At 39.0% G+C, this 144,179-nt stretch overlaps 2 protein-coding genes across 5 annotated transcripts in view; one reads left to right on the top strand and one right to left on the bottom strand.

Moving 5' to 3' along the window:
* Positions 1-3,685, top strand: part of DNAJC19 (DnaJ heat shock protein family (Hsp40) member C19) — a 10,934-nt gene extending 7,249 nt beyond the window's left edge. Inside the window, exons 5-6 of the mRNA XM_036758062.1 lie at positions 1,127-1,197; positions 3,499-3,685. Coding sequence (XP_036613957.1) covers positions 1,127-1,197; positions 3,499-3,569 — 142 coding nt within the window. The 3' untranslated portion in view covers positions 3,570-3,685. The remainder of the gene's footprint in view (positions 1-1,126; positions 1,198-3,498) is intronic.
* Positions 3,686-26,502: 22,817 nt separating this feature from the next.
* Positions 26,503-89,470, bottom strand: FXR1 (FMR1 autosomal homolog 1). Of its 4 annotated transcripts, XM_036758060.1 has the most exons (18): positions 89,229-89,470; positions 61,816-61,868; positions 60,448-60,541; positions 57,331-57,402; positions 53,834-53,982; positions 53,496-53,589; positions 52,677-52,793; positions 51,804-51,974; positions 50,425-50,503; positions 46,002-46,111; positions 43,194-43,280; positions 41,040-41,097; positions 40,890-40,952; positions 35,077-35,280; positions 33,469-33,669; positions 32,681-32,761; positions 28,196-28,287; positions 26,503-26,930 (listed from the first exon to the last, which is right to left on the bottom strand). In XM_036758060.1, exons 1-18 carry the CDS (start codon positions 89,277-89,279, stop codon positions 26,754-26,756), a joined length of 1,953 nt encoding a protein of 650 aa, XP_036613955.1. In that variant the 5' UTR covers positions 89,280-89,470; the 3' UTR covers positions 26,503-26,753. The 4 variants fall into 4 exon arrangements, with proteins under 4 accessions (XP_036613955.1, XP_036613956.1, XP_036613953.1 ...); XM_036758061.1 differs by lacking the exon at positions 32,681-32,761 and having other exon boundaries at positions 89,229-89,469; XM_036758058.1 differs by having other exon boundaries at positions 40,890-41,097; positions 89,229-89,466.
* Between the last annotated feature and the right edge of the window lie 54,709 nt (positions 89,471-144,179).

The following is a 144,179-nucleotide window of genomic DNA, read 5'->3' as shown; positions in this document are numbered from 1 at the left end:
CCTCTTGTGGGGGAGGTAAGGTGTCATTCTCCATAACTTAGCAACGTCTCAATGGTGATCAATGGGCTGAAAGCATTAGACCAGGACTTTGGTAGAAAGAGTGCTGGATTTGGTGTCAGAGGACATGGTAAGATCCCAGCTGTCATTTATAATCTCTGTCTTTGGCCAGTCGTCTAACCTCACTGGGACTTAGTTTTCTCATCTGAACTACCCCTCGTGTCCTTCACAGCTCTAAATCTTTGACTCTGTGATCTGCATCTTTATGGTTTTAGTCCTAGCATGTTTCTGTAGGATCTTGGGTCAATGACAACATAGTCATTTTAATGTGACTTCCTAAAAGGAGTGGAGCATAGTTAATAGGCTTATGAAATATAATTAGATTACATCTATGATGATCCTCTGAATACAGTTATGTTGTCCTTATTTCATAAATAAGCTTACTGAGGTAAAAAAAAAAAAGTAATGTCTCTAACCAGAATTTAGTCTAGAGTAATGACATATAACATTTTCATTTTCAGCATTACTTATTCTTTGTCTTAATGAAAATGCTCACCAAAGGCATTTTAAAAGTCTTATAAATGCCCTTTATCCGGAACAGTGAGGTGACCTTGGGTCTTGGCAAAAATCCGTTGAAAAACGTGACAAAAAACTGTACTACTTTTAGAATTCATCGTGTCTTAAACAGTTCTCCTTTGTGTCACTAGCCAATTATTGTATTCTTAGGAAGTTTTCTATTGTGCAAACTTCATTTCCAAATACTGAAAAATTAAGCAAATTTTCTGGGAATATTTATAATATTGTTAAAACATTCCACTTGAGTGAAAGTCATCACTCTTCTGACTAAGCAACTATTTATTTTTCATATCCAGAGGACTCCTTTTGTTGGCTTTGTCTAAGCAAATGAATATTGTGCTTGATTAACTTGAAGTTTTGCTCATTTTGTAAAGTTTTACTCACTTTAACCAATCCCAGCAATGAGGCATATATAGGACCTTGTACTATGCAGTGGTCCACAAACTCAGTATTTTTTGTCATTTATGTATATACCGGATTTGGCATGTATTCATCAGTAGTTATTTAAAAAAAGGTCTTTTTTGGCCCAAAGTCAATGTTTTTTCTTTATTAGCCCTACAGCCAATAAAGGGAAAATTAGGGATGCTCACCGAAGAATCATGCTTTTAAACCACCCAGACAAGGGTAAGTAGTCATTATACTGTTAATATAAACCTTACTGTTAGTGGTGATTGTTAAACCAGAAAATAGAAGAGCAGAATTCACTCTATTCTTGGTTGTTTTTCCAAGGGAAAAAGCTTTAAGTTAGTTAATATTTCAAGTAAGATGTTGTGCGTTCGGTATTTTTTCAAAATGTGTGTTTTCATTCATGTCCAACTGTTCGTGACCCCATTTGGGGTTTTCTTAGCAAAGATACTGGAGTGGTTTGTCATTTCCTTCTCCAGCTCATTTTACGGATGAGGAAACTGAAGCAAACAGGATGAAGTGATTTGCCCAGGGTCACACAGCTAGTAAGTGTCTGAAGCCAGTTTTATCTCAGGAGGATGAGTCTTTCTGACTCCAGGCCCAGCACTTTATCCACTGTGCCACCCAGCTGCCTTTTTTTTTTCCAAAATATTTGGGGGAAATGGCTGATTACCAAAATTCAAAATGCCCCCCACTAAGCTTCTAAAAATTGTTAACTGGCTTTGGGAAGTTTCAATAATGTTTTGAAAAGTTGTATCAGTCAGTTTACTAGTTAGCCATCACTGAGCCTGGCCAGAAGATATGAAAAAGGAACCAGTGCCTTTTTGGGGGGATTTTTTTAATTTTTAGTTTACAACACTCAGTTCCACAGGTTTTTGAGTTCTAAATTTTCTTCCCCTCCCCCCAAGACGGCATGGAATCCGATATATGTTCTACATATACCTTCAAATTAAACATATTTACGCAATAGTCAAGTCGTAAAGAAGAACCATGATCAGTGGAGTGAATCATGAGAAAGAAGAAACAAAACCCAAAAAAAGAGATATAGGAAAAAAAAGAGCAGATAGTTTCAAGTGACTTTTTTTTTTAGTCACTCCTTTGTGGCTTTCATGACCACACGCAACACTGCCACCTGCTTGCCTGGCTCTTGGGCTCTCCATCATATGTAGGTAGATGTCCAGCAGCCTCACTTCCTATCAGGCCTTCTAGGTTTTTTGGCTATCTTTATTTCAGGGAAGAGTTTTATCCTAGAATATCACCTTTCTTTGGTTGCATCAAGGCAGATCATACACACAAGAACTTCTTTCTTTCAGTCTCTCTATTTCCTAGATGGTCAATCAGAATTATCATCAGGCAAAACTAGTGAGGTGTAACAAATGAACTCCTCAAGGGGCCTGAGGTATCACCTAGTGCTTCGGATCCCTCTGAAGTCAGGCAGCTGAGGAGCTAAATGGTTCTTTCGTGTTCTTGCTCATCTGGGACAGAATTAGAACCACAACCCCTGAGCCCTTGACTGTGAGCATTTGACCTTGGTTTTTGCTCTAAGAAACCCATATTTAGTGTCTTATAAAGAAAATAAATGCACACCTGAGGAGGCAGCTCATTTGTGGCTCAGTTACTGGTACATAATTATTTTAAAATAGTTCATATTTTCTAGACAGTGAGAAAATATCCCACTCTATGATCTTTCAAGAAACAGATTTGAGAGGAAAAGTTTCAGCTGTTAAAAGTAACTTTGAAATAAGGTTCTTATAAGTAACCAAAGGAATATTAAATCAGATGAAATGTTAACAGGTTTCTTTACATAATAGTAACATCACTTCTGCATTACCGTCAGCTATTTGAACCATTGCTAAGAATCACATAGTAGCAAAGAGGTTTCTCATCCACAGGAAAAGCTCAGAAGGGATTCCCTATTTTACTTGGTTGTTGATTACTCTAAGCAGAGTACTAATGACTGGTTATCTAGTTTCCTAAACTGCAATACAATTAGGAGCCCCAAAAGAGTAAGCATTGGCTATTGGGAAATGAAGAATAATGTAAAAAGCAAACACAGGTACTCAGAAAGCCTGGGATTCTGAACTCTTTCTGTGTAGAGGCAAAGAGCCCTATACAAATCAGTTGTGCATTAGAACAACAGAGTTTGTAATATCTAATAGTCATTAATGTTTGTAATGATGACTAAGTCATCAAGAATACCTCTAATTATGTTCCCCAGATTGCATTTACCACAACACTTAAAACATTTTAGGAAAGTTTCTATCAAAAGTGTTAAAGTACATGTGTTTGTGTCTTGAAAGTTCAGTTTTGTGGAAAGTCTAATTCTTTGCTAATGCTAGCTAAAATTAATGTTATTTATAATTTTTGAAGTAGATATTGCATGTTGCCTATGATGTATGTGAGCATACAGTTCCAGTGTTATTTAGTGCCAAAAGAAAAAATATATATTGTATTCTCTGGTCAGGTAAAGCATTTCTTTGCCCAACCTCCCTAACTATTCCTTTTCTTTTTTTCTTATAGGAGGATCTCCTTATATAGCAGCCAAAATCAATGAAGCTAAAGATTTATTAGAAAGTCAAGCTAAGAAGTAAAATTAATACACAGATAACTTTAAATTTATATATACATCAATTACTTTATGTATAGGAGTCCTGATGTTTTATAATAACTTCATAAAAGCTGTAATATTTCTTTACTGGTTGCATTAGTTGGTATAATTTGAGTTTCTCTTTTCATTAATTTTGGTGCTGTAATAATTATTAAATTACAAATGTTATGTTACAATTCCAAATGGGAATTGACTAGAACCTGAAACAACCTTAGTTAACTTACCTACGTTTAGAATCCTACAGAAACAAATCATCACTCCTGTGACCTAACAAATTGGTGCACATTTACTTGCGTGTTTTATACTAATATACCGTATTGATTCCACAAGGTTCAAATAACTTTACAATTTTATGAAATAGATACTGATCATACATCAGAAATATAATCAGTATAAGAAATCGTTGAAGAGAAAAGTGTCGATAGAGATCCTGGTTTATTGGGACATTTTTTGCATTTAAATACACCGTGCCATAACTTTTTTAAACAATTTCTATAGAACACTTTGACCTTTTTTAAAAAATCAGTCTTCATTGTTTAGTCATACAAAATTCATCCATGTATAAAATTCCCAGACTTCCCAGTGGTCCATAAGAGTTTTACCACTACTAGGGACGAAGAGAAAACAAATTTGTCAGGTTCAAGCCATTGGGATCACAAAACATGACAGTACTTTCTGCTGGGACTCATGAGGTCAAATGCATCTGATCTCATAGATGTGAACATTCCCTGCAGTGATTAAGATCTCAACCTGTCCATGACTGCTCATCCTATGCAGCTCTGACATGTCATTCAGCAGACATTGGTAATGTGTGAAAAGAACTTAAGTGAATTGTAAAGTGCCCCCAGACACTGATTATCATAAGTGTGTAATTTGGTAGCATTCTAACCTTGGGAAACCAGTGGCCTCTTGTAAATGGACCCCTGCGATATGCAAAGAATAACGAAGAGCTCACCAGTGGGCCTGTGCAAAAATAGGTGTTCTAATTTGGATACCAACGTTTTCCACAATACACATGAGTCATCTTTTACTTTTTAACACTTAAACATGATTACCTACAGAATTTGAGGGGAGAGTTTATTAAAACAAATTGTCAGGAATTGAGGGGAACAATACTTGGCAGAAAATCCAGAAAAAGTCATTTGCAAATGTTGAATATGGTTGTGTCGGATTTGAGAATCCACAATACTTTAATGATGACTTCATTTAAGAAGATTAGGAAATCTGCAGGTTTTCTCCCTTCTATGTTCAATTTGTACTTTGTGTATCACTTTGGAGACATACAGAGCAATGCCAAACTAAAACCAATCACTTCCTTGAGTAGGACCAAACCAAAGAGTGCCCTTGGTTTCTGCCTTTTCTTCAGATCTAGGATGATGATAAACACAGATCTTATTTCTGTGAACAAGCAACTGGATATTAGGTAACAGTATCAAAACTTGAAATTAAGATTTGCCAAGAATAAACTAATTTAGAAAAGCCATAATCAAAATTAAGAATTAACTGTACCAAGATCTTCTGTTACGCAGTTCATGTAGGCATACCTGCTTCTTACAGGAGCAAGCTTAAAATAAAGGTGACACAAAAGCAGAGTCAGGCTAATGAACACTTGGGTAATACCACAGAAAATCATAGTTTCCTTTTACTGCAACAACTTTTTCAGGGAGAAAGCCTGCCTTCCTCTAAGGTGTAAGTAGATGGGCAAAATTGTTAGGGAAGATCTTGGCAAGCTCCAAAGTGGGACCAAGGAGTCACAGTCTGTTGTAAGGAAGGGTGTGTATTTAAAGGCTTCTACCTATCAATTTCTGCAGTGTGGGCATTGCTTCCACTGATGCCAATAGCCATCCCTCCACAGTGCAGGTCGTCTTTGACAGTTGGTGGAGGTTCAGTTTTAAAATAAAACTACCCAATTACTTTGTGTGGAGGAACCTCACTATTAGTGCATGTTGACTTGTGATCCTCATAAAGGATTTTTGTAGAAACCTGGATGAGGAGAATGACAAGGGTTGAGAAGGCATGAAGGGATGATGCTTGGGACCTGCATTAAGTACTCACGTAGATGAAACTGAATCTGAGTTTTAACAGCATGAGCTGTTCCATAGTTACAACTCACTATAGGCTTCTGCTCCTCTTCCTTGTGACTTACTGCCCTGGTGGTGATTGGTCTCTGGAGAGGTGGGGCAAGATAAGGACCGAATTAATGCAGGACTCCCTCCTACTGTGAGGCTACTTCCAGAATGCACAACATTCCACGGTCATGGCAGCCAGCCTAGGCACTGCTCGTAGCCAAGGCTCCTTGTAGTAAATAGAGGTCAGTGACTTCTTCAGTGCATGTTAAAGTCTCTTCCAAGCCTTTGGCTTCCTACAAGCAACCTTTATCTACTGAGACCACAAAGTTAACCTGTCTCCACCCACTGAGGGTCCATCTGGGACTTGAGACATAGACCTGGATTCCAATTCCAGCCCTACTGTGTACTACCTGAGTAACCTTGAACAAATAACTTCATCTCTCTGCTTCCTCATTGTAAAAGGAGGTTGAGCTAGATAAACTCTAAGGTCCATTCCACTCAGCAAGGATGTTTATGTGAGCTGAGCTGATCAGAATCTGAACATGAGAGGAAGTCACCTGCCACTTCATAGGTCTGTTGCTCAAAACAATTTTTGGCTTTAGGGAATCAACAAAGTCGCCTTTGGGTGTGTTGCTATGGGGGCTTCAAGAAATATAGTAATACAATTACTGAGCAAATCCTACTGGGAGATACAGAAGGGGAAAATGTGGTACCTTCAGTCATTCAGAAGGCCCCTGGAAATGGGCAAAAAGCAAGAGCTGTCCCAAAACCTACTGTCAAATGCCCTATGGAAAATGAACATTACTGATGACCCAAATGAATGTTACTGGTGACCCAAACTTCATTGTCTGACTTTTACTGACAGCGGAAGGTAGCTGCTGCTAGCAAACTGACAAGTAACAGTGAAATAGGAAATAATTCGAAGACTCGGATAGAAAGGGACGGCTGTCTGAGGCCCCTTAGTGTAAGGGCAAACATCCCTGGCCCCTTAGTAACCACTGAGGCCATACTAGGCTGTCTGGCAACATGACGGGAACTGGTTGATGCTCATCATGATGCCCACAAATTATTAAGAAAAAGCTACACTCTGCAATGTACTATTTACATCTCCAGAGAAACCCCACTCTGGTACAGGGTCTCACTGTTGCCTGGAGATGACTCTGAGCTCATGAAGGCTGTGCTAGCAGGCACAAGCTCTGATGAGTCCTACCAATAAGTGCCCACTATAAGCCAGGCACTGTGCTGGGGGCCTGGGGTTACAGGGACGAAAACACAAGGGCCCGAGTTGAGTTGTATTCCATGGTGGGGGATATATACGTGGAAAGTGTATGCTGAAACATACATGATGAACTGAGGATAAGGCTGCAGCAAAGGGGGAATCAAAAAGGTCTGATGCAGAAGATGGCATCTGAGTTGAGCTTTGAAGGAAACCAGAGCATCTAAGGCATCGGAGAGGGAGCACATTACAGACAAGAAGGGTAGAGACACAGAGATGTATGTGGGGAACAGCAAGAAAGGGCTAGAGTGCATGAAGAGGAGTAGTGTATAGGAATGGAAAAGCAGATTGGCGCTAGGTTGTAAAGGGCCTTAAATGCGAAACAGGATTTTGTATTTGTGGAGTTTGTTGAGTAGGGAAGTGAAGTGGTCAGGCCTGTGCTTTAGGAAAACTACTTCGGAGGTTGTTGGCAGAAGTCCATGTGAGAGTAGATGAGGCTTTGCTCTAGGTTGGTGGCCACATCTGGGGAGAAGGGATAGATGTGAAGGTACCCTAGACCAAGCTGGAAGTCTAGGGGTGGATTGCATTTCTGCAGTGTAAGGACCAATTTAGCAAAGCTGGAGGAGCCAGTTCAGCACCAAATTGACCACAAAAGGATGAATTTTTTAGCCATCACAAGTCAGGAAGATCAGGGCCTAAGCATCCCAAGTTTGAGATTTGCACCAGTTGAGAACTTTCCCATTGATGAAATCCCCCATCCCAGAAGTACTGAAGTGTATACACTGTGTTCTGAGGCACAGAAGTGGGATTTTTATTTTGAAGGGTAAATACATTTTGTAATGTTGGTGCTACAAAGGGCAAAATTTAAATTATTTGAAAGAAAAAAAATCGCTCCCCTGAAATAGTTAAAAGTTGACCTGTGTTTGATGTATGCTTTTAAACATCTTGATGTATTTCACTAGCCACAGTAACAAACTTATTCTGTAGTTTGTCAGTGAGCCTGTAAGCTTAACATTGCACTTTCTGATTCTGAAAGGACGTTATTAATAAAATTTCAAGGTATAATCAAGAAGGAACCTGGGGATATAGAAAGAATGGAGCTTTTTTAGGGGGAAGGGAAGCAGGGGATGAAGGAATCAGATCAGACAAAAAGAGAATCTGTAAATTCAGGGTAAACAAAACAAAAACCTAATGGATGCTATAGTAAGTTCTTGATTACCCAAGGAATCCTGGGCTGAGGGTAACCTTGGAGACCAGGAACCTCAGATAACCTGAGCCCAGTTGTCCCTGCCTCTTGTTGCCAGGGCTACAGAATCCAGGCTGGCTGGAGAGTGCTGTGCACCTGCCTAGGGTCTGTTACCCTAGCAACAGGACATAGGAAACCAGGGCTGGAGACTCACATTATCCATTAGTCCTGACCCTGGGGTTTGAGCCCTAGTGTTTGAAGGGCCATTGGGAACATGTTAACAATTTGGCCCTTGCTGTCCCCTTAGCCGTCACTCTAGATTCATTGATATGGAACCCTGATGTATTTGGTTGCCGTGACATTTACCTTAAAACTTTCAAACATTTCTTAAACTGCATCTCACTGGCAAGTTCTGAAGGAGAACTAAGGTGTAGTGTTGCAGTGTTCAAACAGTTCCCTCCTAAGAATAACAGTAGCTGACATTTATAGTGCCTTGCCTAATTGTCTCGTCTAATCCTCACAACAAGCTAGTGATGAAGGTATTACAGGTATTATTTTTTAACAGTAGTTAATATTTTAGTGTATATGGAATTCCCAGTGAGTCAGTTCCCTCTACCAAAGCAGATCAGCATTTGCTCTGAAATTTATAGTCCTACAGAATTGCCCAGGGAACTGAAAAGTTCAGTGATTTGCATAGAATACAAATTATTAACTCATGATAATATCCATATGTGCATCAAGCCTATCTTTGGTCAGGGTATGGGAAGGGAAAAAGACTTTTGCAAACAGTAATCTGTAGCACTCTACCTCTGTACAGTCAGTCATACGACTGACTAAAAAGTATAGGAAATACAGGAGCCCACTGCACTTACTGTTTATGAACCATTTAAAAAACAGCATTTGATTATAAAATGCCACCATAAAGGCGTTCCTCCAACATAGTGTCTTCCATTGTTCCTTGAAAGATGGGAAAGAGAGAACTTTGTCTACCCCGATTATTGTCGAGCAAGAAACAAAATGGAGACACAGGCTCATCAAACATAATTACCAACATTGCAGAGGGCGTCTAGCCCAGAGTCCAAATGGAAAAGGCACTTCCTAGATGATGAAATCCTCCAGATGTTCTTCTTTGTCAGGGATATTGTACTGATTGCATTAAGCCCCAGAACATTGTAGAGCCTCCTAAGTGAGAACCAGAATTACTCGAAAGAGTTTGGCTTTTTGATACAGGAAGAACCAAGTGAATGAAAAAACCTACCATTCAGACCAAGCTGGAGAATTCATAAAACTTCCACCAGCACAGATATATCTTAGGACAGTGCCCATATGTAAAATACTAAGTGGGGCACAGAATTGAACAGGACAAGCTTGTTTGCCTTCGGGGAATTGGGCTTTGTTTTTAATGAGCCCCAAAGTCTCCTGAAACAGTCTTTTTTTAACTTCATTATTCTTCTGGTGATAACAGAAGATACATCAGATACATTATGGTACCCTGAAATCTGAGAAATGAAATTGCAAGTTAACCGAGGGAAAAGTGAATGATAAGTGTGAGAGGGCTGCACACATTAAAAGTGAGGAATTGTGCAAAAGAAGGGTGTAAAGGATAGAATTAGATGTTTGGGGGAAAGGCGAGGACATGGACTGGGCACGTGGCAAGAGTGAAACTCACGTGTTAGAGATTGAGAGGGAGACCTGAGCACAATGGTAAGACCCTCACTCTCCTATGGAGGAGTCCCAGGAAAATATGGACAAGAGTCCTATGGATGAAAAGGCATTGAAGGTGGTGCCCACGTTGCTGAGAACACCAATAAATACAAGTAAATTTTTTTTCAAGTCTCCCACCATAGCAAAGCCTTAATACACCACACACACATACGCGCGTGTGTGCGCACACACACACACACACACACACGCATATATATTCTGAAATCAGCAAAATAGCAAAAAAGAATGATTGTAACTTATGCAGTGGAACTTTACACTTCAGTAGTGATTTTTTTTAAAGTACATGTTTTAACTTTAGTAAGTTAGTGCAAACATCAATTAGGTGTTATATCTGTTATGTTGCTATTTAAAGTTTTATTGATTTACAGATGAGTAAACTGAAGCATAGAGGAGTTAAATGACAAATGAGGATAGTATTTTTTCATCAGTTTCCACCATCAAATACAAATGGTATTTATAGCCATTAATCATAGTTGAATATATGAGAAAGGTGGAAACAGCTTGAACAGAGAGGGCCAATTGTTAAATTTTCAGTGTGAGCATTTACACCTTCGAAATCAAAAAATGCTTTAAGTCAGGATTTAATTTATTGTTGTGTTGATTTTTGAGACTTAAGAAAGTAGTTGACAATGTTAATAACTCAGATTCAACTTAAAAGTGTGTTGTGCTTATTTTTTTCCAGAGAGCCAATTGTCAAACATTGACCTGCACCCTACTAAATATACATAAGCTTTGTATGGGGGGGGGGGGGGTTGCTTTTTGCAGCAGACTTCTTCATAGTCACACAACTGAGAGGTAGGGACAATGTTAGACTGCATGGTCCCTATCACTGGATAATTACAAAAAAGCACTTGATAATGCAAATTTCCGCATTTCCTTTAAAGATGTGTCTTTCTTCTCTCTGTGAAGCATGTGAAGATTATATAAGATTCCATGACACATCCAATCCCAGAAATAAGTGTTCAATGATCTACTGAGTCACACCATCAAGGTAGCCATAAAATAAGGCAATCGGTGATCCCCAAAGCTGCTTGCCACTGTGATAGAGCAGCTCTTACACCCAATCCAAACAGAATTCTTTGTAGAACCATGTAAAGTTTCTACAGATGTACTTGTTGGTGCTTGTTGCATCAAAACCTAGAATCATACAGAGCCTCTTCAAGGAAATCCATAGTCACTCAGACATCACCCTCCTAATGTCATTGTTCCTCTTCAAGAATGAAGGCCAAACAACAGTCACTCAAAAGATAGCAGACCACCCATCCACAAGGGAAAAATAAAATTGATTAAAAAAATTAGTATTGCACAGATCAAGAGTGGGGAACCTGCAGCTTCCAGGCCACATGTGGCTTTCCAGGTCCTTGGGTGCAGCCTTTTGACTGAGTCCAAGTTTTATAGAACAAACTAGAGGGCCACGTGTGGCCTCGAGGTCACACCCCTGGCCCAGATCATGACATGCAGTTGGCTGGGCAACCCAATAAATTAATCCACTGGTACATCTGTCTTAGTTTTTGCAGCCCGAAAATGAGCTAAGCCTATGATTAAATAGGACAAACAGCCTAGATTATACTTGATAATTACATGTTCCTGTCTCCCACCTCATTGGCATGTGTCTACGAGTACATGTTGGTGAGGCTCCAGAGTAGTCACCAAACAATCTGCTTGACCCAGCCCAGCCCAGAGGATCAAGGGAGAGACTCATCTATCTATCACCAGTGCCTCACCCCTAACTTAATTTTGCGGGGGCTCCAAAGAGGGAGAAAAAGGCTCTCAGAGCCAAGATTTTTGAGGTACCCCCTTGTCCCCTGGGTTCCCTATATGTGTACCTCACTACCTTTGTGCTCTAATTTGAGTCCGCACTCCCAAAGGACCATGTATGTGCAGAGGGGAAAATGAGTCTTTTTTTTCGGGGGAATGTCCATCAGTCAACAAGCATTTATTAAATGTTTACTATGCACCAGGCACTATTAAGTACTGAAAATACAAAGAAAAGCATGGTCCCTGCCTTCAAGGAGCTTATTTTCTCAACTAGGGAGGGTCGACATGGTCGGATCTACACTTTGGGAAAATCACTTTGGCAGCTGAGAAGAGGATGGACTGGAGTGGGGAAATGTGAGGCAGGAAGACCAACCAAAAAGCTACTGGCAGTTATCCAGTGATGATGACAGCCAGCACCAAGGTGATGGCTGTGTGAGGGGAGAGAAGGGCAAGTATACGAGAGACGTTATAAATGCAGGGACGAGATTTGGCCGCAGAATACTTTGAGTAAGGCATTGAGGATGACACTAAAGTTTCAAATTTGTTCGACTGGGAGGATGATGATGCCCTCAGCAGTAACAGGCACCAGTTATGGTGTTATACTTTTACTGTAGTGGATAGGATAGTAACAGTTTGTAAAATGGGAGAGTTGGGGGTGGGAGGAATTAGTGTATTTTGGACATGTTAATTTTAAGTTGTCTATAGGGCATCCAGTTTGAGATGTCTAATAGGCCACTGGTGATACAAGATTGGAGTGGAGGAGAGAAGATAAGGTTATAAAAATAGATCTGAGAATCATCTCCATAGAGGTGTTCATTGAACTCAAAAGCTGATAAGATCACCAAGTGATATAGTGTACAGGGAGAAAAGAACCCAGGACAGAACCCTTAGAGGACATCCACAGCTAGGGGCCATGATCTGGAATGTCAAGCAAAGGCAACTGAAAAAGTGCAGCGGTCAGATGGGCAGATGACCAGGAGAGGGCTGTGTCAAAAACCTAGAGAAAAGAGAGAACTCAGGGGAAGAGTGAGATGGACACTATCAGAGGCTGCACAGAGATCAGGAAAGATGAGGATTGAGAAAAAGGTCATTAGATTTGGTAAATAAGAGATCACAAGAAACCTTGGAGAAAGCAAAGTTAGTTGGACGTTTTGTAACTTCTGTCCTTGCTATATTTTTCTAGTTAATTTTCTTCCATAAAAGCTAAAAAAATGACCAAATAAAAATGCAGTCTTTTCGTTGATGCCACGCAGTTACTTTTTGAAAAAGTACAAAGTCAGTATTCTCTTGATGCTGCCATATGGGTGTGAAACATAAAAAAGCATTGATTGGAAGAGTCACAAAGGGAAAGTATGCTATGTGTGTTAAGAGGCTACAGGTGATTAACAAGGTTGACTTGCTTCAGAAACTGATATAAAACACACCAAGGGCATGTATGTCAAAAAAGGTCAGCCTTTACTAACAGAGCCAGGACTGAAACCATGGTACATGTCCCTTTCTGCTATACTACAGCTGCCTAATTTATTTAAAGATGTTGAAAACAGCAAATGAACAAATGAAAAGGCATCTTTAAAATGCTTGCAATATGCCAGGCCTTGTGCTAAGCAGCAAGGATACAAATAAAGGCAAAAAAACAGTCCCTTCTGTCAAGGAACTCACATTCTATTGGGAGAGACCACAAGCAAACAACTACAAGGAAACTCTAGACGGAATCAATTGGGAATCATCTCAGAGGGAAGGCACTAAGATTAAGGAGGACTTGGAAAGGCTCTTTGCAGAAGGTGGGTTTTTAGCGAAGACTAGAAGGAAGCCAGCAGGTGGAGGTGAGGAAGGAGAGCTATCTGGGCAGAGGGGACAGGCAATGAAAATGCACAGATTGAGTGTTTTGTTTGAGAAACAGTCAGGAGGCTGGTGTCATTGAATCTCAGAGTGGAGAGAAGTGAGGTGTAAGAAGACTTAGGAAGGGGCCAGACTATGAAGGGCTTTGAATGCCAAACAGAGTATTTTGTATTTGATTCTGGAAGTGCTGGGGAGTCATTTTTTAGTGAGTAGGAGGTTATAGTGGTTGGATCTGCACTTTAGGAGTATCGGCTCACCATGTTTGTTAATCATTCAGTTAGCACATCAAGGTGATGCAGAGGCCTGGGGCCATCTTTCTAAGCTTTGGCTACCTGTTTGTGGAGAATGTGTCACATGTTCTGAAACTCTCTTTTTGGAAACAAAAAGTGTATCATGTTAGCTGCCTTCTTTGTTATTACCTTTTGGTTACAAAGGTAGAAGGCAAATTATGCCCAAAACAAAACCACAATCATCTAAGTCTACCTTTCCCCATTTGGAAAATAAAGCATGACATTGGAGGGACAATGCACTCCAGGTGCTACCGAGCCAGCTCTGGGGAACACCCTTGTGGGCCTCAGGATTCTAATTGCTTGACAGAGGTCAGAGCTGGCCTCGACAAGTATCAGGTTCCCTGAAGCCAGCTGCTCCTGGCTGGGCCTCCTGTCCATTTCACCTTTCATCTCTGCCAACAGCTCAGCAAGGCACAGTACACTCATGTCCGTGCAAGTGGTACCAGTTGCCTCCAGTGCTGCTCTGGCGGTGTAAGTTTCCTAAAGGAGAATTCAAGCATCTCCATGCTAGAGATCACGGCCTGTATATAGGCCCTGATATCACCAGTCAGGCACTCCTTGAAAAAGGAAATAGCCATCAAATAAAAGGGCACAATGACTTTCAAGGTGAAGTCCGAAATCCTTCTACTTCAAGGACCTATGATTTTATGAGTGGGTAGTTCCTCTGTATTCATGAAGATGGCACGACCTCCAGTCCCCTCTTTGGACTTCTACATTGTACATTGCAAACCTATGTCTAGTGACACTGGCCTTCTTGCTGTTCCTCCAGCAAGACACTCTATCTCCTAACTCTAGGCATCTTTATTGGCTGTCTTCCATGTCTGAAATTCTCCCTCCTCATCTCATGCTTCTGGCTTCTCTGTTTTTGTCATTCAGTCATTCGGTTATGTCCGATTCATGACCCCACGGACCACATAGCACACCAATACTGTCCATGGGGTTTTCTTGGCAAGGATACTGGGGTGGTTTGCCATTTCCTTTTCCAGTGGATTAAGGCAGAGGTTAAATCGCTTGCCCAATGTCACATAGCTAGTGAGTGTCTGAGTTAGGGAGGTGTTTACCCCAAGCATGTGAACACTTCCCTTGGTCGAATGGGCGGATGAGAGCAATTTGTTCCAATAGCCACCTTGGAGTCTGCCATGTCTGACCAAACTCTAAGTGCTCCATAGTGCCTGCTGCAGCTGCTTCCCTTCCTGGCCATTGGATATATTCCCAACTGAAGTATGCATCCCAGATTTACTGAACCAAACCCCCCTTCATACATTCTGTGGTCCAGCCAAACTGGCCTCTTTGCTATCCTTCATGAGCAACATTCAATTTGCCATCTGAGTGCCTTGAACAGGGCCTACTCCTGGACTTGTCTGGATTCTATTGTTCTTTGACCTCCATCTCTTAGAATCCCTAGCTTTAAGAATCACTCACGTGCCATGGACAATTAGGTCTCTTCGTTCCTGCCCATATTCCTTTTGCCTTTACTTTGTATGAATTTTTCATTTCTCATCTGTATACATGTTATTTTCTCCCAGTAGAGTGTTAGCACCATGAGGGGAGGGCTTTTTTGTTATGTTTGGTTTGGTTTCCTCTTTGTATCTGCAGCACTTGGGACAGCACCTGGTGCTCAATACATCATCAATGAATGCTAAATGCTGGAGACAATGAGCACCTGTCCTCGAATAATTTCTGGAGACAACTTACACAACTAAGTGTCCAAATTGTTCCTTATCTGAAAATATTTTTCCTTCTTTAAATTTTGCTAGAGCACTTTGGCTCATTTCTTTGAGCCCATCTGATTCAACATTATTCCTGTACTTCATGTTCCTGTTGTGACTCCAAGGCCATAAATGGCAGGGTCTGTTTTCATTCTTCATTTTTAGAGCTCCAGGACCTTGCACAGTGTTTACGGGGGTGTGATCCATGTGATCAGACCCCATATAAGAGGTTCAGAAGGGCAGAGAGGTCTCACTTTGCCGGGTGGGAGTGGATACTTGATTAATCAAAAGAAAAATTACAGAAACTTTCTATGACCTCCAGGATCAAATATGAATTCCTGTTTGGCCTTCAAAGTACTTCATAACCTGGTCCATTCTACATTTCCAGGCTTTTTACATTTTACATCCCTACATGTAATTCTCTGATCTACAGATCAGATCCTGGCCTCCTTGCTGTTCCCCAACCTTGACACTCAAGCTTCCAAATCCACTCATTTTCAATGGCTGTTACCAATGCCTGGAATGCTCTTAATCTTCACCTCTGTCTTCTGGCTTTTGCGGCTTCCTTCAATGCCACCAGCGGCTGTGGTGCCGAAATGGCCGAATGCCAAAGCGAGTGAAAAGAAAACACGGGCCAGGCAGAAGAGTAAAGAACAGCTCCATTTATTATGCAGAGGGACAGGGCTTATATACCTGTTAGACAAGCAGAATCGTGTATGACCTCCTCGTGCTTAGTCCCCCTTTGCATGACTTCCTTGTACTTTTGTTCCTCTTTTGTCGTAAACAATATTGTGTTAATAGCCCACAGGTGTTGTTTAGCATGTGTGTGCCGTGGGGGGTATTGGAGAGAGAGCACATGTATACCAAGGAGGCTTGAAGAGCCTTCATCCTGAGCAGCATGTGCATGCCAAGGAGAGGTGGAGAGCCCACGTGCCAAGTTATCAGCCCAAAGGCAAAAACAGACCTCTGGTCTGTATTTTATCCCAGAATGGACTTTCTCAGAGCTGGCCCTCTACAACTCCCCTCTATTACTTAAGATGGAGCTTAAGCTAATGATGAGTCAAATAATGACTTGTAGAAGACAGGGCCTTATGAAACACAATAGCGTTAGGAAGGCAAACAAGAGAAGAAAGTGGCAACAAATGTTGCTTAACAGGTTGACTTGTTTTAGGAGTTGCAATAACTCATTGGTGATGCCTTCAGGATCAATTCCTGGGGCTTTGCTGTGTTCAATTAGGTGGGTGATAAATTCTAAGTCACATATATCTTGTGTATTTGTAGATACAAAGAAATAGGGATGTGAGAGACAAGCTTGTACATAGCAATCCCCTTTTAAGTAAATATGGGAAGGATTGATGGACACATTGACAAATCAAAGGGAGCAGTCCCCTTTATGAATACAGATACAGAAAGTCAAAAAGCAATTATCTCTTTAAGATTCACTTATACTGCTATCTGGCAAGGAACATTGTCAGTGAAATCCTCTGGTCCTTAGCATCTGTTCCAACCATCTTCAGCACTGCATCCCAGCATCCTCTTCTTCTTCTCTTCCTGTAGGAACTAGCTTTCTATCCACACTCCTACAAGAGTGATCTTAGCACAATGCATAACATTCTCACATTGCTTAAGGAATATTTACAGAGTAAGCCCTAAGTAGCTCAAGTGCATTTCTACTATTGTTTATAAAGCTTTACTAAGTTGGTAATAACAAAATTTCTAGTTACTGCAGAATTCCTAGATGTCACAAAGTTTCCTAGTCAAAAAGGTGTTGTAATAGAATCTCACATTGGTAACAGTAGGACATCTTAAGGTGAGTATTAAGCAGGTTGTATAATTTTTTGCACATGTTCTAGATCTAGATAAAAACATTATTAGATTGCCCAGTAGGATAACACAAAAGAGCTCATCAGACCTCCACCTGTTAATGGTACAGGATCACATCCCCTCTGAGTAGCTCGTGGCATTTCTCTCAGATACTGATTTAATGCAGTACCAATCACAGACTTTCAATAAGCAATAAAGATTTGCCAGGACTCACATACATATGAGGGATTTAATTAAACATCTTTCCTTCTCAAATTTAAACTTGTCCTGGTGTAAAAGCCAGTAAGAATCTTTTCTATCTATTGTCTAATTTTTACTCAAGTAAATTTTACTTTTGTGTTCACTCCTTAAAAACTTTTCGAGAGTGAGAACTTTGAATTTGCTAGTCAAAGCGAGTGGGTCCTTCTCCTTGTACTGGGAGACTCAAAGTGTCTCTTTTTGAGATCTACGCATTTTCCAATCTGCCTAGTGCCAAATAGTATACCAAATTCTGAACACATTTCACTTAAATTTGAGGGAAAAGTTTCCCACTTTCTTTCTTATCTCTCTTCACATTCCAAATTGGCTAGATTTGGAATAGAAGGAGAAAGAAAGAGCGTTTTTTCCAACTACTTCCCAAAAGTTTCCAAATCTTATTTCTTTCTAATTTTGACCTGATACTTCTCCAACTTGCCTTTTCCATAACAAAAACTAAACAAGACATTACAGGGTGTTAGATTACACACTCCACATAGAAACACAGATATGGAACACAGACACAGAGACAGGAAACAGAGGATTTTTTGAATCCTATACACAGGTTGCTTGGCCCTCAGGAATGTAATGGAGGCCAGGTGCCATGCTTTATGGGGTCTTGGGGACCCTGCTTTTTAAGATGACCTGGGGCAAATTCCTGACCACAGGGGAAATGTGCCTGTCTCTGCTGTCTCTAAAAATTCTGGTAATTTGGGTAGTTGTTATTAAGAGACCTCTTTCCCTTACTAGCTTCTTTAGAACTTCCACATAGTATTCTCAGTCTCTTTTTCCCGGATTGCGTTTGACCCATCTCTGCAATCCTCATATAAACCTGGTAATTACCTTAGAATAGGAAAGTGAAAGTAAAGGAGAGGAAAGATTATTGCCTTCCCATCTCCTTAATCCCTGTATAAGTCCAGTGATACTTAAAAAAGGAAAGTGAAAGTTTTTAGTACCTGAGAAAAGATTTATCGCCGTATACCTTAATCTACTGTGTATGTCGACCAGAGCTCCTTTTGTTTTTGGTTTCCAGGGTGTCTCTACTGCGGAAGACTCAACTCTTTCAGTCTCCATCCTCAGAACCTCTCTGCTTCAGGTTCATCTGCTTGAATCTGTGTTTACCTTGGGTCTGTCTGCTTTGGGTTCGTTTGCTTTGTATTCATCTGCTTTGGATGTCCTTGCCTCAGGGTCCCTCGTTCAGGCACCAGTTGCCGCCAGCGGCTGCAGGTGCTGCAGAGTGAAAAGAAAACATGGGCCAGGTAGCAGAGTAAAGAACAGCTCCGTTTATTATGCAGAGGGACAGGGCTTATATACCCTTTAGGCAAGCAGAATCAACAAATCCACATGCAAGGCATTTGCAGAATGTATGACTTCCTCGTGCTTTTGTTCCCCTTTCACCGTAAACAATATTGTGTTAATAGCCCACAGGTGGTGTTTAGCATGTGTGTGCCGTGGGGGGTATTGGAGAGAGCAGGTGTATACCAAGGAGGTTGGAAGAGCCTTCATCCTGAGCAGCACGTGCATGCTGTGGGGGTGGAGGGTGGGTTGGGATCCCACGTGCCAAGTTATCAGCCCAAAGGCAAGAACAGGCCTCTGGCCTGTATCTTATCCCAGAATGGACTTTCTCAGAGCTGGCCCTCTACACTTCGAGACAGTTTAAATTCCACCTTCTGTCATAGGTTTCTCCTGGTCCTTCCCCACCCCCACTCTCTAGTCCCTTCTCTCTGAGATAATAAATAATAATACCTACTAGCACTTATATCATGCATTGAGGTCTGCAAACTGCTTTGCAGATATCTCATTCTATCCTCATGACTTTAGCAGGTATCTGGTAAACAGACAGTGCTTAATAAATGCTTACTGACTGCTTCATTCAGTAGGCAATGGGGAGCTATCCACAACTTTTGAGGAGGTTACAGAGTTAGTACATTTAGCATGAATTATGAAGTCACAATTACTTCAAAGCTTTAAGAGACCTGATGTGAGCTGGTCCAACCAAGCTCCTGAACAAGAACTTGCAGTGTTGATTTAGCACAGTATCTGGTACATAGTAGGCACTTAATGTGACAAGGAGTCATTCAAACTTCGTTTGTGCTGTCCAAAATGAATCTTGTCCAACTACCGCAGAAAAGGAATAGGCTCTTGTAACATCCATGAGAAGGCCTCAAGACTTGCAGGGAAGGGGAATCCAGTACCTTTGATGCAATACATCTCACTTGGGGCCCTGCTCTCACTGGTAGACTTTCCTTCCAAAGAACCTAAGTCTCCCTCCCTGTGGCTCCCCACACCTGCCTTCCATATTTCCTACTGCTACCCTCTTGGGTCAAGCAGAAAAAAAATCTAATGGCTCTTCCACATGACAGCCCTTCAAACCCTTGAAGACAGTTCTCATGCTCTCTGAGTCTTCTCTTTAATGGTTTGACATGGTCTCCAGCTCTCTGGGCCTCCTTGGTCTTGGACTTCTGAGCTACAACTCCAGATTTCTTAAAGGGCCTCTTCAAACTATGCCATGGTGTGGCCTGAGCTGTCTAGTACAGATACTTTGAGGACCTGAGGTCCTGTGATTACAGTGGGGAAAGAAAAGTAGGGAGCAAAGCAATATTGCAGAGATAATACCACTAAGGTATGAAAACCGTTTTGGTGGAAACCTGGCAAGGTTGCACGGCTGGGTGAGAATGGTGGTGTCAGCCAAGGGGGTGGCGGTGGGGAGATCAGAATGAAAAGCTAGTTTCTGGGGTGGATGTTTTATTTGGGGCATATTGAGTTTGAGATTCCAGTAGACCATTCAGGGAAGAAAAGTGAGTCGGCAGTACAAGTCTGATTCTCAGGAGAGAGGTTGAGGCCAAAGGTTACTTTGTTGGCCATAAGCATGGAAATGATAGTTGGTTACAGTGAAGCAAAGAAAGAACTAGATGACCTGAAATGAACTGGACAAAAGCCAAGACAACAACATACAAATGATTACAGTGATGCAAAAGGAGAAAATGATCACCATGCAACAACTGAACATGAGTGTTGCAAAATCAGCAAGAACAATCTTGGCCCCAATGAAGACTTGAAAAAATAACCTCCTTTTTCTCCTTTGCAGAGGATGCGGGGAGGGGAGGTGAGAGGGAGTGGGGGGGTAATCCAGAGATATAGAACACTGCATTATGTGGTCAGATTTTTTAATCTGCTGTTTTGTCTTTTTTTTTCCTTTAAAAGGAAGTTCCATTATATGGAAAGGATAGTTGGAACTATGGGAATGGTTGAGATTCCTTGAGGGCATTGGTAGGGTATAGGGAACATCTAGTCTGAGGGAATAATGAGAAAACGAGAGAGCAGAAAACCTTCCCTCCCAGAAACAGAGGAATTTCTGAGCAGGTTTCAGGGATAGCAAGTTCTACAGAAAGGATTCGAAATCGAAAAGAGTTGGATTTGGCAACGGAGTCACCAAACCCATTTAGTGGTGCTGAGTGGAGAAGCCATATTAATGCATGGGGATAGGGGAGCCAGACTTGGAAGCAGCTTACCAACATGATCAACACAGAGAAACAGGGCAAAACACAATGACTTAGGAACTTCACCATGAGGGAAGTAAACAGAAGCAGGGAAACAATAGAAAGTGACCACACAGTATACAAGAGCAGCAACAAACCAAGAGAAACCGAAGGTGGTAGAAATAGTGACCAGGCCTAGTCCCCAAGAAGAGACATGAGGAGGCACCTCCCTTCTTTGCGCAAATGGGAGACTATGAGTGTGTAACACTGCTCGTCAGCCTTTTCTAATACATTTTCTTCTCATTCTTTATATGACAAAGGGATTGTTCTCAAGAAGGGAAAGGTGACCCAAAAAACCTCTGTTTTTAAAGTTTAGTAGTAAATGAGATGTCAGATTGATTGCAAATCAATTTATAAATGCCATTTATTAAGCACTTATGTGCCTGTAACTACTGTGCTAAGATCTGGGTCATAAGAATTTCTTATTTTCTATTTGTGTATTTTTATATTTATATATTATTTATGTATTTATATATTATTCCCTATTTACCCTGTATATAATTTGCTTTGCATATTTGTTCTCATGTTGTTTTCTCCATTATTGTAGGGCAAGGACTTTTTCCTTTTTCAGTATCCACAGCACTTAGCACAGTGCCTAGCACATAGTAGGCACTTAATGTTTATCAATTGACTGATGGATTGATTTTTAGAATATAGGAAATCTAAGTATGACTCTGGGTGTAGAACAAATAGAGAAAAAAAAATAGGATAAAAAATGAGGCAAACTCCAGAACGGTGTGAAGATGCGAATGAACTCAGATGCTAGAAGGATTAGTCTTCATAGACACCTTTTTTTGGAGACAAGGAAAGCAATGTGAAGAGATTTTGAGACGGAGACTGCATGTCATGATTTAGAAAGTGAGGTAGTTTACCCACTGTGTAAGGGCTTGGGAGGTCAAAACTGAGACAGAGAGCGGGGACTTGAGGAGAAGGAGAGGAGTCAAATAGACAAAAAGAATTTTGAACTCGCCAAGGCCATGAGCACTTCTTCATTCTCCAAAGCAAGGCCCATCAACCAGGAATGGGAGTGGCGTTGGAGAACACAGTGCAAGTTGCTCAGCGAGGGGTGCAACAGTATCACCAAGGTTCTCTACCTGGAACCGGTTTGTAGAGCCCCTGAATGATTAAAGTGCATCTCTGAGTTCCAAGTCTAGAGATGGGATCTTTGTAAGCACCTAATCGAAGACTGATTTTTTTATTTTTTGGATGAGAAAACTGAAGGCTTGGAGAGGTTGTAGAATCAACAATAGGTTTCAAATAGCAGAACCAGGATTTGAACCCGAATTCTTCAAAACCAATTTACTATCACAATTTTTAGAGGTGTGAATGGGAGAAATGGAAGATATTTACCCTTGAGAGAATTTTCAAGGTGCTCGTAGCTCCCAAGAAGGCATCATGGAGACAACTCCCAGGGTTCAAGCTTCACCTCTGACATCTCTGCTTGTGGCCCTGGGGAGGTCCCTCACATTTCCAATGCCTCAAGCAACTGAGTACCAATGTATACTTGTGGAAGAAGTCTTCAGACAAATGAAGAAATAATAACTCAGAACAAAACAAAAAAACACCCCCCACCCCTCCAACACCAAGTTCTAAGTAAGGCAGCTTTCTCTTCTCCCACTGCCCAGGACACACCATCTCCCTCTAGGTATTTTCATTGACTGTCCCTCTTCAGGGGAACTCTCTCCCTGTGCGTCCTGCGCTTTTGTGAAGTCACAGTTCTGGGAAGCCCCTTCTCCAAGAAGCCTTTCCCCACCCTCCTTAATCTTAGTGATTTATCCTGCACATATATATGCATGAGTGTGTGTGTGTATACACACACACACACGTATGTATGTATGGTAGCAGTTTGCATGCTGTTTGCCCCATTTAACAATGGGATCTTTTGAGCAGGGTTTATTTTTTGTATCCCCACTGACACCTGACTTGTGGTGGCATCAGTGATTGAAGCGAATTCCTCAGTGGTTTCATAAAGAGCACCAATGGATACTTTGGCGTGGATCTTGCATAGGTCCCACCACCTGTTTTTGTTATTTGCTCCCTTGACAGTCCTGAGAGGCAGGGTCACCACAAGGAGCATCAACATGTCCCAAGCATACTTTTCTGCTGGAGGACTCCTGGGACCCAACCAAAACCAACCACAAGTGAGGGTGATTTCCAGATGATTCTAGTTCAGGGGTAGGAAATAAGCAACCGCGGGAGCATAGGTGGCATTTGATGTAGGGCATAAAGGAGACCATTCAGTTGCTAGTCAACACCCAAAACTAACTGAATATTCTATTTCAGAACAAATGAAAAGCGACCACTCATATGGAGTGGCAGCCAGCCCAGCCCCTCCCCACACCCATACTGCTTTTAAATTACCACTCTCTCCAAAATACAGAACCAAGGAAATGCAGTCCTCTTTTGCACTGTAACAATTTTCAGAAGTTTGATTTTTGAGGTTCAATATTTTAATTCTGATTTCACTAAGAGCTACTTTAAGACTCTTCTCAGACCCCCATCCTGTAGCTGAAGAATTTCTTTATGTCTTATGTTTGACCACCCTGGTTAGGTAATTTTTCAACAGCTAATAGACTTAAAAGCTTTCCTATGATTTCCTTAATTTGATTTTTCACAGTGGATACAAAAAACCCCTCACAATTCTTCCCAGGCTTGATACCCCCAAGGTCATAGGATTCATGGGCTAGAAGTAAGCTTCGGCATATTCTAGTCTTAACTCTCACTTTAGGCCACGGGAAAGTTCAACCTGGGGTCTGCAGTAATATCAACAGGATATTTCCTTTGTAATCCTATTTCATATTCTGCATTTAAAAACATTCTTTGAAAGGCTTCCTAGGCTTCATCAGACTGACAAGAGTATCACAGGACAAAAAAAAGAGGGAGAGGTGCTGAGAACGTTGTGGCACAGAAAGTTCCATTTAAAGTCATGCAGGTAGGGTGACTTAAACTTGAGTTCTCAAACTTTAGATTCAGCAGGCCTTGCCTGTAAACCATGGAGAAGTAAGGGAGATGATTCAGTAATCTTACCCCTACCCATTTTATAGCTCAATGATAACTGAGGGCAGGGTGTCCCAAAGATGGGAGGATGGGAATAAAAATTAAAAAATCAACTTTGCCAAAAATTTTGTGGAAAAACTTAAAAGACTGAGATTAAGTATTTGAAGTTTTCCTTTTATCCATACAAGTGAAGAACCTCCCCTCCCCATTCCCAATCCTGCCTCAGAGCAAGCAGTCTTTGTAGTCAGTATTGGATGGCAGTCACCCAGTTTGCTTAGGTAGTGCCAACATGCCCATCGTTTGTTTCAAGAAAACTGGCCATTAATTTTTAACTAGGGACAAATTAAAGGGTTGGTTTTGGGGGGTTTTGTTTTTTGGGTTTTTCTGAGAGGTAACTGGGGTTAAGCGACTTGCCCAGAAGCACACAGCTAATGTCAAGTGCCTGCAGCTGGATTTGAACCCAGGTTTTCCTGATTCCAGAGCTGGTGCTCTACCCACTACACCGCCTAGCTGCCCCAAGGGTGTTTTTTAAAAGACCAAGTTAGCAGTTTCTATTTTACATTTGTAATGGAAGCTTCTATTTATGACATTTTAAAAACTGTCCACGTTTTCAAAGTATGATCAAAAAGGTGCTAACCACATCCTATCAATGGTAGAGACCCCTATCATAGGTGAGGAAAAGATTGGAGAATGTGACTTGAGATGTGCAATCCTAGTAAGTGGCGAAGCCAGATGTCAAGCCCTGGTCCGTCAGAGCTGTTCCCACCTGTGCAGTGAGGTTAAGTGGGCACCCCTTAAAATACAGGATTGGCCATGCACCCTGGGAAACTGCCTCCAAAAAACCCTAATAAATCCCAAGACAAAAGGGAAGACCCATTTTTAAGTGTACTTTCTGACAAGGTTTTACAGATAGTGATTAACTGGCTTAGCGGGCAGAGACTTTTCTGTCCTTTAGACTGATTTGGTCTAAAAGATAATATTGAGAATTGAAAAACTAGTCAAAAGGAAATTTCCTTCTTAATAAACAGAAAAATATGGGGCAGAGAACCCAGTATATTTAAGGTTTCAAGGTGTTCTGAAGTCTAACTTGTTTTACATATTTCTAGCTTAAGACAGTAATTCAAACACTGATATGAAATCATTGAAAAAGCATTCAAGTATCTACTGGTCAAGCCGGTTATGTTCCTAATATAGGGTGGGAAAGAAAAAAAATTTCTTAACCGATGATTAAGCAATTGATTTGCAGATGGGTCATCTCCCCATCATCAATGACCTCAAAAATATCTGCTTCAGTTGTTAAAACAAATACAAAGTTGTGTTTCAAGATAAATTTCATTTACTTCCTAAAAAATGAAACCCCTTTATCCTAATATGGAATTCAATTTTATTGGGGGGGGGGGTGTGAAGGGAAGAGAATAGGAATGAGGAGAAAGTGACCTAAATCAGAATCTCTAACAAAAATGAGTAATTTTCCAACTTAACCCAAAGGCAAACAGGATTTCTTCCATTAGGTCTGCAAAACGAATTTGCTGGATTGCAATGCTACTTTAAAAATAATTTCACCAAGATGTAAATTATTTTCTGGGAATGGAAGTGTGTGAGGGAGGAGAAAGTCACAATTTCAATAGAAACAGAATGTCTTTATGGTTATGTCATACTCAAAACTTCTCTTCAGAATAAAATTTCCAAGTTAACTTTTCATGGTACAAATTGTGTAACTGACTTCAGGGCATTTAAAAATCATTTGAAAATTCAATGGAAAATTTAAAACTAACTTTAAATATAGGATTCATATCTGTAATTGCATAAAAGATATTGTACTTTAAATCAAATTAGATATTAGTTTTTATGATTAGCCAAGGGGAAGCTTCTCTAGGCCTATTTGTATTTTTTGACTTTGAAACAACTGGGGTAGAAAGTAAAAGTTAAAATCCAGCAAATGGAAGATCAAAGTTTATTTTTTACTACCTGCATACAAAAACATATTGCACATCAAACAACCAAAACAAAAATAAAAATACTCTACTAAGGACTAACATATGTAGTTTATACAGAATAAACCTTCTGGAAATTGATCTTTTCAGTAGTTCAGGTTATGTCTGAATGGACATGACTAATTCAGCTTAGTGTTTTAACTAAAGCTATGTTTGATTTTTAAATACTGTACAGTTTAATAAATAAACCAAACAAAGCCTCAATGTAGAACAGTCACTGCCAATATCACCCAGTGTCCCTGCAGTTTGAGAATTTAACAAATGTATTCCAGTGGTCTGCAGCTTTTCCTCTACATACAGCATTTAAAAAACATGTATTAAAACAGACCAGTTTCCAGACTAAACTAATGGAGAAATTACAATTCAGTGCAAAATATTTTAGACTGCATTTCGTTCTAGTTTTCCTCAGGTGAAGAAGTGGTTGCATATTATTAAAAATGTAACAAAAGCAGCTAATGCTTTCATAAAGAATATTACGTTAGGGATCCCCCCCACCCCCCATCTCTGCCATATTTCGAAAACAAAATAACATTTCCTATAGCCAGCAATTCTTTTTAATGTTACATATACTATCTCAAGGCACATCTGATGATATATTTATAACACAGTAGGTGTCAAAGAATGTTTTAACATATGATTTCTTCAGGATCCCTCCCCTTTCTTTATTCCAAATGGAGGAACTGAAAGTGCGGTGTCAAGACTGGCGATCCGTATCCTATCTTTGGCAAGCTGTACGAGCACTATTGTAAAATGTAATGTAAAAGAACTGTAAACTAGCAACTTCAGTTTATGACACGCCGTTGAGCACGGCGGCTTCCTCGGGAGAATTCTCCTCTTCTTTCGAGACGCCGGACTTCTCCTCTTCAGGGCCGCGCTGCAGCTTGGATGCTTCATCGCCAGACGCACTGGTGGGGCCGTTGACGGCCTTTTCTGAAGGCGTGTGCTCTTCAATCACGTCTTTTGCCTGCCAAAGGAAGACAACTGTTTCAACTTTGTTATCAATGTAATCTAATTGAGAAGGAACAGAGCCACATGAAAATGTCCTGCTCACTAGGAAAAGCGTGGAGTAGCTTCACTGCTCTGTCCTACTTGGCATCAAGCTTAACGATAATAAAAAAAAAACCGAGACATATAACCCTTGCTTTCCAGACAAGGTGTGTTCCTCAAGTGCTTGTGATTTACATCACTTTCTCATACCCTGTTGTAACCTCGGTACACAATGGAAACCGCCTCATCACCCAGGAGCTTGGGTAGAAGCAGCCCTCTCTGCCCGGTTCAGGTCCCACTGGCCCTGACATGTCTGCTCAAACCCTCAGTGGTCCAATAAAAGCTCCGTCCAGCAAAAGCGTGAAAGCATTTTAATCTTCCACAAACCTCATCCACTGAACATCCTTCAAGACCCCATTCTTCTATGACTAAGAGAGTTACATCACAATGTATATACAGTAAGGAACTCACTGTTAAAAGGAAATCACCTTTTGTTCAGTGGATAATCTTCCTCTCATTCATCTGTTTTGTAAATCCAAATTGTATTTAAATTTGCTTAATGCAGGGTACACATGTATTTAAGATCTGAAACCTAAGATTTCAAGATTCCTAAGATTCATTATTTAAGAATGAGTTGCATGGAAATAATTTGAAGCATAGATTAGAGCTGGAAGGAAATTTAGAGATCACCTAGTCCAATGCCCTCAACAAACAAGGAAACTGTGGCCCAGAAGATCAAGTGGTTTGTCCCAAGTAACACCATTAATCAGTGATGCAATTGAGCCATGATGTGCATGCTCCTGAATATGATCAGTTCAGTGCTCTCCGACTCCAATGTGCTGCCTCCCCTCTCATGTAGCTTATTTCCCAAATTAAAGATAAGATGGTTTATTCCTAAGAATTTTTTTTAACTCAAGCTGATAAATTAAATCAGGTTTTAACTTGATGACAAACACAGTGCTTCAATATAATTTATTGACTTGTTCTAATTCACACCTAATAAATCATTATAGTTACCTGGAATCAAGCACATTAGCAAAGAATCCCCCCTCCTGAGGGAAAGGAAGTTATGTAAGTTTTAAATTATTGATGAAAAAACCTCATGAGGGCACAGAGTACATCACATTTAGATTTGTAATCTCAGTGCCTGAGCACATAGCAGGTGCTCAATGCCTACTGTTTATAAGCATCACACAATGAGAATTAAAGGTGGGGGGGAGCTACAGATTTAATTCTGCTTACCATTTCTTTCTTGTTTTTAGTCAAAGTTTCCCTTGGCAAGTTTCTTTGTCTGCTCTGAGACTCAGCTCTGGATATATAATCTGCAACTGTGACTGTTAGAGATGAGAGAGAAAAATTACAGGTACTGAAATATAACAGAACATTCCAAAATGTTCTGGATTTAAAGGGCAGTTCCACTACTGAAGGAGGACTAATAATAGGTTTCCCATTTCCCTATGACTAAGTATAATGGATCATATTATGTCAACATTAATAGAGTGTGAAACTGTTATCTCTATTAGCTTATGACTGGTAAGTGGAAGAGAATGTGGGCAAGTCATTCTTTGCCAAGCACTCAACCATGGTTTTTTTTTTTTTTTTTTTTTGCTGCTGATGGCAGATAAGCAAGGAATCGGGGGATTGAGGACTGTGGTATAAAATCGACCCCAACAACCTCAGATCCCACTTCGAAGAAGGAAAAACAGTTGACATAAGCATGTGAAGGCAGTAGAAATTGGCAACCTTTTTGGACCTGCCCACTAATTTCAAGCTTTGAGTAGAATACAAAAATTAATAAACTAATAATTCACTTCCTACACCCTACAGCAAAATCAAAAGAACACATTTCTATGAATACTAATTGATGAATTTTAAAAATGAAACATTTTTAAAAGCTGAAAACCTCCATTCAACTTTAAGGAATAAATTACATAGCTAAACCCTGAACAATGTTTTGCAAATTTACACTTGTCAAAAAATAATGATGGAGGAACAATATTCTTACAAGTAGAGATATTTAATCAGAAAACTCAAATTGTCACAGATATGCAAGTTTGTTTTTTAAAAAATGGCTTTTTTAAAAACACAAATGAAACATTTGCATGTATATTTTACCATTTAATGCCAACATATTGCATCCAAATCAGGGAATAGGGGAACACCAATGAAAAGAATCATGGGGAATTATGTAAGTAACAAGCAGTTGCAGGGCAACATGCTAATGAACAGGCCAACACTGGGCAAAGGACACATCCAGGTACAAAAAGGAATTCTGGAATCACTCTCCTGGCCCTGGCAACCTGTGGCTGGCTTGGTGGGGGGGTGGGGAGTGTGTGTGATGGGACTAAAAAGGGCAGATACAACACATACCGACCTCACACGGAACAAACCTGAAACTCTGAGGAAGACCATGAAGGTCACCTTGGTTCTGTGGACAGAGGGTAGCAGAATTATGAAAAACTACCATGGCACTCTGATACATCCAAAGTAACTGAGGCAACTCCATAGGCAATTATTTACCACCTATGATTGTTGACATCAGGGCATAATAATCCCAAAGGGGATGTGTGCGTTTGCTGTGTGTGTGTAGGAAACCAGATCACAAAGGGTATAGAATTATATTTATGATGGCTGTTAAAACCTGTGGGGGACATCAACTCTCTAGGAATAATGAAAACTAAAGTTGCATAAAATTTATAACAGTATAATCCTCTTAAAAGCTATTAAATATGGGGCATGTGACAATAAATCTCAGGTCAATGGACACGTCCTTAGTGGATGATCTATTGGGGGGGGGGCACGGAAGGGATGTGTCTAGAACTATGATTTCATCACTGTAGAGAATGCCTGGGGCAAAATATGCCTCCACTTAACAGCAGATAAGGAATTCATATCCTCCCTAATGTAAGCTCCAAGCACAGAGATTAGGTGACTTGTCCAATTATAGAGCTATTGTGTTAGAAGTAAAAACCCAAGTCTTCTGATGTATCAGCTTCCCCTATAAACTACGCCACAATGCCTATCTTTAAAACACTAACTGAAAAAATGTTTCCTAATTTCAAGGAAAATTTCCCCAAATAGTTCATTTCTGGTTCATTTCCACAAAGTCTTCATTGTGATTGCTTCAATGTAATTATTTACGAACTTTAATTGGCTAATTTCAAGTATTTTTAAAATTACATGTATTGGTGTTTTGTCATTTGTTCCAAGCTCTGAAACAGGAATGTACCAATTAAAGGTCCAGGAACTGGTTTACTATTTTAGACCCCACAGCATTTTTGCTCACAAATACTTGCAAAATAGATTTCTATCCTGAAAGAACTTCCTGCCTTTTCCATTGCAAATGTGCCCACCTCAGTAAAACTGAAAAGGAGACTTAGGAGTGAGTGTGTGCGCGCGTGTGTGCGCGCGTGTGTGCGCGAGAGTGCATGTATTTACATGCACATCTCTTTACAACGGCAGCATCCATTTTAAAATGGTTCTCAGTATTATTTTAACCATGCTTCTAGGTTCAGCTTAGGAATTTTCGTAGTGGCTTCATTCTAGGCACAGGAAAGGAGTAGCTGCTCTGCTATTACTAGGTTGAAAAGGAAGTTTTTGGAATTATTTTTCCCCTCCCAATGCATGGACAGAGCATACATGAACTTCTGATATTAGATCAGTTAGAGAAAGAGCCAGGCACTTTTCTATTGACCATTCAAGGCAGGGAGGGAAGTGCTAAGAAGCTACGTAAATTGAACTGGGTCTTCTCAAAAACAGCTTAAATTCAGTTTCTACAGCCTAAGAAATAAATAGCTATTTGTATTTTTTTATGATAGTCTGATCCTGCTTGGTTCAACGTATAATTTCAAAAGTGAGCTGAGACACAATCTGAAGAGACCTTTCGGGTAAGACCATTTCCCTGTTCAACCTTTTGCACAATTTAAAATCCATGCTGAAAGATGATGAGATACGGAATTGTGAGCAAGGTGGGGAAAATATGAAATTGTTCCATTTTACTGTAAATGAGGGATGCAAATTGCAATGTCATTCTTATTTTATTTTTTAACTGAACTTGTGGTTTGGGCGAGGGAACAAAGATGCAGAGAAGGAACTCAGCACCTTCTTTGAAACTTCAGACCCCTAAGAGGACTGCCCGAGTCACTGAGAGGTGACGAGACTAGCCCAGGGTCACATAGCCAATATATCTCAGAGGTAGGATTAGAACCCAGGTTGTCCAGGAGGCCAGGCTGATTCAATCCATTACACCAAGCGGACTTTTGTAAAACATTTTTTGAATATTTTGAATAAAATGCATGTTATAAAGTTAAATGTCAATGGATGTGTACTGATTTTGCAAGGTTCACTTGCACTAGCAGGGAATACTATTCTTCCAGTGCTGGCTCCTGTACCTGGAATTGAGGCCCCTAGGTTCCCCTCCTTTCATTTTTCCTTCACTCTCAGGAATCCAGGAGTGAAGTAGGGCCGAGAGTGAGGGCAGGCCCTGAAAAGTGAGGAAAAAGGCAAGCTGGACCAAAGGGCAGGGCAGATAATGAAGTACCTTGACCAATGATCACAGATTTTTTAAAAATAAGTCAGAGTGGAAATATGCCTTTAAAAGACTTTACAAATTTGGGAACAGCTATAGAAGAATGGAGGACCTTGGAATACTCTGTGATTGATAAAAAGGATTTGCTGTAGGAGTGTAGTGTCCAATGCCCTTTAGTCTACCAAAACCCAAGTGCATCACAAAATTATAGGTATCAAAAGGACCATATTCCACATACAACTTTTGATTTCATGAACTGTATAGGTCCTTTTTTTGGAGTTTTCAACTAGTCTTAAAAGCTTTACCAGTTTTGCCATAGAATTTTATGCCCATAATATTTAGATTAAATACTAAGGGTACTGGCATTTTCAGGTTTTATTTGGGGAGAACCACGGAAGGCTGTTATGAAAAAAATTCAAAAATTGCTCAATTTAAAAGGGTTTATTTCTGGCTTACACAATTTCTTCACTGGAACTATACATGTGATTTCTCTGAACATAAGAAATAGAAATGTGCTCAAAACAACAGACAGAGCAAATAATTTCCTTTAAAGTACAAATCATGATCATTTCTTTCAAAATAAGTTAGCATTCTTTAAATTAGGTTAAGTATTATTAATTTTTAAAAGGTTAGTAAGTATAAAGGAAGGGAATCACACACACCATAGTAACAGAACATGCATTTGCCTTGTTAGAAAAAAGGGACACTTCATATTTTGGTTTTTAAAAAAATCATCATAATGGCCCATAAAAATGAGGTGTTGGATCCAGGTCCAATAAACAGGCACCACCATGCAAGCTGCCCACACGTCAGTCCATCTCAATCACAATCTAGAACACACTCCTGGGGACCAGAGCAGACTTCCTTCCATCTCAAATGTGAAGAGTCTGACAATTATGCCAAAATTGGAGGAGGGAAAGGGAGATGGAGTAGGGAGGGTGAGATATTCTTCTTATAAAATTTATTTGTATAGGGCTGGGACATGGAGGAGAACAAGACAAAATATTAGTTCAATTAGACAGGTTATTAAACACTTATTGTGTCTTATTAGTTGAGTCAACAATTTATGCAATGCAAATCTTCAATGTATATGCGCACATATGTGCACAGTTAAATAGAAAATAGATATTTTTAAAAGCAGACATGACATTTTTCATGCTTATGACCTGATGTTATCAACAGGTCCACACTCAAGTTACCTGGCTGTCTATCTTCTGCCTGACCCCTGAAACGACGCCTGCGGCTACGATTGCGTCGCTGGGGTTTTTTTTCACTATCATCTGCAATTGCAAAGTTTACCATGAACTATTCTGACAATAAAAAGTCTTTCCTTCAAAGATTTAAGGGGGAAAGAGAGATTGTTTAAACAAACACCAATGATAAACAATACACAGTACTTTTATGAAATACACTCTACAAAAAGATAAGATGAATATAATCTACAGATGATGGGATGCACAACATTTAAGAATCACATACATTCCTCAGACTATTGAGGAGGTAAGGCCATGTCATCTAGGGGATTACTGGCAAGGTTATTTCCATAATACTGACATTATAACCTGCTTTTACAATCACACATATAAATATGGACAGAGATCTACACACCTCCCATATGAGGTGTTAACAGAAACATATAAACTGAAGTCCCAATTCTTAAGTTTTGCTCTCTCACTGGGGGCAGTGTCTGGGGGAGGTATCTCATCAGGGCAACGAGGGCAGGGGGTGCCTATATTGCTTTAGTACTTCATTGATTTAACAGCAGCCCTGACAGGCACTGAAGTCATTCCACCCACACTGACAAAGCCATGGTATATGGCTACATAACAGGCTTTTACAGGTTGAGAACTAGAGTCATATGGGTCTTACTTATGTCAGACACAAGTTACCAATACTGCTTACAATGAGTTCTCAATTAAAATTCAACATGTAAATCACATTTAAAACTTCACAGATCAATGATATATGTACCTAAGCGTTTACATACCTAGACCATTTTCATTAACAGAAGCGGTGTCTGACTCTGTCATTCCATCCATGAGGACAGCATCGTCATCAGTCCTCCGTCTACGAGACCGCCGGCGGCGGTTAGTGCTGTGATGGGACTCACTGGCATCAGTGTCTGCAGTCTGGTCAGACTCTGTATTGTCAAGCAGGCTGTAAGGATTGCTGTCTGGATCTTTAAGCACTACATTTGTTTGAAGAAAAAAGTTATGCCCCAGTTAGGACTCTTATTGGCTATGTCACTAATTTTACTAAAGCTCAAATATCTGAAAATAGATGAAAAAACGTCACACAATCAAAAGTGCTTTTCTAAACAAAATTCTAAGGTTCCAAATCTGAAACATCTCAATATTAATTCCATGCTTCCTCTAAGTTCACTTAATATACCACTGTATTTCTGAAAGAACCTTTTCCTTAGCAGAATACAGGCTGTTGACTACACTGGTTTTTAATGGCCTACTTTTATGCAGTCAGCCACAAGTAACTGTACTTCTATGCAATGACCTCAGGGATGTTACTCTAAACAGAAACAATCATCACAACTTCACACAAAAGCAGAAAGATGGATGAAAATGTAGACTTGTTCACTAGGGATTAGATAACCTGGGAAAAGTTTACTGCTGTTCTAATTGTAAAACTGATTCAAATAATTACCAGTGAAGAAAATGCTGATAAGTAATTGGACTCTCTATGGCCCTTTCCAAATTTTTAAAGCAATTTACCTACTACCATCAAGGACTGCCTCATGGCAATCCTGTCTATTACTCCCATTGCCATTTCAGAGGCTCAGAATGACTTGGTCATTCAGCTTTGTCTAGAGGTTGAGATTCAAATCTAAGTCTTTCCTAATGCAAAGTAGAGCACTCATGTGATACTGTCTCCTGAGATAACTACAGTCATATATCCCGGTGAACTAAACATAAATAACCTATGAGTTAGGTTACAAGAGGAGAGATATTCAGGCAGGCTCTCACAGCACACACACCAAATAAAAACCAAAAAAATTTATTTCTTTATGTCAAGTAGGAGCATACCAATAATACTGAGTAGCCAAAAGATACTGCTAAGGACATTCATGAAGGTCAATAAAGCCTAGGGATCGATGAATGGTCTGAATTATCATCTTTTTAATAAACTGTGAAGTATTATCTATTCCTTTTGACAAAGGCTTACAATAATTAAAATTTTGAAAGCAAGGCCTATCAGCCTCTGTTCAAACCACACACGTAAGAGTGGAATACAGTGCTTAAACTGAAAACAATGTTCTGATTTATGTATCCAGTACGTAAATTATTAAACCATAGGCTCACTTTTTTGGTTTATATCCTTCCAACATAAAAAGTGGAAGTGTCACTCATACTACTTAATTAACCTGGTACATACACTACTCTACTAAACAAGAGGTTCCTAAGTGTTCTGTGGGCATCCCCTGCCTCTAACAAACATACCTGTGTATCCCTCACCTTGTACTTATCAGAACAGAGCAGAAGCAGCAATTGTATAGTATATCTACAGCTTCATAACAGGAAACTAAAAAGTGCCAGGCTCACATTTTCAAGAGAAATGACCCTAACATTGCAGAGCATATTACCGGAGCTAATTGATGACTTTCCACCACGGGGCCCCCCACGCCCTCGACCCCCTGAAACGCTTCGCCCTCTCCCTCCAGGGCGTCTCCGGCTGTCCCGCTGGTGTCTACTCTCTCGGTCATCTTCTCCAGCCAGTGACCAATCACTCAGTTCGTCTTTACGTTCCGACTCTGTTTCAGAGGGATTCGATAGTTCAGAATTTGTGCCTGAATTGAAAAAGAATGTAAACCTTTAAGTCACTATTTGCTTAGATGTCAACAGCTACCTCTAAACAAAATATAATGAAGTAGCACTAAACTCTGCCATCATCGACAATTCTGAAAACTTATTTTTCTTGGGTAGAATACCCAAAATGCAAAGTGCCACATGACTAGAACATAAGATTTGAGAAGATCTGGATGTTCACGAAGATGTTGTATACTGGAAATTTTAATAATTTAAGTTGTGCATATGGACAAAAACTTGAAATACTAAGCTGAAGTTATGGCTATCTTCTATGACTTTCATAACAATGAAAACTGACTTGTGCTCTGAAATCACACAAACACAGTACAACACAGTTCAATGGAACAATAGAAACCTGGTAGGTCAAAATTCAATTTGTTGTTAAAGGCTATTTAAGATTCTTTTTATCATACATATTAAAGTCAGTAGAGCTTATTAGTGGAAGTACAAAAATGATACTGTTTATCATATATTTAGGATTTCTGTCAAATTTTAATGTTTTCTATATAACATTCTTATTTTCTATTCCCATGCCTTTCCCCAAAGGTCTCTCCACTAGGAAGAATGCCATCCTCCTATGCATCCAAATCTTATCCATTCTTCAGAGTTCACACCCAGTTGTTCCTGCCCCCAGGCCAAAACACTTTCTACCAGTCCTAAAAGACACACTGCATAAAAACAGAAAAGTACTTAAATGTGCATTGTCTTTGACGATTTGGATTTATCTTATGGGCTAGAGATCCTGCCCCCTAAAATAGACCATAGGCTCCATGAGGATAAGAATACCTCTATGCATCTTCAAAATCGTTGATGCTCCAAGTTGCAAAGGACCGCACAAACTGTTTAAAACGGGCCACAGTACACAAAGGGTTAATGAAATCTCCATGAGCTGTGTTTATTTTCCAGGCATTTTCTTTGAATAACCCTAAGCCTCTCCAGCCATACAAAAATGGACAACTTACAAATAACGAAGTTGCTTGGCAACTGCTCTCAATTATGCATCCATTATATAAAACATTTAAACGTTTTAATAGCTTTAGTAAAGATCCAAGAAAGTTTCCTCCTTTCCTACCTCCCTTTTGTTAACAAAATTCTTAAAAATCCCTTTTTTTCCACAAACCGCTCAATGTTTGACTACAGCACAACTACAACTCAGCAGTGACACACAAAGAGAAGGTGGCAAGTTCTAGGGACACCAAAAGAAAAACTGGGAGATTATACTCAATTAAGATTAATAGTTTTACCAATCTAGGAATGATTAGTGTGGACTTCAAAGTCCCAAAATATTCCTGATTCCCAACTGTAAGGTAAACAGCTTCATAACCTAAGAACTTTCATCATAAGGCTATGTGGTTGGCAAAGATAACAAAGGAAATATAACCTGAAAAGGAAAGAGTGAGTACTGAAGGGCTTCTTGATCCTTTACCCAGCATTAAGAAAACCATTAGCATACAAGCACATACAGGTGGCCTACACATATGAACCACGCCATTTCTTTGCTCAATCCACTGCTTTTAGACAAGACTGAAAAAAATGAGGTAGAGGGGAATCTACTGTTTTCAGAAGTATTCAGAAAAACAAAACTAGATTCGAAACCAAAAATGACATTTGGAATAGAAGGGACATGTGCATCCCCACAACAGTGAATCACCCTGAGAAGTCTCAGAAAAGCTGGCCATGAAGAGGCAACAGTGATTATTGAAGAAGGCTGACAGAAAAGGTGGGACAGAAACTGGGTAGGTCTGCAGGACAGAGATGTAGTAGCTGGTAGGAAGCCAGAACAAACCTAACACTTCCCTTAGTCAATTAAGCTCATTGCAAAGCTCCATAGCTTTAACTGCACTTAAAATTCTCTTCACAGGTTTGATCCTCATCATTGTGTCTCTCTATTGCCCACTTCAAATTCCTTCTCTTATTTTAAATAATTCCCAAGTGGGAAGACTGTCACCTCCAAACTTAACACAGGCTAACTTAACTTTTGTTTAAATTATCTATGTGAATTTGAATAGCTTTTTTTCAACTAGGATAAGGAAAGTATTGATCAATTAACTCTGATAAAAGAGTATATAATAGCAAGAACTATTTCCCAATATATTTACATGATCAAAGACAAAAACAATCAGTTCTAAAATAAACCAAACTATCAGCTACATAAGAAGTGTTACAAATTGTCAAAAATACAAAATAAAATCTTCCTGAGATCTCATAGGAGCTGATAAGAACATGACCACAAAATCCAATATACTATATGACCACCAACAATGTAAACAATAAAAATAAAATAAAAGCTATGTAATTATAATGACCAAAATTTGACACTGTAGAAAATGTGGGGGCCGAGGGGGGAAACCCTCTTCTCATGGAGGAGAGCAGAGAGTGAAAACAAGAGGACATGTATGATCACGGAATGGTATATATAGAGTCAAATGTGATCAATGTCTTTGCTCTCTGAACTTGCTTTAAATTTTTTTTTGGGGGGGGGGCACAAAGCACAGTCTGAGAAGGGGAGGAAGAGGGCCTAATAAATAAATACTGTGAAGCAAAACATTTTTCAAATATTTTAATTTCTATTAAAATTATGATTTCAAAATTTGAAGGAGGAAGGAACACAGCCACAAGAAACAACAAAGTGTGAATAAAAGATAATTGTTTTCACATCATTAGTCCAAAAACACTCTACCATTATAATGACCAGAAAAACAATTAATATTTTTTTGGAAAAAAGTTTTAAAACCATTTTTAGTAGGTATATAAGGTCTACCTGTCCGTATTTTTAAATTCCTGAAAAAAAGACAAACTAGAAGAACTTTTTTTTTTTACCTTTCACCAAGAGTAAACAGCATAGAAATAAGTGCCCTATCAAAGGCACCCTTGTAAACAAATTTTACAGGCTAAATTCAATTCAAAAGTAACAAACAGCCATAACAAATCTATGAATTATCCCTGAAGTGATTCAAATGTAAGAGTGCCACCTACTGAATAATCCAAAAAACTTTCTAGTTGTAGTGATTTTCCCAAATTAGTATATGCTTCTTAATACTGGCAAAATCCTTTTCTCCATATTGCAGTACTGTTTGATTCTCTAGGTTTCATTAACGGATGAACAAAGCCCAACATATACTTATGGGCTGAGTTTGTGTGTGAAGAGATAGACACAGATAAAAGTTTGTATAATAATGAGGAGGAGGCACTAGGGGTTGGAGAAAATCACTAAGGCTTCCATGCCTAAGTTAGCCCTTCAAGGCTACTGAGAATCTAACAGTAGATGGGAATACATTTAAAGCACATAGGGAGGTGAGGAAGGACAAAAGCACCTGAACACTAATGTGGAGAAGGGCTAGCTTCTTGTACACAAGGAGAGTCATAGCAGGCCGTCTAATTTGGATGGAGATGATGGATGCAGAGGAACAATCCACCTGGAAAGGCAGGGAGGAGTTGGATGGGAGTGTTATTTATCAGCCACCCAACAAATGAGAGGCTATTAAACTGCACTGAAGGATGCCTGCAAACTGCATGCTGATTTATTAACACTATTTTCTAAAGTATTTCCAAATTACATTTGGCTTTGATTCAGGCCTGCATGGACTCTGCTTTAGGGAGTGCTGTGGTCAGCTGGGGGCTTTCAGAAAACCCTTTGGCAGCTTTGTGGAGGTTGTAAGGAAAGGAGACAGAGGAGACTGAGGCTCATGTCCACGTGAGAGATAATGATGCCCTAACACAGATGATCAATGACTGAGACTGAGGATCACTTTGAATTTCTTTAGATTTCAGAATTAAAAAGGCAAGAAATGAGTGACTGAGGAGATAAGAGAAGCATCTATTTGCAAAAATGGAGGAAAAAACACTCCTAAATCATAATATAATTATGCCTCCTATTTTTCAATTTATGCCTCAGACTTAAAATGGGTAGAATACACAATGTTCTACCATATAGCAACATGTTACTCCAAGGACACTGGATGTGACCCCAAGTAAAATAGTCCAAAGATATTAACTCATTAGTGTTAGTACATCTTTTACGACAAAATAATAAATATTTAGTAATCACTGTTATGTGAAGGCATGGTTCCTGATTTATCAACTTCTAACTTGGGGGTGGGGGTAGAGGAAGTCAAGGCATATTTGTGATAACAGATTTTGCCATCACACTTGAACAGGTAGTCAATAAAAGTACTGTCACAGCAACAAAATTTCTGCATTTTTTTGGTTGCAAAAATATTTTAACACTTGATATCTCATATCTATTAGTAGGAAAAAAAAAGGACCTACAGGACAAATTTCTGTTTGACAGTTCCTTTTATTTTCTCTTCTCAGAAAACATCTTCGAAGTCAGTGTTCTTTTTGCCATAGTGACCAGAAAAATCGTAAGCTAATTCAGTGCCCAAATACAGTAATCTAAGTTGCCTAAGTTTTATTAATTATGTTTCCTTTTGAGGAAATTTTCCTTTACATATGGTTTTAGTTTTGTCTTAATCTTGACTATTTTGCATTATTTCTACAAACACTTCAAATCTACCTGAAGTATGTGAGCTAAGTTACCTTTAAAACATAAATTCTAACAATAAAAAACTCCTTAAAAACCAGGCTTCTAGACCAGAACCTTCAAGTATCTCCTACAGAGGAAAATTTGGTGATAAACAGGAGATACTCTCTTGATTCCTAAGCAGAAAAGGCATGAAGAGAGGGTGTGCATCTAGAGTGATAAGTGGTTAGCTATGCATGCACAACAGGAGAGCACTGCAGGCAATGCCTTTCCATCACCTAGCCTATTTCCACAAATGAAGATGAGGTAACATAACAAAGGAGGAAGGAAAGGAGGAGGTTAGTGACATCAGTGGTGACCAGAAAGGGCACAAACAGAAATCACCACCCAAACCCCCAAAGTTCTACTGTCTGGAATTCCCAGAAGCTCCAGACACAAGACCCATTTGTGCGAGGGTCAGAGATCTTACAGGCTTCTGCTGACCACAATTCCATCAGTGACAGAGAAGGTAAGCCCATCATAAAGAAATATTTCGGCCTATACAATGTCTAACACAAGCAATTAATCCACAGGAGATGCTTTTTTTCAACTCTTCAAACAGCCCTATGCTTACTATCAATCTCTGTTTTCAACTATTCATTCAATTAGTTGTTCATATTCATGCTACTTTAAGATCAACTGGCCTGGAGTCAGCAGGACCTGAGTTCAAATTCAGCCTCAGTCACTTGACACACTTACACATGTACTAACCATGTGACCGTGGGCAAGTCACTTAACCCCAATTGCCCTGTCTTCCCCCCTCCAAAAATATATAAATAACTACATATACATACATACATGTGTGTAGGTGTGTGTATCTATATCTATATCTATATCTATATCTATATCTATCTATCTATCTATCTATCTATCTATCTATATAAAAAGATCAATTGGCAAATACTTGGGTATGAAAATTAGGCTTAAAGAGAGGTATGTTAGGATTTCCTGCCAAATATTGAAAGTTTAAGTTTCATGAAATATGCAACATAATCAGGTACATCAACCTTCTCCCCCCTCCACCCCAAACACTGCATTACATTAATAAATAAGAATTGTGATTTTTACCATAGCCAGATGTATAATTAGGGCCCCGACGACCTCTGCCTCTTCCACTGTAAGACCTAGAACCTTGTACAGAAGAAACGGTGCTCTCATCAGTGGCATAGCCCTTCTCTTTCTCAGGCCCTCTGGTGGAAGAGGGTCTGAAGCCCATACCGATCTGCCGGAGCTGCTCATCAATCTGAAGTCTCTCCATTCGTAGCTGCTCTACTTCCTGGAATAAAAACGTGAAGCCTATCAGTCACCTTGTGCACTTCGTCCATTCCACCCCGACCCAAGAGAACCTGTGGCACCACAGTGTATTCAGTCACCAAAAACCACTAGATCTTAACCACGCTGTAATGAATTGGATCAGCTACTAAGGATTTTTAAAAAATTGTTACCTGATGAAAAAATAATGCTGATACTTTTAAAAACCATTAACAGCTGAACTTGCCAAACTACGTTATCAAGAATAAATTAATAAAGCTTCTCTGTGCTCATTACAGCACTTTTGAACAGTGACTAGATTAAATGATTTACATGTAATGAAATCATTTAAAAACCTGTGTAAAAACCTAAGTTATGTTTAAATCTTTTAAAAGGTATATATATTTTTAAAAATTTATTTATTTAAGTTTTCAACATTCACCTCCACAAGATTGAGTTCCAAATTTTCTACCCATCTCTCCCCTCCCCCCACCCCAACAGGGAATGCATTCTGACTACCCCTTCCTCCAATCTGCCCTCCCTTCTACCACCACTCGCCCTTCTCTTATCCCCTTTTCCCTTCTATTTTCTTGCAGGGCAAGATAGATTTCTATACCCCAATGCCTGTATATTATATTTCCCAGCTGCATGTAAAAAAAAATTTTTAACAATTGTTTTTAAAACTTTGAGTTCCAAATTCTCTCCCTTACTCCCCCCGCCCCTCCCCCCCCGAAGAAGGCAAACAATTCAATATAAGTTATTCAGGAGTAGTCATGCAAAATACTTCCATAAGTCATGTTGTGAAAGACTATATTTCCCTCCATCCTATCCCCCCCCCATTTATTCTATTCTGTTTTGACCCCATCCCTTTTCAGAAGTGTTTGCTTCCGACTACCCCCTCCCTTCTATCATCCCTCCCCCTAACCCCTGGCACTTTCCTGCAGGGTAAGATAGATTTCCATACTCAACTTGAGTGTTTATGTTATTCCCTCCTTAAGCCAAATCTGATAAGTAAGGATCACTCTTTCTCTCTCACCTTCCCCCTCTTCCCATCCCCTGTAAGTTTTTTCTTGCCTCTTTTATGTAAGATAATTTACCCCATTCTGTCTCTCCCTTTCTCCTTCTCCCAGTACATTCCTCTCTCACCACAATTTTTTAGATATCATCCCTTCATATTCACCTCACCCAGTGCCCTGTCATGTGTATGTATATATGTATGTGTGTATTCCCTCCAACTACCCTAATACTGAGAAAGGTCTCATGAGTTACAAATATCATCTTTCCATGTAGAAATGTAAACATTTCAACTTTAGTAAGTCCCTTATGACTTCTCTTTCTTGTTTGTAAAACGTATATATTCTATTATCAAGTTCCTCAGGTGCTCTACTTAACTAAAAGCTGACCCAAAGAGTTATATGGAATTTTAACAGAGATTTTCAGGCAATGCCACCTTGATTAACAGAGGTGGGAAATCTTTTTTTCTAAGAGGAGAGCACAAAAGGAGCCAGTTTATGTTGAACTTCTAAGATGCATTTATATTTTTTCTACATTAAAGACATACATTATTTTTAATTCTCTTTCTGTCATGTAGAGAAAGGAGCATAAGATATTCTGGTAGCTAATACAAAGGCTAGAATGTTGAAACAAAGATTATGCTTTTCCTTAGTTCTCTCACTTTAGCAGGACTAGATTTACCCTGTAACCAGGAGAGCAAATTCAGATCAAAGGCACATGATTCAAGAACTTCAAATGCCCCAGAGCTGCTCTACAACAAGTGCCTGATACCAAAATAAGATTTCAGAAGCTTTGAAATAAACACCTTACAAAAGAGTAAACACCCTACAAAAGAGTAAAAAAACCAAGATTAGAAATAAGAGCAGGTAAATGTTCAAGAGAAAGGTACTGAATTGTGTTAGAATATTTGTGTTCTTTATATCTTACTCTTGAAATAATATTCCATCATGTACAAATTACTGCCAAGAAAGAGAGTTGGTGGTGACTTCTCAAAACAAATTCTTGATTAGGAGCTGAATTTCTATTTAATATGAAATAGGTAACATTCAACCTGTCAAAAAAAATTCTCAGCAAAATAAAATTGAGATTTGTATTCAGAATACCTACCTTTAGGTAAGCAATATGATATTCTAGAAGAACTTGCACATTTCCAATGCTTTCTTTAGTGCCAACAAATACAAACGGGACCATTCCCTGGAAAGAGAAGGGATGAAAGGAGTGCATGGAAAGGTAAAAAGAATCTTCAGTATAAAAATTCCAAAGTGAGGCTAGTAAGGCAATATTCAAATAAAATTTAATAACATTCACCTCTTTTCATTTAACTGGTGACAACAAAAAATAAACTAAAAGTATTGTAAAGAATCTAAAACGTAAAAAAATGCTCAGTTCCTCCCTGCGCTTCTTAAAAACCCTATAGTGTTCAACATATGACATATAGACACTATGGCATACAGTCTACAGTGAGCAGAACAAGAATATTTTCTAACTATTCTCCAATGAAAAAAATCTAGGATCCAGTAATGCATACAGATGCCCCCGGAAGATAAGAGAGAAATAAAAGGATGAGTTAGTTCAGCATATTGGTATTTTGGATGCCTCTGCCCTGAATGGATGGCGTATTAAGAAATGGCCATTTGGTTACTGAACCTTTTGATCTAACTAGAACTAAAGCATTAAATTTGAAAGGTAAAAGTGTGGGATGTAGTATCCTCCAATAATGGCAGAATTACAAAATGCTAAAGATGTTTTAATAGCCATCTTTAGTTTATAACCTAACAATCCAAGAACTAAAATTATTACCTAAATCCTATAAAGGCTTAAATAACTAACTGTTCATCTCAAGAGAATCACAGAGGCAATCATTGAGCAATTTAACTCACCAGTATCCAATCACTATTTATAAAGCAATGACTATAAGATAGGCACTGCAGTTCATGCTGTGCTTTACATTTAAAAAAGGACAAATACACTCACTGCAGGCAGGGAGCTTATAATCTAGTTGAGGAGATAAGACAGGATCAGGTAAAAATACAAGTCGTAAATAATAATTCAATGTAGTTACATAATCAATGTCACTAGGTATATCACTGTTCAATTGGGAAACAAATGAAAAAGTGTATTGGCAATCAAAATGGGCTCTTAGCAGTTAATTCAACCAAGTGCCCTTAAAGAGTTTGGCCTTTATTTCCTTGATTAAATTCGGAGTCCTTGATGACCTCCTTGCCTCAAGGGAAAGCCTAGTTTACGTGGGTTTGAGTGACATGTTTGTGACATCAGAGGCTTTTAGACCACGTGGGTTTAAGTCATATTTTTTGTGGCGATTTTAGGTCATGTGGGTAGGTCGCACGTGTGGCTCACCCTTGACCCTAAAAAAGATATAAAACTAGAGGCTGGCTTTCTCTTTTTTGGAGCTCTGACCCACAGCAGGAGTATTGCGTGACTCTGGGCTAGCCCTTGTAGAGCTCCCGGCTGAACTCAGATGTTGGTAACTATGAATTGTATTTGGTCTGTCTGTTGATGTTTGTAATTTCTTTGTATTTGCTCTGAAGTTCAGGGTGCCGGCTTTTCCCCCTGAACTAAGTGAATGATATTTGTATACTGGATTAAATAAGATAGTTAACCCCTTAATGTTGCTTTCCTTAGTAAAGCAGATCAAAAGAACCTGGGCTTTCAGCATTCTGTGACCTGGTTGCTGTTGGTTTTTCACCCCCACAGCAGCTGCTAGCCAGACTGTTGAAACAAAAAGACAACAGCTCTAGGAGTCAGAAGACGGAGGTTTGCCAAGCAAGGTAGGAAATGTGCAGGCACTTGAAGGACACAGGGTGGAACAGCCAGAAGGAAGCTGGAGACGTTTGAGGTTAGTGTGTGTGTTAAGTGAGAAGTACACAATTCAAGTGGAGTTATGTCTGTTTGACTTAACATGTTTGAGGGAAGGCCAGACTGAGGTTGGAATAAAGAGGGACTTAACGATCAGGCTAAGGAGTATGGACTTGATCTGATGGGAGAGTCTGGAGTGGATAGAGGAAGAACTGGATGAAGGAAGAGGAGCAAGGATGTCACTGGGTTTCTGGGATGTGTATGATTCATTCCCAAAAAAGAGTAAATCTAGGTTTGGTGGCTGGTATGCAGGTGGGATTGAAGGAGAAAGAGCAGTCAAGGACAAACTGTAGATTTTAATCAGTCACTAACAGATTGGCATCAACAGGCAACTGAGGGAGGTGGGGAGATGTTTGGGGAATAAAGTTGCATTTGAAATGAGTGAAATACTTGTAGCAGTCAAGTGGAAATATAGGGTAGATGTTCTGTAGATAAGTGAAAACTTAGGACAGTAAACTACATAGAAAAGAGATGAAGTCACAAGCAAAGAAGATCTGTAAGGGAAAGCATAGGAGAAAAACAGAAAGCTGATGACCACATTAGGGGATATTTATGCATATTGCTGAAGGAAGCAAAAAAGACACTGAAAAGAAAAAAGACATTATGCAAAAGCAATTTTCAACATGAGAAGGGCAAAAAAAAAATATTCTCAAGCATTTTTATTGACAGATTAACAAAACCTCCTAAGATCTCTTATACTACATTTTAATTTAAAGAAAAAAATTTTTAAAGTTCATGTCAGTAGACACAGACTTAGATCACCAAACTTAAAATCCAAACACCAAATTCTCAAAGGGCCCATCACTTTTATCACTTAGGTGATCCCCTAAAATATTCCACCACTTCCTCAACTTTTGTCACTGTTCAGTTTAAGCAATACCTAGAAGACCCTAGAAGAATAGGAAATTAATTGGAAAACAACACATATAACCAACTAGAATTGAAAATTTTAAAAATTACACATTGATATATCAATGAGAAAAAGCACATCAAAGTAAAGTTTCAAAAAAGGAAAGGCTTAAAAAGAAATCAACTTACATCTTCTCTTGGTAGTTTATTTTCATTGTCTCCTTCAATTCTCACCCTAACTACTCCAGACTTGTCCACAATCTCTTGAATCACCTTGCCATTTTTCCCAATAACTTTTCCTTTAATGAGAAAACAAGTATATAACTTATTAAAAATGCCACTTTTGTAATTTTACCAGCAACCTGAACAAATTATTTATTACTAGTTCTAAATTCATGAACCAAACTAACCTTTGCTTCATGACCAATTCACCAGTAGTAGATTAACCAACAAAACAAGAGGCAACCCAAAGAATCCTCCTCTTTGGAAGGACACGGCCTCCACAACACTGTTATCACGTGGAAGTCAGTTGTGAGACCACATGGTCATTCCTTAAAAATTATGTCTGGACCAGACCTCTGCTTTTATTTAAAACACAAATTCCTGAGGACCTAACATTTTCATAAAGCTTAAACATTATACTTGGAAGGTCAGCAATTGACTGGCACTATCCAACTAAACAATCTGAAGAACTATGTTCCTTTCATTTGTATTTAGAAGATACGTGTGATTTCATCAATGTGTAGAACTCTAGGTAGATGTGGATAAAATCCTGTCAGTCAATAGATCTCCTGGAATTGAGAATTTAAATGGCTTTGTGCACATAACCTACAACTGAAAGGCAGGACTTGAAACCAGGTCTTCCTGACACCATGACATCATGGTTTGGCTCTCTAATTATTGCAATTATGACATACATGTATTTATAATGACATACATATATAGATAATATTGGTGGGATTATTTGTAAATGATCACATCTCTATTCTCAAAGTACTGGGAATCCTCCCATGCCAGTACCTCATTAAAGGAATCTGGCTTTTCAAAGACTATACAACTGGAAAGCTATTCTTGGAAGCCCTACAATAATGGAATCTTCAAAAGGGAGAGTCTGCTATCCATGGATAGAGAGGCTCACCGCAAGAAGGCTGACCCTGTCAGAAGGAGCACCCACACCAATATTCACTGCTATCCCTCAGTTCATCCAAAGTGTTCAATTTCCACAAGTCTTATACTTTACACCCCAAAGGCAGTTTCCTACTTAATGCAGTAGAGAGAACTTGAAAGCATTAATTAATCTGTGAATTATTTTTCCTTATTCATACACTGGCCGGTGTTTGAACACACACAAAAAGCATAATGAATCCATTTCTGTGATTTTTCACATTTTAAACGTATAGTTTAGTCATTGGTTGAAGACTCACTGTGAACAGGGCACTATTCAACATACTGTGGGGGCAATCTAAAAAAGAATACAGCTCCCTGTCTTAAAGTAACACAGAATCTAGTTTGCTAACTGAAAAGAAGGAAGATCATCTAGCATCCTCCCAGCTCATTGTAGCGGCTTTACAGCTTACAAAGCACTTCCCTCACAACAACCCTGTGAGGTAGGTTGGGCACCAATCTTTAAAGATGATAAAAAGGTGGCTCAGAGATGCTCACGGACTTGTCCCAAGTCACACAGCTACCAGGTGAAAGAAACAGAACTCCAACCAGGCTTCCTGTCACAAAGTCCAGTGCTCTTTTCACCACACTACCCTCCCGCAAATCAAATCGAAAATTAGGAATTGTTTAGTAAATCCATGAAATGTATATTATAATACAACCAATTCCATGAAACATTCTATTGTCCCACTGATTTACATTAACAAATCAGAACTATCCAACATTAACCTAGACCTGTGTTGCTTTTTGGTAAAGAAATCGTAAAAATCACATCTTGTGCCACAGCATGCAGGGAAGGTTGGACCCAACATAAAAGGGTAACAGGGCAGTGGCAGCACCCAGCCAGCCTGAAGCCAAGCAGTGAAAAAGTCCCTCCCTCCAGCTTCATCCCCACCAATAGGCAGGTAAGGCAACAACAACCCAAGAGTCAGCAGCAGCAGTGGCAGCCAGGCAGTGAATCAAGAAGAAATGCTGATGGAGGCAGCTCCTCTCAGACCTCAGTAGCATCCCCAACAGGGTATCAGCAGGTTAATCCAATGGCAGCCTTACTTTGCCAATTCCGTGGAGTCCTACCAGGGATTCCATCCTTGGCTCCAAGATGCAGGCAATTTATTGAGGAGAAAGCAAGCCCCTCTTGTGCAGTCTCCCAATCCCATCTTCTCCCCAAACCTTAAAGTCTCTGATCCTCCCTCCCTCCCATGTGAGCTATAGCAGCAATAGGTGAACTCAAATCACCCTTCTTGGGGCCAGTGGCAGGAACCTACCTGCAAGTTTTAATCAGCCCCACCACAGACTGAATGTGTACCTTAATTGATCATTTCCATAGGTATAAATTCCACAGAGCAGACTGACAAAGTGAAGCATACCTGCAGTACAAATTGAGCATAAGTGCTGGGGGGGACACAGGGTGGAGAGGTGAACTGGAGGTAGGAAAATTGGGAAATACGAGCTTGTCAAGGGAAATTTGCAACGTAGAAGGTCTGAGCTATGACTTCCTAAATATCAGTGTTGGTCTGATTTTCCTGGTGGTCATGGCCAAGAACATAAAAAATCCATCTCTCATCTCACTCCTCTTTCTCTCTCTGATGTGCCAAGAATTCTGAGTTTAAAGAAGAATGGGTAAGGGTAGTGCTACATGCAGGCCATAGACAAAGTCTCTCGTACAAGACTGGGGCAATCTCAAAGCTGCACTGCCCAGAGGGGAGCTTGTTGCTACTGTTCTCCTGTCCTGCCCAGGATCGTGCCAACAACACAGAATGATCCAAGGGAAGGGAAGGGAAGAGACTTAAAAGATAGAGATGGGCACTCAAAAAAGCGGCTGAATCAACCTGAGCAAGAGATGGTCTTCATTGCCAATTCCCTGACTTTTCAGGAACTCCCAGGCACTTTTCAACCCTGGAAACTGTAGCCACAGAAACCACGGAAGGGCAATATAGAATTTTAAAACAGCAATACGCCTTAAAAGAATTCACTATAAAGATGAGATTACCACGGGTGAAGAATAAATGACAATTAATTCAAGTACTACAGAAAAAAGGCACATGATCAAAAGAAAACCAGCCTGTCAAAGAAGCCAGCAGGGGAATAAAAGGATATCACATCGTTTTTTGTCCTTGTATTGTATTTTACCCCTCAATGTCTTTCACTACAGAATAAACGGGCAGTTTAATACTAAAATAATTAGCAACCAAAGATGGGCAGATCACCAATAAACATGAAAATGACTGCTTATTTTTTTTAAATTAAAAAAAAAAAAACTTTAAAAAATTATGCCAAAATCACAATACTATGAAATTGAAAGATGTGTTGCAAATATTTGGTTGTAAAAGTCAAAACAGAAATATTCTAGTATTTTTAAGTATATGATACTATTGAGTACTTTTTATAAGAATTTTGTATTATAGTTGGTTATAGAATAAAAACTTTTGAACTGGAAGGACTGCAGGTCATGTAGTACCAGCCCTGTCCTTTTGCTAGTAAGGAAACGGAATTCCAGAAGTAAAATGTTTTGCTCAAAGCCACGTCACAGAGCCAGGCTATGAAGCCAGCTTCCCAGGCTCCAAATTCAATACCCTCTTCTCCTGCTGCTGCAAGATTTAGGCAACAGTTGCCTGTAGTAAGAATCGTATTTCATCCTTTGGATTCCAAACATAAATTTAGAAGGGCTACTTTAAATGCTATAAAAAACACTACCTTAAATCAGAAATTTTTATTTCAAATGGTTCAATGCATTGTGTTTGTCAAGTCAAGTAAGCAGAAATAGAGACCATTATGGAGGGAAAAAAAATTGGGAGCACAAAGAAGGGTTGCACCCTAAAGGAAGGTTAGTCTTGTTGCAACTCTAAGGCTTTTTCTTGACTTCTAACCTAAAGTTGTAATCCAAAGTTTTTCTCAAAGCAGCCATTGGCTGCTCCAATGGTATCAAATGGGAGCTAGAAGAGCTAAAATCCTCCCCCCAAATACACTCACGCCAGAATTCATGCCTCCTATACATCAATTTCTGAGTTTTCTCAGTCTTTCCCCTTCTAAGTTAAACAAGGGAACAAATATATTTTCACATACTAAACAAAAGTGAAATCCTACAACTCAGGCACATGAGTACCAGGGGCCCTGAAGCAATGAGGGGAATACAGGAAGCTGGAAGGAGTTCATTTCCACAAATCTGCTTTCTGTAATGCTTTATATGCAATACAGAAAACAAAATCAAGTATTTTGCTTTTCTTCTTCACATGAGTAGATAACAAGAATTAGGGCAAAGTAGCAAGATGCAAAATCCAATTCTATAGATATTAAATTCTCACTATAGATGTGAACACAAGTATAGCTGTAATCTGCAAACGTCTAAGAAGACTAAATGGAAGAAAAGTATTAACACATATTTCAACATTATGTCACTATATTATCTAAGTGCTTTTTAATAAATTAGGATTTAGTAGTAATTACATACCGACTAGATTTCTAGGAACCTGAATAAAATCCTCCACAAATTCCAAGAAACCTCTAGCCTTTTTTACAGCATCAGCACTCTAGAAGGGAAAAAGCAAAAACAACCAAGTATTAGAATTATCCAACCACACCTGAAATACTGTGTGAGAAAAAGGCTATTTTCTAAGTGGTCTAACAATGCTCCCCTAAAAGGTCAGCTGTCTAAGCACTTCAGATGCAATGAGGTCGTGATTAAGTACTAAATGATATTCTAAGACAAGTCTGCATAGCATTCTTTTGGCCCTTGAAAAATTTAGAGGATATGCTAATGGCTGAGGTCATGCTCAGGCCCCAAGGCCGTTCTCAGACAGAGCTAATAGGGCTCACTGGCCCTTTAAGAAGTGATGAAGAGGCCTAATACTCTTGGGCAGGCCTGCACAATATACTGCCCTTGGGCAGTCTAACAGAAGACAAACACAGTAAGTATTACAGGACGCTGAGAATCAAAGAATGAATATCATCATCTAATCCAAAACTCCAATTTACCACATGAGTTTAAGTCATAGGCCCATGTGAGGACTAAAGACCTCTTGTAAGTCTTTCTTCCAATAACAAGTATAGAAATGGTTTAAAATTTCCTCCTATGTTGTGCAAATTAGTTTTCAAAGGCAGAGCAGAAATACTTTAACCTCGACCTAAATGCTGATGGGGAAATTTTAAGGGAAATCTGAAGAAAGTTACAAGATTAGCATAGTTGAGATGAACAAAGCTAAATGATACCAAGAGTTAGTCTGAAAGAACACTGCTTTCACTTCTGACCAAATCTTAATCAGAGTGAAAACCAATGATTAAAAAAAGATCAATTAACTATCACTTAAAAGAACTAGAAATAAAAAATTATTGATACACTTTCAACCAGTAGGGTTTAGAAGAATGATTTGGATAAAATTGTAGTATTTAATAAACATTCATTCTCTGGTGAAGATTTAGAGAGTAGAAAATAATGCTGCCATGTTGTAAAGTTTACATATCACTCATGCTTTTCATTAAGAGACTACAGAATTAGCACTATGAAGAAACAGGATTGAAGCATGTCCCCAAAGACACAGAAGCAGGGCAGCAGACATTTCTGGCAGGTGGAGTAAAAGTTATATACACATTACTTACAGTAACAGAGCATTTCTGAGTTACTTTAATACACAGCCTACTCTCCCCTTTCCTAACACTGAACTAAAACTCCTCCCAGTGTTAAAATAAAATAAGTGTCCTAATTTGGTTTAAAATGACAGTCAATCATTTTAGCCAATATAGCCTAAAAGCAAAAAGGACTTTTAAAAAGGTACAGTAAATTGAGTGTAATACTTTAAATGTAATCATTGTGGAAAAGCCACCAAATCTTACCTCTCCATAGATCCTAAATGTTCCAGTATCCTCATCCAGTTCAATTGCTGTGACTCCTGGAACCTTTCTAGCCTGCTGAATATTACTACCATGGGTTCCTATTGCAAGACCCATTAAGTCTTCTCTCACAATAAATTCTTCATGAAACGCTGCTGCCAATTGTTTTGTACACTTGGAAGACAAAGGAAATTATTTACTGTACAGCATCACAGAAAAAAAGACAATTACAATTAGTAATTCCCAAGGTAATTCTATAATTAGCAAAAGTAGTATTTTCTCCTAGTCTGTGGTAGAGTCCCTAAAAATCAAACAGGTTGTACTAGAAAGTTTGATTTTCCACTAACTGAAATTCAGAACACATTCTGCCATAGAAACCATATTACGAATAGCAACTGTTGGCAGAATGGGTCAGGTAAATGTTTCAGCTACGTTATGGGCTAATTTTGTTTTAAATGTATTAGCCTGGGAAGATAACTATGGGAATGTATTAACCCACATTTCAGCCAATGAAGAAAACAAGGAGCACTAAGAAGAAAGAGAAGAGATTGCTTTACTTTGTACAATCATTGAACAGCTCTGAGCTGTATGGTAACAGGAAAACAGAGAAAATTACAACTGGAGGAAAATGCTGGTCCCACACATCCTTCCTTCATGTACTCAGCATAGCTATCCTGTAAATCAGTGTCAAACTCAAATAGGCAGACATGGAAAACACAATTTATATTGTATTTTCACTAATTATGTTTTCCCAGGTACATCTTAAACTGCTTAGGGGCTTCTAGACTCACTACTCAGGCAACTAGTACCCAAAGATAAGTAAATAATGATTTATATAATACTAAAATAACTGGACATTAAATAAAACCTGCTTACTTCTAAATGTTTGGTGGCTTCTTCATTTCTTGACATAAGCATCAGTTTGGTACGAATACTTCGCAAATGCATATCACTTAAAATATTGACCCTCTTCACAGTTGCTTCACTGGCAGACTACAAAATAAAAAAATTCAAGTGGAAAATGTTATGTTTGTGAGAAAATGAACATCCTAAGTGAATATATATCGGAAACAAGACACTCGTCTACTTTTTCATTAAGCCTTTACTATATGCTGGATTACCTAAGTGGTAGGTATAACGAAAAGAAAAATGAAAAGCTGGTCCTGCCCTAAAGTCACTCACTGTCTCTCAGGGGAGACAATGTACACAAAGAAATACGTACAAAATACAAAGCTCTGTGGACTCCATCATGAGGGGGACAAACTATAAAATGCAATATATAATAACAGAAAATATGAAAGACTAAAAGCTGTCATATTTTTTAATCGGTTTTGCTCATCTTTTTTCCTACTTGTTCTCTGGGTTAGAGAAGGAAAAGGGAAAAATTAGGCAATATAAAATTTTATTTCTTAAATATGTTAATGTTGCAAGAATTGAAAAGAGGCCTGGGTGAATCAGTAGGACTTATGGGAAAACTAAGAGTCCTTAAGCATGAAAAAGCCTGGAAAGTTAGATATCATGTGCATCATTGCAGGCAATTCCTCCCCCCTCTAACACCTCCCCCCCCCATCAATAGGATCCTCCAAAAGCTGAAGAAGTACCACCACTTACCAGATATCAAAGTCTAAGGTTACCTAAAATTCAATGTTTTAAAATATTTAAATGGGAGATGTTTGTTCATTTAAAATATCTTACCAGTATCATTAACTGTGTGGTTTCAGCATGGTAAAAAATCCGGCATGCTCCCACTGCTTTTTTGAAATCTTTATGTGCATTTTCATTAGCACACCTAGAAAGAAATTAATTATATGTAAATTTTTATTAACAGGCAATATTATAAAGACAGTAACTAAATATCAATGAATAGCAAAACCATAATGAATGTGATTCCGAATATTATGTTATAATTCTGCTTCACAAAACCTTTTCTCCCTAAAGGATTTTAATGGGCATTTAGAAAAAGGGGATTTATACAGCAAGAGGTAGTCATTTTAAATACTTAAAACGATTGAATAGTAAACAGAATTACTCACGCCTCCCTTAAATCCTCAGGAACATCTACTGTGCATTTAAAGAAGGTGTTTTTTTTGACAGTTTTGTTTTGATTGACAGGTCGGAGTCGTTCAAAGGTGACAATTTCATTGTAAGTGGCATCACAAGCAGCATATTCGATGACATAAAACTGGAAGAGAATAATATAGACTAAAATACTCTCATCTGAAGAGAAAAGGTACAAATATTTTAGTACTAAATTCTGCTAATACCGTAACTTTCATGTATTTATCCATGCATGACCTACATGTAGCTCAATTGCTTTGCCTAAGATTAAAGTACCTGCATTTATGTGCCTTAGTGGCTTTTCTTATGATGTTTTTAATCCCTAGATTTCCCAAAACTTGCAGCATTTCAAATTTACTAATGATAGTACTCTAATAGTAATTAATAGATAGTAATCTATCACATTAGATGTGGGTGCCACATTATATTGATAATGATCTTATGTTTAAGAGGAATAGCCGTATCAACCAACATTATGTGTGTCGTACGCTAAAACGTCAGACACAATTTCCTTATAACAAAATACGTCATCCCTTTTTCAGATCCAGAAAAGCGTCATGAGGGACCATGGTTGCCACAGTAGGTGGCACAGAAAACTTAAGCTAATACTTTTAATTCCAATTTCAGCACTCTCTCCACTGTTTTTGCAAGATGATCAACAATTTTATCTACATGAAGATTATAGATGCATCATACAGTTGAAGAGAAACCCTACTTGCAACTTTTCTTAAATTTCTTTATATACCATATTTTTAAAACAATCTCCTCCAAATTGACATTTTTTAGACATTTGGTATTAGTGGGTTAATTCTTAAGATTCTTTTATTTTTAAACCAAAAAATCTCACCATCTAATTCCAAAGGTATGGCAAAAAAGTTTACAAAAAAGGAAGTTTTGAACATTAATGAGGTCACTCTGCCAATCTAGAGGATTTAAGAAACTGAGATGGAAGGCCAGAGAACTGAAAATCAAAAACTTCCCTCTTCTTCCTAAAAAGGGCTTTACATATTTTATTAGAAAGTAAGTGAATTATCACATTAGTAAGCCCCAATCAAACAAAATAAGAAACTCTTAGCTAGTGGTATACAATATAGTTCTTACAAGAAAACTGAGGCTTAGAAAAACTGAAACTTGCCCACAGTCACAAAACTTTAAGGGGTCAGAAATAGAGTCCAGAAGTTAGGATTCTTCTAACTTCAAAGCAGGAATATTCCCATACCTCTACCATGTTATGCTAACTATAAATGGCTCTAACCTTTAATATATGGATTTTCAATTTTATAGGTTTGATAAGTATTTATAGAATTAGAAACCTCAAATTTAAGATGCTTTAGAAATCTCACATTTTAGATAAATGACCTTGCAAACCAGACCTTTTGGACACGAAAAGCCACCCAATTTCTGTTTCTTGAAATATACAATCAAGGAATGCCACCAAAATTAAGTAACAAATTCCTATGATCCAGGAAAGGAAAAAAAGTAAGTGGTAGTACAGTCTACCAGACAGGGACCATATCCTATCCCAACAAGCATGACATGCTGTTATCATGCTACAATGCCAAAAATGACACCCATCCTTCCTAATAGCTAATAGTAGCTATTTATTATGTATTATTATTTATGTAGCACCTATGTGCCTTAGGAGCATAAAATTATCTCATTTGATCCTCACAACAACCATGAGAGGTAGGTACTATTATGATCCTCATTTACTGTTGAGAAACATGAGGTAGACAGATTAAGTGAGCTGCCCAGAGTCAAACAGTTATTTAAGTGTTTGAGGTTGGATTTTATCTCAGGTCTTCTTGACTTCAGGTCCATCCATCCACACTACCATCAAGGCACAAACTTCTGCCAACTCAATTTAGATCAAAGATCATGGGAATCATGATTTTAACCTTCCAGTAACTGCACTGCACAACTGGTTTCCTTTTTAATCAGGTGCTGCTTATGACCTCTGTGATGATTGGGGGAGGAGAGGGGGGACGGGTGGGGCCGTCCCAGCGTGAGGTCATTGTTAAAAGGATCCATGGCCTGACACCCCTGGCAAGCTCAGGATCCTGTGATGTGGCAGCTGCTTCCTCTCTGGCCTGTATATACTGGCATAATATACACCAGGAGCCTACACCTGCACCTTCACCTCCCATTATTGGCAATGAACGTACAGCAGGCAAATCCTTCCCCAATCTACTGCCTATATTTCCCCTATCACTCAGTAAATGATTCGTTGACAGCTCATTGTCAAGCTTACCTCCTTTCCCTGACTGCTTGAGGAATGAACTCACTCTTATGGCTAGAGGCCTGCTTTCACCCTTGTAAACTGTCTAAAGCCCAATACGGCTGCTTCAAGGTGAACAAAGGTTTCCATGTAGTAGGGACAGAGGGACTGAGTCAAAAAGGAGGCTAAGAAGGGAGACCCTACTGAATAACAGAGCAGGCTGCCCTGCACACAGAGAGGTAGGAGGACAAAGGTCTGGCTCTCTGCAACCCCGAAAGAATATTCACGTTCTACTGCGTCAGTCCGACTCTCAGATGAGGGAAGGGTAGACTGTTTTTACCAAGTCTGGCTATGGGACAATACCAGCAATCCATAAAGTCCCTACCAAACCATGGTAGGAATGTGGTAGGCAGACTGAGGGGACAGTGGACAAGGGTGGCATGACACTGGCTGGTGTTGATTCTGGTGTCCACTGTTAAGCTCGTATTGGTGGTAGAAGACCAACTAGTTCAGCGAGGATGAAAGCCTAGGCCAGCAGACTCAAAGCAGGGCCCGACTTGTGACGTGCATCTTGTTGATGTAGTAGCCATGTGGTACCTCTGCTCCATTTCAGCCAGTGCCCTCTGCCAAGAATGCTCCCAACTATCTTACATTAGCCCAAACTCTAGCTCCTGGTGGTTGTACTGTAAGTATACAGGGGCATTTCCATAGTGAGACTGACACTGGTTACATACTGGGTAGCAACAGTACCCAACTACAAGAGTTCTTCTTTGGACAGTCATTTCTATACATGAAACCAAAAGGTGACCTGTGGACACCCAAATAGAATCCTCTTTCTAAAGGTACTTGGCTTTAGGAATATTGTTACCCCTTCCCACAAGCAAGGCATTCTACATATCCTTCTCAAATTTATCTTAGAATAGTTGTTGCCACTCTCCATGACAGCCCTTTAAAAAATATATTTCACTAAGTTGGACTGGATAGGTGGAAACATATTGGCCTTATTACATATACATGTGATGTCCTTGGTTCCACCTTAAAGACCTAGGGGGTGAGACCAGAAAGATGGATTTCTTAGGCACAAAATTTTGAAATCAAAAAAGATGTTTAAATGGTGTTACTGCTCTTACTTTCAGCAATGATCCCTTTCCTAAACAATCATTCAATGCTTAAGAATGTTCTGAATTATTTCATCTCCATTCACTAGATGGTAGAAAAAAAAATGCGCCCTATTAGATATTAAAAATAACTTACTTCTCCTTTCATCATCCGAACTTTGGCAAGCCACCATCCACATGGTTCTTGGTCATTTGCTCTTGAATAAACCTGAGAGGACATAGTTTTAAAATTTAAACACTCAGATCACATCACAGATTATCCAAATTACCATACTGAATTGACATACTGCTAAGGAGAGGTGACTGATTCCATTAGGATAGTTAGAAGGGTACAAACTATTTTACTAAATTTTTTCTGTTAAATTCTGCTCAAAGGAAATGATTCCTAGACACTTAACGTTTCACTATTCGAATTAAGATTGCATTTAACAAAAAGGAAAAAGGCCCTCAACTTAAATTCTAAATTACTGGGTTTTAGCACATGAATATTTACTCTTCAGATTCTTACTCTGCAAAGCTTCCACCCAATCTAAGACAACTCTCTGTTTGAATTTTGTCAACTTTTTTGTGGTTGAGTCCTTTTAGTCATGTCCTTTCAGTCTCTTCATGATCCCATTTGGGGTTTTCTTGGCCGAGATACTGGAGTGGTTTGCCATTTCCTTCTCCACCTCATTTGACAAATGAGGAAACTGAGGCGAACAGGATTAAGTGACTTGTCCAGGGTCACACAGCTAAGGGTCTGAGGTCAGACGATTAGGTTTTCCTGACTCCAGACCTGGCACTTTATCCACCGCGGCACCTAGCTGCCTATTACTATGAATCAATAATTTTCAAAGGTTGATGACTCATGAAAACTCAGTTCAAGCCAAGCATATGACATTTAGCTTCTTTGACAGGAATGTAAATTAAAGTGACAAGTACATTCATGGCTATTAAAAAAAAAGACTATATTCATTCTATTTCAACGGTTTCTTAACTACTGCTAAATTCTGTAAAACCCTTCAAAATACTGTTCTTTTTTGGGGGTTGTTGTGGTGGGGGGAGAAACCTTGTAAGCTCCCTGGTCTAGGATATTTGACCACTATGGATAAGCACCACAGTACCTCTGAGTATGCTCAGATGAAAAGTTGTCTTACTGATAGAAAATGTAAGCAAACATAACTAAAGCAATTACCACAACCAGATCTACAACTTCTCTCTCTACATATATATATTAAAAAAAATTTGAAAATTTTTTTTCCTTTGCAACATTAGAAGCCTAGAAATTTTACTTTTTGTTTCCAGAAAGTGATTAAGAGACTCTAAAAAGTTATTTCGTCTTTTAAAAAATAAACTTCAGTTTCATCTCTTATACGGTATTTTACAATCACTGTCTAAAATATAATATTCCATTTAAATTTAGAACTCTAAACCTAAATGTAAAAAAAATTGTTTTAACAAGTAATTTGGGAAAAATGTTATATAATCAGAAAATATTCCAATTAATGAGAAAAAAAATTGGTTATGATAATTTGCCTTACAAATTTTTTTCATGTTCTCCAATTAATAAAATTTCTATGATGACTGAATTAAGGTCGATTTTCCTTTTCAAATTTATCTTAGAATGGTTGTTACCACTCTCCAACCCTTTAAAAAGTATATTTCACTAAGGTGGACTGGATATATTTGCCCTATTACATATATATGTGATGTCCTTGGTTCCACCTTAAAGACCTGGGGGTGAGACTGGAAAGAAGGACTCTTATAAAGTGATTTAATGATCAAATGAAAAGAAGGAAGAGGTCCTGGGACAGAGCTCACCACTGACCAGGTGGAAACTTCTTTCCTTAAGAAGGACTAGTTCTGGAGCAGCTAGGTGGTGCAGTGAATAGAACACTGGCCCAGGAGTCAGGACGACTTGGTCTGAGACACTTGACACTTACTAGCTGTATGACCCTGGGAAAGTCACTTAACCCCAATGGCCTCATCAAAAAAAGGGGGGGGGGGAGAAGGAGGGAGGGAGTAGTTCAAGGGAGACTGATAATTTTAAGATGATTCTGTACAAGGCCAAGTTAAGTGACAATTTGTTCACTAAACAAAACTGTTAAAAATGAACTTTTATCTGAGCTTGGTAAACTCTGTTTTTGCATTATTCCTCCCTCTCTTCCCCCGTTTATTTGTGTGCCTGTTGAGATAAGTCTGTTTCAATTCTGTCCTCCACCTTCTCCTATTAATTAATGTTCTTTATTTTCTATCCCCTTGTGTACTACCACTTCTTGATGATCCAATTTTGTTTTGTTTATACCCTGTAGATAAGTCTTTAAAAAAAACCCTCTAAATACGGGTAATTAATTTCATTTCTTATGCTTTTCTTGAGAGTTGCAATGATTTACCATTCCTGTGTTTCTCTTTAGGGTTGGAGCTCTCTTTGGAAGGGAATGGGGGAAGAAAAGATACAGCAGGAATGCAGTAGAAAATGTTGGTGATGGGAGATGGTGGATGTGGAAAGCTACAGAGGCCATCAGCCTAAGCAGGCCTGTGGCTGAACTGCCTTTTTCCTATTCTTTGTTACAAAGCATAACTCACTGAGGAAAGGGAAATGGAGGAATATATGCAGAAATGAAGATGCAGGTTTTTTTTTTAAAGTACGAAAAAGCGTTAGATAAGATGAATTGCTTAAAATTTCAGTTACTAATTCCCAATTCAACCACAACGAAATTTCATGCATGTCAAGTTAATTCTGTGGTATCTTTTATTTACCTAAGGTAAGAAAGGTTTAGCTTTCACAAACTTTCTAGCCAGCGAGGTGTTTTCAAAATTTCTAAGAATAGGAAATAATTTCGGTCCCAACACCACAGGTAAACATATAGCTAGAAGCCTCTCCAGTCCCTCCCTCTTTTCTTTTCCTTCTGATTTCCCTTCCTTTGATCCTTGTCCTTGCTTCCCAGCCCTCGACTTCTTGCTTTCCTTCCAAGCACAGAATTTGAGGTTTATTTTTTAAGCTTCCCTTGTCGTCTAAACATACTTGTAGGCCTCATTTTTTTCCCCAGTATACAAATCACCTTGATTTCAAAAAGGAAAAAAATACATATTCCAGAATGACCAAACAATACACCAATCTCTAAGAATGACAGAACTGCCTATGTCCTCCACAAATGACTTGCTGGTTTCATTCATTTTATAGTAATCACTGACAGCAAAGAAAAAAAATCCAAGGAATTAACGTGCATTATTCAAATACCAATGTTTGCAAAATAAACATGGAATAGCTTACCTCTACTTCATCTCCTTCACTAATTTCTTTTTTTATATCGGGAGGAGGAGGTAATCTTACTTCATTAAATGGAACTTGGCGTTCAGGCTGCCAACTGAAAATTAAAGATATATTATACAATGCTTATAAAACTATTTCTCACATAAAATAGCATATATTATTAGAATTTTATAACTTCAGTCATCACCAACTAAAGCTGAAAGTAATACTCTATTTAGCAGTGGGGTACCAACATAGAACATTGACGCTTACCATAAAGATATATGAACAGAAACTCAACTATAACCTGCGAGAAATGACAGATAATTTTTAATCTGTAAATATACTATTGCTGTAAGAATCTTTTATTTTGGGAATGGCATAGCCACGTAACATTTGCTTTAAGAGTTTTGTGCTTTTGTTTGGGAGGGAAGAGCAGGTAGAAGAAAAGAAAGTAGAGGTTTGTAAAAATTCTGAACTACGTTCCATGGAATATAAGCTATTAAAATAGCCCATCTAAAAATCCAGACAATGTTGAAACTGAACATGCTAGTAGCCAACTTCCAATGCTGACCAAAATAAATGGAAAATCTGCACCTGTGCTTTCTTTTTCTAATACGGATGGAACCCCCCCCTCTCCCCCCATCCATCTTTGGTTGCTTCTATAGCTTAAGTACAGCAGCTCCTGGGCAGAGGTGTACTCAAAATGGATAGTTTGTTGACTTGACTGGGTTGGGGAGGTACAGTGGGCAAGCTTGTGTATGCTGAGAGGGGCCTGGCCCCTGGACTGTGTTATGTAATGATGTAATATTCTTGCCTCCATCAAGCTTTTCCAGACTAAACTAATGCCATTTATAGTATGTTAAATGGGCGACCTAGCACTTGACAATATAGAGCCCTGAATGGTTTACTTGTTATACTGAAGTGGTCTAAATATTAATTGTATAAATTTCAGAATACATGTGAATGTTTGTTTTTTAAGAGGTCTTAAGGTGTGAGCTGGAGCATATTTGGACTAAACTAATTTTTCTTACAGGGAAATTTGGAGCCTTTTATCTTTACCTTTCTTCTATACCCTAAAACATGTTGTGTAATTACTACGCTATGTAATTACTAAGTGGTAATTCCTGATTTCTCCCACCATTGCACCTCCTTGTTTTAAGCACCGTCCAACTCATTCAGAAACTAACTTGTCCCTTTTCTCCTTTTATACCTGTTTACGTATGCCTGTGGGAAGAATATGTTTACAACAGAATGAGGAAAAGCAACTGAGTGGAATTTTTTCAAACTCAAGGCTTAGAAATAAAGACCCAACAAACAGATAATGCATTAATAAAAAAAAAAAAAAAACTCCATACTTTTAAAAGCTTAATACTAAGAAAAACTTACTTATTTTCAAAAACAACTGTCAGGGAATCCTCATGAACATCTTTGATAAATCCCTATAAAAACAAAAAATAAGTCAGTTAAGTGTTATATAAAGTTTTATATAAATGTTATATAAAAGAGTTTTTAAAACACGTAAACTTCCTTTGGGAAAATCTAAACACAAAATTATTTCTTTATTAAAATGATCAGGTCATTAGATTCATTCCCTTTTATCTTTTAAGTATCATGTTAGCATCTTGAAGTCTAAAAAAAAAAGCTCAGAGGCCATATTGTTTTTAAGTATACTATTATGTTGAGCTAAGAACTTAAAGGGGTGAGTGGAGTAGAAAGGAGAGACTGTAATAAACCTCTATTACAACACTTCAACACAAGTTGTAGTTTCCAGTTTATTAGGGAGGGAAGCCAGTCCCCAGGTGATCAGTGTAGTACTTTCTGCATAAGATGCTTTTATATACAAAGCACTACAACTTCTCAGAATTGTTTATATTGCCATGACTTGCTTCTGTCCTCTATTACCAAAAAGACAGTCTAATCCACCTTCCACATGAGAGTCCGTCGAATATTTTAAGACGATGGACAAGAAGTACAGTGAAAATTGAAGAGCAGTCTGTTAGAAATTGGGTGTGGACAAACATCTTAACCCATGTACCGTAATAATCTAAATATGGATGTGACCAAAATATTTAAAAAGTCAAACCATAGGAAAATCAGAAAAGAACCAGGTCAGGCGTTTTTCACAATAATGGTTAGGACTAAAATGGAAAAGCTTCTGAAAGGGCAAAAATCAATAAAGTGAAACTGACTGGGGGGAAAGGTTAGTGGCACTAAAATCTATGCAACGAATTTTGTGTAAGATTCTTACATTTACGTCTTACAAATAAGACAGTCCCTGCCCTCAAGGAGCTTACAGTATAATGGAGGTTTAGAGAAGGTGATACTCAGCACAGGATCTTGGTGCCATCTAGCACAAGGAACGCAACTAGTCGAAGACGAAAGGAGGAAAAAAAAACCCTGGTACACCATACCAATGCACTCACAATTAGTGGAGTTGTGAAATGTTTAAACCACTCTGGATATCCAAGCCCTTTTGGCTCATATGCTAGTTACTTATCCCAAAGAGATCAATAAAAAAAATTTTATAGCAGTGCTTTTAGTAGTAGTAAAGAGCTTGTAACATAGTAGTTGCCCATTCACTTGGGGAATGGCTAAGAAAATTTTGGTATACAAATATAGTGGAATATCACCATCCTATAAGAAATTATTAAAGTGAATATTAGGATAATAAAGGGAAGTGGTGGAAGGGAAAAACATTTCTCTATCGAACTTCTCTAATAAGGGCTTGAGGTATCCCAGATATATAAGCAAATTATGTATGTGTGTATATGTAAATGACCACTACCCAACTGATAAGTGGTCTGAAGGTATGGAATACTGCAAAAATCACTGAGAAATGCAATGCAAAAAAAAAAGTCAATAAAAATTTTCAATGCCCATCATATTTTAGTTATCCTGAATCTAGTATAGTTAACTGAACTTTTTGCATGTTTCTCTTCAAAGTGACTAATTCAACAGAAGCCAAACTGCTTAGTCAACACCTCCAAATTATGGCTTCAACTGGTAGGCTTCCTCTCTCTCCCCCAACCAGTACCCCACCCCTACATGAAGTTATTCTACCATTAAAATATCAGATATTCCCCAACGTAATATGCCATTTTCTACATCCCTGGCCAGGTTCATAATGTTCTCTCTTTTCTCCAACGTGTTCTTGTTCTACCACTCCCAACTTTGTCCACAAAACTGTTTCTGATCATAATTCAAGGATGAACAAATGCAACTTACAAAAAAAAAAGGTGTAGTACCTTCCTATCTCCCTTACTGTTCTTTCACATTATAGTCTGAAGTCATGGTCTTGCTCCCACTAGACTAAATTTCTCATAGCGAGGCCTGTTGCTACATTTCAGTATCCCTCACAGGCAGTAAGAAGACAGGCTGTGGCTGAAAGAGACAACCTAATCATATGAGCAGCAAGCATGTATCTAATCTCTACTATGTGTCATGAAATATGAAAAAAAAATCAAAATGAAAAGTCTCAATCTTCAAGGAGCTTACATTACATTCTATGGGAGGAAAAAGCATGCGCACGCACATTTCTCTTTACTTTTCTTATATATTTATTCTCCATAGTTTCTGATTCTCCCTTATCTAGTCTGTTCCATTGACTTATTTCTCTGTAAAAACAAACCACCCTTCCACAAGAACAAAACCTCCCCAATACCTGAAGGTTTTGATAACTGTGGGGCTCTTCGGTCGGGTTTTTTTAAATTAAACGTGATTTTTTTCCTAGATGAAATATATAGAAAAATATAAAACATGTGCAAAACCAAAAATACAAGGCCTAAGTATAATTTTAAAAATTAGAGAATAGGTTCATGAGTATATGCAAAAGTGACTTAAAAGTCAGTAGACTAATAAACTATTGCCAATACTGAACCAATTCACTTGATTAATAATGGCTAAATGTGTGCTGCTAAAGAACTTTTGTAATAAATTTAAAGTGCCTAAAATAAAACCATTAATTTTTCAGTATCATAGATTTAGTTTTCTGAAATGTTTTCTAAAATACCAATTCAACATGCTTGTCTTTTTGTTGATATATAACATACTACAAACACTAAGATATTAAGTGGGGAAAACCCACAAGATAAAATGGGGGGAAGGGGGAAATACAGGAGTCAGAAAAGGCCTCCTGTAAAAGATTTGATGTGAATACTGAAGGAAACAAAGGACTGGAAGCATATTCTGGGGGGAAGGCCTAGCAGATGGGGAAGACCTAAGAAGGGAGATTGGATTTCAGTTCAGACAGACCAAAGAACGTGGAAAGGTAGGTTCAAGTCTGGATTGTGAAGAGGGTATTTAAATTCCAGGATCCCTTCTCCAATGGCTGTGTGTGGAAAGGGGAATGACAAGGTCAGACTTGTGCTTTAAGAACATCACTGATAGCTTAGTTTGTAGGAAATGGAGATGGAAGATACTTGAGGCAAAGCAAAGAATTAGGGGACTTATTGCAATAATTCTTGAAAGAGGTAAGATGGGGCTGAATTAGGGGAACAGCTTGATTATGAAGATGCGCAAGCCAGCAAAAAATTATCACAAATGCACACTTGTTCTACATCTATCTCACAACTAAGTCTGTTAAGCATTTAGCACAGTTCATGGCACATGGTAGGCACTTAATAAAATGTTTGTTGCCCACCCCCAACCATCAAATAACAGAATAGTTAGAGCTGGAAGGCACTGCAAGGAGTCACCTAAAACCATTTCTACAAAGTAGAAGTGGAACTAAAGGAGGAAGAGATGATAAGGGAAATCAGAAACTATAGGTGTCATGGTACTGAAGCATTGGAAATAAAGCTGATGCCCATCCACTAGGGAAACGGCTAAACAAAGTACAGAAATGAATGTAATGGGTTATTAACTGTGCTGGAAGAAATGATACTTCTTAGCCTACAATTCAAGGCCTCCTGCACAAATTAACAATGATATGTCTTTCCATCTATAGTCCAATCTCTAGACAAGTCTTTCAGTTTTCCTAAGTCTTTGCAAGACATCTTCCATTTGAAAATCCACTGCCACTCTTCTAACCATTCCTCAGACCAGGTTAAATATATCCCTCAAAAAACTTTTCTAGATTCTACTTTCAGATCTTACCAACAAGTCTTCTATTTCCTCTGAACTTGGCAACTTTCTTGTAGTACTTAGCATTATCAACCTCATTATAATTCTTGGTCTACCTATCTGAAAATATTTCTTGAAGAAAGAATTAGCTACAAACTAAATTTAAGAATCCATTTTATTATGAGACTATCCAAATTTCCCCCTCTTCATTCCCCAACTCTAGAACTACCCATTTGGAAGTAAGATGCTGAAAAATTTGTGTTTGCACTCGCACACAATATAAATGGTATCATCTTTTAAATAAAAACGTTCTATTTTTTTTTTCTAATTGAGAAAGGGGTTTTTCAATGAAACCAGGATTCCTAAGTCGGTATGGCAAACATGGGAGGGGCTGCTTTAAAAACTTAAAAGAAAAAACTTTTTGGGCATCATATGGAGGGTATGTATCATTTATAAACAGTTGAGACTTGACATGGCAAAACAATGAACCAGAAAAGTCACACAACTAGGTTCTGTGACTAGGCAAAGAAGTCATTTAACTTCTACTGCATTGATGTCCTGGACTGTTGTTGATAACAAATCTGCTCTCTGTGAACAATTACTTTCTTCTTTTTTGTTTGTTTTTTAATTTATTTTTCTTATTTTTAGTTTACAACACTCAGTTCCACAAGTTTTTGAGTTCCAAATTTTCTTCCCCTCCTTCTCCTCCCCCCTCCCTCCCAAGTCAGCATGTAATCCAATATAGGTTCTACGTATACCTTCATATTAAACTTATTTACACAATAGTCAAGTTGTAAAGAAGAATTATAACCAATGGAATGAATCATGAGAAAGAAACAAAACCAAAACAGAAGGAAAAAAAAAAAGGAGAGCAAACAGTGTGTCTTGACCTGCATTCAGATTCCATAATTCTTTCTCTGGATGTGGATAGCTTTTTCCATCATGAGTCTTTTGGAGCTGTCTTTGAACCTTATATTGCTGAGAAGAGCTAAGTCTATCAAAGTTAGTCATCACAGACAATGTGTCTGTAATTGTGTATAATGTTCTCCTGGTTCTGCTCCCCTCATTCAGCATCAGACCACCTAAGTTTTTCCAGGTTATTATGAAGTCCATCTGCTCCTCATTTCTTATAGCATAATAGTATTCCATTACATTCATATACCACAACCTGTTTAGCCATTCCCCAATTAATGGGCATCCCCCTGATTTCCAATTCTTTACCTCCACAAAAAGAGCTGCTATAAATATTTTTGTACATACAGGTCCCTTTCACACTTTGTGATCTCTTTGGGACACAGCCCTAGAAGTAGTATCTCTGGGTCAAAGGGTATGCACATTTTTATAGCCCTCTGGGCATAGTTCCAAATTGCTCTCCAAAATGGCTGGATCAGTTGTGAACAATTACTTTTATTTTTGTCTTTGCATCTCTAATTCTAGCAGCAGCACAGAGTCTGATACTCAGTCAATGCTTACTGACGGGGTCACATAATATCTAATTTTTCTAGACTGATAACGTTTATGTTAATGACAGGTAGAATTCCACGAGAAACTGCTTATCTCAATGCCCGGTCAAGAAATAAACTCGGACTCCTCAAAGTTTTTTTTACCCTTTTGGACTTCTTTTCTTGGTTTCTGCCTTAGGGTTTCATGGAAAGACTCAGGAGGAAAGGAAAAAGGAAGTTTTAAAAGCTAGTTTAATTCTTTCTAAGCCCCCCACAGCTATAACACAAACACATTTTCAAGCCATAAACAGTCCTACCAAGGAGTCAAACTTCCTTAGCATCCATCAAGCCCTAACAGGACCCATTAGGACTTCTCCCTTTCTAACCTGTAACAGTATGTCTTTTTGTTTGTTGGTTTTTTTGGCTTTTTGGAGGGGGAAAGACAGGGCAATTGGGGTTAAGTGACTTGCCTAAGGTCACACGGCTACTAAGTGTGTCAAGTGTCTGAGGCCATATTTGAACTCAGGTCCTCCTGACTCCAGGGCTGGTGCTCTACTCACTGTGCCACCTAGCTGCCCCCAATAGTATGTCTTCTTGGGGGGCAGGGTGGTAGAGGAAGAATGAGTAAAAATGAGGCAAAACAATGTGCTAGATTCTGCAGCAAACATTAAATTAAAATGCCACACTTTGCTTAAAGTTAAATGTTGGTTTTGGTTGAGTTCTGAATTGGTCCAACTGTTTTTGGAAAACAACAGAGAAAAGTGATTGAATTAATCCTGAACTTCTGTACCTGTGATACCACTGAGCACACACCATAAACAAGTCAAAGGCAGTGAAAAGGGGCTCATAAGAAGCAATAGATTTATAGGAGAAAGAGACAGGTCTAGATTTGTGATTTCATTGGTAAAGGGAGGTAGCAGACACTATTAGAGCAGTCATGATCTTCATCTTAACTGCATGTGTAGAGATCTTTAGGTTATGCAAAGTGTTTTATCTTTATCTCATTTTATTTTCAGAACAACACTGTAAGGTAGTTGCTATCATTGTCCCTAATTTTACAAATGACAAAATCAAAGGGGAAGGTGATAAGAGCAAGGGAGGAAAGAGGTAAGGGACAGGGGACAGTGACAGATCAAAATTGAGGGAGACAAGATCCAGGTGCAATCAAAGAGACACTGTCTGACTAGAAGCCCTTGAGTAAAGATTGATGACTCAAGCAAGGGTCAGACAGGTCCAGTATATGTTCTAGAAGGAATTTTTTCTCCAGCTATAGATTGGATCAGGTGTCTAATAATTACCTAATTATAAAATTGAGACCACCTGTTCAAGTCCTTTCATTTCAGAAATGGGGAAAGTGAGGCTCCAGATAAAAGCAACTTGCCCCAAATTCAAAACCATAAAGACCTAGATTCAAACTCAGGTCTTCTGAAAAGAAATCCAGTGCTTTCTTAATCCTACATAACCCTGTCCTCTTTGTATTTGTGAGAGGAAAGACAAGAGAGAAGGAAAGACAAGAAGAGAAGAAAGAAACAGTCTTTCAATTATATTGAGCTTAATTTGGCAAAATTCTAGAGCTGTTAATCAAAGGGATGGTTAGTTAACACCTAGATAAAGAAGCGGTGATCACAAAGCCTTTATCATTAACAGGTGGATGTCAGATTAACCTCATTTTTTTTGTCACTAGATTGGTGTTCTAGTTTTAGTATGTGTAAATTTTAGCAGAGCATTTAAGACTGATGTTTTCTTTTGGAAAAAATGTGGTGATGTAGGCTGGATAATTTCAGTTGGATAAGTTTGGAACTAGTTTACTGGCTCGACCAGAGTTCTTCTGGTCCAATGCTCTCACATTTTAGTCATTCATTTATAGTCAGGTAGGTGACATGCTCAAGGCCCAACTAGTAGTAAATGTGACTCCAAATCCAGGGCTCTTTTCAAATCATTCAATAAACCTGATGTTACCTTGAGAAATCTCCACCAGGGATCTGTGCTCAGTTCTGTGTTGTTTCGAGTTGTTTTTTTTTTAAACCACTGATTTCAATAAAAGCATGGACATGACATAAATCAGTGAAGATTGTTAATGTGCTGTGAGTTAAGCTCTAAAAAGATCTTGACAAGCTAGAGCACTTGGCCAAATCCATCAAGATGTAGTTTAAACAAGGACAAACACCCAAGTCTTACATTTGGGTAAAAAAAAAAAAAAAAAAAAAAAGCCTCACAAATATAATCAAACATAAGGAAAGCCACTCCTAGACAACTATTTGTCCAAACCACCCCCCCCCCCAAACCAGGTGAATTCTAGGGCATTCACCAAACCAACAACAGAAAAGCCATATCTGGTGGCGCAGTGAGTAGAGCACCAGGGTCAGGAGGACCCGAGTTCAAATCCAGTCTCAGACACTTGACACACTTACTAGCTGTGTGACCTTGGGCAAGTCACTTAACCCCAATTGCCCAATTCCCCCCTCAAAAAAAAAAAGCCATATCTTAGGCTGCTGCATTCAAAGTAAAGGCGTTAAATTGGTCCTGGTCACATCACATGGGGAATATCATGTTTAATTGTCAACACATTTTAGGAAAGACACTGACAGGCTGAGGGAAAATATAGAAAATTATGACCAAGATGGGAAGGAGACTTGATCAGATGAAGGAATTAAGTAATTTTATCCTCTAGAATACTTGAAAGGACATATTAACTGTATAGCCTGAGAAAACAGAATTTAGAAAAAGTTATCACAAAATTTAGTGAGCTTCAGGAGATGATTTCCCCTCACCAGAAACCTTCAAGCAAAAGCTTTATTTATTGGCCATTCAGGTGTCTTATAGGGCATTCTTGGCCTTGGTGTCAGGAAGATCTGGGTTCAAGTTCCGCTTAAGACAAGACAGCTATGTGACAATGGACAAGTCACTTAAACACTTCTCTGGGGAGCACAGAATAGTCAGGCCACAGTCTCCAAAAAAGTGCTAAACTGAAACTATTGCTCGAAGAAGTTCCTCACTGACAGTGTCCTATGGAGAGGAAACCATAGGTCTGGTTTAAAAAATAAAAAGTATTAACAACCAGTATTTATGTTGTTCTTGCGATACTTTCCTGATCTAGCTGAACAGGTTGTCTTTGCCTCTGCTTCTCTTTATGGGCTAAGAAGATACATTATATTACAAGGTATATTGTACACTGCATTTTTATATATGTGGCTGGGATCATAGAAGGGAATTTCAAAGTCTTAGGTCTTTGAAGATGACGGTTAAGATAGAGTATAGCCAAGTCAGTCTGTAGCCCTACCAGACAGTGAAAGCATAAACTTCTAATGTATATCCCCTGGCTATTTTCATGTGTATTACAAACTTTTGATAAAGATAACTACACTGAAACATATCACACCTAAGAGCATCTTGTCATAAAAGTGAGTTTCTAAAATGGGGTGGGGAAATGGTGCCTGTGAGATTTGTTTTCCAGCCTAGGGGAGGTGTTAAGGGAGACAGGTCTAGGCAGAAGCCCATGGAAAGGGGCATTTTCCAATGCAGGAAGAAGCTATACACTGGAGCAAAAAGAGGTCCCTCTGATGCAGCATAAAGGGACCTGAACTTGTGGAGGGTACAGGAACAAGCTCTAACTGGCAGTTCTGTCCCTCACTACCTACTTCCAGGTAAGAGAGCTAGGAAAGAATGAGGAGGAGACCTGAAGTGGAGTTCCAAAGTAAGGGGCAACTTCATGCAAGCAGATGTATGACTGACTCCAGGAGCAGAGTGTTCTCAGTTCCAACTTCCACCTCAGTCTGAAGCTAGCAGCAGAATAACCATGGCAGGAATTTCAGACCAAAGGGAAGCCTACAAAGCTTTCTAAATGTCTAATGGAGGCCTAGTTCAACTGCAGTCTACTGGAACATCCAACAAGGTAAATCCACAAGCTTGTTGCTCAAAACCCAAAGGGCAGTGATCAGACTTGGACCTCAACCAGACTACAATGGATCACAAAGTTTGCAGTCCCCAGCTCCAGCTGTCTCTGACAGCCTAGAATAACAAAACACGTATTATTGCCCTATCTAAAAAAAATCCCCTGAACCTCAAGAGTTAATAACCTCACAAAAATATTCAAAAGTAATTCTCTTGCTAGATATGAATCTTTAATAAAGTAATAAATTGTAAAGAAAAACATTTCAAAGCATTATATACATTTAAGCTGCTATTATTATAAGTTTGATTAGTACTTATCAGCCCCCAGGACAGGCTGGATCACAAGCCAAATGATAAAATTTATTTTCTGAACTTCCAAAATATGAAGGCCACATAACCTTGCCTGTGGTGACTCAAGAAAGCATGTAAAGAGGATCAACTTGACCAGGAATTTCTCGTATCACTATGATTTTAATTGCAATTGAGAAGTTCAGGAACAGAGAAAACAGAGCATATTTTGAAATCAAGTGATGAAAAAATTATCTAATGAGGAGTAGTAGTCCACTATGCCAAAAGCTGCAGAGGCAGAGAGAGGATAAGGTCTGAAAAAAAGGCTATTGGAGGCCAGGGGTGGAATTCTTAACCAAATAAGGGATAAGAATCACAAAGGCCAGTGTAGGTATTATTGTTACATGAAATTATAAAGCTTTTTTTTTGGGGGGGGGGGGAGGGAGAAGAGTAAGAAAACAGGTGATGGGAGAAGGGGAAGATCTTTTCAAATACATTGTTAATGGGGTCAAGTGTTATTCCAAATATTTTGGAAAACAATCAGTAATTATGTTTTAAAAAGTGACTAAAACATGCAAACTTTTTTTGATCCCACTCCTGGACACATAACCCAAGTAGGTCAAAGACGGAAAGGCCTCATCTATACCAAAAACATTCATAGTAGTAATTTTGTAGAAGCAAAAAAAAAAAAAAATTCAAGTAGGTATCCAGTGAGAATGGAGTATTTTAAAATTATTTTTACATTTAATTGAGGAAAAAAAATATTAAAAAAGAAAAAAATGGAGTATAGCTTGGGCAAATGTGAAGAATTCAAAAAAGAGAAAGATAACTGATAAAGACTGAAGTAGGCATCAAGAGGAAAACAAATCACACAATGACTACAGCAATGTAAAAATAAAGACTATAAAATGAATATAAAATGTGATTATAAAGACCAAGTTTAACCCTGAAGAATAATTGTTATTCATGTTGGTTTTCTAACTTCTATCTTTTTGAATCTTTGCTCCCTATGTATGGAAATAGGGAAGAAGATATTCAGAAAAGAATGTGATGCCAACAAAAGACTAGTTAGAATAGTAAAAACTGAATAAAGTTTAAAAATTTAAATTAAAAAATGAAATAATTTATAAAAAGGTAATTCGAGAATAGCTGATTTGAAGGTCATGGGTGAACAGCATGCTAGGAGGTATTCCACAGCCAAGGGTTATATAAGGAGATTAGTGGCTAGTAAGGTAATGAAGGCACCAGGGAAAGATATTTGTCCCCCTTTCCCTCATGATGGTGCCAAAGGTGAAGAAAGAAGCCATTGTTGTCGTCCCCCCCCCCACCCAAGATAGGAGCCAAGTCTAAGGCCCTGAAGGCTAAGAAGATGGTGTTGAAGAGTGTCTATAGCCACAAAGAGAACATCTGAACCTCCCCCACCTTCCAGGGACCCAAGACACTAAGACTTCGAAGGCAGCCCAAATACCTTCCTCAAAGTGCCCCTCGAAAATCACACTTTTAATCACTATGCCATCATTCAGTTCCCCTTGACGACTGAGTCTTCTGTGAAGAAGATTGAGGACAACACCACCCTAGTTTCTTCATTGTGGACATCAAGGTCCACAAGCATCAGATCAAGCAAATGGTAAAGAAGCTGTATGACATCGACGTGGCCAAGGTCAATATGCACTCTGGCCTGATGGAGGGAAGAAGGCCTATGTCCAACTTGCTCCAGACTATGATGCTGTTAGATGCTGCCAACAAAACTGGAACCATCTAAACTGTGTCCAGCTATTCCACCCCACCTACAATAAAAAGCTTTCAAGTTAAAAAAAAAAAAAAGATTTTTTTCTACCAACAAATTTAGCAATGAAAATGAGAAAGAGCCTGAACAGTACTTGAGATCGCCAAAAAATCTATGTCTGGGCTGATATTTCTGTGTTGTATTTGGAGTGATTATTTCTGTAGAAAGGAGGAAACAAGAATTTATTAAGTATGTACTCTGCACCAGAAACTGTTCAAGTGCTTTATGAATATATAATTTGATCCTCACATCAACCCTGGGGGTCAGGTGCTATTTTACTATCCCCATCTCACAGTTGAGGTAAGGTCTCATTGGATCCTTTTGCTCTACCCACTGAGCTGCCTAGCTGCCTCTAAAGAAAGGTCTTGGAGCCTAGAGGATATTCTAACAAGCGAGTCTCAGTGATTAGAAATCATTCTAGAGGGTGGGAGGAAAGCTAAAGAAGTTTAAGAAAGAAACTAAGGAAGGTCATGTCTGATGGTCTCATTCTTCTCAGTTAAATAGGCTTAGGTCATTGTGGGGTACATGGAGAGGCCCAGGATAACTAAAGTTTCACATTTTCTCCAGGAAGGATCAGCAGCCCTAAAGCAGAAACTGAGAAATCTGATAATGGATAATACAGGAGATAAGGATTCACAGGCCAGGAGGGTTGGAAGAATGGAGGAAACAAGAAAAAACTCACATTAGATGGCCTCAAATCTTCTTAGTGAAGGACAAAGTCAGATCAATTATCTGCTGGTCAAGGGATTCTATAACAAATATTTCACTAGTTGCTCATTCAAGAGGCACACTAGACCTTCAAGGCTAAATATAAAAACAAGCAAAAGTCTACATGGAGGAGGAGACGGACTGAAAGTGATGGTTCAAGGAATCAACAGTCCCAACAGAGTTGTAAAACCTAAATGTGGTTAGAAAGAAGAATGCAATTAGTTAATCTTGCAATTAAATATGGCAAAACTGGTGTGGAGTGGTGGAAGTTTAAAAGCCAGGAACTGAGGTCAAAGCTGTCAAGCTCTTCGTTGTGACTACTAAAATTCCAAATCAATATTATCATTACCTCCCCCCACCCCTCTCCCTGTCTGGAGCAGGAGATTATCCTACTAGCTTTTCTTTGTATCCCCAGCACCTAGCTCCTGTGGCAGGGGATGCAGTAGGTACTTACTTGTCGACTGACCAAAAATGGGGGAGTCAATTTCATTTCAAACATTGTTCAAGTCGCTTTTTGCAAGACAATGGGTACGAAAAGACAAAATAAAAACACACCCAGGCCCTCAGAAAGCTAGTATTTGACTGGAGAGTGAAACATGAATACAAAGATAAATAAGGTAATTTGAAAGAGAGCCTACTGGAGAGGAAGGAGAGTTATACAGCTGAGAGTGTGATACCTGAACTGACCCTCAAGCAGCACAAGAATTCTGAAAGCAAGACATGAGAAGGAAGTGCATAGAAAACAGCTCCAGGGAAAAGGCAGACTGATACCTCCAGAAAGAGTGCCGGGCAATATGCCGATAATTTGTTTTGCTTAACTTGTTATGAGAGGGGGAAGAAAGGAAAATAAGTGGAAAGTTAATACTTTAAAAAAAAAATCCCCCCTCTCCAACCAAGCTAGAATTCTGAATTCTGAGAAACTATTAATAATAGCTTGACTCAAACAGTTCCTGAAGGGGAGAAATGTAAAATAAGGCAGACCAGAGCCAACAAATGACAGCCCTAAACAGTCTGTATAAAGAAGCAGCTAGTAGTACAGCGGATAAAGCACTGGACCTGAGGTTCCAGACACTAGCAAGGTTAGTGGGGTAGTAATCAGCAGGGAGTGAAGATGTGATCTGAGCCAGAGAAACTAAGAGGCAACCCTAAATATAGAATGGTCTTGATTTCCTCAGTCAAGACGAAGTTATCTGCTGAAAGAGGAAGGAGTAGTAGTGTTGCCTTAGGAACTAAATTAGAAAAGTAGGTGCAAGAGTGTTTCATAGTAACAATTGGGGAAAAATAAAAGAATTGTCATTGAGCAGATGTGGATATCTAAGAGATTAGATAGCAATTTTTTTTGCAGTTGGGCCAGGGCTAAGTTTTGAGTTTCCCCCCAAAGCTGCAAAAGATAGCAGAGGTAGATTCAAGGTTGAGGAAAGAATACAACAAAGTTATAAAAGATGGCAGTAGGTAGTGGAAAAACTGTAGGGTCAGTCCATTAAAGTTGAAAAGTGAGTCTAAGGTTCCTTGAGATCAGGAACTCCAGTAGATATTTATTGTGAAAGTGAGGATATTTTAAAAAGTGAGGCTAAGAGTATGGTGGATAGATGGGAGATTATGGTAAAGAAGAATAGGTTTAAGAGAAGGAAGGCAAAAAATAAAATAAAAATAAAAAAAAGAAAAGGGAGGCAGATGGGAGATAGATGAAAATATAGGAGGTTAAGGATTGGGTGGAGAGAAAGACTACAAGCAAGCTACTAAACTCATCAAGTTTGAAAGTTCATGAAACAATGACAATGGTAGAAAGGTCAATGAGAGATGATGGTAAATGAATTATCACTAGAAGGATTGAGGGGATGGAGTATCCTCACTGTCCCCCACCCTGAGAGTTGGAGAAAGTGACAAGAGTGGCCACCAAGACTGGTTCCAGGAATGTGATGACCTGGGACTGGGCATAGGGAGGGTGTCCCATTTTCTCTTAAAAAGAAGACATAGAAGTAACACTAGTTGAAGAAATATCCAAGAAATCTATGTCATGGTAATCCTGCTTCCAGTGACTCATTGTGGCACTCAACCAATAAGCAGGGACTGTTACACCTGCATAATTTATTAAAAAAAAAAAATCAATTTATTTTGTGGCTATGGTTATTTTTTTTTTCAGTTTCTGAAAAGTCTCTCCCAATTTGTAGGGGTTCATTACCAGAAAGTGCCACTCAAGATGTTATAGTGGAGGTACCTAAATCTACCATGAGTAGTAGTGAGTAGAGTACCCACACCTATGAAATCACAGATCCCTTAACTATTCAAGAAAGAGCAGACAAAAAGTAAGGAAGTAAAGAAATTCAACATTACTATAAAACATGGACTTATCATAGCTAAGTCATAAATGAAATGAACAACTAGCTCTGATCTAGACAAGTGATTGGAGACAAATAATCAACAGACAATGATTAAGTACCTACTAATGGTCTGGTACCTGGAGATAACACAGATGTAGGAACAGTCTGGCCTCAAAGAGTTTAACTTTATATAGGAAAGACAAAATCCTATGTAAAATAGCTACAGAATAGGAAGTAATTTGGGAAAGGGTATCAGAAAAGGCAATTGACAAGATCATTGAAAGAAACTAGGGATTCTAAGAAGCATGGATGAGAAATGATAACCAGGGCAGGCAAAGGGATGGATTAGGTAAGTTGCAGTGTATGTGAGCAAGGATGTACAAGTCTGGGAATGTAAATTCAGGTGAAAATGGGATGGGGCTTTACATGACCCAGGAACTTATATCTGATCCTGGAGAGCATTCCTTTGTCTTATTCCATTGGCCTATTTGCCATTTCCAGACATAGAACACAATGAAAAAAGAGTATTTCAATAATACCACTATTCCCACCTCCACACTGAAGCATTCTTGTATGGGTAGAATAAAAACACTACAAAGAATAAAAAGGATTCCTGCCCTGCTTCGTTGGGTTCCAAAAAGTGGGATTGGTCCAGTCATTCTGTAGAGCAGTTTTGGAACCATACCTCAAAGTTTTTAAACCATGGATACCTTCTGACTTGGCCATACCACTACTGGGCTATATATACCCCAAATAGTCAAAGAAAAATGAAAAAGAAACACGTACCAAAACTATTTATAGCAGCTCTTTTAGTGGTGGCAAAGAACTGAATCCTAAGGGAGAGCTCATGACTTTCGGAATGACAACAAATTATGATGTGACTACAACGGTATACTACTGCATTATAAGAAACAAGGAATGGTTTCAGATAAATTGGGAATATTTATATGAATTGACGCAGAGGTGAAGCAAGCAGAAGCAGGAGAACAATCTATACAACAACGGCTAAATTCTAAAAGATTTAAGAACTGCAATGCAATGACCAACTTCAGTATTCCAGAAGACTCCTGATGAAATCATGCTACCCACTTTCTAGAGAGAAGTAATGGATTTAAGATGAAGAATGAGCCATATAGTTTGGGCACAAAGCTAGTGAGGGAATTTGTTTTGCTTAACTGTGCTTATGAGTTTCCTTTCCCTTCCCCAAATGCAAGGGAGGTAGGGACAGAAAATAGATGTTAGTTATAAAAATTAAGGAAACAAAGTCTGGCTCTGATATTTTCTTCACTGAATTCTTAATTAGCATTAGAAGGAAGTATCCATACTATGCCAACAAAAGATGTTAGAGGAATCACTTGATGGGCCTAACTAAAACTTGTATTCTTGGCCTTTCTTTTGGTAAGGATAATTTTTGACACTCTTGTCCACAGTATTGTCACTTCATGAAAATGTTCAGAAGACCTTCCAATAGGAATAATCACAGATTTAAACTCAAATTTGAGCTCACTGAATATTAAGTTCTCTAAGCACAACTTTTATTTCCCTTAAGATACAAGACAGATTATCCAAAGCAAACACACAAGACACTGGGGATAAACTATTCCTTTACTTTATACCCCAAAATAAAAAAAAAATAGCTTGCAAATGAAGTTCATTTTGTCACACTGGAATCAAAGCAATAGGGAGCTTTCCTTAATATGCTAAATAGATTCCATCAAAAACCAAGAGCCAGCATCATTTGTAATGAAGATAAGCTAGAGACCTCTCCAGACCAGATCAGGCCACTAAAGCAAAGATTTCCATCACTAATGGAAAGACCACCATTACCATTTGCTATTGTGCTAGAAATAAATGCAGGCTATAGCAATAAGGAAAAAAAATTGAATAAGAATAGGCAAAGAGCAAACAAAAAGGTCACTTTCTGCAGATGCTATATAGTTGACTTTGACAACTCTAGAAAAACTTGTATTAAAAAAACCCCAAAACAATTAACTTCTGCAAGATTGCAGGATATAAAATAAGCCCATGGAAATCATCAGCATTTCTATATATCATCCAAAAAAATCCAGCAGGAAGAGATGGAGAAATTCTATTTAAAAAATGTGTGCATGCATACACACACACACAGTCAGTCAGTCAGTCATACAGATTGGGGGAAGATGGGTGGGACGGACAGACCAGGACAGAGACAGATTCTACCTGGGCTCCCAAAGACATCCATAGGAACTGTGTGAACAAAATTACAAAGCACTCTTTATATACAGAACTGGAGAAATATTAATTGCTTGTAGGTAGGGCTGAACCAATATTTTCTTTTAAAATGACAATACTACCTAAGTTACTTTATTTATTGAGCACTATTATCAAACTACTAACAATTTCATAAAACTAGAAAAAAATAAAATTCATCTAGGGTGATGAAAAGGTCAAGAATATCAAGGGAATTAATACAGTAAGAAGACACAATCATCAAAACAACTTTGTATTGGTTAAGAAATAGAATGGTCAAAAGAACAGATTAGGTACACAATATACAGAAGTCAACAATTACAGTATTCTGATGTCTGCTAAACCCAAAGATCCCAGCTACCCTGGCAAGAACTCACTTGGAACTAGGCATACCCTTTGACTCAGTGCCGTACTAGGTCTACATTCCAAAGAGATCAAAGAGGAAAAGGACTCAATATACAAAAATAAAACTGAAAGAAAGCCCATTAATTAGAGACATGGAAAACAAAGCATGGTTTATCAATGAGATGAATACTACTGTGCCATAAGAAACGATGAGTAGAATGGTTTCAGAAAAACCTGAGAAGACTTGTATGAACTGATGCCAAGTGAAGTTAGCAGAACCAGAACAATTTACACAGCAACAGCAATGCTGTAAAGATAATCAACCTCGAAAGACTTAGTAACTTAATCAATACAATGACCCACCACAAATACAGAGGAGTCACACTAAAACATGCTACCCACCTCCAGACAGAGGAAGAATGAACTCAGCTCAGACTAAAACTTTTCTCACCCTCAGGAGGGCAAAAGAGAATGACCAATTCGGAAATTTGTTTTGCTTTACTCCACATTTATAATAGATTTTAATTTTCTTGTTGTATAGGCAGGGGGGACGGGGGATGGGGGACAGGGGGAGGACGACGACTCAAGATTGAAAATAAAATTGAATTTTAAGAATAAATGGAAGCAAGAGTTGCATAATAAGCTTCCAATTTCAGAATCAATAAAATAGTTGCCTTAATTTAAATATTACAAGATTTAATGTTTAAACAACTTCTAAAAATATCCTTTAGCATATACTATGCATTACTTTTAATCAATATTAGAGAATGAGCAGTAATATTTTAAATTTTAGAAAATACTCCATGGCAATTCAAAACCTTTTATCTCAACAATTCTTTGGTGCTGTAAGTAAAATCTTATGTCAGATAAAAGAACATTGAAAATGAAAAGTTGTTTAAAATGAATTGCCCATAGACATCAGAATTATCTTTGTGGCAGAGTTTTATGAACTACTTAAGGGAAAAACACTATCTTGTCCATGTACTAATAAACACTATATTTCATACAACTTACTCTAACATGGCAATATATACCTATGGCCAATCATTTATTAAATGGCTACTATGTGCCACCCAGGCACTGATCTAAGTGCTGGGGATCCAACAGAAGTGGAAGTCCCTGTGCCCCCCTCAAGGAGGGCATGCAATCAGGGAAAACAAAAACAATATAAAACAGCTACGGAAAATCATGAAAAGTCCCCTGTGACAGCTGAAAGCAACACTCATTTCATGTACCTATCTGTAAATTAACTACCACACAAACTACTTATTCTGTTAAGATTAGGCAAACCAGTCATTCAGTCATCATTCAACAAGAATTCACTAATATGTCTAAGTTTCAGGCAGACTCTGTGTAAAGCTCTAGGGATTCCAAAGTCCAACAACATTCCCTGCCCTCACAGAGTCCATAGTCTCATAAGAGACAAGTGAACTGTGTAGAAACAGGATATATACAAGGCAAATTGGAGGGAATCTCAAAGGGAAAGCATTAGTAATTAAGGTCTATAGAGAAAGGCTTCTTGCAGGTGATATTTGGCTAAGATTTGAAGGAAGCTGAAGAAAGCAAGGGACAGCAGAGAGTTGGGTGGTATCTAGGGAAAGAAAACAAATCCCTCAGTAGGTTTATGAGAGTAGGGTGTAAGAAAAGAATGGAAAGGTAGGAGGAAGGCAGGCTTTAAAAGCCAAAAAGAGGATTATATATTTGATCCTGGAGATGATCAGGAGCCACAGGAGTTTTAATGGTGTGTGCGTGCGAGAGAGAGAGAGAGAGAGAGAGAGAGAGAGAGAGAGGGGGGGGGGGGGGGGGGGGGAAGAGGAGGGAGAGAGAGAGAGAGAGGGATGGTCAGACCTGCAATTTTAGGAAGATCACTGTGGCAAACTGAGTGGAAAATGAATTGCAGTGTAGATAGAAAAGGCAGGAAGACCAACCACGAAGACCAACTATTAGACTGATGATCCAGGTTTGAGATAAGGGTCTGTATTAGGGAAGCAAATGTTGTGAAGGTACAAATCTTGGACACAGAGTGTAACAGATTTGCAAGCCTAAGTGATTAGGAGAATAGTGGTACCCTAAACAGTAGTAAGGAAGTTTGAAAGTTTGGGGGGTGAAGGGGGTGGGAAGAGGAAAGAAGACAATGAATTCAGTCTTGGAGATGTTGAATTTAAATGTCTACAGGACCATTAGTTCAGAAAAACCGGACAGCAGTCTTCCAGAACCTAGGTATATATATAGACCAACAACTCACACCATACACCAAGATATGCTGCAAATGGATAAATGGTTTAGACATAGAAAGTGGCATCCTAAACAGAATAAGAGGAAGCAAAAAGTTACCTGTTAGAGCTATGGATAGAAAAAGTTTATAACCCGACAAGATAATTCAAGAAAGGTAAAATGGCCAATTTTGCTCACATAAAAAGATTTTTGCACAAAAACCAATTCAACTAGAATTAGAAGAGAAACAGGCAAAAATCTGCAGTAAGTTACTCTGATAAAGTCTCATTCTAAGATATATAGATATCTATGTATATGATAGATATCTATCATGTATAGATATCTGTATCTATAATAAATATCTACAGATATATCTTGCTATCTGGAACTGAGTCAAATCTCTAAGAATAAGAACCATTCCCCCAATTGGGGCTATCAAAAAATATGATGAACAGTAAGTTTTCAGAAGAAGAAATCCAGGCTACCAAACGCCATTAAAAAAAAAAACCCAAACAAGCTAACACTCTAAATTATTATTAAAGAAATGGAAATTAAAAATAATGGATTTTCCCATGCAACTGGCTAAGCTGACAAAAAAAGGAAAATGACGTGTTAGAAGGCAAAACAGGTACACCAATGTACTGTAGGTATAGCTGCCAACTGGTCTGGTCATTCTGGAGAGCAAATTATCTATGCCCATCATTATTAAACCATGTGATAATGCATCTTCTGACCCAGCCATACCTTCACCATGTCTATATCATAAAGAGATCAAAGAAAGAGGAAAAGGAAACACACATACAAAAATATCTACAGCAGCTCTTTGTATGGGTGGCAAAGAAATGGACCGATCAATTGGAGAAAAGCTCACCAAAGTAATTGTATGTGATTTAGTGTGACATAATTATGCTTAAGAAATCAGGAACAAAATCAGTTTCAGAGAAACCTGGGAAAATTCAGATGAATACAATGTGAAGTGAGCAAAAACCAGGACAAAACTGTGAAAGATTTAAAAATGCTGATCAATGCAGCTAAGACTGGACCTGGAAGGACCAACTACTGCTGAGCCTAAGTATTATTGAGGGGACCTCTGCTGGAGTAAACTGATGGAACCTACTGTGCACATGGGGTGTGGGAGGATGGGACACGCAGCCTGAGTAAGAAAAATTGTGCCACTGACATCTCCACCTCTTCCTGTGACCAGGTGAAGGAGGAAATCGGAGGGGGAAAGAATCTGAGTATTTAGAAACGAGGATTGTGTTGTCCTTCGTTCTGCAAGAGGACTATGACATCAGGGAAATTATGACATGACTTGCAGTTGACTTTGATTTGAGTGAGGGAGGGCTGTGCAAAGTCCCCAGCCTCACTCTCTCCTCCAGAGCCATCTGGGTCCAGTGGCCTGATATTCACCAGGATGACTGGAGATGGCCCAGGATGCATTGGGAGACCCTGGCCCTTTCAGGCTAAGGTCTTTTCAGGTAGTCTGTTTGAGCGAGGTTAACGCCTGTTCAGTGAATAGGACTCTTTAAGAAGTTAATCAAGGGATGACCCCTTCAATCAAAACTGAAAAAAAAAAAATCAAACTGGGAGGGGAAGACCCACACGGTTCCTGGCTGAAAGAGAAACAGTATTTACATTCACAGTGCTGGGAGGGCAGGGACCTATTGTCCAATCTATGAGCTCCAGAGTGAATTGGGTTTAAGGCTTTGTTTTTGATAAAGAAATCTAGCCAGTAAACCCAGGAGGGATGAAGAGGAAGGCAAGGTTCTCAGCTGAAAGTGGAGGCAGGTGGAGCCATGGAAGTTTTGAGGATGGATTAAAAAAAAAAAAACACCTTGGAAAAACTGTTGTGACTAAAAGGGATAATGAATGGATGCCAAGATGTAAAAGCACTACCTTGCTGCAAGGAGGGCCCAGGTGGGATTTAACAAATTTGTAGTGGACTCAGTTAGCAACATGTAAGTACAAAGAAAGGCAGTGAATAGCAGCAGTAATTCAAAACTGAGGATGACCAAAGACAAAATCTGCTATCCATTTCCTGACAGAGTCGTGATAGACTCAGCTTGCAGACTGAGACATAAATATTTTGTAGGTATAGCCAAAGAAGGAATTTGTTTTGCATAACAACACATTTTTATTACAAGGGCTTTTTCTTTTTTTTTCATGGGGGTGAAGGCATTTTGATCACTTGGAAAAATTTAATTTTATAAGAATCTACAGGAAATCCAAGTGGAGATGTCCAATATACAATTTTAGATTAGATTAGAGGGAGAGAGGAATAGATTGTATAGAGATCATGGCCTAGATGCTAGCTGAACCCAAAGGAGCTGATCAAGTTAGATAATATAGAAAAGAACAAGAACATACCCTCTGGGGAACCCACCAGTTAATAGGAATGACCTGAATGAAGATCTTGCAAAGGTGATTGAAGCAGTCAGACAGGTAGGAGAATCAGGGTATCTAATATCTAAAAAACCTAGCCAAGAAAGTATCTGAGAAATTATGTCAAAGAATAGCCTCAAAGCTTGTAGGGAAGACAAGGAGGATGAAAATTGAGAAAATGCCATTAGAATGGCACTTAAATGATTAATAACCTTGCAGAGAGCTTTTTCAGTTGAATGATGACTCAGAAGCCAGACTGCATGCAGAGTTACGAGAAGAAAGGAAAGGGAGGCACTAATTGTGGATGGCCTTCAATGAACTTAGCCACACACACAAAACGATAGCAGGGATGGTTGGATGGATGAAGTGAGGGTTTTATGATAGGAGGCTTGAAGAGCGAAGAAAAAGGTTTGGAGAAAAAAATGCTGTGGTGAGAAGAATAATCAGTGGATTAGAGAGGTGTAAAAAGGATTGTCTCAGGGTAGTAAGGCCCCAGCTGAGGTTACATACACAAGAGGTATCCGTCTTCCTCCTTCTTTCCTTTCACCCCATCCCTAGACCCAGGCTGAGCAGATCCCCGGGGACAATCAACTTGGATGAGATAAATCACCAACAATTTCTTCTGGTGAGATGAAGGACCTCAAGGTCTTAACATCTACCTCTGCATCTACCCTCCCTGCTAGGGTCCTCTAGTCCTTACCACACTGCCTACCTGCCTAGCCTCCAGGCTCACCAGACATCTGACACCATCACCTGATCTAGAGATATAACCTAAGGATCCCCTGGGCCTTTCGACCCTGCCCCCCAACAGCCAAACTTTCATTTTTATGTTGTTTCTCCCAATTAGAACTTGACTTCCTGGAGAGCAGAGACAACCCGGTTTTTTCCTATTTGTTATCCCCGGCCCTTAGCATATCTTAAATAACAGATGCTTAATGGTCTATCATTTCATTCACACACATTTGGTACTAAGTAAAATGGCCATTATTCTGATCCTTTACAAGGTAACTATTAGTGTCTCTATTAACACAAGAGTAAAAAGGACAGAATTCTTTATCTGAAACTCAATTACTAGAGATAGAAATAACATTAGAAGCACAGAGAACATTTCAACATATGAAAAGTGAAGCCATAGCACTAAAATATCATTAAATTTTAAACAAATTAAACACAAAATGCACTGGAGGAAAATAATGTATTTTAGAAATGGTCAATTTGTTGTTTTGCTTGACCATACTTATTTGTCATAAGGGTGGATTTTATGGAGGTAAGTAGATGTTGCTGGTGACACTGGCTTTAAAAAAACCCCCATTAATAAATCATTTATAATGGAGAAAATGTAACACGCAGATATGGAACATAATAACTAACCATATAGCAAGTATGCAGGGCCCCAGTTTACTCACTTTTAAAATGTGGCCAATAATCCTTAAACTAAATTGGTTTATCTGATCAAATGAGATCATCTTGAAGTTTTCTGTAAATCCTATAGTATGATACAAGTAGAGATCAGACTGGAAAGGACAAGGGGCAGGCAGACCCATCCTTCTGCTACCTATTTATAAAGTGAAAAAGGACTGGCTTCTATGAGATACAAAACCCCATCTCTTCTTATTTATTAGGGCAGGAAGCAGCAGGAAGGAGAATGGTGGCCCCTCAACATAGGAATGAAATGGACAGAGGGTAGGAATGCCAAATTCTTCACAGATCTGTGCAGAGCAAATACAGCACCCCTCCCCCCCAACTGATGCCACTTGGCTTTAACAGTTAAGGTTAAAGTTGATACTTTAACCTTTTTTTTTGAACAACTATTTTTAAAAGCAAAAAACTCCCTCATATAAATTGTTCACTCCCAGAACTCATTTATCAAGCCACCGGATGTACAATTCCATTCGTGTCAGCTTGACCTTTGATAAAGCACTATCTACCTTTAAAGTATGTAGTATTCATTAATACCTTCTAAAAGAATCCCTCTTTTTTTGTCATCGATCCCCTTTGGCAACCTGCTGAAGACTACAGACCCCTTCTTGAAATATTCTTAAGTTCATAAAAATGCATAGAAATAAAAGGAAACCAATTCATTATGTTGAAATAGTTATTAGTTTTTTAAAATGTTTTTAACACAAATGTGGATAACCCTTTTTGGAGAAGTCCTATTCTGGAGTGATTACAAGGTGGAGTGGAAAAGTCCCGATAATACATGACCAGCCTCAATAGGAACTTTCCTGCTTCTTCAGTTAGTTTCATAGTAAAAATGGTACTCTTAAAACTTGCAAATATATATATATATATATATATATATATATATATATACACCCAATAAATACATTTGCAAGGTTCATTAATATGCATAAAAGACTTTTAAAATGGTTTGATCCATACAACAATCTTGTACATTTAAAGTTAAGTACATAAAGAGGTACTTCCTGTCCCCATTTTACAGATGAGGAAACTGAGGCTCAGAAAAGACACAGCTATTAAGTATCTGGAGGAAGGATAAATTTTAGTACATAATAAAGCAACTTCAATTGAGGACTTAAGGAAGTATTTTTACACCTCAAATTAAATTGCAACTTACAAGTTTTTACTTAAAAAGATCAATCTTGAGTCTCTCAAGTTACAAATCTTAACCATTTGGTTTCAATTTTTGTACTATGAACAAATCTGTTAGAATCACTTCATGAAGCAACTAAAAATGCAAACCGTCATCGTTTAAGATGACTACCTATAAGACATGGATTGATGTGGAACATTAATTATTGGGAAACTGTTCTCTCCTTTGTGACAGGTACATGAACTAAGATTGATGAGAATTTAGTGATAGCTCCTAAATACGATACCTGAAAGGTATTCAATTAAAAATTTAGCACTTATGTCTTTTTATGATCAGGAGCTATTCATTTAAGTTCTCTGGGTTCTCAATCTGCAAAATTAATACTTGTACTACCTACCTTATAGGTAGGTAATGAGAAATAAAAATATTAGGAATAGAAGGTAAGACAAATAGACTAATATATTTATTTTACTCTTTAATTTCTTGGAATTTAACAGTACATTCAAGCAGGGCACTATGTAGTGGGTGGGAAAAGCACACGACAGAAGACTGGTTAAATACTGGCTGTCATGCGTAAGTCACAAGGGTTTCAGCATTTCAAAAATACATTTATCGCCTGTTTCTTGGATAGTTATGAACAAAGTCAATTATAAAATGTAATGCAAAAATTTATAAATGACATGACTAGGGAGCCTAAGTTTAATGCTGCTGCAACGGCTTAGCAAAAGCATTAAGGTGGGTACATAGTGTTTATTAATAACTACGTCTTCCTCCACTATGCCTAATTTTTGGTGGTGAATATGCTAAAGGTGATGAATACAAACAAAACTTTAAAAAAATACATACAATCTTTACCATAACAGCTATCTAGGCTACCACAATGAGCTATGTCAATTCTTACGTTATATTTTCTGAATAGTAAATTAAGCTATAATATTTTAAGGCTAATTTTACCAATTAATCATATTTTCTGGATTTCTGATCTCATTGACAAATTATAGCTGAAATCTCAAGTCCTTATATGTATAAATGTATATGCGTGTATGTGTACATATTAAAAAAAAAATTTAATGGAGTTAATTAACGAGGGCTTCAAATTTCATGCTACCAACCTTGGCATTATTTTCCTTAGAAAGGACACCATGGAAACTTCTCCCTACATAAGCACAAGTATAGTATGACCTAACTTTCAACCTCTTCCTAAGCAAAATGTATCTTCTGGCAATAGTTAAATGTTAAAAACCCTCAACTAATAAAAGGATACTTATAGAATTTTTCTTTTCAAAAAATTATCAGGGTTAAGTTCTAAGGTTATTTTCTAGAGTTTCCCCAGATGTAGTGTAATACTCAGGGTTAAATTAACCCCCTCACACTTATCCTTGGCTTTTAAAACCCCTCCCTCCTTACTACAACCCAGGCAGGTAGGTAGTGTAGTAGTAGTAGTAGTAGTAGTAGTAGTAGTAGTAGCAGCAGCAGCAGCAGCAGCAGCAGCAGCAGCAGCAGCAGCAGCACTATCATTCCCATTTTACAGACAAGAAAAACAAAATAAAGTGAAGTTAATGGACCAAGCTGATTACAGAAGAGCTGGAGTTGGGATTTCAAAGTCCAGTATTCTACTATAGATGCTCGAATCATATTTTTCCATTTGCGCATTCCACAATACTTTAAACGGTTATAGTCTGGAAAATAAATTTGAGGCTATGGACAAAAGTTTTCATCTTGTATTTTCTTCTTCCACTTCTCCTCATGCTTCATAATTCATCGTCAGTCCTTTCTAGCTAACCAATTTTGATAAAATTATGGGGAAAAAAGTTTCATCTCTCCTAAAATACCTTACAGAAGCTTCTGACAATGACATTCCCTACCAGCAAATAGCCCTAAAAACCACCTTGGGGAAATAACTGTTCAGGGCAAATATAAACATTGCATTTTTCTTTCCAGCTGCCACCACAAATTAATGAAATGTACTTAAGTTTAAATGAAATACATGTAGTCCCCTTCTCCATTTCCCACGTGGTGGTCCAAGATGCAGTTAAATGTATGGAAAAAAGATGCACACTATCATTTCCTATAGAAAACAGAGTCCCACACTTTCTAGATCCATTTTAAAAACACTGAACTTTTGCAGTTAAAATAATTAAATTAGATGTGGTATTTCATTTAAACAGAAAAATTCAAAACCATAGCCACAGAAGTTTTGCCTTTAGATACGGAGAATCGAGATCCTTCCGTTACAAGTTAGGTTCTCCCCATTCTTAAGTGAATTAACTCCTACTCTGTAAACACTAACTCTACGCCCACGGGCAATCCCGAGCTCAGATCGCCCGGCCCCCAGAAGAAGGTACCGCCAGCCTCTCAGTCTTCGGCGGGCTCACTCAACCAAAGTGACCCCAGTTGGACCCGTCCGTTCCCCGGGTCCGTACAAAGATTTCCAAGACACAAAGGCCAGATGGAGGGGAAGGGCCCCCGTGGTCGGGGGCGAAAATCGCAGCCCCGAAAGGCCGAGGATGCAGGGGTCCCGAGACAGGCTCCGCTAATCCAAACCCCCCCCCACCCCCCCAGCACAGGGGGCGGGTGGGGGAGGCGCGGAGGGGACGCCCAGCAGGCCCCTGCTCCGGCCGAGTCTCACGGACGGACAGCCGAGGCCTTCACAAAAATAGCCCAGACTCCGAAACATCTGAGACCAGGCTTAGGCCGGATGACGGACGGGCGACAGCTGGGGGGAGGGGAAAAGATGAGGGGGGGGTGTTTCCTATCGATCTTATAACCTCCCGGCCTAGGCGGGGGCGGGGCGGGAGTATAAAACAAGGCGGGGGGAGGGGGAGTGGGGGGGGGGGAGAAAAGGTTAGCTGGAGATGGAGAACGGACGGTATGGGGGGGTGGTTATTTTTTGGGGGGGGTGGATTCCTGCACTTCCAGGCCTGACCACGTTTCCCCGCCTGCCCAAACCTCCTTGCCTTTCTTTTGCCCCCCCCATTAAGCCCCCAAACCCCACAAATAGCGTCTAGAGTATTTGAAGCGACAAAACACCCAAAATAAGGGCCACCCCCCCCCACACCCCCGGGAGACATTCCGGAGATCTCCAAGCGCGGGCAAGCGCCTCCGGGCGGGTCCCGGGCCCTACGCCCCCACTTCTCGGAGCGGTAGGGCGAGGCCCCGCGAAGGGCCCGAGAGGCCAGCCCAAGGTCACCGGGCCGCGGGCGCCGCCGCCGCCGGGGCATCCCCGCCCCCTCGGCGGGCCTATGATGGCACAATCCCCGGGTATCCCGGGCCCGCCCCACCCCAGCCTGGCGCAGCGCAGCGCCCGGAGGCCCCTGGCTGGCCCACGGCGGATTCAGAGTTTAACGGAGCCGGGGCCCGAGACCGTTAAACCGCGGCCGCCGGCAGCGCCAGGAGGCAGGGCCCGGCCCGGGCCGCCCGCCTGCCCGCCCGCACCCCAAGCCTGGGCCGCCCACCCCCGGGGCCGCCCCTTCCGACTCCGGCCCCGGCCCCGGGCCTGGCCTCGCGTCCACCCTCCCCCCGCCGCCGCCCCCTTCCCCGCCCAGTTCAGGCCTCGGCCCCAGCCCCGGCCCGGCTACCTTGTAGAAAGCCCCGTTGGAGCCGCGAACCTCCACCGTCAGCTCCGCCATGTTGGAACCGCAAGGGCCGCCGGGAACGGGTTCTAGAAACTTTCCAACCAGAGGGGAGGAGGGGGGAGGGGCGTGGAGGAGGTGGGGTGTGGGGCGGGGGGGGGAAGGCAGGGCGGGGACTGGGGATCCCCCGCCCCGCACCCCGGGGTCTCGCCGCGCCGCTGCGCCGCCGCGCCGCCGCGCCGCCGCCCCCCCCCCCGGACGCGCCCGCCCTCCCGCCGCCCAGCCGGATCCCTCCGCCCGCCGGGTCTCAGCACGCCGCGGCCGCAGCGTGACCCGCCGGCTGCCTCCGCCCGCCCGCTGCAGCCTGCGAGCCTGAGAGCCAGCCAGCCGGGAAGCGCCGCAGGGGCCTGGGGGCGGGGCCAGCCTGGAGCGGGTGGGGGAGGGGAGAGGGGAGGGGCGCCCCCTGCTCCGCCCCGCCCCCCGCCGCTACCGCCGCCGCGCCGCCGCTGCCGCTGCTTCGCCGCCTTCCCCTCCCCTCCCCTCCCGCCACTCTGCCCCGCCCGGGTCATTCTTTGGCCAGCCGCCCCACCCCCACTTGGCCCAGAACTTGACCCCCCCCTTCCCCGGGGGTTCGAATCGCCCGTCCCCCCTCCCCCACCCAGTCGGGCCACTTTCCTGCCCCGGAGGGGCTTCCATTCCTCGTGGGGGGCTGAGCCCCTCCGCGCCCGTAGACGAGCATCTACAGTTGGGTCAGGGAAGTGAGGCCCATTAGATAAGGGGTCCTACCTGTGGGGCTCCCACCCCGAGAGCGCTGGAAGGCGATTTCCGGGCATCCGAGAACACCGGTAATGACCATTTTCAAAATGTTTCTATATAATCGGTTTCCTCTATAAACTATGTCTTGTGCACACCAAAACACTGTTCAGAGAAGGGGTCCGTCGGCTTCGGAATGCCACAGGGGCGCAAGGAACCGCCACATGGGCGAGACCCCCGGAGTTAAAGGCCCAAGACCCCGCCCGCCCTCCCCAAGGAGGCTCTTCAATCCCCCCCGGACCATTTCTGTCTGCTGGAGTAGGGTGCAGACCCTGGGCCTCGGACTGCTTTCACCCTCCAGCACCTCACCTGCCCTTCCATCTCCCCTGGTAGAACTCGAGAGCTAGGACTGCGCAGTACAGTAGGGTTGGTATTCCCGACTCTTAGCTCGCAAAAGCTTTATGTACCTAGCAATGTAGAAATCCACATTTATTAAGAACCTACTGTGTGCTAGACCTTGCAGACGCGAAGCCCAAAATGAAGAACTAGGATGTAGTTTACAGATGCAGAGCAGTCCCAGCTCCCCAACTTTAAGTCTTTGAGGGTTGCCTGGGGAACACTGAGAGGTGAAGGGGATTCAGTTTCATAGCTGGTGCCCCCTCAAACAACAGGCCCCAACCCCCTTCCCACACCTGCTGGCGTTCAAGCTGTTTCAAGGGCACCCAGAAGAGTCAGAGAATCTCGGCCTTGGAGCGGTGCTGATGGCATACCCTTGACCTGATAGAAAACATCTCTCTCCTTTTTGGAACAGTCAGCTTACATGCAACAGAAAGCCTTCCCCATCCCAGGCACCATGTAGAGTAAGCCCAAGGGAACAAAAATTGTTTTGTTTTGTTCTAAAGTGGTAGAACCTTACCTCTCAGGGAGGTTGTGGTCTTTGAGATACCTACTTAGGTAGGGGTGGGGAGCCTGTGGCTTCCTAGGTCATTTGACCAAGTCCAGGTTTTAGAGCACCTTCTAGGTCCTCAAGTGAAGCCCTTTGACTGAATCCAAACTTCACAGAACAAATCCCCTTAATAAAAGCATTTGTTCTGTAAAACTTGAACTCAAGTCAAAAGGCTACACTTAGGACTTATAAGGCCACATGTGACCTTAAGGCCACAGGTTCCCCACTTACATGACTTACATGAAATCAATGGGGGGAAAATCTGTGTTTCCATTTCTCCTTTTTACTCTGGACAAAGGAAAAGGATCATTTTTGTCACTCTTGCACTTTCTATCCCAGAAGTTTCTCACTAGGCCAGGGACAGGTGGATTGACTTGAATTGTAATGGATAAGTAGATTAAACAAGATAGTAAACATAAATTTTAGGAAGGAAAACTTGAGGTTGAAGTGGTGAAAACCCTCATCTAGCAAAAAGAAAAATTCAAAAAATATGAACTGAGTGGCTTAATAAAAGTGGTAACTGGGGCTCATTCTGTGTAATGAAAAACTTTCTATGGAAATTAAACCTCCTGAGCCAGGCTACCTTAATTTAGGATAACCTAAAATTGACATAAAGATTTTGTTTCATTTCTGTTGTTGAAGATTTTATTGTTCTTGTATTAAGTGAGATGATAAGCATTTTTAAAGTCATATATTTTTTCTTTTAAATCAGTGAATAAATATTCATCTCATAAAGAAGGCATCCCAAAATGAGGTGGCGGAAGGCAGAGCTAGGAAGTGGCAAGGCTGAGATAGATTCAAATCAAGCTTTTCTGTCTCTAAGTATTGGGCAAATTGTTCTATAAGAATGGAACCCAAGCATTTAAATACATGACTTCATTCTCACTAGAGCCTGGTGAGGGAGGTGCTATTATCCCATTTTACAGGAAACAATATCAGGGAGGTTGTGACTTCCCCAAGAGTAAGCAGCACAGCTTTCAGGTGTCAGAAGGCAGGCTTGTGAATCTAAGTTGGCCCAAAGCCAAAGTCCTTTCCATTCTAGACACTAGAAGACCTTGAAGACCCTTCCATCTCTTATCTAAACCTATGAGTCTAAGCCCCATGCCCTTTCCCACATACCCACACTCCTTTTAATCCTATTTTTTTTCAGCCAATAATTCTCTCCCACACCATAGTGACAGATCTGGATTTTACAAATGACTCAGCAAGCATAAGGAAGGATGTCTCAACTGTTTTTCCAATGGCTGTTTGGACATCTTTTATTTTTATCACAACCTATTAGTTTGTTACCATACCAGAAAATTAGCTGGAATGTACCCACAGATATTAAAGAAAATAACATTGGGCCTAATGAGTGAAGTCAGTTGAATTGAGATTGAACAATATTGTCTAACAGCTTTGGAAACATCTACTCCTGTAGACTTCTATGGTGAGTAATGATTTTTGACCACTTAAAGCAGGTGGTAGTGAGAGTGGAAATGCTGATTTTACTTATTTTTCCAGTTCTAGAACAAGCCATTTGTTTTCCAGAGAGTCCTTCAGTTCCTCAGGTTAAGGGTCTGGCTCTGTGTTCCCTAAATCTGATGTAAGCTTCCCAAATGTCACCACTGTCATTTATGAGCCTCTCAACTTCGAGGAAATCACATGACCTTCCTGAGTTCTTTTTTGTCATCAACAAAATGTGAAGGTTGGACCAGATAGCCTCTGAAGCTCCTTCTGACTCTAGACGTATCAGGGTGAGAGTTAATGGCAAAGCTGAGAAGGTAGGAAGGCTAGCACCTTGTTTAACATGAGTGCTTATGTCAACAGTTGAATTTCAGATAACTCGGAGCTCTAGTTCCTATATCAGTTACTAATTTAGTTGTTTGACCCAGTACAAATTCTTTAACCTTTCTGTATTAGAATTTTCAAAGGTACAAGATGGGGATGATGCCAATTCCCAACATCTCCTTTCTGGGTGGTTTTAAGAGTTAAATGAGATTATAAATTTGAAAAAATTATCTGGAAGATTATATATGAGATATATAAGAAAGATTCTATATATGTATGTGTATATACATACATATACACATATTTATACATACACACAGGCACATATTTAATGAAGGTGGTTGTTGTGTCATGTCCACCTCTATGTGACTCTTCTTTACAAAGATACTGGAGTGGGTTGCCATTTTCTTCTCCATTATGTCTCCATTTTACAGATGAGGAACTCATGCAAATAGGGGTTAAGTGACTTGTCCAGGGTCACACAACTAGTAAGTGTCTGAAACCACATTTGCACTCATATCTTTCTGACTCCAGGCCAGATGCTCTATCCACTGTACCACCTAACTGTCCCATAATGAAGATAAGACATCATTATTACTGCCCCAATAAAATATAAGCAACTTGAGGGCAGAGTCTATTTTGTTTCTCTAGGAGCTAGCTCTGGTGCCTTTCCTCTTAAGTGACTTTCATTTAATAAATGATTACTTACATCCGGACCAGAAAAAACATACACCAAAAAGCTTGAACTGTCTGTACCTCCAAGGATAAGCTTCTTTTCTATTAGGAAGTATTAAAGCTGTAATAATAATGAGTTCTTACCTTCATGTTTCATTTTATATTTTTGAGACTTTTTCCCATTTCACTCTGACAGTCCCCTCAGGAAAGTAAGAATGGCAGAAGGCATTATCCTCTTCATCTTACAAATGAGGGAAATGAGGCACAAGATATTTAAGTGATTTGTTCTGGCTCAAACCCCTAAATTGGTAAAAGTATAGGAATTCTAGAGTTCAGGTATCCTGAGTTAGGAATTGCAAAGTTCAATTTTATTTATATCAATGAAACGTGTGTGTCTGTGTCTCTGTGTGTGTGTGTGTGTGTGTGTGTGTGTGTGGAGGAGGAGGAAATTTGGGGCTACTGTCCCAGGTGGTTGAATAAGATCTATATTCCTACCTTTTTGTTTAGAGGCCTGATTAAAAGATAAATAGGTCAGTAGTCTGAAAAGTCCCAAATATGCAAGATATTCAGAGGATTTATGGTAGGAAAAAACTAGAAACAAAGTAGATGCTCATTGAACAAATTGTGATGCAATGAATGTAACTGCTTATACCATAAGAAAGGATGGCAAAGAATTTAGAGAAGCCTAGAAAGGCTTATATGAACTGATACAGACTGGAGTCAACAGAACCAGGGAAATTTATATATATATGCATATATATGTATATATGTATGTATATATGTATATGTGTATATATATGTATATGTGAGTGTATGTATATGTGTGTACATATACATACACATATGTATATATGCACATATGTATACACACATATATACTCTCTTTACAGAGAGGGTAAATAAAATTATAAAACTGAAAACTGTGTTTTTTTCTCCCTCTAAAAAATATTATTTGCCTATGGGATAGCTCCATAGGAGGGAGAAAGAGAAGGATATATAACATAATGTGGTAATTTAAGAAACAGAAAATATCCATAAAACTTTAAAAAATAAATAAAATTGAATATAGTATTAATTGTAATAATCCAAGTTGGGTCATAGAAAGAAGACGAGAAAATCCACCTCCCTTCTTTGCAAAGCTAGGAAGACTATGGGCATGGAACATCACATAGACTGTTGAACTCCACAATGTGGTAGTTTTTCTGAACTTTTTTTTCTTTGTTACATGGGATGGATTATTAAGGAGGGGAGGGGGAGGGACTTCCTCATCAGCAAAATGGGGATAATAATCTTTGTATTATCTACCTAATAACTTTGTTGTGAGGAAAGCATTTTGCCTTAACCTGCCATAGAAATCTGAGCTAATCCTAATAAAATAAGACTTAGACTAGATTTTCCCCGAAGTTTCTTAGAAGTTCAAGATTCTTGAACTGCTCTGCCTTTTAATATTGTGTAATTAAATCAACCCCTACAAAAGTATTCTTCCTATCCATTCCCCAGAGTAATAGGGTAGTGACCAGGACTGTACTATTTAAGGGCCAGACTACATAGAGAAATTAAATACATAAACACACACACACCAGTAGCATGGATGTTTCTTGAGAACAGGACCTTTTTCATTTTGGCCTTATGTAGCCACAGTGCCTTGTATATAGGAGGTGCTCAATAAATCCTTGTTGAACTGTCTGTTTGATTCACATTCTTTGACTATGTAACCTATGAAAATGAAGAAAAAATTTTAAATTGCCCCTAGTTTTGTATAGACTCCTTTTGCTTCTTCGTTGAAAGCAGTGGAGCTGTAGGAAGCAGGAAGAGGGTAGTAATAATTTTCATAATCTAGCAACTCGGCTGACAGAAGTCTAGGTATTACTTGAAACTTCCCCATTGGCATTGCCATAGGGGAATATCAAGGCGAGAATGACTTTGACTAAATTATCAGATACTTCAGAAACCGTGGCAGTGTAGTTGTCTTGATTGACAACTAAATGTCACAAATGGGATAGGGGGAGGGAGTAAATGTTTAAAAAATCGGTACCTTTATTTAATCACATGATGAAAGTAAAAAGAGGAACAAGAAAAGGAATTCTGTTATTGTTGATATCACAAATAATGAATAACTGTGTGAGAGAGAAAAGTATGTGATTGCAAAGCAAGATTCCTATTTAGGAAGAGTGAAGCAGTGGGCAAGAAAATTGAAACTATTATAAAAGGAATAAAGGTAATTGTAGATGACTATGTGTGTACAATGACTGAGATTGAATCGATATGATAGACAAAAATTTAACACATAACTTTGAAAATAAATGGATTGAATTCCCCTGTGAAGTGGAAGAGTTAAAAAAAAATGGATTGAGTGATAAGATCCAACAAAATGTTTAATGTTAGATATGTACTCAAGATATTGATTTAATGTGGGAAGTGAGAATAGCATAGACTATGTTAATTCAAGAAGCATTTATGGAGCCTATACCCTGTGATGATGCAAAAATGAAATGGTTCCTGCCATCAAGGAACTTACATTGTACATAAACACAGAAAAAAATATATACAACATTTATAAAGTGATTTTTCAGTGTGGGGCACTAGTAACTGGAGTGATTAGAGAAGATTTCCTATAGAAAATGCACCTGAATGAAAATTGGAAGGAATCTGGAGTTTGTATGTTGAAGCTGACTTCAGAAACTCCGATATGTAGTCATTTCAGACAAAAGTAAATTCAAAGTAGTAAGCTTTGAAAGTGTTAAGCTGCAGAACTATATTAATACTCAAAAATTCCATGGCAAGGAAATTATAACATTGTTAAATATATACATATACCTATTGGCATAGCAACTTGATTTTTAAAAATAAAACTAATTGAATTGAAAAAGAAGTTGACAGAAAAACATTAATAGTGGAAGACTTAAATACTCTGCTTGATGGAACTTAAGAAATTGAACATGATCCTAAAGAAGAAAGCTACAAACTTAAGATGCTCAAAAAATCGATTTGATGATAACTCAGTTTTATTTGATGTTTTAAGATTTGTAAAATGCTTTACATATATTGAGTCTCATGATGATTTTTCTTTTATCCTCACAACAATCCTATGAGCTAGGTACTTTTATTTTCTCCATTTTACAGGTGAGGAAACTAAGGATCTGAGAAGTTAAATGCTAGGAAATACCTAAGTCACAGTTCAAAAGGCAGGTCTTCCTCACTCTATGTCCGTAATTCTTTGCACTATGCCGTTTTACCCTTATACCTCTTGGCTATCTGGAGGAAATTGAAGGAGAGTATTAAGGAATTTACTTATTTACATGCTTGTGCAAATTGACAAATGCAGAAAGTCAGAAATTTTGCTGCTGATAATGCAATAAAATGTCAAGGGAAATATTGTCAAAAAATAAAAACCTCAACAGAAAATTTTTTAAATTAATTTATTTATTTTTAGTTTTCAACATTCATTTTTACAAGATTTTGAGTTCTAAAAATTCCCCTCCCCAAGATGGCATGCAATCTGATACAGGCTATACATGTACAATCATATTAAATATATTTCCACATTAATCATCTTCTAAACAGAAACTGTTTCAAAAAGATTTGCTTAAACATAATTGAGTCTAAAATCAAATTATAAAAACAGTATAAAATTAAGTATCCCTATAATAACAATGCCAGTGCAACACATCATAATTTGTGAGAGGAAGCAAGACAGTTCCCAGAAGAAAATGCATCTCTGTGATCACATATTAACAAAAGAGAGCATTAATAACTTGAGTTTATAGTTTGAAATAGCAAACAAATTAATATATCCCAAATAAGCACAAAAAAGTAATTGTTAAAATCAAAAGAGAAAATACAAGATTAAAAGCCATTAACAACAAAGCAAACAAGGCTCCATCCTCTTACCATAATTTTTTAAAATGGTTTTGGAAATGTTAGCTATTATAGCTATATGTTAAAGGAATAAACTTTGGTAACAAAGCTAAAATAGAAAGTGGCAGTGTGATGCTGGAGAAAGAATGTAAGATTTGTGAAGTCAGAAGATCTAGGGTCAAATCCTTGGTCTGCAATTTATCACCTATGTGACCTTGTGCAGTCACATAATCTGCCTGGGCTTCAATTCCCCTTCCATAAATGAGTGGTCAGACTAGTAGACTCTAAGATTTCCTTGCAGCTCTAAAACTATGACTTTATGGTATCTAATTTTAGATGATATGGTTTATTTTAAGAACCAAAGAGAATCAGTGAAATTAAGGATAAATAACTTTAGCAAAGTAGCAGGAAATAAAAACCTGAGTTAATAGTAACAATAAAAATAACTCAGATTTATATAGCATATTAATATTTTTGCAAAGCACTATGTATGTGTGTATACACACTTTTTATATAATATCTATGTGTGTGTATACACACATATTTTTGATATTTAGTCATTTCAGTCTTGACTGACTCTTTGTGAGGCTACTTGGGGTTTTCTTGGCAAAAATACTGGAGTTGTTTGCCCTTTCCTTCTCCAGTGTGTCCCCATTTTACAGATGAGGAAATGGAGGCAAACAGGGTTAAGTGACTTGCCTAGAGTCACACAGCATAGTAAGTGTCTGAGGTTGGATTTGAACTCAGGTCTTCCTGACTCCAGGCTATCCACTGCACCACTAGCTGCCCCAACCACACACACACACACACACACACACACACACACAAATGTAAATATGTATATATGTCTGTATGTATATTATCTCCTTTCATGCTTACAACAGACCTGTGATGTGCATGTTGTTGCTATCTCCATTTTCCGATGAGACAGCTGAATCTGAGGGAAGTTGGGTAACTTGCCTTAGGTCACACACAACTAGTAATTATCTGAGGCAAGATTTTAACCCAAGTGTTCCTAACTCTAAATCCAGTGCTCAATCCACTTTAATTATGACTAATTAAAAAAGGAATTATAATAAAGTAAAATGTCATTCAAAATAATAATTAAATGTATTGAATATTTAGGATTCACTATAAAGAGAAGCATGAATCATTTATATGTAAAGATGATTATAAATCAAATTCTGAAGAATTAAAGGAATTAAATAATTAGAATTAAATAATTAGAGTTTTAATGCTTTGGGTGATGCTTTAATAAAAGTGGGAGTCTTCCCATAATTAATCTATAGATTTCTATAGATTTAATTCTGTGTTGATCAAAATACCAACAATATACTTAATAGGACTAGATAAAACAATAGCAAAATTTGTATGGAAGAACAATAGATGGAGAATATCAAGGGAAATGATGAGAAAAAAAGTTAAGGGATAGAATTGCCATATCTCAGACTATTCTACACAGCAGAAGTGTCAAATGTGGACCCCCTGACACTCCCAAGAGCAGCCTAACAAGGTACAAAATTAATAAAAACACAAACATAATGTTAATATGTGGTTTTCTAAGTCAAGATACAGCCCACAAAGATCCTTCTGCAGTTTAGTGGGCTTCATTTCTATTTGCGTTGGACATCATTGCTATAGAGCAAGATGTATAAACATTTTTATAAAAAATAATTTGTTAAAAAAATTATAAAAATCTGATATTACCATATCAGATTTAAAGGACAAATCAAAACCCTCCTTCCTCTTAACAATCCATAAACTGTGTTCAGGAAAATATTCAGGAAAAAGGATTTTGAGTGTTGCTGGAAAGTATCATGTTGTTGCTCAGTTGAGTCTGACTTTTCATGACCCCATAGACCATAGCATGCCAGGCCCTTCTGTCCTCCACTATCTCTCAAAGTCTGTATAAACTCATGTTCATTGTTTCCATGTTATCTATTTGTCTCATCCTTTGCCATCCCCCTTTCTTTTTGCCCTCAATCTTTCCCCACCTCAGTGGCTTTTCCAGTGAGTCCTGTTTTCTCATTATGTGGCCAAAGTATTTCAGCTTCAGCTTCAGTATTTGTCCTTCCAACAAGTAGTCTGAATTAATTTCTTTTAAGTATTGACTTATTTGATCTCCTTGCTGTCTAAGGGACTCTCACAAGTCTTCTCCAGTACCATGATTCAAAAGCTTTCCTCGGCTTTCGTTAGAGTCCATCTTCACAGTCATACATTACTACTGGAAAAACCATAGCTTTGACTAGATAGACCTTTGTAAACCAGGTGACATCTCTGATTTTTAGTATGCTGTGCTGATTTGCCATAGCTTTTCTTCCAAGGAGCAAGTATCTTTTAATTTCATGGCTGCAGTCACCATCTACAGTGATCTTTGAGCCCAAGGATATAAAAATCTGACACTGCTTCCATTTTTTTCTCCTTCTTATTTGCCAGGAAGTGCTGAGACCAGTTGCCAAGATTTTTTTTTTTTTTATGTTAAGCTTCAAGCCAGTTTTTACACTCTCCTCTTTCACTTTCATCAAGAGACTTCTTAATTCTTCTTCACTTTCTGCCCTCAGAGTAGTATCGTTCGTATATCTGAGATTGTTGATATTTTTCCTGGCAGCATTAATTCCAGCTTTTGATTCATCCAGCCTAGCATTTTGCGTGATGTACTCTGCATGTAAGTTAAATGAACAAGATGACAGTATATAGTCTTGTCATACTTCTTTACCAATCTTAAAGCAATCGGTCATTCCATTTTCAGTTCTGTTGCTTCTTGACCTTTTATAATGGTAATTTAAATTTGAAGATCTTTCCCACCCATTAATAGACTCATGTGACCTGCTTATGTCACAGGAAGCCTAAGTCACATGTGGTGGGAGGAACTTACTGAACAAGAGGAACTAGAAGGGTGGGGCAGGAAATGCTCAATGATTAGAGCTGAGAGAGAGAGAGCAGATGTGTGCTAGCTGTGCTGTGAGTGATTGTTGGTGGCAAGGCCCCAGCAGGGGGCAGGAGGGTTATGGGATGGTTTGGCTCCCTGATGTGATGTTGTGTTTTAGGTTCTTTGCTGTTACCATAAAATAGACTTACTCATTCTGGAATTTGCTTGCAGCTTGGATGGGTCAGACTTACTGGTTTTGTGATCTGGTTCTCTGGTGTCTGAATAAATGGTTTACTTCTACCTTCTATACAGAGAGTCTCTTATATTTTGCAATACAGAACTACATAGGCATATTTATAATTATTGTCTATATTGTGATTATTGCCTTGCTAATACACCTTCATACAGTTTCCTCAGGAGATGAGTAAGATCATTTGGTATTCCCATCTCTTTGAGGACTTGAGCCACATTTTGTTATGATCCACATAGTCAAAGATTTTGATGTAATCAATGAAGCAGGCGTGGATATTTTTTTTTTTCTAGAACTCCCTTGCTTTCTCCATAATCCAGTGAGTCTTGGCAATTTGGTCTCTAGTTCTTGTGCCCCTTTGAAAACTATCCTGTACTTCAGTTCATATATTGCTGAAGCCGACCTTGCAGAATTTTAAGCATAACTTTGCTAGTATGTGAAATAAGCACAATTTTCCAGTAATTTGAACATTCTTTGGCATTGCCCTTCTTTAGGATTGGGACATGAACTGATATTTTCCAATTCAGTGGCCACTGTTGAATTTTCCGAATTTGCTGTTATGTTGACTTCTGTACTTTAACAACCTCATCTCTAGGATTTAAAATAGTTTAGCTGGAATTCCATCACCTTTGCTAGTCTTACTGTTAGCAGTGTTTCCTATGGCCCACTTGACTTCATTGTCCAGGATGTCTGGCTCTAATAACCGCATCATTGTGGTTATTAGTGATATTGCGATCTTTCTTGTATAGTTCTCCTTTGTATTCTTGTCACCTTTACTTATTCTCTTTTACTTCTGTTAAGTGCCAACCATTTTTGTCTTTTATCATGTCCATTTTTTCATGAAATGATCCCTTGATATCTCTAATTTTTTTAAAGACATTTCTTGTCTTTCCCATTGTATGGCAAACAGCTCAATATCACAGTAATATGCTCTAACCACTGATGCCAAAGAGGCCAAAGTTGTTCAGTTCTAAGGAGACCTACAACATCTTCTAGAAATAACACTAAAAAAAAATCTCATTCATCATAGGGGACTGGAATGCTAAAGTAGGAAATCAAAAGATAATTGGAATAACAGGCAAGTTTGGCCTTGGGGTACAAAATGAAGGAAGCCAGAGACTAATAGAGTTTTGTTAAGATATCTTGCTGGTCATAGCAAAAACTCTTTTTCAACAACCCCAAAGACAACTATACACATGTACGTCATCAGATGGTCATTATCAAAATCAGATTGATTATGTACTTTGCAGCCAAAGATAGAGAAACTCTATATAGTCAGTTAAAACAAGACCTGGAAGTGACTGGCTTAGATTATGAGCTTCTTAAATTGAAGACAGGGTAAACCATCAGACTGATAAATAGATTTAAGGGATTAGATCTGGTAAATAGAGTGCCTGAAGAACTATGGATGGAAGTTCACAACATTGTACAGGCGGCAGCAACAAAAACCATCCCAAAGAAAAACAAGAGCAAAAATGCAAAATGGCTGTTTGATGAGGCTTTGCAAATAGCTTAGGAAAGAAGGAAAGGGAAAGGAGAAAGGGAAAGATACACCCAACTGAAGGAAGAGTTACAGAGAACAGCAAGGAGAGATAAGAAGTTTTTCTTAAATGAGCAGTTCAAAGAAGGAATCATACAAACCAAAATAAAATTGATGCTGGATAAAAACTAGAAGAAAATAGATTGTGGTACAGTGTAACGATATCTGAGTTGGAGTCAGAGGACCTAGGTTCAAATGCCAGCTCCTAAACTTACTACTTGTGACCTTGAGTAAGTAGCTTCCCCGCTCTGTACCTGAGTTTCCTCTTCTGTAAAATGAAGGGATTGGACTAGATGGCCTCTGAATTCCTTTTAGTTCTAAATCTATGGTCCCCTGAATTATAACCAGATATACACATAGCAGTCAATATTGGGCCTTAATGTCTGTCTTTGACCTTTTGGGGGGTATATAGTGGTAGTGAGATTGGTGGGTCCACGCATAGGAAGTTATTAACTACTTTTCTCTCATAAATCCAAATTGTTTTCCAAAATAGTTGGAACAATTTACACCTACATCTGACTTCCACAGCTCTTCCCACATTGATTATTTCTGGGGTGACTTTTTTTTAAAATCACCTTTGCCAATTTTCTTGTGTAGAGGTGAAATAAACTTCACAGTTTCTTTTAATTTACACTTCTCTTAATACTTATTTGAAAAATTTTTTGTTGTTTCAAAAGAAGAAAAGTTTTGAAAATTATTCATATCCTATCTAGTGTGCAGTATTCTTTGTATTCTATATGTTAGACATCAGATTTTTATCAGTAATAGTTGATACAAGTGTTTTCTCCCACTCTGATTTCTCTTCTATCTGTATTGATTTTGTTTGTGTAAGAGGTTTTTCATTTTATCTAATTAAAATGACCTGTTTGATATTTTGTTATCACTTCTATCCTGTTTAATTAAGAATTCTCCACTAGCCAAGTGATAGAAACTTACCTCCTCCATATGATAATATTTTAATCATATGAGCTTTGATATTCAATTAAGAGATTCTTTTGAAGTTTATTGGAGTTATCACATAAGAACTGGTCTGAACCTAACTTCTGTCAAACTGTTTTGTATTTTTCCCAAAGGTTCTTCTCAGATGGGTGCTTAACCTAGTAACCTAATAATTTATGGTTTGGAATTTATCAATCACTTGGCCACTGTGTTTGCCTGCTTCTCATTCTTGCTTATCTACACTTTTCTATTAATTTACTTTTCTGTTATTAACTAGTAACAAACAGTTTTGATAATTAGTAGTTTATAAAATAGCAGGTGATCTGTTAATGCTATGCTACCTTCATTCATCATTTCCCTTGAGATTCTAGAATTTTGTTTCTTTAAGTGAATTTTGTTGTTATTGTGCCTAGCTCTATAAACTATCCCCTTGATGGTTTGATTGGATAGCACTAAAGCAGTAAATTGATTTAGGTACTACCACTTTTATTCTTTATTTAATAGTATAACATTAACATTGCCCCAGCCCAACTGCGGGTGTTGACTATCTTTCCAATAATTTTCTTCCTTTAGTTTTATAAGAATGTTGTGCACTTATGTATATCTAAGTTCTATGGGTGTTTTGGTAGATTAACTCCCAAATATTTTTTAGCTATTTTGAACAGAATTTTTCTTATTAGTTTTTCCTTTGGGTCTTTGTTAGTTTGGAATAGGAATACTAATTATTTTTGTAAATTTATTTTGTATCCTACTGCTTTATTGAGGCCATTAATCATCTCTATTAATTTCATCACTTTTTAATTTAATTAATTCATCACTAGTTTCATCAATTTTCTTTTTGTAGATGTCATTAATTTGAGTTTCATTTTCTTGTATTACTGTAATAGCTAGCACTCTTAGACCCATGTCAAATAATAGTGGGGAAAGAGAGATCCTTGCTTTTCTGTTCCTTGTGCTGGGAGAGCATCAAAGATTTGTCCATTACAAACAATTGGAGCTATACAAAAGTAAGATGGGCTACCTCAGGTGGTAGTGGATTCCTCCTCATTGGAGTACTTTGAGACTGGGTAGATGGTCACTTGTTTGGGACATCATAGAAGGGGATCTTATTTGTGGTAGATTGGATTTAATGATCTTAATGGTGTCTTCCAATTTTTATGAACTGATGAAAAGTGAAATGAGCAGAACCATGAGAACCATTGTACTCAATAACAGCAGTACTGTAATGAAAATCAACTGTGAGAGGCTTAGCTACTCTGATCAATACAATGATCCTTGACCATTCCAAAGGACTCATTATGAAAAATGCTATGTACCTCCTGAGAGAGGACTGATGAACTCTGAGTGCATATTGAAGTACATATTTTTTTCACTTTATTTTTCTTGATTTTTTTTGCAACATGGCTAATACAGAAATGTATTTTGCATGACTTCACATGTATAATGAGTATTGTATTACTTGCCTTCTCAATGAATGGGAGAGAGACTAAAGAAAGAGAGAATTTGGAATTGAAAATTTAAAAATGAATGTTAAAAAATTGGAATTTCTTCTAAAATATCTTCCAATTTTTGAGATTCTGTGTTTTTAAAAATCAATTCAAGAACCACCTTTTGCAAAAAGATTTTCCTGTCTCTGCCCCCACTTCCATCCAGCTACTAGTGTCCCTCTCTTCCCAGATTCTATATATCATTTTCTCCACAATTAGAATGTAAGTTTCTAATGGGCAAGGACTGCTTAATTTTTGCAATCGTATCCTTAGTTCAGTGTCTGACTCATGGTAAAGTACTTAAGAAAGACTTGTTGATTGATTCATGAGTGGTCAGAAGAATGAGATATTTTAAAGACAAAGAGCACAAATTATTAGTATAGGAACTCAGTTAAAAGAAAGACTTGGTTTTACCATGTGTCACTCTTGATGGGTCCATAAGCAAACAGACCACCACAAAAATCTTACATAACATGATTCATGATGAGGATGAAGTAAAGGAATTCTATGAAGAATCTGACAAGACACTCTAAACCAATGTGTTGGCAACCAAAAATGGGCTCCTTAGCACTTAGTCAACAAGTGCCCTTGACTAGTTTGGCTTTTTCCCCTGAACTGAATGCTGTTTGTATGTTGGACTGGAGTAAGCTTGTCGGCCCCCTTCACCTTGCTTCCCTTGCTTAAGCTGATGGAAAGAACCTGTGCTTTCCCGGTCAACCCCTTCACCTTGCTTAAGCAGATTGAAAGAACCTGTGCTTTCCCCGGCGTACCTTACACCCCCCGCAGAAGCCGGATGGTTAAAAGCAGCTCCCGTTGGAGCCAGAGGCTGCTATAGCTACAGCCACAGCCACAGCCACAGCCACAGCTGAAGCAGGAGCTGCCAGTAGCAGAGCTGACCTACGGGAGGAAGCTAAACAAAGACTTCAGGCCAGTGGGTAATCTTTTTACCATAGAGGGGGAAGCATGATTTTGCTTTACGCAATCATGCTTCTCTGTAGCCTCCTGGTTACTCTTTCAAGGCGTACTTATTGGGCCTGGAAGCTTTTGATCAATATATCAAAATGGGGTTGCTGGTTCATGGGTTGGTTACTGTGGAGCCTAAATATATGTTTTGATTCTTCTGCCTTCTACTTTGAGAGTTTCTTATATCCGGCGGTTCCGAACCTTTCAGACATGTTTATGATCCTCTTTGAGATTATAAACTCTGCCCTCCTAATACAACCAAGTCAATATATAGCTTGTTTAGCACCCTCTCCAGAGTACTCTACCAAACTTTTATCCATTTGTAGGTTGGGTCACCAGATGGGTAGCTACTACTTTCCTTGTTTTAGGTGTAACTCTATAGGAGTCTTCTCCTATTACTATAATTCATGAGCCCCCATCAGTGTGTTTCCTACTAACATGCACTGACAAAATACAATGTCTTTACACATTTTGTATTATGAGCTCCTTTACTTCTGTACACATTCAAATATTCACAATGTCCAGATTTGATAGTGGCTCCAATATTTTTAAACTGCCACTGTACCCCACCTTGGCTGCAAATTTGAGTCCTTCAATTTTTTGAAAAGCTATGTAGAATGTTCTCTTTCCCAGGGCATTTTGCTGATTTTCTTCAATGGTGGGTCCAGAAGAGGCACCTCTAGATGGGGCTGTTCTATCACCTTGGAAGCCACCAGTCACGGTACCTATACTCTGGTATAACTTAGTAATGTTGAGATTGCGGAACTCCAGTTTGCTTGTTTTTTTTCTGTTGATTCTCAAAGTTTTCCTTATCATCAGAATGGTCCTCGTCAAACTAAGACCTTTTCTTTTTTTGAAATAATATTTTATTTTTTCCCCAATTACATGTAAAATTACATGAGTTCTAAATTCTATACCTCCCTCTCCCTTCCCTGAGATGTAAACAATCTGATATAAGTTATACATGTACAATCAGGCAAAACATTTCCTTATTAGTCATTTTGTGAAAGAAAAAGAAAAAAAGGAAGGAGGAAGGAAAGAATGCTTTGGTCTGTATTCAGATGCAATCAGTTCTTTCTCTGGATGTGGAGAGTATTTTTCATCATGAGATGAAGAAGGATGGCATTCCAGGCATGGGGGATAACCAGAGAAAGTGCCCAGAGCTAACAAATGAAATTTCTCCTTCATGGTGCAGCAAGGAGGTCAATGTCACAGGATCAAAGAGAATGTGGCAGCATGTAGGGTGTAAAAAGACTGGGAAGGTAGGAGAGGGCTAAGTTATGAAGTGCTTTGAATGCCAAACAGAGCATTTTGTGTTTGCTCCTGGAGGAGATAAAGAACCGTTGATGTTTAAACCAGAGAGTTTCCAGATGAGGGCTCCCCACGTGGTAAAGGTCATATGAAAAATGGTTATAGGATTTGACAATGTTTAACATAGAGCAAAGAAGCCCAGGTTTGGGATGAGGAGAGGCATGACATGATTAGACCTGCATTTTAGGAAAATTACTTTGGTAGCTGAATGGAGGATGGATTGGAGTGGGTAGAGACCCACCATTGGGATATTGCACTAATCAATGTGTGAGGTGCTGAAGGTTTGCACCAGAGTGGTGACAATGTTAAAGGAGAGAAAGGGGTATATTGGGAAAATGTTGCAGAGGTGAAATAGGCATTGGCAACAAATTGAATATGGGGATTGAGAGACGGTAAGGAGTCCAGGATAATTCCTAGATTGTGAACCTGAGAGATGGGAAGGAGTGTTGCCCTCCACACAATAGGAAGGTGGGGGAAGGGGAGAGTGTTTGGGGGGGAAAATGAGGTATTCAGTTTTGGAGATGTTGGATTTAAGATCTCTACTGGACACCAAAGTTTGAAATGTCTGAAAAACAACTGGAGATGGGAGATTGGAGGTCTGCAGAGAGTTTGGGACAGGATAAGTAGATCTGAGTATCATCAGCATAGAAATGGTGATTAAATCCATGGGAGCTGATGAGATCACCAAGGGAAACAGTATAGAGAAAGAAGAGAAGAAGGCCAAAGACAGAACCCTATGAGGGTTAGAGGGCATTATCTGAAAGAGCATTCAGTAAAGGAGACAGAGAAGGAGTGGTCCAACAGGTAGGAGGAGAGCCAGGAGAAAGTAGTTCCCTTCTGGATTTGCTTCCAACTTTTTTGGACTTCAACCCCTTTCTTTTATATTAGTATTTCTAGTACTTACATAACAAGTACTTAACAAATGCTCATTGCCTCCCCTTTGTACTTCCCTTAGACCTTAAGCCTTCCTGCATCTTCATTCACTGCCACAAGAGGCAAATGTTTCATGTCTGACTAATTTTTCTCATCAAATCTTCGACTATATTAAACACCTGTGATCAAAACCTCTGTCAGGCTCATGGCAATATTATTCTTTTGCAGCATTACTGATCAAATGTCCTGTGTTGATGAAGGTAATGGAGCTTAGGGTGGTCCTGCTCTTTTGGTCATTAGCAGTGAATTCTCTGTGCTGGAAAACTTCCACACAGGAATAAGTGGTACCAAGATCAATGCCAGCTATGAGGCCTTTGGATGTAGTTACTGGGTCCCAGTTGTTGCTGACCAATGCTGAGTTACAAGAGCTGCTGCTGTTGAGTAAGGAGCATATGGATTTACTAAGATCAGTTGGTACAGAACACCCACCCTTCCATGAAAAAAGAAAAAAAAAACCCTGGGAAATACTCTTTTGCAGACACACAGTATCAATGGGAAGAGTGAGCTCAAATTTTAAGTGTAGTGGTAATAAGGGACACATGTAGGGAACATGTATGGCAGAGAGGTATTTCAGCTCACTTTAGAAAGTTCTCATGAAACTCTCCTTCCATACATCTCTCACTCCTGTGGAGTTCACTCAGCTCCTTTCTTGAGTTCATAGCTGACACTTCTCTCCAACAGGAGGGATCACATTCCCTGAAGCTGTCTCTTTTCTCTGGTGATTCTCTTTCCCAATACATCTATCCTCCCTGTGTCTTTCTGTTCCCAACCAGGTGTTGTATCTACAACTGGACCATTCTCTCTGGTGACATTATTGAATGGGGGAAAGAGACAAAATCCCTTTCTCCTCTCTGCCCCTGTGATTGATCCCTTCTCATGGACCTTGTTTTCCTTCCCAATATCCTGGGTTTTGGCTACCTCTGGTTCCAACTCCTGAAGTGACAAACTCTGTACCCTTTATTATCAGTACTGCTGAGATTCCTATAAAGTCCCCAGGGGCAAGGCCAGCCCACCTGAACAGCCAATTGTATGTTTCTTTTAAGGTCCAATCAGAGAATTTCACAGCTCACAAAGGAATGTCAGGGTATAGACATCTTGTTTATACATTAAAAGTTAACACTGAGTGACCACCCTTGTACTTAACACCTTGTAAAGGAGAATGATGGTAAAATTCTTTGCCTTATGGTTTACTAAATTACTTCAGTGCAAAAGAAGATTGGCCAAAAAATAATGTAAAATATAGTTCATGGTTAAGAAATTAAAGAGGCCAAAGCCTTATAGATTCCTCAGAAACTTCATTCTTACACATCAAAAATGTTTTCATCGAGAAGAGTCAGAAGGTAGTACCTTTGGTGAGCATGGAACTCATGGGGTGCAGGCTCTGGGAACCCCCTTGAACTCTCCTTGAATCTTCCCACTTGATCTGGTGTTCACCTGAGGCTATAAGCCTTTCATTATGGCTATGCCCAATTCTCTGATACCCTTAACCTAGCTGTAACAGTAAGGCAATAATAACAATGTAGATGATTACTGTAAGAAAAGATAGTATGGTATTTGGTTTTCTTCCCATAGAAACTATGCATATAGCTGAGTTAAAGTTTATTTCCCAAGAAAATGGCCATCCTGGTGTCAGGGAAGCTAGAGAGGCTAAACCGGTTGTACCAGTTCAAGCTTATCATGTCAGTTCGAGGATCAGGTCTTGGTCAAGTGTCCAGGCCCACTGATCTGCATAATTTGCATATGTTAAAGAGGGTAGGTAGGGAAATAAAGAATGTAGATTAATCCTAACTCAGACAAGGAAGATAGAACTAATTAACTTCACTTTTGCTTCTGTATCCTTACTATCCTACCTATGTAAACTGTATACCTTAAGAAAAGTATATAGAGGGGGCAGAGCCAAGATGGTGGCTGGAAAGCAGGGACTTGCCTAAAGCTCTCCCCCAGGACCCTACAAACACCTATAAAAATGGCTCTGAACAAATTCTAGAACTGCAGAAACCACAAAATAGCAGAGGGAAGCAGGGCTCCAGTCCAGGACAACCTGGATGGTCACTGGGTAAGGTCTATCACACAAAGCTGGGAGCAGAGTGGAGCAGAGCCCAGTGTGAGCTGTGCCCAGACCAACCAGACTGGGAGCTGGGTGGAACAGGCCCTAGCACCCTGAATCAGTGAGCTATGGCAGTTACCAGACTTCTCAACCCACAAACACCAAAGACAACAGAGAAGGTTAGTGGGAAAAACTTCAGGGACAGTGTGAAAGGAGTTCGAGGTTCAGCCACCACCCTGGGGACAGCGGAAGTGATGCAGCTCTGAGGACAGAACTACAGCTTCAGTTGCTTCTGGCCCCAGGCCCACCTGGTGGGAGGAATTAAGTGGTGGATCAGAACAGGAGTGCAGAGCCTGCTTAGATTTCAGTCATAGTCTGGGCTGGCAGTTCTTGGGGGAGGAGGACCACTGATATGGCAGAGTTTGCTGTATAGAAATAACTCTGAACACAACAGCACAGCCCCTCAAGCTTGGGACAAAGCATTCTGTACTCTACAAGCAGTCATACCCTGACAAAAAACTTAAGAGTCAAGTATTTGGCTGGGAACATGGCCAGGCAGTGAAAATGGACTCAGATTCAGACTCAGATTTTGGAATCTTTCTTTGGTGACAAAGAAGACCAAAACATACAGCCTAAAGAAGTCAACAAAGTCAAAGAGCCTACATCAAAAGCCTCCAAGAAAAACATGAACTGGTCCCAGGCCATGGAAGAGCTCAAAAAGGATTTGGAAAAGCAAGTTAGAGAAGTAGAGGAAAAATTGGGAAGAGAAATGAGAATGATGTGAGAAAACCATGAAAAACAAGTCAATGACTTGCTCAAGGAGACCCAAAAAATACTGAAGAAAACAACACCTTAAAAAATAGACTAACTCAAATGGCAAAAGGCTCCAAAAAGCCAATGAGGAGAAGAATGCCTTGAAAGGCAGAATTAGCCAAATGGAAAAGGAGGTCCAAAAGACCACCGAAGAAAATACTAACTTAAAAATTAGATTGGAGCAAGTAGAAGCTAGTGACTTTATGAGAAATCAAGATCTTATAAAACAGAACCAAAGGAATAAAAAAATGGAAGACAATGGGAAATATCTCATTGGAAAAACCACTGACCTGAAGAATAGATCCAGGAGAGATAGTTTAAAAATTATTGGACTACCTGGAAGCCATGATCAAAAAAAGAGCCTAGATATCATCTTTCAAGAAATTATCAAGGAGAACTGCCATGATATTCTAGAGCCAGAGGGTAAAATAGAAATTGAAAGACTCCACAGATCACCTCCTCAAATAGATCCCAAAAAGAAAACTCCTAGGAATATGGTCACCAAATTCCAGAGCTCCCAGATTAAGGAGAAAATACTGCAAGCAGCCAGAAAGAAACAATTTGAGTATTGTGGAAACACAATCAGGCTAATACAAGATCTAGAAGCTTCTACATTAAGGGACCAAAGGGCTTGGTATATGATATTCCAGAGGTTGGTGGAGCTAGGATTAAAACCAAGAATCACCTACCCAGCAAAACTGAGCATCATGCTCCAAGGCAAAATATGGATTTTCAATAAAATAGAGGACTTTCAAGCTTTTTCAGGGAAAAGACCAGAGCTGAATAGAAAATTTGACTTCCAAACACAAGAATCAAGAGAAGGTAAACAAGAAAGAGAAATCATAAGGGACATACTAAAGTTGAACTGTTTTGTTTACATTCCTACATGGAAAGATGATGTGTATAATTCACGAGACCTCAGTATTAGGGTAGCTGAAGGGAATATACATAGACAGAGGGCACACACAAGGTGAGTTGAATATGAAGGGATGATATCTAAAAAAATAAAATCAAATTAAGGGATGAGAGAGGAAAATATTGAGAGAGGGAGAAAGGGAGAGATAGAATGGGGTAAATTTATCTCGCATAAAAGTGGCAAGAAAAAGCAGTTCTGTAGGAAGGGAAGAGGGGGCAGGTGAGGGGGGATGAGTGAATCTTGCTGTCATCGGATTTGACCTGAGGAGGGAATAGCATAAACACTCAATTGGGTATCTTACCCCAGAGGGAAGAAGGAGGAAGGAGATAAAAAAGGGGGGACGATAGAAGGGAGGGCAGAAAGGGGGAGGAGGTAATCAAAAGCAAACACTTTTGAAAAGGGAAAGGGTCAAGGGAGAAAATTGAATAAAGGGGGATAGGACAGGAAGGAGCAAAATATAGTTAGTTTTTCACAACATGAGTATTGTGGAAGGGTTTTGCATAATGATACACATGTGGCCTTTGTGGAATTGCTTGCCTTCTTAGGGAGGGAGGGTGGAGAGGGAAGAGGGGAGAGAATTTAGAACTCAAAGTTTTAAAAACAGATGTTCAAAAACAAAAAATAAAAAGTTTTTGCATGCAACTAGGAAATAAGATATACAGGCAATGGGGCATAGAAATCTATCTTGCCCTATAAGAAAGTAAGGGAATAGGGGATGGGGGGGTGTGGGGTGACAGAAGGGAGGGCTGACTGGGGAATGGGGAAATCAGAATATATGCCATCTTGGAGTGGGGGGGAGGGTAGAAATGGGGAGAAAATTTGTAATTCAAACTCTTGTGAAAATCAATGCTGAAAACTAAAAATATTAAATAAATAAATAATGAGGAAAAAATAGAAAAAAAGAAAAGTGAAGAATGTAAACTAACCTTAACCCAAACATGGATGGAGGAACTGGTTACCCTCACTCCTGCTTCAGTATCAGTGTGAGTGTTCCTAATGAGCACTGCACCCACTCTCTCTTGAGGAGTGTAATAAATGCCTTCCTCTGCCCACTCTGATCCTGAGTTCTTTGTGTGAGAATGGGCAAGTCACATGAATCTTCCTAAGGTTATGCTGCCAGGAAAGCAATGAGCTGTAGAAGCACCTTATTTCCTGACCCTGCCTTGGGGAGTCCTGTGATCCCCACAGCAGTGTTAAGGAGGCTACCACTTGGGTCTTCCTCGGGGAGCCGTGTGGTCTGCACAGCCTTCTTAAGGAGCTGTCACTTGGGTCTTCTGGCCCTCTCTCAGGAGTCCTTTGATCTTTACCACTGTGCTAAGGGGCCATCATGTGGTTCTTACTCCTGCCTAGGAAGCCCTGTGATCCCCACAGATTAAGGGGGGCTACCACTTGGTCTTCCTCAAGGAGTCCTGTGGTCTGCACAGCCTTCCTTAGGGGTTATCACTTGGGTCTTTCTCAGGGTCCAACCCTGGGGAGTCCTGTGATCCCCACAACTGTACTAAAGAGACAATCATGTGGTTCTTCCTCAGGGCCTGACCCTGCCATGGGTGGGGGGTGGGGGATCCTGTGATCCCCACAGACTAAGGAACCATCACATGGTTCCTCCTCAGGGTCTGATCCTGCCTGGCGGGGTCCTGTGATCCCGACAGACTAAGGGACTATCACATGGTTCTTCCTCAGGGTTTGGCCCTGCCCAGGAAAACCTGTGATCCCCACAACCATGTTTCTCACAATAATTGTCAAAATGCCTATGTAGTTCTGTATTGCAAAGTATATGAGACTCTCCACATAGAAGGTAGAAGAAGTAAATCATTTATTCAGACACCAGAAAACCATATCCCACAAGCCATCTATCTTATCTATCAGAGCAGCAAAACATTCCATACATAATATCACAACATGGAGCCTCTCCATCCCAAAACTTCTCCAATCTTCTGCTGGGATCTTCCCTAAAACAAACTCACAGTATAGGTAAGTCAGCCTATTCAGTTCTAACTATCACAAGGGTGGCCATTAGCAGCCATTACTGCTCTCTCTTCATTTTCTGTGATATAACTTCCTTTTCCTGTCAGGAAGCTCCTCCCACCACATGTGTCTTAGGCTTCCTGTGATGTAAGCAGGTCACATGTCCTATTAATGAATGGGAAAGATCTTCATATCTAAATTGCTATCACATTCGGCCCCAAGATCTTTCTTATCCGTTACAGAGGGCAATGGGAATTTGGGATAACTGATGTCAACAAAATTTTACACAACAATATAACAGGGATAACACAAGATAAGCATATAAAACAATGTCATCATTCCCCCCTCGAATGAATGGGGCTCAAAATCTTGGGGTAAGGGGCAAAGGTCTCATCCTCCAAAGCTTCTTCCTGCTGAAATTGGACATAGAGCTGTCCCTGCCCCAAAAGATAAAGAGTCCTGTTCAAGAAGTCAGTTTTTTTTAGCAAGCTGGCATCCGGAACTCAGTTGATGCCAGGTCCAGGGATGACACATCACAGTTATGGACAGGTCCTGAGGTGACATCTGAACACATCAGAGGGTGACATCTGGATTAAACGATCAGGCATCTGCAGGTGGATGGTACTAAGCCTGCAGGAAACAAATCTCACAAACAAATTTAACAGACAAAAGCCAAAAAGAAACAAAGAGACTATCATAGCCTCATTCACAATAGAATACATGAGTCAAAGGTACAATTTCATAATTATTTTCTCCTGGGTAAACCACTATTACATGTGCTATAATTTCTGCAACCTTTGGAACACCATCTGGCTCCCATTTTACCCAGACTTTAGCTCCCAATTTTATTCTATCAGTAGAACCAAATCTTTCTTTTCCTCTGATAGTTATTTTGGAAGGAGGGTCAGTTTTCACAAGAGGTATTGTTTCGCAAGAAATAATAATCAGTTGAACTATTCTATCATTTTTACACAACTGTGTAGGTTCTTCACCCAAATTCTGGAGTGTCACAATAATTTCTCCTTGATAACTAGAATCTATCACTCCAGCTAATACATGTATTCCTTGAGCTGCTAATCTGGGTCTAGGTAATATCTGTCCAGAATGATTCTTAGGGATTCTTATACATATCCCAGTAGAGATTTTTCTTATCTCTTTTCTATCCAACCAAAAGTTCTCTAAACAATGCAAATCATATCCTGCCAAACTAGGTATTCCTGGATATGGTGGTGGGACATCTTCCCTCACAGTCCAATACTCAATATTTTGGATCTTATGTGTTTGATGTTTTTTAATTTGCAGATTTGGGGTCATCATTCTGGCTAGAGGTGTACTTCCTCCTAATGGTCTATTATTCAAATTATGTAAAGCAGTGAACAAATTATCCTTCCATTGTTAATACGAATTATTAGAACTTAACTTTCTTAGCTGTTCTTTCAACAATCCATTCATTCTTTCTATCAACCCAGATGCTTGTGGATAATATAAAATATGATATATCCACTCTATATTGTTCAATACACAATATCTCTTCATCTTGTTACCTTTAAAATGTGACCCATTATCACTTTGAATCTGCATTGGATTCCATAATATAGACTTACCATATCTAGAGTTTTACAGGTATTTTTCTGGGTTGCATTCTTATAAGGACAAGCCACTAGTACACCTGAATAGGTGTCAATGCAAGGACTTATAAATTTGCATCCTTTATCTTGGGTAGTGGTCCAATATAATCTATCTGCAAAATCTGGGCTGGAACTTTTCCCCTTGCTATTTCTCCAGTAACTACCAGAGGAACAGTTCATTCCTTTTCCAATTGTCATATATGACATTCCTCTGTTACTTGTTTTAACAACGAATAAGAGATACTAATACCTCAATCTTGTGCCCACTGGTGTGTGGCCTGGACCCCTAAATGGCCGGCCATTTGTTGGACCCATTTTGATAGTACTGGATGATCAGTTGGTGTTGGAGTAGGGACAATATGATCAGTAGCAATCTTTTCTGGTTGATCAGCATGTGCATTGTACTCACATTCTGACATAGTGAGGGGCATGTAAGTGTTTACATGAAAAACTGACAAATTAGTAACCAAAGATATGTCCCATATATCTTCCCATAGTTCTTTGCCCCAAATTTGTTTACCATAAATTTCCCAATTTTGATTTTTCCACATTGGCATCCATGTAGCTAACCCATTAGCTATTGCCCATGAGTCAGTGAATATATGACACTGTCCTCCTTTCTCTGTTTTAATAGCTTGATGTACTGTCATAAGTTCAACATATTGACTACTTCCACCTATCCCAGTACTTTCCAAAGTTCTCTTAGTACATGGGTTATAGGCTACTGCTTTCCAATGTCTTTTATGGCCCAAATATTTTGCTGTCCAATCAGTAAACCATGCATGTTTCTTCTGTTCTTCACTCTGTCCATCATATCCATCATTCCATTTTACCAAGGATTGTACTAACTGTTGCCTTGGTTCAGAGTGTTGGTCACTTCCATCAATGTCAATGCTGGCGATTGATTCATGTAGAGCAGAAACTCCACTTTTGCCTGTTTTTGATCTATTCTGAATATGCCATTTCCATTTAATTATGCTAGCCTCTTGCACATGTCCAATTCTGTGAGATGCTGCTGTACTTACTACCCAAGTAATAATCAGGATTCCAGGCCTTAATATCACTTCATAACCCAGAGTCAGTTGTTCATTCTCTACCAAAGTCCAATATGCAGCTAACAACTGCTTTTCAAAAGGTGTATGTTGTAATCCAGATGAAGGTAGTTTCCTTGACCAAAATCCTAAGGGTACATTTTGGCTTTGTTGTTTCTGCCATAAACTCCAAATTGCATAGTCATCTCGTGCAGTTACTTGTAATTCTACCAGTCCACTTTGCATAGGCCATAAATTGAGAGCCAATTGTATAGCAGCTTTAGCTTCTTCAAAAGCTTTACTCTGTTCAAGTCACCAATCAAATTCATATTTTTTCCTGGTAACTTTATATAAAGGTTTAAAAATCTGTCCAAGATGTATGATGTGGTGCCTCCAATATCCAAACAGTCCTATGAACTTTGGGGCCTCTTTCTTATTGGTGGGGATAGGAAAATCTTGAATCTTTTGTCGAGCTTGTAGGAGAATTTCTCATAGTCCTTTATTCCATTGTATACCCCAAAACTTTACGGTCTGAGCTGGTCCTTGAATCTTTGTAGGGTTAATTTCTCATCCTTTACTTTTCATATGCTCAATTAAAAGTATCAAACTCTTCTCCACTTCTTTTACAGTTTCTCCCCATATCATAATATCATCTATGTAGCAGGTAAGCTGTACATCAGGTAACCTCGATTCATTCCAATTGTTCAGCCACAATCCTATGACAAATAGTTTGGCTATGAAGATATCCTTGTGGCAATTGGGTAAAAGTATATTGTCGGCCCTGCCACATGAAAGCAAACTGGTCCCATTGTTTGGAGTCTATTGGGATCGTAAAGAAAGCACCGGCCAATCAATAACTGCGTACCAAGTTCCATCATATTTCTGGATCTCTTCTATTAAGGGTGGAGTCACTTTATTCAATTGTCTATAATCCACTGTCATTCTCCACGTTCCATTTGACTTTAATACTGGCCATAAAGGAGTGGTTGTAGGGACTAACACTCCTGCTTCAACATATTCCTTTATAATATTGGCAATTTCATCTTGCCCACCGGGCACATGATACTGCTTCAAAGTAATTACTTTAGAAGGTTCAGGTAAAGTTATTGGCTCCATCTTTACTTTTCCCACCAAAACTGTATTAATTCCTATCTTCTTTACCGCAAATTGATATCTCCCCTCAGGCAAATTCAGAGTCATGCCTTTCAATGTATCTATTCCAATGATGTATTCAGGACCGGGTAAAATGACCACGGTATATTCTTTCTTAGGCAATTGTCCAATTTTCATCATCAGTTTCACTTGTCTGGCTGATATTTCAGCCCCTCCTAGTCCTTTGATGGTAATAGGAGTTCCATGCTTAAATTTGTCAGAATTTCCATAAATCAAGCTGGCCTCTGCCCCAGTGTCTATCAATGCCCTAGTTATAGTATTTGATCCATTTTTCCTATATATTGTCAGATTAATATGAGGTCTGTAAACCCATCTATGTGTTTCTTTAATCTGAGGTGGGGCTCGGCCCCTATTGCCTAGTCTCCTTGAAGATGTGATTCACTTGGATAGAAGGGTTCAAGATGTGTAGGATTTGTAGGGGCAGTTCTTACTTCTCTGTTCCATTTGCTTTTAAGCTCCTCATCTAGGTGCATTTTGTATAGCTCATCTATTGGAATACCATCTATTCTTCTAAAATCTACCCTTGCTTTCAATAGAGCAGAAAACATTTCTCTCTTTGTCATTCTATTCCGATGTAGAATCTGTTGGTTTGTACCCTTTTCTCCTGAGGAAATTTATTATTTCCCTAGTCTCCTAAGTCACTTAACTGTGAAATTTTATCCAGCACCTCCGAAAGAGGGTTCCCTACTTCTGCAATCAGCAGAGTCAGAATCACATGTTTATAAGTGGGGAGTGCCATCTTAACTATCAAATTCCTATGAGAGACTCTCAAGGGAGTTTCATAATAAATTTCAGCATTCCCTGACATAATAGCAGTTTTCATTACCTCCTCCTTTAACTTTCTCATACAGTCCCTAATAGAATACCAGGGTCTATTTGCAGTAGGTCACATAGAATCAGCAAGGTATTCTGCATTACAACCTGTTGCAGCCAAAGCCAACAAATTGGTTGTTTGGTTACTTCTTTGTGAATGATAATCCCTAAAAGCTTGCTGTGCAAAAGAATTATGACTAATACTTATGAATCTCATACAATCCACAGAACCTACAGACACTCCTGCAGCCCCTTCATCACTGATTCTCACCATCCAAGATATTAATGATTCTTCCATTCTCTGAGTGAACCTACTCAGGATATCTGTGATTTCCTGCTGTGTAAAATCTTCCAAAATCTCCCTGAACTCAGCATTATGACCCTGTGTTTCTTGACTCTGCTGTATGGGGCGCTTTTCTCTTTGAGAAGTCTGGTGTAATGCAGTAGCATTCTGTGGCTCAGAAGTAGCATCATAAAATGTATCACCCTGTGCCTCAGCTTCTGACATTATATCCTCCTGTCTAGATTCTCTGCCCCTGTTGCTATGGTAACCAGACTGACTGCTAGGCACGCCCTTCGGCTGAACTGAGGTGCACTCTTGACCTCCTTGGCTCCCTCTGCCTTCTAGCTGAATTTGCAACAAGGCTGTTAGCTTCCTGCTGTTCTACCACCTGAGTTTCTCCATCTTGCTGTGGTATAGCAGAAGCCCTCTCAGACATTTCAGTAACTGTCTGGGTCTGAGTTCTGTCTTGTAATAGTCTGTCTCTGCTTTCACACACAATATGATAGGCTGTGAGTAAAATCTAGCCTCATCTAGAGATCCCTCTCGGCACTTCTGTTTCTGGCTCAACAGTAACTTGGCTGAGGCATAGCTCCAGATCTGTCCCTTCTGAGAGGCATTGTGTCATAGAGAGTAAAAAGCTGCACTTATAGCTAGAAAAACCTGACTCTGAGTCCTGCCTCAGACTATGATGGCTGCGTGACATTGGGTAAGTCATTGCACTTCTCAATGCCCCAGGTAACTCTCTAAGATTATAAATTTTAAACCTACCTTGGTGAATGGCATCTCCCCATCTGAGAGGTGCCTACACAAATCTAGTCATTAAATCTCCTACCTCTCCTAATCTGGGAGCTCTCCCATGTAACAAAGATTTAAATAAGAAAGAAAAAGAACATTTCGGCAAAATTCACCAAAAATAAGCTTCTTTGTTCTCCCTCTCTTTGAGAAGGAAATGTTACCAATTGTTCACTGTCCTCTGAAGTCTTAAATGTCTTCGTAAAAGACCCCCTTATCCATTGGGTGTACACAGATGTGTGCTGATAAATGTTAAGAACTGGCTTCCCAGGGGAAAGAAATGTAAGTACAGGACACTTTTAAATTTAATCTTCATTATTAACATTTTCTCCATCACTTTTATAAATCTAGACAATCAACAAAACAACAAATCAAGTCCTGATTTATAGTTTGCAAATTTCCGTGATGTAAAGGCTCACAATGAAAATTTAATTATCAGCTCTCTGTCTGAGCTGGCTCCAGCATACCCCCAGCTGTACACCAGGTTTTTCCCCGGTTCCTCCCTTCTGTCCTCTCTAAACTCTCATTCTTGGTGATGTGTTTCCCTTGGATTAAAGTATTGTGTTGACAGACAGACAGACAGAGAGATAGATGACTTCCAGATCTACATAACCAGCCTTTATCTCTCTACTAAGCCCCAGTCCTGCCTCTCCAACTGACTGCCAGACTTCTCCTCCTGGATACTTTATGAGAATTTTAGACTCACCATATCCCAAACAGAACTCATTATTCATCCCCTCTAAACACCCCCTTCCTCCAACCTCTGACTCTGTCTAAGATATCACCATCTTTCTAGTCAGTCAGGTTCACTATCTAGGAGTTATTTTCCATTCTTTTCTCTCCATTACACTGCCATATCCAGCCAGTTGCCAAGTCTTGTGCATTCTACTTCTTTATCATTGCTTACATTACACCAGATCCTATCCCAGACCCTCATCATCTCTTTCAATGGCCTCCTAATTAATCCCTCCAGATCTGGACTCTTCCTCTATAATCCCTCCTCCATGCAGTTGCCAAAGTGATATTCCTAAAGCATATCTGACCATGTCACTCCTCTGTTTGAGAAGCTTCGTTGATTCCTGACTGACTTCAGGATAAAGTAGGAACTTCTTTAGTGTTGAGATTTTTCATGGTCTAATTCCAGTCTCTCTTTCCAGACTTACTTCATATTACTCCATTGTCACACTCTCTTAAATTCTGGCCTAGTTGACTTACTTGCTGTTCCTTGTAAAGGACATTCCAACTTCCTGTATGACTCTGCATGGACTATTTCCCATGCCTAGAAAGGTCTTCTCACATCCACTTCTTAGAAGATTTAGAGTTAAGGTTAAGTACCACCTCCTCTAAGAGGATTTTCCTGATTGCCCCTAGACTTTTGTTCCCCTATGAAGCATCATGGCAGTCTCTAGAATGCTGTACTTCCAATCAGAAAGCCCTGGGTTCAAATCTCAGCTCTGATACTTAATTGCTGTGGGACCGTGGACAAGTCACTTAATGACTCTGAGCCTCAGTTATTGATTGATTTAGAGATGATATCTCTTAATTTTCTTATGATTCCAGCACTGTCTTTTTTTGGTACAATTTGAGCAGAATTTTTACACAGATGATGAGGTTCCCAGAATTTGAGAGCTGCAAGGAACTTTATCAGCCATTTAGTCTAATACACAAAAGGAATCCCCACTGTAACCTACCTAACATTCAGCCTCTGCTTAAGGATCTCCAAAGAAGGGAAACCTATCACTTCTCTAGGTGTTGCATTCTTCTTTTAGACAGCTTTAATTATTAGGAAGTTTTTCTTGACACCAACCCTAAATTGGCTTCTTTACAACTTCCCTATGGCTCCTGGTTCTGCCCTGTGAATCGAAAAAGAGCACGTTTGGTCCCCCTTCCATATAATAGTGCTTCAAATGTTTGAAGTTAGCCATCATTTTTTCTCTGAATCTTCTCTTCTCCAGGCTAAACATTCCCACTTCCTTCAAATAATCCTCCTGTGAAGGGCTGAATTATTAATTGTTTTATTATGATCCAATAATGAAGAGGTCCCTTATTGAGGGAGGAGGCCGTGAGGTTCTCTGTCTGCCTTTGCTTTCTACCAAAGGATCGACAGTGCCATGCTTGTCTAGATAGGTTAGGCTATAAACAGATAGTCTTGGCCCTGGGTTCCCCCCAGTTTATGAGCAAGAGGAAGGTAATTGCAAAGTTAGGGCAACACCCAGTTCTTTGGATACTTGTGGGAAAGACCATGATGGCAGCCCAAGGTGTGATTCTCCTGGCTCAGTTTCCTCATTGTGTTCCTTTGAAAAGGAATATTTCCAACCTGGCTATTCCTGAGGCTGGAATTGAGGTGGAATTGTTAATGCATGGTTGGTTGCTAAACTGTTACTCTTACTTGAAATCAAACATAGCTAAGTCTGTTTTATCCTGTCCTATATGTGCACTTAGACTTAAGACTGAAGGACAAAATTTGATGTTGGTAAAACCATGTTCCTGCTTTTTCCTTTTAAGCAAAATTTCTATAATTAGAGCAAGTGGTCAGTAAAAGATAGGAGTTCAATGCAAGTATGTGCAAAACAGCAAGTATCTTGCTGTTTTCAATCTAAATGTGTTATCATTCCATATACTAAACAACTGGGTAAATTAGTACTTGGGCTTGTCATTGGCCTGCTTGCATAGTCATGTGAAAGATTAAATCCCTGAAATAGAACATTCTTTCAGAATAATATGGGAATAATTAGGCAAAGTTACAATAAGGTCCTTAAATGTTTCAAAATGATGTAAGAATAATTGGGTATCGGTACAACTGATTGAGGGACCTAACTATTACTCTATCAACTAATGAAATTAAATCAGAAACATCTTCACTTTGGTTTGGGGAAGAGAATTTCAGTGTAATTAATTTTCTTAAAAGGAGGTAACTTATAGAATATTTTGTGTTACATTAATGGAAAAGTCAGTTTCATTCAAGTTTCTTACTTATATGGTTGTTCTTCTTATTCTGTAGTACAAACATGTTTTATTATAAACAACTTGTTGATATGCACTGTTTTGGAATTAATTACTTAAATAATGCTCCCCAATCTTTTATTATAATTGGAGTAAAGTCAGCCTCTTGTGAGTAATTCATTTGCATAACTATTGAACCCAGGGGTGGAAAACTTCTACCTGAAATAGTGTTGTCACTTATATTTTCATGGATAGGATTGAATCCCTAATAGCATCTGATCCTCCTAAAGGAATTGGAATCAGAATGGAAACTTCTGAGAAAGTAAAAAGATCAGATAATCCTGTATGTCAAATGTAAATGATTCTCACAGGGCTCTTAGTTTCTTTCTTTGTTTTCCCCCATTCTGCCCCCATTCTTTGGATGTTGCCAATGATCAATTCTTGCCAACTTCCTTCAAGCCCTCCCCCCTTCCCTCCCGCCCAGACCCAGCGAGGCAGTGACATCTCTACAACCCTTGTCAGCTTGAAACATTTCCTGAAGATGAGACCTTCATCTCCTTTTCCCAAATGAATTTGGGTACCTACTTCTTGAGGGGGGAGATGATGAGATTAACATTTCTCATCATGAGTCCTTTGGAATTGTCTTGGATCATTGTATTGCTGAAAATAACTGTCATTCATAGTTGATCACCCTTATGATATTGCTGTTCCTGTGTACAATGTTCCCTTGGTTTGGTTCACTTTGCTTTGCATCAGTTCATATAAGACTTTCCAGGTTTTTCTGAAATCATCCTCCTTGCCATTTTTTATAGCACAATAGTATTCCATTACAATTTTATACACAATTTGTTTAGCCATTCCCCAATTGATGGACATCCCCTCAATTTCCAATTCTTTGTCACCACAAAAAGAGTTGATATAAATATTTTTGTACAAATAGGTCCTTTCCCCTTTTTTTCCTGATTCTTTGGCCTAGTAGACCTGGTAGGGTTATTACTGGATCAAAGGGCATATGCAGTTTTATAGTCCTTTGGGCATAGTTCCAAATTGTTCTCCAGAATCATTGGATCAGTTCACAACTCTACCAACAGTGTATTAGTATCCCAGTTTTCCCACATCTTCTCCAGAATCTATCATTTTTCTTTTTTCTGTCATTTGAGTCAATCTGATAGGTGTGAGGTGGTACCTCAGAGCTGTTTTAATTTCCTTTTTCTAATCAATAGTGATTTAGAACATTTTTTCACATGATTATAGAAAGCTTTGATTTATTTATATAAAAACTGCCTGTTCATATTTTTTGACCATTTGTCAATTGGAGAATGACTTGTATTCTTTTAAATTTGACTCAGTTCTCTATATATTTGAGAAATGAGGCCTTAATCAGAGACACTTGCCATAACTCCCCCTACCCCAGCTTTCTGCTTTCCTTCTAATCTTAGCTGCATTGATTTTGTTTGTGCAAAACCTTTTTAATTTAATATAATCAAAATTATCTATTTTACATCTTATAATGCTTTATTTCTCTTGTTTGGTCATAAATTCTACCTTTATCCATAGATCTGACATGTAAACTATTCCATGCTCCTCTAATTTGCTTGTGGTATCCCACTTTGTATCTAAATCATGTACCCATTTTGACCTTATCTTAGTATACAGTGTGAGATATTGGTCTATACCTAGTTACAGCCAAACTATTTTCCAGTTTTCCCAGCAGTTTTTGTCAAACAGTGAATTCTTGTTCCAAAAGCTTAGCTCTTTGGGTTTATCAAACACTAGATTACTGTGGTCATTTACTGCTGTGTCTTATGTACCTAATCTATTCCACTGAGCCACCACTCTATTTCTTAGCTAGTACCAGATTGTTTTGATGATTATCACTTTATAATGTAGTTTCAGGTCTGGTATAAGTAGGCCACCTTCCTTCCCATTTTAAAAAATTAATTCCTTTGATATTCTTGACCTTTTATTCTTCCAGATGAATTTTGTTATTATTTTTCTAGTTCTAGAAAATAATTTTTTTGTAGTTTGATATGGTACTGAATAAATTAATTTAGGTAAAATCATCTTTTTTATATATGCATTGGCTTGGTTTACCCATGAGCAATTGATATCTTTCCAATTGCTTAGCTCTGGCCTTATTTGTGTGAAAAGTATTTTGTAATTGTGTTCATATAGTTCCTGGGTTTGTCTTGACAGGTAGGCTCCCAAGTGTTTTATATTGTCTATTATTATTTTAAACAGAATTTCTCTTTCTGTCTCTTAGTGCTGGGCTTTGTTGGTGATAGATAGAAATGACCCAAAACAAACCAAAGGTTTCAGGTAGATTTGCCTCTTTTTTATTTCTTTGCTCTTTTTTGAGAAAGTTATTGAAGAGCTAGGCTGTGTTGCTGTGGGCAGCTAAGTGGTGTGGTGTATAGACTGTGAGGCCTGGAGTTAAGAAGATTCTTCTTCCTGAGTTCATATTTGGCCTCAGCCACTTATTAACTGTGTGACCAAAGTCATTTAACTGTTTGCCTCAGTTTCCTCATCTGTAACGTGAGCTAGAGAAGGAAATGGCAAACCGCTCTAGTATCTTTGCCTCAAATGGGGTCACAAAGAGTCAGACACAACTGAACAGCAACAAAAAGGCTGTGTTGTAGCCTCTCATTCTGCCTTCCTCCCCAAATGTGCCAGAATCTGTTTTTATGCAACTTCAGTCAATTATTAACAGGCATTTATGAAGTATTTACCACGTGCTAAGGGTTGACAATGGCAGCTTCCAACCCTTGTTCCTACTTTGTCCTGGACCCAAGCAGAATAGCTCCTAACCAGGCTAGATATCCCCAGTTCCCTAGGGTAAGTGTTATACATACCCCTTTGAAAGAGCCATAAACCTATGAAATTCTCATGGCCGATTTTAGTTCTAGAATAGTTATGATGATGAAATCGTCAGGAAAATACAATTTTATTTAGTAAATACCAATCACCTACAGTATACAGAGCATTGTGGGAGACATATACAATTTAGATAAGAAAATGATACGGCATGTATTCTTTTTATTGTTCAGTCATATCAGTCATGTCCAAGTGGAGGAGGTAGGAGGAAGTAAAAACAAATGCTTTTAAATTTAATAAATGCTGGAGAGGATGTGGGAAAATTGGAACATTGTTACATTGCTGGTGGAGTTGTGAGATGATCCAGCCATTTTGGAGAGTAATTTGGAACTACGCCTTTGACCCAGCAATACCACTTCTAGGGTTGCATCCCAAAGAAATCACACAAGAGGGAAAGGGACCCATATGTACAAAAATATTTATAGCGGCAATTTTTGCTATACCCAAGAATTGGAAATTAAAGGGATGCCCATCAATTGGGGAATAGCTGAACAAGCTGTGGTATATGAAGGTAATGGAATACTATTGTGCCATAAGAAATGAGGATGATACGGACTTCATAACAACCTAGAAAAACCTACATGACATAATGCTGAGTGAGCGGAGCAGAGCCAGGTGAACGTTGTACACAACCACAGATATATGGATTCCGTGAGGACCAACCTTGACAGACTTCGCTCTTCTCAGCAACACAAGGTGCAAGGCCAACTCCAAGGGACTCACAATGGAGAATGCTATCTACATCCAGAGAAAGAACTGTGAAGTTTGAATGCAGATTGAGGCACACTACATGCGCGCCTTTTTTCCTTCTCTTTTGTTTTTGTTTTTGGGGTTTTTTTTTTTGGTTCTGTTTCTTCTTTCTCATGATTCATTCCATTGGTCATAATTCTTCTCCACAACTTGACTAGTGTATAAACTAATTCACTGCGAAGTTATACATGGTAGTTATATGAGATTCCATGCCGTCTTGGGGAGGGAGGGGGGAGGGAAGGGAGAAAATCTGGAACTCAAAATTATGTAGAACCGTGTGTTGTAAACTAAAGATAAAAAAAAAAAATAAAATAAAATAAATTTACAATTAACTGTAAATGCATTTTTAAAAATTTTTTTATTAAAATTTTTTATTTTTAGTTTACAACACTCAGTTCTGCATGATCCTGAGTTCCATATTTTCTTCCCACCTCCCCCACCCCCCCGCAAGACGGCATGGAATCTGATATATCTTCTATGTATAACTTCAAATTGAACTTATTTACACAATAGTCAAGTTGTAAAGAAGAATTATTGCCAATGGAATGAATCATGAGAAAGAAGAAACAAAAACAAAAACAAAAAAGACGAGAGAGAGAAAAAAAACAAAAGAAAAAAAAGGAGAGCAAACAGTTTGCCTCAATCTGCATTCAGTCTCCATAGTTCTTTCTCTGGATGTAGATAATCTCTCTCCCTCTTGAGTCCTTTGGAGTTGTCTTTGAACCTTGTATTGCTGAGAAGAACTAAGTCTATAAAGATTAGTGATCACAGAATCCGTATATCTGTGGTTGTGTATAATGTTCTTCTGGTTCTGCTCGGCTCATTCAGCATTGTATCATGTAGGTTTTTCCAGGTTATTATGAAGTCCATATCTTCCCCATTTCTTATAGCACAATAGTTCTCCATTACCTTCATATACCACAACTTGTTCAGCCATTCCCCAATTGATGGGTATCCCCTTGATTTCCAATTCTTTGCTACTACAAAAAGAGCTGCTATAAATATTTTTGTACATACGGGTCTTTTTCCCACTTGTGTGATACCTTTGGGGTACAACCCTAGAAGTGGTATTGCTGGGTCAAAGGGTATGAACATTTTTATAGCCCTTTGGGCATAGTTCCAAATTGCTCTCCAGAATGGCTGGATCAGTTCACAACTCCACCAGCAAAGTAACAGTGTTCCAATTTTCCCACATCCTTTCCAGCATTTATCATTTTCCTGTTTTGTCATTTTAGTCAATCTGACGGGAGAGATGTGATACCTAAGAGTTGCTTTGATTTGCATTTCTCTAATCAATAGTGATTTAGAGCATTTTTTCATATACCTATAGATATCTTTAATTTCTTCCTCTGAAAACTGCCTGTTCATATCCTTTGACCATTTCTCAATTGGAGAATGATTTGTATTCCTGAAATTTGGCTCAGTTTTCTGTATATTTTAGAGATGTGGCCTTTATCAGAGACACTAGTTGTAAAGATTTTCTCCCAATTTTCTGTGTCCCTCCTAATCTTTGTTGCATTGGCTTTTTTTATACAGAAACTTTTCAGTTTTAACATAATCAAAATTATCCATTTTGCATTTTGTAATGCTCTCTATCTCTTGTTGTGTCATGAATTCTTTGCTTTTCCATAAATCTGATAGGTAAACTATTCCTTGCTATCCCAAATTGCTTATAGTATCAGCCTTTATTCCTAAATCATGAACCCATTTTGACTTTATTTTGGTATATGGTGTGAGATATTGGTCTAGGCCCAGTTTCCGCCCTACCATTTTCCAATTTTCCCAGCAATTTTTGTGAAATAGTGAATTCTTAGCCCAGAAGCTATATTCTTTGGGTTTATCAAAGAGTAGATTGCTATAGTCGTTGACTACTGCATCTTGTGTACCTAACCTATTCCACTGGTCCATGGCTCTGTTTCTTAGCCAGTACCAGGTAGTTTTGATGGCTGCTGTTTTACAGTACAGTTTAATATCTGGTATGGCTAGGCCACCTTCCCTAGCATTTCTTTTCATTAATTCCTTAGATATTCTAGACCTCTTGTTCTTCCAGATGAATTTTGTTATTATTTTATCCAGCTCTGTAAAATAATTTTTTGGTAGTTCGATGGGTATGGCACTGAATAAATAAATTAATTTAGGTAAAATTGTCATTTTTATTATGTTAGCTTGGCCTATCCATGAGCAACTGATATTTTTTCATTTATTTAGATCTGACTTTATTTGTGTGAAAAGTGTTTTTTAAAAAAGAGAAATTGTTGGGTAGTGAATTAGGTAGGAATTTGGTGGTGGTGGTGGTGGGTGTGTCTAGGGGATTGACATGCCAAGCACAAGGAACAGTATTAGTAAAAATTCAGAGGAAATCCCATTTTGCTAGAGATTAAGATTTATCGTGGTTGAGTGTACTTTATTTGAATTTCGAATAAGGAGTATCTGTGATAAAGAACCTTTGAAGAATTTGAATAGAGTAACCTAGAACTGTTCTTTTAATACCTCCATATTCTTGGGATACTCTCTTGCCCCAGGCCTCACAATTCCTAAAATTGCCTCAGGTATGGAGAATACTACAGTTTAGGAACTGTTATGTATTACCTTGCTAAGAGTAGGGAATGCCCCACTCCACTGAATTTACTCCATGAGTTTAGGGGTAGGTGGCAAAGTGAAAAAAATTCCAGATCCAGCTGGGTCTGGAATCAGGAAGAACTGGGTTCAAATCCTATCTCTGACACTTACTAGATGTGTGATCATGAGCAAGTCACTTAATTTCTCTGAGCCTCAGTTTCCTCATCTGTAAAATGAACATGATAATACCTTTTGTGCTTACCTCAGAGGGTTGTTGTAAAGATCAAATATGATCATATATGTGAAGCACTTTAAAAAATAGACTAGATCTTTCTATCTCACCCTTTACATTCATGAATTGATCCCACTATCTATTAGCACTGCATCTTTGACTTTCTCTGTTTCCAATCTGGATTAGTTTACCCCTCCTTAGGCAACTTGGTGCTCCTGTTCATTTTTATTGTTGCCTGACTCAGTATGGACACCTAATCAATTTAACCCCTGCAGCTCAGAGCTCCTGAACTCAAGAGATTTACCTCTTCAACAGCAGGTATTTTGGGCATGTTCTTCCATGTCTGGATTGTAAAGCAGACTCTAAATGGAGATGTAAATTTCAGTTATTATTATTAATAAGAATTGTAGTCCATAGTTGGGATACTCCCAAATTTCTGGGCAAGTTTCCTGGGAACAGCTACCCCAGGTTCAAAGTATTCTATGGGTCCATATTCCTAATCTATAGCTCACAGGCCCCCACTGATGAATTTACTTTCAGTAGTCAACCAGAGGCCACAATTAGCTCAAAGGAAAGGCATTTAATGAAATAGTATAATATGATGATGATTTATGTTAGAAAATTTGACAGTAGAAAATAAGTTTGATATACTCTTCTGCAAACATATCTACCATTAATGGGGAAAGTGAACAAGTACAGATGTTATACATGATGCCATGCAAAGGAGAACACATGTGGAGAGTAATTAAACACATCCATTCTTGCTCATTGTCCCAAGGTGAGACAATTTAATTGGTTGTGTTTCTCAGGCCTATTTTCTGCAGGGCACATTGCTCCACTGGGATCACAGGCCTAGCTCTCTGGGGGGCATATTTCTCCAGTAAATTTTGCCTAAGCTTCATTCCTTGCTCTTTCAAAAGAAATCAGAATCTTTACCCTATGACCATTAGAAAGCCTCCCCAATCATAGCATTGGCTATGAGGCATGACATCTGTGTACTAGGAACTCTAATATTCTAATAGGGGAAGATAACATGTAAATAAATACGTATCAAACAGGCCATGTACAAAGTAGAAAGAAAATAGCCTTAAAAGAAAAGGCTTTAGTAGTTAGGTCCCCGGGTGGGATTGGGAAGACTTCTGCAGAATATGGCATTTGAGCTGAGTCATGAAGGAGCCCAGGGATTCAAGAGTCATCTCTTAGAATGAAAGGAGGGAGAACATTCCATGCATGGGTGACAGGCAATGCAGGAGCATGGGGACCAGAGATGGAGACCATCATGTCACAAGAGTGACAAGTAAGACAGTGTACCTAGATTGTAAAGTGTGTGTAGGTGAGTAAAGTAAGAAGATTGAAAAGGTAAGTGCCAAGTGATGATCTTTTTTCTTTTTAAATTTTCATTTACTTTTCAGTCAACAAGCATTTATTTTCTCTCTTACCTCCTCTATTCTCACCAATTTAAAAGGAAAAAAATAAAAACAGAATCCTTGTAACAAATACTCATAGTCCAAACAAATTTCTTCCTGCATCAGTTCATAGAATTCATCTCAGGGTTCTCTGAAAACATCCCTTTCATCATTTTTTTTATGGCACAGTAGTATTCCATTACATTCACATACCATAATTTGTTCAGCCATTCCCCAAATGATGGGCACCTCACCTTAGATTCCAATTCTACGTCATTACCTGTGGAGAGGCTGAAATGCCAAACAAAGCACTTTATGTTTGATCTTCGGAGTAATAGAAAGCCACAGAATCTTTGATGCGTAGTCAGACCTACTCTTTAGAAAAATAACTTTGGCAGTTAGGTAGATTTGTACTGGAGTGGGAAAAAATGTGAGGCAAGGAGGCCAATTAGAAAGGGAGAATTACACATAAAAGGGAGATGGAAGGGTTAGGGGAACAGTCATAGCAACATGGTTTGGAAATGGCTGGGAAATGATGTGGAGGCATAATTCTTGGCACAATAATGTGAAAGCTGCCCTATCAGAGCCCAGAGTTCCAGAAACAGTATCCCCCATTTTCACATGTCCCTTCAAAGCAGGCAAATGAGTTGTTCAGACTGTGAATCATTTGTCTAATAAATGTGATCAAGGAAAGGAAACTATCTTAAAATAAACATGCAAACCAGTAATCACTTTCTCTTTTGTCTGAGATGACTGAATTAAAAAAAAAAACAAATAGTATAAGTAAAAGTTGGAAAACATAAAAATTCTGAATCTTTCCTTTATACTCCATCAAATACTCTCAACTGTTAATAAGAAGACAGGAAAGTGTTTTACTTTTAAGGGAATTTTTTTTTCTAAACAAACTGTAACATTTCATAAAGATATGAAATATGCACCAAAGAAAATCATTCTAAAACTGTGTATAAAGCCCTGGAATGTTACAGTTCTGGTCAATTATGATAAGAGCAGTTGGCCAGTTCCCATATAATCTGCATGTGAATTTGATCAAAATTGTTTTTCTTTAGAGGTGTTTGGAGGAAGAGGCTTCTGTTTAAAAGAAGCAGCATCTTCTCTGAGGAACATCAAGGCAGACAGAGGCAGCTGGGTAGACAGCCCAGAGAGGATTTGAAGAAAATGTAGAGGGAGAATTTGATTTGTCCTTCTTTCCTTCCTTCCTTCCTTCCTTCCTTCCTTCCTTCCTTCCTTCCTTCCTTCCTTCCTTCCTTCCTTCCTTCCTTCCTTCCTTCCTTCCTTCCTTTGTCCCTCCCTCCCTCCCTCTCCCTGCCCCCCTCTGTCTCTCTCTCTGTCTCTCTCTTTCTGTTTATCCCTCCTAGAAATCTGAAGACCTAGAGGTTCTCTAGGCCAGCCCTTTGCATAAAGCCAGACTCATGCTGATCAGTAAGTTGATTAAGAGAGGTGACATATTGTAGTCATAAGAATGCTGGACTTGGAGTAAGGAGGGAGCCAGGATCAAACCTTGTCTCCAGTGTTTTCCTTGTATGACCTTGGGCAAGTCACTTAACTTCCCTGCGACTCAGAAAAATGGGGATGATACCTGTATAGTAAGGATTCTGGTCTCAGTCTCTCAAAACAAGGCCAGGAACATCTTCACAAGATTCTAGGGGAGACTTTGCAGAAGTGGCTCTCTTTTTTTGAATGCTATTGGCTCAAGTTCCCATTCGGGCATGGGTCCCTTCATTGTTAGCCACCAGTAGCAAGTCCCCCAAGTTCCATTTAAATAACTAACCTCAGTTAGCTTTTAGTTCCCTCTGTTAATTATTTCATATTTATCCTGTATGTAACTTGTTTTATATATATTTGCATGTAGTGTTCTCCATTAGATTGTAACCTCCTTGAGGGTAGGGACTGTCTTTTGCCTCTTTTTGTATCTCCAGCCCTTAGTACAGTGACAGGTACATATTAGATACTTAATAAATTTTTATTGATTGATTGAAAGTCAACAACATTTTGGGGTCATACTCTCCCCTATATTGTTACAGTCTATTGAGAGAGTGGGCTCAAATTTAACACAATTTCTACCTGGTATTAGGGCTGCTGGGTAGCACAGCAGATAGAGTATTAAGGCCTGGAGTCAGAAATACTCATCTTCCCAAGTTCAAATATGCCCTCAGATACTTCCTGGCCGTGTGACTCTGGGCAAGTCAGTAACCCTGTTTGCTTCAGTTTCCTCATCTGTAAAATGAACTGGAGAAGGAAATGGCAAATTGCTCCATTATCTTTGCCAAGAAAATCAAATGGGGGCACAAAGAGTTGGACACGACTGAAATGACTGAACAACAAAAACTTAGTATTGGCCCCACCAAGTTCATATTCAAATGTAGCAATGTTGCTGGATGAGCCCTAACCATAGCTACCACTGGGCTAGGTCTCAAAGGTTGCTCCTCTCCACTCTGGGCCTCAAAACTGGACCATCTCGCTATAAACAGCAGAACAGACTCCACTCCTAGACCTTCTCCAGGAGGTCCTTCTTCCTCTTAGAGGTGTCTCACCCACCTAATTTTTTGAAACTCACAGGTCATAGCCTCCAATCCCTTCACCTAAAAGAAAAGTACAAATTTTCAAGCAAAGAAGTGAGTCCTATATTCACATGGAAGCCTCAGATGATTAGGGCCCAAGACTTCTCCCCTGAAAGCATTGTCTTTTTTTTTCTAGGATGCCATCAGACCTGAAGATGTCAGTTGAAGAGAAGGAAGAATTTCTAGTTAACCAGTGACTTAAAATGGATCAATATTTTTAGCTATACCGCCAATTGAAGAGGCTCCTTTCTACCACAGGGTTAGCAAACCAGAATGAATTAGAGAATGTCTACACATTCTCCAGGGCATCTGGGTGGCTCAGTGGATATAGAGTGCTGTGCCTGTAGTCAGGAAGACCTGAGTTCAAGTGTGACCTCAGACCCTTACTAGCTGTGTGACCCTGGGCAAGTCACTTAACCCTGTTTGCCTCAGTTTCCTTATCTGTAAAATGAGCTGGAAAAGGAAATGGCAAACCACTCCAGTATCTTGGCCAAGAAAACCCCAGATGGGTTCGTGAAGAGTCAGACATGACTGAAACAACCTAACACATTTTCCAAAGTCCAGGTGGAAATTGTATCAGATGAATACACTCCACGTGTTCATAAGGACTAGGCTCATTGACCAGTCCCCCATTACATCTGTAATGCTTCCCTTGGCAGGGTTATTGTGAGGATCCCATGAGATCATGTATGTAAGACAGATTGCCAACCATAAAATGCTTTATGAATGTCACTTGCTATTATCCCTTGGGTACTTACTAGGCAAACAAAGTCATAATGCATTTGGACTATCAATTCACTCTACTCTCCATCTTGAGATCTGTTTAGTTTCCAGAAACAAAATTTTCCCTTCTTGCCTCTTCCTTTTGTATGTTGCTTTCCCTATTTGTAAATTCTTTGAGGGCAGGGACTGTTGATCTTTTTTATATGTATACCTAGGGCCTAGACAATGCCTGACACATAGCAGATGCTTAATAAATATTTATTGAATTGAATTTAATAATGTACTCTACCTGATAGAGCACAGGGCAATTTTTACCTAGTCTGGGGCTTTTCTCCTCCTTTCCACCAACACCTACTCTCCCCTATAGTTAATGGTGTCTCTTGAAATAATGTTGTTTCTCCTTAACTTTGTCCCATGTTGTTTCTCTTTTTCCCTAAAATAGAATATTAGGTCCTGGTGGCCAGGGACAGTTTTGTGTTTATCTCCGTATCCCTAGTGCTTTGCCCATAATAGATATTAGGTAAATGTTAGCTGAATTGGGTTCCTTGTACACAAACTCATTTCTACATAATGACTAAAAGAAGAAAAATTGATTGGCCTGTTTGTAGATTTTTGAAAAACATAAAAACATAATTATAAACCTTAACATTTAAGAATATAAAAGAATCCTCTTCCCTTTTTATTTTAGTTGCATTGATTTGGTTTGGGCAATAGCTTTTTAATTTCATGTAGTCAAAATTATCCATTTTATCTTTTGCAATTGCCCTTGTCCCTCATTTGGTTAAGAATATATCTTCTACATGTAGCTATGAAAGATAATATTACCTGTTTTTCCTTCTAATTTTTTAAAAAATTAATTAAATCTCTAATATTCAAGTTACATATCCATTCTGAATTTATTGTCTAGTATTGTGTAAAATGCTAGTCTAAGCCTACTTTGCCAGACTGCTTTCTAATTTTCGCAGCAGTTCGATTATTTCTGATTCTCCCTTTTTGTATTCTGTTCCATTGGACTACTTTTCTATTTTTTGGTACTAATTAGTACCAAATTATTTTGATGATGGCTACTTTGTAATAGAATCTGAGGTCTGAAAGTGCTTTTCCCCTTACTGTATTTCCTATCTTTTTTCTTTACTTCCCTTGATATTCCAGATCTTTTGTTCTTCACAATGAATTTTGTTATTATTTTATTGAGTTATGTAATTATATCTTGGTAGTTTGATTGGTATAGCATTAGAACTATAAATTAATTTTGGTAGTATTTTTATTTTTTTGATCCAGCCTGGCCATGAGAACTGAATATTCCTCCAGGAAGGTCGTTGACAAGATAGAGAGCTTCCAGAAAAAGAGTGACCAAAATGGTGAAAGGATGAAACCACATTATTCAAGAATCATTTGGAGAAATTAGAGAAGATTGAGGTGGGGAAGCGCTGGTCTTGGGCCAGATGGATTCTGGAATGCATTGCACAGCTTTTCTTAGGAATCTAAGTTGTAGGATGATAGATCGAGAGATGGAAGGGATCTCAGAGACCATCTAGTCCAACCTTTCATTTTACAGTTGAGGAAACTGAGGCCTGAGGATGGCAAGTGACTTTCTAAGGTTACTGGGGTCTTATGTGAACAGAGGTCTTCTCACTTGAAAGCTTGTGCTTTTTTTTTTTTACTGTATTATGTTGATGTCTTTTATATAGAGATTTAGGGCAATAGTATCTAGCATCACTGCAACTCATTTTTTTAATAAATAAGAGTTATAGATATTATATGTAATTGTAGGTATGGAACATTATATAATAATATAGATATTGTATTATGATGGATGATTTTAATTATTTAGCTCTATTTTACCCCTATTTTGCTCCAATCAGTATTAATCAGTTTAGTGTGATTCCGTAAGAGTAAATTCCATGAGAGTAGATATTACTCTAGTAATAGTAATATACATTTAATCAGTCTAGTCAATTGATATTAGTATAGGAAGTATATATAAATTAATATTTCCCATATATTTTATTCAGGGATAATTAGGTAAGATAGATTCTTTATTATAGGCCTCAAACTTTAAACTACAAGCTATAAGTTCACTAGCTTGTTATTTTAAAGTTCACTTGTCTAACCCCAAGAATGTTGACTGGAGGATCTCCATCCTTTTGGTTGATAAATGATGACCATGTCCAGTGTGGGTGGGATGACTTGACATGTTATAGAAAGTCTTCCAACTTATTTTTGTACCTCCAGACCACCCTGTTTTGCTCAACATGAGGAGGGGACCATCTTATGACCACTTAGTCAGTGGGGATGACCTTTGCCTTGTCCATCCTGTGACCACTCATGCTGATGTATCATTTCTGGCCTTCTTGGAGGGTCAACATCAAGGTCTATCAACCAATGACACTTTGTATTTTACTTTGCCTCTTCTATGTGTCTGGGTGTCACGTTCTATAAAAGTGAGGCCCTAGTGAAAGGGGGTGTCTCAGATTGTGAGGAAGATCTGAGGTCCCATTTATTTAATAAGTGGTTATTGTCTTGGAGCTCTGCCTCCTTCAGTTTCTTCTATTGTAGATTGGATAATTTTGTAATATGACAATTGTCAATAAATTCTAAAGGAGAAATGGATATGCACCTCAGTCACAAAGGATTCTTAGCTGCCCATAGTTAGTTATAAATTACCTCCTAGGCTATGAATGATTAGACAGAGCCTTCTATAGCTAAAAACTGATGATTATCAGAGTAGGCAAAACTGATTGTGTGAAGTCAGGATGAACAGGGAACAGCCACCAGAGCAGTTTGAATGAAATGAGAAATATCAGTACTAGGGCAGATGTTTTCTGCTGGACTGCAGTTTTAATATTTACACGATTATTGGAATCCAAGATTAATAGTGCGGACAGCTCTCATGCATGACACAAAAACCCTCTTCCTGGACAGAAAATAAAGATACATCCTGGACAGTTGGCATGACATTTATATCCATGGCCTCATTTGTTAATTCTGTGGTTCACCTAGAATTGTCGTGGATGAGCACCCACAAATTAGCGATTACTGCAGCATGACTGACAAAATACACCATCTATAGTGCTTCTGAAAAATGGTAGGCATCCAAAAGAGAAACTCATCTACAGTTGAGTCCCGTCAGGCTGAAGAGCCTCAAGAACAAGTGTTAGAATGCTGTGAAATGATACTTGACGGAAAGTACATCAAGACTATGGTGTTCAAATAGATAGCCAAATGTATTTACAGACATGCCTATCTTCCTAAAAAAAGAAAAAAAAAAGATGTCATTTCTCAAGCAATCATGTGCCAGAGGATATGCTCAAGTATTTTTAAAATGCCAAATGTAAAGGAACCTTTATACAATTTCTACATGGCAGGTGTTGGGTTTGCTATGGCTTGCCCTACTCCTGTTGGTGCCCTTTCATAAAAGTGATGCCCTAGACTAAGTCAAATCCCTCTGCAGTTGTGAATTTCAATTCTGCTTGAACCTGTTGCCAAATAGCTCTGCGAGTGTGGTCAAGTTTCTCAGCTCCTCCATGCCTCAAATTCCTTCTTTGTGAAAAAGGGCCAAGAGATTGGGCTGGCATATCTGGAGAACCTTTGCTACAGGAATGGAATGGTAAGCAGAATTTCCTTTTCTTATCCTTGCATGGTTGCAGAGGATCAGGAATCAAATCATTTCCAGAGCTGAAAACTGAGGAGGACTAAGTTATTTTTGCTATGATGACAGGCACATTCATTGCAAGGTCACATTTCAAAGACATGAATATTCAGGACTGGCATTCTAGATCATGACCTGCTGAAAACAAGAACAAATTGACTACACACATGGACTTTTAGAAACATTGACAATTTTAAAAATGAGTCTGGATAAAGCACTAGTACCTGTTACTTCAGGATACTTGGATGTTTATTGGAATAGATTCAAAGGATAATTTTGAGTTCTGCTAATCCACTTTTCATTCCCCTTAATTTTTCAAGTGACCCTGAGGTTGTCAAATCAAACCTGGCTCTATCATTCAAATGGCCAAAGTTCCTTCAATCGTCAGATCATAGACTTAGAGCTTAAAGGAACTTGTCAGCGCATGTAATCCAGCTTAACTCATTTTATGCATGAGGAAATTGGGGCTTAAAGACCTACCCGATATCACACAAGTAATAAATGGCAAATCTGGGATTTGAACCCAGATCCTTGGACTCCAAATTTAGTGTTCTTTCCAGTGTAACCTGCTGCTGTTAGAGCTGTTCAAGATATCACTGATAAGGAATATTTTGACAAAGCCCAATTAATTGGAAATGTTAAAGACAAAGGCAGTATTATCAATCATAGACTATATCCAGGAAATCCATTTATTTCTAAATTCCCCAACAATTTTTGATTCCTAGCAGTTAACAGGTCCAATCTGGTAGCAAGTTTTGTAGTAAATAGTGTGACAGACACATACCAGGAATGGCATCCAGTTGTCACTTGCAGCTGACACCCAATTTGGCCCTTTTCCTTCCTAAAAAAGCACAGCTCAGTCTTCATTCCTTAGCATGCCCAGATGGTGCCAATTTATAGATTTTTTTTCCTAACCACCTGCTACAGGACACCACTGAAACAAGTTGTCCCAAGCATTTCTGAAAACCATTTCATGATTAAAAGAAAGCTTTGTCCTTTGTCACAGAGAAGAGCTCCTGGGGCATTCTGGATTGTACCCTTAAGGCGTGTTGTACGTGCAGGATTTGGAAAAGGCAGTTGCTGAATTTCATGCATGAAATTCATACCTAAGAAGAACAGATCATGATTACATATCTGTCTAAAAATATTTTCTGATGCCTCTGAAGGTTGGTTTTGTTACAACATTCCTTATCTGGTGCTGAGCCAACAGCAACTGGCATTATGAAGGGTGATGGTCAAAAGAGTCCACACCTAAGCTGTCACTGGTTTTGTTGACTCATGACAAATCAAGAATATTCCCATGTGTAAGCCTTATGTAAAGGCTATTTCCTTTTTGATGAATGAGAAAGTCTATTTATAAAGCTAGGTGATACCACCAAAAAGCACTCCATTTGATTTCATGTTAATAAAAACATACGGTAACCTTGGCTTTAGAATGAAAAATGAGCGGCCTGTCTTTCACAACTCTTCAGGCTTATTATTCTAATAGATCCTGACATATAGGAATATTTTCTCAGTGAAACTTAAAGTTTGTAGTAATCACACAAAAAGTGGATAGTACGTGGGCTCACGGGTAAGATAAGGACCAGGCTTGACAGCTAAAGTCTAAGATGATAATCCGTGGCTAGTGGCACCCACAGGTGTTATGATTGAAATAAGTCGTGCTCATGAAAGAGCGATCAGGGCCAACAGTACATCCCGGCCTTGTGCCTGCATTTCCATTCTGATTAGTCAGCCGATATACTCGGTATATTGCTGTTCCATTTTGAGATGGAAGCAAATGATCTCGAGCTTACCATTTTTGGTAAAGTCCACACATACATTGGAGGGCTCTATTTCAACAGGCATCTACAGCTCATAACAGCTGGCATCCTCAACTTCAGCTAGTTTTCATTTCTGTATGTTTAAGAAGAGGGCTTGAATTAACTGAAATAGGAGTTTGGTTCAGAGGATACTTTGATGTTTTGGTGGAGTCATTAAAAAGAAAAAGCTGTAGATGTTCTGTTTTAGTTCGGAGTGTTGTTGGGGTCTTTGAAGGATGGGTCTTGATTGGCTTGCAGTCAAATACAAAAATGGTTTTTTGATTTCATTTGATTCAGGATTTGGCAAATAAATGTTGTGATTTCCAGTTTGGGCGCTCATGGGTTAGTTGGTTTCCAGTCCCTGATTTTTTTTTTAATATGATAGATTGTACAAGCAATCTGCCTAATTTCAGAAGCACAATGGAAATGTAATCTAGTAATATCTGAATTCAGGCCTCCTTTTTTATGACTATTAAGAGAAAGAGTTTCTAAATGTGTCCTTGGCATAGGGAAAGAATCCTGGAATTGGACTCAGGAGAGACCTATATAAACTGTGACCCAGGGCTTCTTTAGCCCTGGTTTTACTGGACCATGTTCGGCCCCAGGGACTTTCTTAAAATATCAACTCCTCTGATCAGTCCCTGACAGCTAGGTTGGAATTCTGGATCTCATATTTACTAGATGTGTGACAGTGGGCAAATTACTTAACCTCTCAAAGGCTCAGCTTCCTCATCTATAAAATGAAAATAATGATATTGGTGGTTAATATTTTTCTAATAGGGTTGTTACAAAGATCAAATGAAATAGTTTATGCAAAGTCAAAGGACCATATAAATGTCAGCAACTCTTACAATCTCCATGCTTTAAAAATCATTATTAGCATTAAAAAAGGAATAATCTTTCTTGTATATATCTATATTGTACTTTCCTCCAAGAATTTCAAGGCATTAAGTGTAGAGCACCCAGTGACGACTGAACATTTCTCAGACAGAAAGATAACCCCCTGTTTAGCTTCCCCCTCAAAATTCACCCATAAAATGCCTACGAGGGGAACAGAAGAATTAGGAGTGAGCTCAGGAAAGGAAAACAAAGGAAGAGTCCAATATAGAAATGGAAAATAGCTCAAAACATCAAGACGTTGTCAGCTTGCTCAATCCATCCTCCTGCAATTCAAAATCACCTCATTTTGTGCAAGGATCCTCACATGAAATCTTATTTTCTAGCCCTCTATTTCATAGTCCTGGATTTTATTGTGTGTGTGAGTTTTTGCCTTTTTTTCTTTCTTTCTTATTTTGGGTTCCAATGATTGAGGCACAACAGGGAGAAATGTTCAGGACTTTTTTTGGGGGGGGGATAAATTGAAAGGAAAGAATTACTTTGTCTTATTTTTACTACTTTGTTTCCTTTTGGGATGTACTGAAATACAGAGAATAAGGTTCATTTCCCTTAGAGAAGGCAGTGGAGTACTGTGGAAAGAACATTGGCTTTGGAGGCAGAGGACTTGGGTTTCAGATCTCACCTGGGATGCTTTCCGCTTGGGGAACCTTAAGCAAGTAACTTCTCTCAGTTTCCTCCTCTGCAAAACGAGGGGGTTGGACTATGTGGCCTCTGAAGTTCCTCTCAGCTCTAGAGCTTTGCTCTTATGAGTGGGACTTGAGTTGATGGTAAGAATGATGCCATTATTTAGTAGCTGTTGAGAACTTTTGACATATGAAAAAATCCCACAATCGGTGAATCCCCCCAACTCCCTTCTCTTATGTGGAAGGATCAATTGTCACTTAAGATGAGAATGTACCAGCTTTCACTCTTCTCACTCTTTATCAGGTTAGCTGATGTCTCTAGTTCCTCTGTCTGTCTGTCTGTCTGTCTCTCTCTCTCTCTCTCTCTCTCCCTCCCTCCCTCCCTCTCTCTCCTCTCAAGAAGCTCATAAGTCTAATGAGGAAGATGACAGGCAAACAACTATGTAAGAATAAGCGTATACAGGATAAATTGGAGATAATAATCTCAGAGAGAAAGCCCTTATTGTTAGAGAAAAAGACAAAAGTCAAGTCAATAAACAAGAAACATTTATTCGGAGCTCACTGTGTGTCAGGCACTTTGGGAGATACAAAGAAAGGTAAAAACAATCTCTGCCCTCAGCCTAATCTAATCTCTGCCCTCATCTAAGGGGGGAGACAGTGAATAAATAACTCTGTACAGACAAGTTATACACTATATAAATTGTAGACAATCTTAAAAATGAACAGTTCCTGCCCTCAAGGGGTTTACAATCTAACAGTACCTTAAATATCCTTGAACTATCTTTTCTTTCCTTATATGCTTTTGTCAGTTCTTTCAAAGAAATCTCTAGTTTGAATTATTTCAAAATCCATTTTTATTATGACTATTTAAGAAATGTATATTGTATTTAAGAAATGTTATATTGCAAGCTAAACAACATTTATACTTGAATTTAGGACCTCCTCCATCCCTCTTTTTTATCTTAAACCTTAAAAATGTATATTGGGAGGTTAAAAACAGAAAGAAAAATCACCATATACTCCAAGATAGTCTTAGCAACCCTATTTGTGGCAGCAAAGAACTAGAAACAAAGTAGATTCTTGTCAACATGAGTATGGCGACAATTATGGTACTTGAATGAATACGCTGTGGTGTAAGACAGAATGAATACACAAAAACTTGGAAGACTTAGAGGAAGTATTGAAAATGAAATGAGCTAAGCAGAGCCAGGAAAACAGTATACCTAATTACAATAATGTAAATAGAAAGAACAACAAAATATGAAGCATCACTATGGCATTATAATGACCAAGTTTGTCCTCAAAGGGGAGATAAGAAAATGCACTCCCTCCTCCCCTTCTTTAGAGATGTGGAGGACTCTGCGTGTAGAACGCTGCATTTACTGTTAAACTGTCACTATTTCAGATGGTTTTAATGACTTATTTTTTTGGTTTCTTTTTTTATAATTTGTTACCATGGATAGCCCTCTGGGTATGGGAGGAAATAGAGGTCATGTAAAAACTATCAAGAAGAATTACATTTCCTAAAAAGAAAAGACTGTACTATGAACTAGACCAGTCTGCAGTGATTATATGATCCTATAAATTCCATATGATGTATTCTACAAGTATGGTGCAGTGCAGTATATGTGTGAGGGGCTTTTTCTGGGAACTCTGGGAGTTCAGAGATAGCGCAGGGATGTCATCTCACATGTTAACAAGGGGAAATTTAATGACTTGCCATTCACTGCAACCATTCTCATATCAATCTTGCCAGCAGTGACAGCTTTGATTGAAACAATACCTAAGTATATTATACTGTATAAGCAAATTGGGCCAGGGCAGGTCTTGACCAGGGATTTCATAAGATCATAAATGTAGAGCTGGAGAGGACCTCTGAGGCCATCTGATCCAATCTCCTCATATGTGAGGAAGTTAAGATTCAGAGAGGTTAACCTCTTTCAGACTGTGAGCTCTTTGAGAGCAAGGACTGCTTTTGTCTGTGTATCCCCTGCTCTTAGCAGTGTCTGGCACAAAGCAAGCCCATAGTGTAGCCCTTAATTTATAGTATAACATAACATAACGTGATATTATATAATATAACATAATACAATTCCTTAATTGAGGCAGCTAGGTGGTGTAGTACATAGAACACTGGATCATGGAGTCAGGAAGTTGTTGTTCAGTCATGTCCAACTCTTCATGACCCCATTAAGGGTTTTCTTGGCAAAGATATTGAAGTGGTTTGCCATTTCCTTCTTCAGAACACTTTTTTTCTTACAGATGAGGAAACTGAGACAATATTAAGTGACTTGCCCAGGATCACACAGCTGGTAAATGTCTGAAGCCAGATTTGAACTCAGGAACAAGGATCTTCCTGATTCCAGGGCTGGTACTCTATCCATTGTACCACCTAGCTGTCCCTAGTCAGAAAGACCTGAATTCAAATACTGCCTCAGACACTTACTAGCTGTGTGAACCTGGACAAGTCACTTCACCCTGTTTGCCTCTGTTTCCTAATCTATAAAAAGAAAATAGCAATAGCACCTCTCTCCTGGATTGACATGAGGATAAAATAAGTTAATATTTGTAAAACCCTTTGTATACCTTAAAGCACTATTATAAAGGCTAGTTATCATTATTATTATTATTATTAATAACTGGTCATCGACTGCCTTATCTGGATGCTCTTCAGCTTATTAAGGTCATTTCAATGAGCTTTCTGGTTTTGCTTAACTTTAAAAAACCAATAAATCAGCTCAACTTGGAGCCAAACCTGTATACTTTATAAACTTAATTAACTATAACAAAAACATCTTCAAAATAATTGAGTTGGAGTCTACTGAATTGTTTTTCCTGAAGCATTTGCTCTAAAAATGTGTCAAATGCACTCCGAAGCCATGATGAGCAGTTGCAATGTGTTGCTATTTTATTATTCTCTTATGTGGCTCTGGCTTTGGATCAGAGGACCTGGGTCTGAGCCTGGTTCTGTCTATTACGATGTATGTGACTTTGGCTAAGTCACTTGACCCTTCTTAAGAGCCTTTGCTTCCTCACCTGTAAAATGAGAAGATTCAAGTTCATGGGCTCTAAGGTTTTTTCCAGCCATAAATCTCTGATCCTATAAATTTAAAATGCATGAGAACACATGAGGAAATAGAATGCTGTAATGGAAAGTGCTCTGGAGTCAGGAGGACCTGGGTTTAAATGGGACTCTTCCACTCACTTGTGGGATTCACCTCTCCCAGAGGTTATGTGTTACAGGTGGAGAGAGTCCTTGATAAAGAATCAGGGGCCCCAGGTTTAAACTTCGTGTCTGCTGTCTGTGTAGTCTGAGACAAATCGGTCAGCCTCTCTGAGCTGCAGATGGCTTTCCTAGTAAGGGTTTGGGCAAGAGGACTTTAAAAGTCTCTTCCAGCTTTAAATCTAATATCCTCAGGGCCTTAATTTCTGCATCTGTAAAATGAGAAGTTTGGGACCTAGGGAAATGCCACACCCAGATACCCTAGGGTCTCTAGACACTACAATGTTAAATTTTCAGTGTGAGAATTTGCACCTTGGGTATTGGTAAATGGGGGCTTGATCGATTGTTTTGTTAATAGTCTGGACTTGAGGAGATGAAGAAAATATTCATAAAAATGTTTAAAAGTGTGTCATGAGTACATTTCTTTTTTGAGAGACAGCTGTTAAACATTTACCAGCATACTGCTTGGACTAGACCTCCCCGCCTCTCCCAGGCCATATTCAGTTCCTGTCTATATCTTATTAATTTTGTGTTTATCTCTTATCTAATTGATGAGATTTGAATCGACATAACTGTTGCAGTTCACTGGCACCATATTGATATTGCTTAACACAGTGCTGACTAGTCTTCTCCCTTCTCAAGAAGTTTCAGTGGCTGCCTACTACCTAAAGGACAAAATACAAACTCTTACTTGGCATTTAAAGTTCTTCGCTGTCAGTCAATCAACAAGCATTTATTGACCTCTTGCTCTATGCCTGACTCTGTACTAAGCATTGGGAATTCAAAGAAAAAGTAAAAAACAATCCGTGTCCACGTGGAGCTCACAATCTAGTATATAAGAATGTCAAGTCGATACAAGATCGCCTTGGGAGGGGAAGGTTCCAGCAGCTGGCAGGACCTGCAAAGGCTTCTGGCAGAAGGTGGCACTTGAACATTAAA

The sequence above is a fragment of the Trichosurus vulpecula genome, chromosome 4 (genome assembly GCF_011100635.1).
Source record: "Trichosurus vulpecula isolate mTriVul1 chromosome 4, mTriVul1.pri, whole genome shotgun sequence".
Classification (NCBI taxonomy): Eukaryota; Metazoa; Chordata; class Mammalia; order Diprotodontia; family Phalangeridae; genus Trichosurus; species Trichosurus vulpecula.
This window is presented reverse-complemented; position numbering and strand designations above follow the sequence as displayed.

What these genes read in the sequence shown, in the direction of transcription:
- FXR1 (XM_036758058.1), bottom strand. Translation starts at nt 89,279, where the DNA reads ATGGCGGAGCTGACGGTGGAGGTTCGCGGCTCCAACGGGGCTTTCTAC. An exon ending in GTGAAGGAGATGAAGTAGAG is followed by an intron (nt 57,403 to 60,447) that starts GTAAGCTATTCC and finishes ATGTCCTCTCAG; the next exon opens with GTTTATTCAAGAGCAAATGA. An exon ending in ATCATATTGCTTACCTAAAG is followed by an intron (nt 41,098 to 43,193) that starts GTAGGTATTCTG and finishes TTTTTATTCCAG; the next exon opens with GAAGTAGAGCAGCTACGAAT.